The sequence below is a fragment of the Panthera tigris genome, chromosome A3 (assembly GCF_018350195.1).
Source record: "Panthera tigris isolate Pti1 chromosome A3, P.tigris_Pti1_mat1.1, whole genome shotgun sequence".
Classification (NCBI taxonomy): Eukaryota; Metazoa; Chordata; class Mammalia; order Carnivora; family Felidae; genus Panthera; species Panthera tigris.
Window position 1 is genome coordinate 125,824,194 of NC_056662.1, and position 115,825 is coordinate 125,940,018.

The 115,825-nt window shown below is 37.1% G+C and overlaps 2 protein-coding genes across 7 annotated transcripts; one reads left to right on the forward strand and one right to left on the reverse strand.

The window, feature by feature from the left end:
* Window positions 1-9,335: 9,335 nt before the first annotated feature.
* Window positions 9,336-38,680, reverse strand: GEN1 (GEN1 Holliday junction 5' flap endonuclease). 5 transcript variants are annotated; one of them, XM_042982457.1, is made up of 14 exons: window positions 38,392-38,680; window positions 30,686-30,888; window positions 29,819-30,005; window positions 25,833-26,009; window positions 24,339-24,449; window positions 21,508-21,581; window positions 19,202-19,293; window positions 17,140-17,290; window positions 16,801-16,837; window positions 16,629-16,709; window positions 15,105-15,235; window positions 13,692-13,753; window positions 12,180-12,320; window positions 9,336-11,417 (listed from the first exon to the last, which is right to left on the reverse strand). In XM_042982457.1, exons 2-14 carry the CDS (start codon window positions 30,844-30,846, stop codon window positions 10,102-10,104), a joined length of 2,721 nt encoding a protein of 906 aa, XP_042838391.1. In that variant the 5' UTR covers window positions 30,847-30,888; window positions 38,392-38,680; the 3' UTR covers window positions 9,336-10,101. The 5 variants fall into 5 exon arrangements, with proteins under 5 accessions (XP_042838391.1, XP_007080768.2, XP_042838390.1 ...); XM_007080706.3 differs by having other exon boundaries at window positions 30,686-30,861; window positions 38,225-38,680; XM_042982456.1 differs by having other exon boundaries at window positions 38,225-38,680.
* A 115-nt stretch (window positions 38,681-38,795) lies between these two features.
* Window positions 38,796-112,647, forward strand: SMC6 (structural maintenance of chromosomes 6). 2 transcript variants are annotated; one of them, XM_042982461.1, is made up of 27 exons: window positions 38,796-38,983; window positions 46,864-47,006; window positions 49,160-49,277; window positions 51,471-51,576; window positions 57,575-57,711; window positions 58,340-58,401; window positions 61,780-61,860; window positions 62,828-62,929; window positions 65,783-65,902; window positions 66,005-66,103; window positions 68,888-69,034; window positions 69,307-69,395; window positions 69,576-69,740; window positions 70,065-70,243; window positions 71,594-71,798; window positions 75,109-75,223; window positions 77,111-77,271; window positions 83,082-83,217; window positions 84,701-84,781; window positions 86,365-86,535; window positions 96,067-96,204; window positions 97,199-97,344; window positions 100,917-101,042; window positions 104,539-104,644; window positions 107,360-107,512; window positions 111,195-111,292; window positions 112,140-112,647. In XM_042982461.1, the coding sequence occupies exons 2-27, from the start codon at window positions 46,869-46,871 to the stop codon at window positions 112,252-112,254; spliced, it is 3,294 nt and encodes a 1,097-aa protein (XP_042838395.1). In that variant the 5' UTR covers window positions 38,796-38,983; window positions 46,864-46,868; the 3' UTR covers window positions 112,255-112,647. The 2 variants fall into 2 exon arrangements, with proteins under 2 accessions (XP_042838395.1, XP_042838396.1); XM_042982462.1 differs by lacking the exon at window positions 107,360-107,512.
* The last annotated feature ends 3,178 nt before the right edge of the window (window positions 112,648-115,825 follow it).

The following is a 115,825-nucleotide window of genomic DNA, read 5'->3' on the forward strand; positions in this document are numbered from 1 at the left end:
AGATGAAAGGAGGCTGCCTTCAGTGATATTATTTATACTGTTTTACCCGAAGCGCTACCAGCACAGCAGAAACACTCAGCAGTTGGTTTAGCCTCTCCAACTTCAGAAAGTGAGGCATATCACCATGGCATCTTACAATGACTAAGGGGGACTAGGGATCAAGCTGATAAAGGGAGCCATCCAACCAGATTTGATCTTTCTCCACGGAGAGTGGAGGCACTAAGACCCTGAATTCACCACCAGGAAGTCCACACCCATTCATTGAAGCTTCCTGTGCCAGCTCCTCTGTTAGGTGCTACGGATTCAGAAGTAACAGGTGCTCGCAGCTGGTGCCACAGACAAAAATGCAAATGAATCAACACACACCTATTTGCAGGTAATAATTTAGAAGTTTATCAGAAATTGTAGGGATCCCTAACAAGCTATATAAACTTTTCTAGAGAAGACCATATTCACAGTGAATCTTGATGGGTAAATGAGAGTTGGTGAAGCAGAGAATCAAACTTTGTGCAGAGTTCTGAGAGCTACAAAAATAAATAAGACTTGACCTCTGAAAGAGTTCTCAGTCTTGCCTTAGAAAAAGATGGACACATTTTTAAAGAATACTGTGCCTCCTACGTGGAAGGCACCCAACTAATATTTGTTGAATGAATCAATGAAATGTGATACCCTCATGGAGGTATGCATAGTTTTTTGGGGGGCACAAATAGAGCAACTAGTTTGGGTTGGAATCAGAAGTTATTACGACATTTGAGTTGGTCATTGATAGATGAAGGGAAGTCATCCAGCTAATAAGGAAGGAGCAAGGATTTCAGGCAGTGAGACATTCATGAGCAAAGACATAAATATATGTTTGGGGAATAACAAGTGGACTTAGGCAGCTAGAGCCAAGGTTCATGGCTGAGAATGCCTGAAGCTGAAGCTGGAGAGATGGGTGGGGGCCAGACTGCCCCAACCTGGTGAGCCAGGCTGGGGTTCTGAGACCATATTTTGCAAGGACTGTGAAGCCACTGCTGGCACAGGCTCCCGGTGGGAGGACCATTCACACAGCTAGAAGTTACTATGCTGAGTGCCGTTCCAGTGCTCTGTGAACAAAAAGGACTCAGCCCCTGCCCTCATCAAGTGTGTATTCTGGTTTGGAAAAGAAGCAATGAAAAAGGCCCTAGAAATGTCTATAATGTCAGGTAGTGCTAAGTGTAAAAAGAAGAAATTTTAGATGAGGTCGGGAAAGGCTCCTTGAGCGGACATTTGAGTAAAGAACTCAATGAAGTAAGGAAACATAGGCCATTTCGTTCTGTAAGGAATTAGGAGACCTGAGTTCTAGTCCCAGCTTAAACTTTTTCCATCTGGGTGGTTTGGGAAAATTATTTTTAAACTACATAGGCTTCCAGCTAGCTGTTATACACAGAAAATCCTGTACAAAGTAGGTTCTCAGTTAAGTGGCTTATGTTAAGCGGCTGATAAATGATACACGAATTGCCAATTCTATTTGAACAAGCACATTATTTTTTTCCAGGATTGTAACCTTAGCTTAAATGCCATTATCTTTTAGGATCCCTTTTCTGACAATGCTAACATACAGACAGAATTTCCGTTTTCTGAAACCATTTCTCCCACACTCACACTGCTTCCTAGCAGAGTATTATGGTGTCCACATTTTTTACCTGAAGGGCAATGTTTGCTTACACTCAGCTTAAATCCAAATCTGAAAGTTTGCTCTCCTTCCAAATGATGGTAAGTGCATAGCTGACAGCCCATAAGGTGTCAATGGTGGCAGCCATTTTGCAATATCTACAATATGTTGAAACAATCTTATAGTATACCATTTACCACTGTGTCTGTAGGACCCAGAATAATGCTTGTCACATAAGTTGTTGCATAGATATTTGAATAAATGAGTTTCAAAAAAGTTAGGAAATGCCCCCAAATTCACATAGAAAATCTGGAGCAGAGAAGAAAATAGGCATGTCCAAAAACATGATCCATGTGACCCCTCAAAAAGCAGGGTCCTCCTCATTATGAGATGTGGAAGAAAACCCCCAAACTTAAAGACTGATCATACAAAGCCCAGAGTAGTTACGCCAGAATAGGACCTTAGTGTGAAACCAGTTCTGGGATTCCGGTAGCTTAGAGGCAGCTCTTTGAAACTGGATTTTGGAGTAAAGCAAGGCCTCCCTAACACGACAGTCTATGAAGTGAGGAACACGTACACAAGCCATAAAAGTCTATATTACAAGTGACATCATAGACCAAATCAGCAAGGAACAGGAACAACATAGAAGGCTTTAAAAAGGATTGATAGAATCCGAATAATGAAAGAGGAGAAATCCTTCAGGAGGAGAAACTGAAAACTGACGTCCAAATTCATATATTCATGCCTATATTAGATATTGAGCAAAAGCAACCCAGATCAGTGACTCTGAACTAATTTCATTTCCAGCTTATAAAATCGCAAGTTAAGAACAGCTCTGGATGCTGGGAGTGAACAGATCAAGATAAGCAGGTCCCTGGAGGAATGTTTTAATAAGGATTACTTTTGCTTCTGAATATTCAAAATATTGCAAATATAGTCTTTACAGAGTTGTTAAGAGAATAAAAAGCTTGTGAAAAACCTAGTTTGCACATAGTAGGTGCTCAAGAAATGTTCCTTTTCCCTCTTGCCCAGCAATTTTAAATTCACTGTCTTCCTCCTCTTTTATGACCAGGCTGGGTCAGAGAGGCACCTTCGGTACTTTGTGTGAATTGCTGAACTCGCATATAAACTATCCATGTGTGACTTATACAGTCAGAATCCTTTAGCATCCTGGTCAGGTTCTTTGCTACGTTTTGTCCTGTTCATTTTTCCCGTTGCCCTAAGATACCTTAGCTGGCTTTCTGCTCCAGATTCCTCATCACTTCTCCATCCTTGGCCATTTCTTTGCCTGCGTAGTGATTTGTTCCATGGACACTGGAGTTCCAAGTAAGACTCCACAGTTGAAATGTATTGTTCACCATAAGCATGCCGACTCTTACCCTTTATTCCAAGCCCAGGTTACTTCAACCTATTCCCTCATCCCCTGAAACATCTTCTGCTCGTAATCCTGCTCCTGCCAATCAAATTTCTGCCTATACTTCAAAACCCAGTCAATTCTCATGTTTGCTAAAAGAATCCTCCCTCCTCTGGAAGACTGGTATAGTATAGATTGCCTATTCCATTCATTCAACAGTTAATTCTGTGCTAGCCAATATAACTTATTCTTGTATATAAATATGCCACATTTCCCTATCTTGCTCTAGACTGTCAATTCCTTGCAAGTAAAAATTGGGTATTACGCCACCCTGTATTTCCTGGCAGTCCCTGGCATTTGAATAACTATTGCTGGGGTCAATCAATGTGCACTATCCAAGTGACTTCACTTGGAACCAGGTACCAGTTACAGCAAGACTTGGAACTACATCAAAGGTTAAATGAAAAATAAGAGAAGAGAAACTTTCAAAAAGTTCAATAGTCCCAAACTCTGGAGAAAAGTAAATTTGAGACTATTTAACTTTAGTAACATGGAAGCCAAATTGGTGACTTTGACAGGAAAATGTAAATAACGAACAAAGATAAACTACCCAATTTCAAGACTTGCTATAAAGCTACAGTAATTGAGCCAGTGTGGTACTGGAATGATAGATCAGCGGAAAGAAGAGAGGTCAGCAATAGACCTACACTCATGGTTGAATGATTTTCAACAAAGGAGCCAAGGTAATTCAATGAGGTAAAAGGTATGTTTTTGTAACAAACTGTGGTGGCATAACTGGGTATCTGTATGGAGAAAAAATGTTCCTCAATCATTACCTCCTTTCACATGCAAAAATTAACTTAAGATGAATCATAGACCAAAATATAAGAGATAAAAACCATTAAACTTGTAGAAGAAAAAACAGGAAAATTAGTTGGGACACTGAGTTAGACAAAGACATCTTAAATAGGCTACTGAAAACAAAAATTAATAAAATAAACATCAAAGTTTAAAACATTTCAGTCTTTGAGACACACAGTTAAAATGAAAAGATAAGCCAGACTCAGACAAAATATTTGGCTTTTTTGTTTTAATTTTTTTTAACGTTTATTTATTTTTGAGACAGAGAGAGACAGAGCATGAACAGGGGAGGGGCAGAGAGAGAGGGAGACACAGAATCCGAAACAGGCTCCAGGCTCTGAGCTGTCAGCACAGAGCCCGACGCGAGGCTTGAACTCACGGACCGTGAGATCATGACCTGAGCCGGAGTCGGACACTTAACCGACCGAGCCACCCAGGCGCCCCTCAGACAAAATATTTGTAAAGCACATATCTAACAAAGGGCTTATATCTAGAAAAAATAGAGCCCTTATGATTTAATAACAAGAAGACAAATAACCCAATTAAAAATTGGCCAGAAAAAATTGCAATTTCATAAGAGATATATGAATGGGTAATATGGACATAAGATCTTCACGTCACCAGTTTTCAGGAAAGTGAAAGTAAAGCCAAAGGAGATATCACTACACACTTACTAGAATGGCTAAAATGAAAAAGATTGACCATAGTAAGTTTTGGTGATGATATGGTGTGACTAGGACTCCCACATACTGCTGGTGGGAACACAAAATGATTCTGCACCTTTGGAAAAGAGTGTGGCAGTAGGTTAACAATTTCAACAAATGCTGACCAAAGATCCCTACATCCCCAAACATCCCTAGATGTTTATCAAAGAGAAATTAAATGTCCATCTGAAGACCTGTATCTGAATATTCATGGTTATATTATTCATAATAACCAAAGTAGAAAAACCAACTTTACTTCTCATCAACTGATGGAGGAAAAAATGGCAGCATATTAACACTATGACATACTATTCTGCAAGAAAAGGAAGAGAGTATTAATATACACAACATAGGTAAGTCTTAAAAACATGTGCTAAGTAAAAGTCAAACACAAAGACTACATACTGAAATGATCCCATTTATAGAAATTCTAGAAAGGCAAAGCATTGTGAAAGAAAGTATCAGTGGTTGTCTGGGATCAAGGTAATCTGAGAGGGTTAACTACAAAGGAGCATAAAGAAGGAAACATGAGGACGATGAGACTTTTCTATAGCTTGATTATGGTGGAAATTATACAACTGTATACACTTAACCAAAACTCATCAGACTTTGCACTGAAAATGAGTGGATTTTAGTGTACATAAACTATACTTCAGAAAAGGAAAAAGTCAGTTAAGTGAAAAAGGAATTGAGTCCTTAGCTAGATCTCTGAGAACATAATCAAGATCATTAGCATGGGGTGTAGGATCAGGTGAGCAGTTCCAAACAAAATCAATTACTCTAAAGTAAAATTTCACCGTCATTGATGAATGGATAAAGATGTGGTTATACCTATATACCACATATATGGTATATACCTATATACCACATCTTCTTTATCTATATCTATATCTATCTATATCTATATCTATCTATCTATATACATATATACAGAAAAAAATATATATAGTGTTACTCAACAATCAAAAAGAATGAACTCTTGCCATTTGCAACTAGGTGGATGGAACTGGGAAGTATTATACTACGCAAAATTAGTCGAGAAAGACAAATATGACTTCACTCATATGAAGAATTTAAGACACTAAACAGATGAACATAAGGGAAGGGAAGCAAATAATATAAAAACAGGGAGGGGGACAAAATATACGACTTAAATATAGAGAACAAACGGAGGGTTGCTGGAGGGGTTGTGGGAGAGGGGATGGGCTAAATGGGTAAGGGGCATTAAGGAATCTACTCCTGAAATCATTGTTGCACTATATGCTAACTTGAATGTAAATTAAACAATAAATTAATTAAAAAAAATTTCACCGTCATCTCCTTCAATACTAGTCCTGGGAGGGGGCGCCTGGGTGGCTCACTCCATTAAGCATCCAACTTCGGCTCAGTTCATGATCTCGCAGACCGTGAGCTCGAGCCGTGCATCGGGCTCTGCGCTGACAGCTCAATAGTAGTCCCGGGTTGTGCAACTGTAACCTCAGAACATAGAGACAGCTGTACACACATTTGTGCAATAAGGTCCAATTAAAATCAAAAGTATAGTTTCCTTGAAAAAAAAATGAAATATGTACATCGTATGGGCATTTAAAATTTAGGTTACTAAAATATGTGAGTGCTAGCTCAAACTTTAAACTGTGGTTATTTTACCAGAAAAATGCCATTCTTGGTAAATACACTGTCAAGTTTTTCTAATGTCTGGTCTTCGAAGCAAATTTACTATTTTCATGTGTACAGTAAATGCATATCATTTATAATTTTTTAAACTATTAAAGGATATTTGGAGGATTCTTAAAAGGAAACTTACAACAAAATCAATGTGTTTAAGAGGCACTCAGCTGATTTAGCTCACATATTTGACATTCCATAGTTTAGATGGCCTTAGAGACTCAAAAATGCTTCAACTAATGTACATTTACCAATAGTTAAAATCAAACATGACATTCACATCTGACATATCTCTAGGCATCTGGGCAAAAATACACATGGAGTGACATGAGTCATTAAAGAGTAAAACACATCATATTTATTGATATGGAATAATTTCTAAGATACATTAATATATTGGCACAGAACACCTCCGGAAGGATCTACAAGAAATTAGACACTGTGCTTGCCTCTAGATATAAGAACTGGAGTCTGGTCATTAGGGTAGAAAGCCGACTGACTTTTTCACTCTATACTTTTGGACTGTTTCACCTTTTTAATTAACCATTGAAATTCCTACCTTAAAAAATAACTTAAACATACACACACACACAATCTGTTGAATTAGGCTTAGGTGGGATCCTTGAGAGCAGAGGACTGATTGCCTTTATTTAGGATTCCACTTGCCTAGGATTTTATATATAGTGACTGCTCTACAAACATGACACTTTTCTAAAACAGGTAAACTTGATTCAAAGCATTTTATATATATATATTTAAGGAAATGTTCAAAAAAAATAAAATCACAACCTCAGAAAAAGCACAAAAATTCACAAGTATTCCAAATTTAATTTTAAAACATAGCATAATGTAATAAATACTAGATAAATAAGCCACAATTTCATCTCCAGTCTTAGGAAAACCTCTTTGTTACTCTGGACTTGTTTTCTAATCTATAATATAATGATGCCAGTGTATAAATGGGGAGGTTAGAGTATAAACATTTTAGATATTAAAGAGTTTGGACAGGTATAATGCTGTACAATTCATTTTTGTTTTTAATGTGTTTTTTATTGTGATATAATTAATGTGATATAATTCACATACCACAGAATATATCTATTTAAATCACACCATTCAATGGTTTCAGTAAATTCAGAATTTTGCAACCATCACTGCAATCAACTTTAGAACATTTTCCTTATCCACCCACTTCCCCAAAAAACCATCCCGTTAGCATTCATTTTCCCTTCTCCATCCTCAACCTCCCCTCCTCTCCCACATCCCCCATAGCCTTTGGTAACCATGAGTCTACTTTCTGTTTCTACAGATTATAGATTTACCTATTTACCTATTTGGAATTTTGTACATAGATTGAATCATACATGTCATCTTTTCCAACTGGCCTCTCATTTAGCATGCTTTCAAGGTTTATCATATTGTAACAGGTAGCAGTACTTCATTTTCTTCTTATTGCCAATATTCCACTGTATTGATATACCACATTTTGTTTACCCATTCATCAGTTGATGGACATTTGGGTTGTTTCCACTTTGGGGCTATTATGAATTATGCTGCTATGGACATATGTGTAAAGGTTTTTGTGTGGACACAGGTCTTCATTTCTCTTGGGTATATTTTTGGAAGTGGTTCTGCTGGATCATATGGTAACTATGTTTAACCATTTGAGGAACCACCTAACTTTTTCCAAAATGGCTGCCCCATTTTACATTCCTACCAGGATAGGAGGGTTCCGATTTCTCCACATCGTCACAAACACTTGTTGTTATCCGTCTTCATGATTCTGGCCATCCTATTAGGTGTAATGTAGTATCTCATTGTGGTTTTGATTTATATTTTTCTGATAACTAATGACTTTGAGTTTTTCCATGTGCTTACTGGCTATTTGTACATCTTCAGAGAAGTGTTTATTCAGATATATTTATTCATTTGTTTTTTTGAGTCGTAAGAGCTATTGAGACACGTTTCCAGTTACAAGTCCTCTATCACATTTATCATTTGAAAATATTTTCTACTTTTTTATGGGTTGTTTCTTCATTTTGATGGTATCCTCTGAAACACAAAAATTGTTGGTTTTAATGAAGTACGATGTATTTACTTTTGTTGTCTGAGCTTTTGGTGCCAGATCTAAGAAATCTTTACCTAATCCAAAGTCACAAAGACGTATGTCTATGTTTTCTTCTAAGAGTTTTGTAGTTTGCAACCAGGTCTTTGATCCATTTTTGAGTTAATATGGTATGAGGTAGTGCTCAAAACTCATCCTTTTGCATATGGATATCCAGTAGTACCAGTAGAATTTCTCAAAGAAAACTGTTTCTCCATTGAACTGTGTTGGTACTCTGGTTGAAAATCAACTGAACATAAATGTTAGGGTGTATGTCTGGACCCTCAATTCCATCCCATTGATCTATAGGTCTACCTTTATGCCATTATAGCACATTCTTCATTACTGAAACCTTATAGTAAGTTTGAAATCAGAATCAGGAAGGGCAATTTCTCTCATTTCTTTTTTTTAAAAATTGTTTCATCTATTCTGTGTCCCTTAAATTTCCATATGGATTTTAGAATCAGGTTGTACTCTGGTGCAAATAAATCAGCTGGAATTGATGGAGATTGCATCGAATCTGGAAACTAGTTTGGGCAATATTGCCATCTTAATATCAAGTGGTCTGATCCAAGAACAGGAGATGTCTTTCCATTTATTAGGTGTTCTTTTTTTTGAACAGTATTTTGTAGTTTTGAGTAAAAATTTTACACTTCTTTTGTTAAATTAATTCCAAAGTATTTTATCCCTTTTGATGCTATTGTGAACAGAATTTACTTAATTTCATTAGTATTATTCACTGTGGGTATATAGAAATATAATTGATGTTTGCATATTGATCTTTTATTTATTAGTTCTAATAGTTTTTAGTGGGTTCATTAGAATTTTGTAGATACAAGATCTTGTCATCTGCAAATAACAACAGTTTTACTTTTTGCTTTCCAACCTGGTTACCTCTAGTTTTTGAATGCTAAATAAATTTATGTAAAACTTAATATTTAGAGTTATTGAAGTTAATATTGTACAAATTCACTTTTATTTTTTAAAAAGAAAGGAAATAAAGTGCTACAGAAAGAAAAAAAAGAAAACAGAAAAGCCAATAAATTGGAGGAAAGAAACCTGGTTCCCACACCATTATTAATTAGCTGTGTGATCCTGAGCAAATTTCTAAGTCTCTTCTCATTATACATTCTATCTTGCAGATCTTTTTCCATTTGGCATACTGCGAACTCCCGGGGTTATGTAAGAAGTAGCTTTCCTCAGTTTAGTCAGCCATTATAACCATGATTTTTCCTAATTATTTTGAGCATCTTCCTCCTTTTCCATTTTTGTCCCTCATGAAAAGAATAAGATTAGCACAACTGGAAGAGCACCCTAAATGTATCTTCATATTGAGAGAAAATACAACTCTCAGGAAAAGCACAACAGAAGACATTGAGAAAGAGTAGGCAATTACAAAGAGTTATCCTCTTGGGAACAAGCTGAAATAAAAAAAACAAAACTTTAGAGGTTTGTGAACAAAATGAATAAAAGTGAGCAAATAGATGAAGCATTTTCCTAGTACTGTATTAACATTTTAAAGCTTTACCTAAAGAAAAATCAAGAACGATATAAAAATGGAAAAGCATGTTTTAGAAATGTACATTATCTGAAGTTTTTCTCACAAGGATCACCTTTTAAAACCAAAGTTTTAGGTAACGTCTTTTATTAAAATTTTAATTAAAAATGGAAAAGAGTGTCTCATGACATACAGAAGCACATTACATTTTTATGCCAAATGCAGATTATGTGTTTATGGTACTAAAATACTACGTTATATTTAAATATTTTTAATTTCATTTCAAGAGTTTTGGAACCTTAGTTTTAATCTTTGACATAAAGGAAGAGGACTACCCAAACAAGTACCACAGTCACCTTTGTCCTTAGGACGCTGTAGAAAACCCAGAGAACCTTTAGCTGCATCTGGGAAACAGTCTTCCTTTCCAGCTGTGTCATAAGCCTGGGCACATTGTTCAGTTTCTTTAATATGTATTTTAGGATTATTCAACTTGTTGGCATCATCTTTCTTGAACGGGGCTGGATAATGCTTCTGAGAATGAGGCTTCATTTTTTGAGTTGTGTATTTAGCTTTCCCAAACACTGGGACACTTTCTTCATCAGAGGAATGTCTGTCAAGGCAAACACTCTTCTTCATTACACTTTTCTGAGTGGTTTGCACATCAACTTTTCTATTATAATCTAAAGCAGTATTTGATGGTCCAACTCTGGAGGTCTTTACTATTACTGGGTTATTGACAGAATAAGGTACAGAAGTATTCATTTTATAGTTTTCTTGAAATAGATAGTCTCCTTTTAGAACTTTAGATTTTCTAGATTCATTTTGCAAATGATTTCCTAGAAGATCCTCTGAAAGATGTGATTGACAATCAGAACCATCGTTAGCAATACAAGATTCTTTTATGGTAACTAGGGACAAAGTCTTCAGGTCGACATTTGGTTGTGCGTTATCCGGAGGATATGATGATTTTATACGTATTCGTTCCTTTAAAGGCAAATCTTGAAGATGTAAATCAGTAATGCCAGAAAGTAGATGTTCTTCAGTATCATCAATCTTTTGAAGATCCCTATCCAATACTTCATTAATGTCTGTGGTGCACCATTCTGATGCAAAGGACGATTGTTCTGGGATATTTTTAAAATTTTCGGCGATGGCTGTTTCAAGTTCGGATTTTAAACCATGAGAGGAAGTGTTTCTTGGAATAGCTGGAGAATTACTAAAAGAAGTACCTTCCCAGTCAATGGTGCTTAAGTGTAGATCAGCGATCACCGATACATTATAGGATGAGGTACTAGGTTGAGTAGATTCTGGAATTAGAGACTTACTGACAGCTGTAATTTGCTGCATAGGCAAAGATCCTGGAGAAAACATTAAATGTTCTTGTGTATTCAAACAAGGGTTATCTTCAGGTAAAAGCAAGCTATTCAATGATGCAGAAATAGATTTCTGGGATAATGGACAATGAGGGGTAATTTCCAAATTTAACTTGGAATTCTGCTTAGAAACGATGTCACATGTGGGGTTTAAAGTCATCTGTGACTGGAAATTCTTATTATCTGATTCTGGCCAATTGTTTTCTTTATGCTTAATTTTCAAGCCTGAAAAGAAAAAAAAATACAGCATTATTAAAATCGATTTCATTTTCCCTACCTTGAGTAAATAAATAAAGAGCGCAGATCAGAAGTTTTCTGTATGAGCAATTTTTGCCTTTTTTTGTCTCAGTGTATTCCTAGAAACTATATTATAATCATAACAAAATAATTATTAACAAAATATTATAAAATATTTTCTTTTGGAAACAATGTTATAATTGAATTTTTTTCTCATCAAGTTCTTGGAAGAAAGAAAATGTATTTATAATCCAAAAGATGTTATACATACTAGCTGCTCGCTAAGTGGTTAGTACAATTACTATTAACACTTGGTTTATTTAGCAGTCACAGAGTAGAATGGTTTACTCATGGCTTTAAACGAAATATGTCAAGGGGTGCCTGGGTGGCTCAGTCAGTTAAGCATCCAACTTTGGCTCAGGTCATAATCTCATGGTCTGTGAGTTTGAGCCCTGCATTGGGCTCTGTGCTGCAGCTAAGAGCCTGGAACCTGCTTCAGATTCTGTGTGTGTGTGTGTGTGTGTGTCTCTCTCTCCCCTCTTCTGCTCACGCTTTCTCTCTCAAAAATAAATAAACATTAAAAACATTTTTTTAAATTTTTTTAAAAGAAGTATTTCAAGACAAAGAAGCAAGAGTATAATCCTAGCTCTTGATTTCATAGAACTTTCAGCAAAATATAGACAAGATAGATTCAAATAGAACATAAAACATTTGTGTGTGGTATAAACAGCTATCAAATGTGATACTTACTTTTTTGTTTCTTCCCTTTCATTTCTAAGTTTTGTTTTTGGTAAACAGCAACGATCTCGGGATAAGCTGCTTCAAACAACGATAATTCCTCTATTGTTTTTAGAACCAATTCTCCATGTTTATCTTCCATAGCATAATGTTCTAAAAGATTAAAAATGCAGTAAAAACAGCCTTAACTGAAGGTTTGTAAAATTCAATTTTTCTAGGTAACTAAATCATGAGCAAATCGACAATTCATTACAAATCTTGCTTTACAATATCTCTATTCTAATAATTTATTGATACTAGTGCAGAATTGATTTTCTTCTGCCTTACAAGACCTGGAAAATGATTCCTTTCAAAATTAGAACTTTAAATTCTCTTGCTTTAAAGATTGTACTTACAGAATAGAAAACTTTGTTTAGATAAGGTTAGTTGGTTTGAATTCAGTAGGAGTGTTAAAATTTCCAGAAAAAGAGTGGGAACAGACAGTTTCCTAAAACCACAACATTAACTTTCTTTAGTGGTGGCTTCTGAAAAGAACAGAATTGAGGATATATTCAGGCTCACTGGACTCACAAGTGGCTGATACATGAAAATGAGAATGCTTGCATGTTGAATTTACAATAAGGTATATAAATAGTAGGTTAGGTACTTATGTTTATCCTACATGAGTTCAAAGCTGCATGAGAAGCCACACTATAGTGAAAATATTAGTTGATGAGTTTAAAGTACAAAGAGAGGAAACAGGTAACTTAAACTATTTCCTAGTTAAACAGCTTGCTTACATCTTCTCCCTTAAGCAATAGAACCTACAAGAACGATGCTCGATTCTGGACAGAGGAGATGTACTGCCGAACTGGGTCAATGCTATTTTCTTTCCTGAAAATATACGACAGTTGGTGGAACTGTTCCTAAACAGTCTTCAAAATTCTTCAGCTATTTTCCTGTTATTGCTTAGAGTAGTTTATCTAGTTCTTTATAATTTCATTCTTCAAAATCATCTACAACTTAAACTTTCATTGACAAATCTACTGCCTCATTTATTCACATATAGTCACACAATCTAACTTCAAAGCCAGACAGAAATGAATTTGGAATCACTTTCCATTTTAAATGATCTGTGCTTTCCCTGCCTTCAGTTTTGGAGGTAGCTCAGAGTTCACTGCATTTTTGTCTGCAGCAAAATAAGAGTAATTTGACAACTATACATCCCCATAAAAACAAAACAGAGTAAAGAAGGAGAAGACAGCAGCATTTTCTTAATAGAAATCAAAACTGCTTCCATATTATATTCTTAAACATTACAAAATAAATGTCAACTTAAGGTATTAAAATAAAATTACTTGACATTTTTAATATTTACTATTCATCAAAACTTATTTAAATAGCACAGGTAAACTATGAAATCAATCCTCAATGAATGTGATATGTCTTTATTTTTTACATACATACATGTTTTATATATGTATACAATATTTGCTAAACATATATGATTAAATGTTACAAAGTTTGCCTAAAGTGAATACATACCAGGCTTTTCCCATTCTATTTCCAAGCATTGAATTCCATTTCTGATTCGGGTTTTAACAATTCTGAAAAACAAATTCTTCTAATGAGGTCCAACTGCAGTAGGTATTTGGAAATTTCCAATTTGTAGATTATTCAATTTCCATTGATTTTTATTCTATTTTTATAATATTCTAAAAATACTATAAAGAATTATGACATAGTTATTCCTCCGACTAGTTATTCAAAAGATAATTTTATTGTTAAGTGTACAGAGTTTGTAATTGTTTTACCCTATCAGATTTCATTATTATTCAGTGTTCCTCTTTTCCATAATAATGATCTTTCTTTTAAAGCCTATTTTTTGTTAATAGGGAAGTTTAATCCAGTTACATTTATTGTGACTACTGATTTAGCTGGACTCATTCGTACATCTTATTTTGTGTTTCTGTTACCAAGCTTTTTCTGTGGTACTTCCCCTCTCCTCCTTCCTGTATTCTTTTGGTTTGACAATTTTACTTTCCTATTTTATGTATTAATTTTGAAGACAGAGATCGTATTTCTGGTGTTTTAGTGGTTACCCTTCAGTGTTTACATGTATACTTTGGAAGTTTTAGTTTATTATCATCATCATATATTAATCATCAAGCATTATGCAGCTATTTATATACATATTTTTCCAATTTATTAAATTAGCTAATACATTTTATTGATTTCTCTTTATTGATTGACCACTGTTTTTTGTTATCCACATCATCCCTCTAGGGTCATTTTTCTTCTTGCTTAGATACATCCTTTAACAGTGGTTTTAATGAGGATCTGTGATTTACTCACCAACCAGTAAATCATGCATTAATGATGTCTAGGTTGCCAATTATTTTTACTCAAAGCTTTGAAATGTTACTCTATCACCTTCTGGCATCTATTAGTGTCATGAAAGATTTGTGTTATCAGACTGACATTCCTTTGTAGTTTATCTTTTTTCTTTGATACTCCCCCCGCCAAATTTTCAGCTTGAAAATTTTCAAACCTTTAGAAAAGTTGCAAGAATAACACAATGAACACTCACATACCCTTCACTGAGTTTCACCAATTCTTAGTTTTTGTTCCTCATTCACTTTACATTTTTGTTCCCTTTCTGGTCCATTGAAATAGTTCTATGGTTAAGCTTGGCTATATCACTTTATGTTTATTTCTTTTAATAATCTGGTATCACTACTCGTTTGAGTAGAAAAGTGTGTGAAGGCACAAAGTTACTATGTTAGGTTGACTATAAGCCCTGAATAAGCTCTTAATATTTTCTACTAGACCTTTACTCCAACTTTATATAATGGAGAGCTACACACCCCACTATTAAAGATATTAAGAAGATTATTTTAGATCATAAGATACTCAAATGGAAACACACAGACTTCTTCATTCAATTCTTTATATTACCGAATTGGCTGTAGTTGATTAGAATTCCTTCTACCAAGCTTTCTTTCTATCATGTCATAGTGGGTCAAAAGCACTAACAATTTCTCACATGCATAGTGACTGGGCCACTCCATTTTTTCAAGAGTAAATCTCTGTAAATATAAAACAAAACAAGATTTTGTTATCTCTTGGAGACAAACAGCACTTTTAAGTGGTATTATTTTTTTCCTATTGAATTATCTTAGTTAAAGCAGGATCAATGAGAATATTCATGGAAAGAATAAGGAGTTTCCTAAGGAGGCAACATTGCACAATGATCAAGTGTGAGGGTTGTCAATTTGAACCCTAGTATGATATTTCTGAGATGTTGGGTAAATTACTTAACCTCTTTTAGCCTCAGGATTTCCATCATAAAATATAACCCAGCTCAGAGATCACAAAGATTAAGTGAAGTTACATGTAATGGGTTAAATATCACAGCAAATTTTAATGTTCAATAAATGTTGGCTGCCATTATTACTACTGCGGTTGGTAGGGATAAGCAACAAGTAGTTACAATTTACTGAACCACTCTGTTTCTCTGGTCACTGTATTAGGGGCTATTATAAATAATATCATTTAATCTTTTTTTTTAATGTTTAGTTATTAATTTTGAGAGAGAGCATGAGTGGGGGAGAAGAGCAGAGCAAGAGAAAGAGAGAATTTTTAAGAAAAAATTTTCAATGTTTATTTATTTTTGAGAGAGAGAGAGACAGAGTATGAGCAGGGGAGTAGCAGAGAGAGAAAGGGAGACACAGAATCTGAAGCTTGCTCTAGGCTGAGCTGTCAGCACAGAGCCCGATGAAGGGCTTGAACCCATGGACAGGACCATGAGATCATGACCTGAGCTGAAGTCTGACACTTAACCGACTGAGCCACCCAGGCACCCCGAGAGAGAGAGAATCTTAAGCAGGCTCCATGCTCATCGTGGAGCCTGACGTGGGGCTCAATATCACGACCGTGAGATCATGACCTGAGCCAAAATCAAGAGCTGGACACTTAACTGACTGAGCCATCCAGGTGCCCCAATCTCATTTAATCTTCACAGTGACTTCATGAAATAAGTAATATTATTTCTATTTTGAGGATAACACATATCCAGGGTCACAGAGTAAGTGATACACTGTCCAAATTTAAAGTTATGTCACTGATTAAAAATCCCAATGTCCTTTGGTGAACACAGCATAATGTATAAACTTGTCACATTCTTAAGGTGTACACCTGAAACTAATGTAACCTTGTATATCAACTATACTGGAAAAAAAAAAAAAATTCCATTGACCTTGTAAACTATACCACCTTTTATAACAACATATTCAATCCTCAAATTTTCTGGGTATGGTCTGCAAAGTATGGTTCCTATGTGGCAAAGGAATGAAAACTAGAAATAAATGCTGAAAAATACATGGGCAGTCAATAGCTGTTTTAAATCTCTTAGACCAAAGTGAGTATCCCTTATCTTCCTAGTATCCCACTACATACTATAAGGTAAGTATTTTCTGATACCTGAAACAATAATAAATCAGGTCTTTGGTACCTGATAACCTTCACCAACTTATCCTTGTTCAGAAGGAATTCTTGAATAACCTAGCAAGAGAAAATAAAATAGGAATTCAGATTTCAAACTTTTTAAAAGAACTTCTGAAATAAAACACACATTTGAGCTATTAGTTATTACCTCATAGAAAGGGAATCCCTCACAACCGCCAGCTTTTCTGAAAATAAATTATATACATGTTGTTAATATAATCAGGCAACTCAGCCTCTAAATTCATCTCATCCAATTTCTGCTCATTTAGTGAAAAATGTTCTTGGATAATATCCTAGTCTTCAAGCTTCTCTTTGAGTAACTATTAAATCACTATCTTCTGAGATAGCCCAATATTTGAACCAAATCAAAAAAAGGATTTTGTGAAATGTTACTAATCTAGACATGGGGGAAGATTATGTGGAAGTAATTTGAGTAGAGATGTATGAATAGGTAAGGACAGAAAAAATAAGTTAAAAAAAACCTTACTTCTTAATGCTGTTCTCTACTGCACTTAGTTGTCTATCATGCTCTGCACGGTGCCACTCACAAGGACAGCAATATTCATAATCATGTGGTTCACAATATCGATCAGTTTTACACAGTTTGCAGCCATTACGTACATGATCCTTAGGTGAACCTTTATGGAAACACAAAGTATGATTTTCACTGTTTTTTAGATTTACTTTCTACACACTTTTTTTTTTTTTTTGCCCTTATCCAAATTTTTAAAAACGAATACTGCCTAGCAAAGTGCCTAGCATATAGAAAGGTTCCAATACATTTAGGTTGAACAGAATAATGAACACTACAGTAATTCTTAAGACAAAATAGATCCTGAGCTATTACACTTACATGACACTATTTTTGTTTCTATAAGTTACTCTTCTATCTGAAAGCGTTAACTTGTAACCAGAAGTTACACATTTACAATAATCAACAATTAAAACTTTGTGGCTTATTTGGTAGCTATATGCAAGAAAAATGGGATATAATTATTAGCATTAAAAAAGATTACTTAATAGAATAATTCATGAAATGGTTTAATGAGAATATTAAAAGAGTATAACAGTTAATTACCTCTGCTAGTTAATTCAGTTACCTCACAGCTATTTTTATTCATTTATTCATTTATTTTTAAAGATTTTATCTTTTAATTAAAAAAAATTTTTTTAATGTTTATTTTTGAGAGACAGAGTGAGAGTGGGGGAGGGGCAAGGAGCTACAGAGGGAGACACAGACACAGAATCTGAAGCAGGCTCCTGGCTCCCAGATGTCAGAGCAGAGCCTGAGGTGGGGGCTCAAACCCATGAATCTCGAGATCATGACTTGAGCTGAAGTTGGACACCTGACCGACTGAGCCATCTAGTTATTCAGAGTTTATTTTTAAGCAATCTCTATACCCACTGTGGGGATCAAACTCACAATCCTGAAATCAAGACTCACATGCTCCACTGACTAAGCCAGCCAGATGCCCCCCTCTACAGCTATTTTTAAACTGCTTGGAACATGAATATACTATGAATGTGGCACAGGTGTGGGGCCCTAGCTCCCTTAGAACGAAAGCATGACCACCTTTAACACTGGTTTGAGAATATAGAAGAGCACATATAATTGATAGAAACTAAAATTGTCATTTTATAAAGTATCAAAAAACTACAGAATGGAATTTTATAAAACATCTTATAAAACTTTTATTTCTTCTATGATTTTGTCTCTAATTTAACAATGTTTCTGAACATATATTAAGACAAATAGATAAAGAATTTCTTTTAAAAGATGAGCTAATAAGATCTCCTAGTCTCTCCTGGGAGTGAAAGGTGTTTCTGATCCAGCATACAGTAATGACATCTTTTTTTTTTTTTTTTTATTTTAACCAAGACTAATGAAGAGGAACCAAGCTATTTTCAATAACAATGAACATGTATTAGAAATTAGTGTTAAGTCACTATCTTCATGCAATAAAAACAAATGCTTTCAGTTCGATATTCCCCTAAGACTTAGCAGGATACATTTTTTTGTTTAAATGGATTTCTATATTCAAAACGTAATTTTAACATCTAAGTAATTTGGTATCATAGTTTAAAACTTCACTTATCCTGTATTTATCACTTACATCACATTATTTCAATTAACAATTATTGAGTGCCTACTATTATATGTGACACACCTCCTGACGCCAAGAATTTTCAATCTACTGAAGAAGACAGGTATGTATGTGGGCATGTAAGAAGTATTATAAGATCAGGATGAGGTGCCTGGGTGGTTCAGTTGGTTAAGCCTCTGACTTCGACTCAGGTCCTGATCTCAAGGTTCGTGAGCTTGAGCCCCACAATGGACTCTTTGCTGTAGCAGAGAGCCCCCACTGGATCCTCTCTCCCCGTCTCTCTCTGCCCCTCCCCAAACGGCACATGTGAGTGTGTGCATGTGTGTGTGTGTGTGTGGGAACGCTCTCTCAAAATGAAGTAAAAATTAAAAACAAGAAAACCAGAACAGGATGTGGGTATCAGACACTTATATTCTAGAGATATCACCCCCTATGTCTGCTTACCTGGATGGGAACACACAGAACAATGGGCCAGTTTTTTAATAACTACTGGCTGTGGATCAGAGAAAGAAGGTTTTTCATTCCACTGAGTAAATCTGTAAAGGAAAATGATTTTAAAAGGAAAACAAAACAAAACAAAACAAAAACAAGGTCACCAAAATGCCATGCTCTCAAAGGTCAGGCTATTCTGTTCCCTTACCACCTGTCTCATTTTCCCTTTGCAGGAGATGAAGTTGCTGGCCCAGCGTGTGAAAACTCTCAGTCTATGTACCTCAATTTAAAAATGTGGTTCCAAAGACAACAGAATTGCAACAGGGGGAAGAGAGAATCAGATAGTCACAGAGGAAAAGAGAAGGAGGACACAGGAGGGGGAGGAGAGGGAGGAGGCAGGAGAGAGAGGAAGGGTGAGGGAAGAGAGAAAAAGAGTATGTGTATATGTGTTCACGTGTATACTCTTGTATTCATTTTTTTTTTTTTTTAAAGAATCCTAAGTTAGGCAGCAATACGTAGAGAGAATGAGATGTATATACCTGTTTGATCTCTCTTCTGTGTGCCAGAGTATAAAGCAAATAGAATCATGTACATGAACATTACCCTGTATCAGGAATTGGGAGCAGGGTAAAGGATAAAACTAAATAACTAAATAGAACATCAAACTTCTGGGTAAAAATTGGTTAAAAAATCTAGACCATTTGAAATTATCATTTTCTTAATCTCTTATGCAAGCAGCAAAAACATTACCTGAGTGATTTTAAAGAAAATGCTTTCTGCTAAAATGTCCACTGAAGAAAAAGTTAATTTTATTTTTGGCCAAAATTCTAGGTAACATAAAACCACCAAGGGGATAGTTAAGTATTCATCATAAAACATAAGTGCTCTGAATTATATTCCTCTGCTTATAGAAGTTAAAGTTCGAATAAAAAGCTGAATTATCTCTTTAGTACCTTGTGCAGGATCTGACACTAGGAGTTATTATTTGGCTTTTGGAATTTCTGATTCATTTATTACAAAGACCAAGTATAAGCTTGCTAAAAATTAGCATTAATAGATGCTGGAGAAATACACAGAAACTTCAAATGTGGAAGAAAAAAAAAACCTAGGGGGAAAGTCAGTCTAAATTAATCAGTTAGAATGGCACATAATGATAATGTAATTTTATGTAATGTAATAAAATGTAATTTTATTCTCTTCAAGTGTTCAAACATTTCATAAAATGTTGCCAAAAATACATACTTGCTGAAACTATTACAATAAGAATGATCTGTAGTTAGTCAAGTGCCATACCTTCTTGTTTTTTATTCTTTATATTATTCTTCACATTCCCAAATGATTCCAGGCCAAAGTATATCTTTTTTTTCCTGCTTTGGCATCATATTCACTGATACCAGTAATGGATATATTGAAGTCTTAGATTTATCAGTAGCTTTATAGCTTTCGAAGGAGCACAACAATTTCAAGTTTTTTTCATGGCCATTCCTTCTTGATTTCTACAACTTAATGTTTCTTTTCATGCACTCACCATCTCAAACCTATTGGAGGCCAAGACTGCTTTAAGTCTCCTAGTATCCGAGTTCCTTCTTATTCATTTGACACTTTATCACTAATATTAATTTAAAAATATATATTAAATAATTAATATTAACATAGACTGTTGCTTTCATTAAGTAAACATAATTCACATGGTTTCAAAACTAAATAGCACAGTTGGTAAACTTCCATATATTCTGTACCTTAATTGTCTTGAATCCTCAAATTGTATAGACTAAATCAATTAGAATTTATATATTACTAAATATGTGGCTATAGAAGAAAGGGCACTCAAGGAAAAATTTTGATCAAGTGTTACTTATTAAATATTTGCAATATGTCAGGCATTTCACTTATAGAGTATATGATATCAAAATATTTTATATAGAAAATACTTTTAAATAAAAATTATTTTACAGTTATGTTTACCTTTACTTGGTGGCAAAATAGTCTAAAATAGCCTGTGGTAAAAGCCCGAGGTTATAAATAAACACATTTGGCATCTTACTACTTGTGTTTGTAGTGACCTAATAATGAAAAAAATACAATATGGCTTAGGACACATACTTTCATCCTTTCTTTAAAAAAAACCTCACAATAAATAAAAATCAGTGATTTTGTTTATTTATTATTATTATTTTTTAAATCCGTGATTTTAAATGAAAATATAGAGGAGCTTAAAAATACAAAACTCTGTCTCAGAAAGCATAATACTTTTTGAAATATTTACTATTCAGTTCAAAAAGAATAAATGTCTAATGTCACAAGAAAGTTTTAGTTACCTTTGAAGTAAACTTTGCCCTTTCAAAATCTGTATAAGTTTTAATGCTTGCTCTTTTCCAACTCCAGGGACTCCCTTTCAGAAAGTGGAAAAGAAATGCCAATGTTAATCACAGGGGAATGGAGAAATAAAGTATGGCATATCCTGCAGTCTGAGATGGTGCAGCTGACAGAATAAGGTAACTAGGTCACGATAGGAAAAGACGTGCAAGGTACACTGCCATGTGTAAAACAAAGATTGCAGAATAGCTCACCCTGTGACCTAGATTTGTAAGTAAAATAACTACTACATCATCCATTAATCTATGCAAACAACAAAGTCACAGGGTTATATACTTAACTGCTGACAGCATTTATTTTAAGGGAGGGAGGAAAAGAATTTTAGAAGGCTTTTACTTTTTATGTTAATTACTTTACTTTGATAATCTTTTAATTTGATCTATTTCAAGTTATATTTGTAATCAGAAAAAGCATGTTCATTTACTTTGATGAACATTTAATATTTAAAAACTCGGATATCAAAAGAGAACAATGTTCTTCCAAGTTAACTCTTGAAATGAAAACTTAAGAAAAATTAAAACAAGTGTTAAGTGTCCAACACACAATAAAATGTCAATAAATGTATATCTGCAGGACAATTTCTTGTTTGAGTCGTCCAGTTCCTAGAGAAGTTTATGCATGTATCCTTATAAGCAGGGCTGCCATTTAGCAATGTGCACTGGGACAGACACACCAGTGTTAAAAACACTTCCTAATCGGTTAATAAATATTCATGGCACAAGCATCCTAAGTGCCTGCTGGCAAAGGGGTCTCCCCTCCAGTCTGAATTTCCTTCCCAACCCACTTAGAGTCAGGATCAGCTACTAAAAGGGCCACACCTGGCGTAAGAGTGGTTCCCAGAAGTCTGTTTCATGGCCACAGCCTATATCTTTGCATACAGGTTGCTACAGATTTTGTATACCACCCTTCTTATATTAGCATTTAGCTACATCTTAAGTTTTTTGAAGGTAAATCATGTTAGTCCAAAAGTCTTACAAATCTTTAAGTAGAACAATATAAATGGATAGTGGTTTCGTTACAAAGGATAGAAAACGTGAAAATAGCTAAGGTTAATGCATAATGTAACACCACTATAGCTAAAATTGGTTTCTGTGAGTTTAACTTTGCGAATTTTTTCTTACTTTCAACATTCAGCTGTTTCTAGACTTTAATTATTATATAGTGACATACGGGAAATAAAAATCTTCTATTTCAGAATGAGAACTATAATGAAATAATTATTTTTGTGTTATTTAAAAGTTTCCCTCCTCCTGCTTCCTTTAGTTACTACTTAAAAGAGTGATTTCTCTAAGTCAGTCAGAGACAGATATGATATGTTTTCACTCATATGCGGATCTTGAGAAACTTAACAGAAGACCATCGGGGAAGGGAAGGGGCAAAAAATACTTACAAACACAGAGGGAGGGAGGTAAACCATAAGAGACTCTTAAATACAAAACAAACTGAGGGTTGATGGGGGGTGGGGGAGAGGGGAAAGTGGGTGATGGGCACTGAGGAGGGCACTTGTTGGGATGAGCGCTGTGTGTTGTATGTAAGCCAATTTGACAATACATTATATTAAAAATAAATTTAAAAATAGTGATTTCTCTGATCACTGAGGACATAAGTTAGAAATGAGGGTTAATAATTTTAGTATCCTATTTTTTCCCTCTCCCCTAAGCTCTGATAAAAAAAAAAATGTATATATATATATACATGTATACATATATATATACACATGTATATACATATATATGTGTGTGTGTGTGTGTATATATATATATATATATATATATATATATATATATATATATATGTCATTCTTCTTTAGACTTCTCTTGGGGATTGGGGTGCCTGGGTGGCTCAGCTGGTTAAGCATCTGACTTCAGCTCAGGTCACGACCTCGCGGCTCATGAGTTCATGCCCTGCATCGGGCTCCGTGCTGACAGCTCAGAGCCTGGAGCCTGCTTTGGAATCTGTGTCTCCCTCTCTTTCTCTGCCCCTCCCCTGCTTGCACTCTGCCTCTCTCTCAAAAATAAACAAACATTAAAAAATAAATAAAATTATAGACTTCTCTTGGGGATGGAATATGTAGTCTAACAAGGGATTCAGTAAGAATACAGAAATGATCAGTAAGGACATGATGACAGGACTACATACTAAGAACTACAAGACAAATCATTCAATATTTTTAAATATACTTAAGAATGGGGTTATCCTTGTAATGCTTAATTTATCACTCACCTATTAGTATACCTATTTGTTTATTGTGCATCTTAAATAAAATGTTTTCATGAATAAAACTCAGTGCAACGCTAAGAAGCAAGGAGGGATGAATGGCTTACCCCAATAATTATATTGCCTAGCAACAGTAATAACATTGAGCATGTGCAGTTGGAAAGCCGGAAGGAAGACTGAAAACCACAAAATACACAAAACAGTGATAGAAACTAATATTGGTATGATATGAGAAAAGAGTGATCCCTACACATTTTTAAAAGGGTGGTAAAACTTGAATGTGAATCTCTTAGTCTAGAGTTAAAGTCTTGATCTTCAAGCTGTGGGACTAGTTACTATTCCATTCTCATTTGCAACATTCAGTGTCACAAGGAACCAGCTTTTTAATGCCACTTGAAATGCTGGTTCTTTTAGTTACTGAGTTGTTTATTATGCCTAAAATTATACTCTAAGGTTATTAATCATATAGCCATATTATTTTCATATTTATGCAGCATGTAAGACATCAAAAAAGATACACTGGGACCAGTAAGTAAATACGACAATCTAAGTGTACCTTGGGGAGATAATCACAGCCAAGTAGTATCGCCAGTCCGACCATAGCCTCTCTATCCAAACCTAGTTTACTCTTGATAGATGGCATTGTGTAACAATCAACATGTGGATCCTGGAAGAAAGTACGGATTTAGTTTCATCTTCAAACAGTAAACATTTATACATTAAGCATTACAAAAACTAATTGGTCAGAGTTCTCTCTAAATGCTTAATTATTCCTTAAAGTTAAGTGGGAAAAATTGTGCTGATCACCAGGATCTTCAGACTCCAACACTTCAATATCCGGAAATAAAGTCATAGTTTCAAAAATGGCTTAAAAAATAAACTATTATAGTCAAAATGTTCCTCTTCATTATTTTTGATGTTTTACAAAATATTTTCAATTTGCAAAATTACACACTGTAAAGTGTGTATTATAAAAAGTAAACATTCCCAGTAAGTGCATCATCTAAAATTAACTATTATTGGGGCCCCTGGGTTCAGTCAGTTAAGCATCTGACTTTGGCTCAGGGCATGATCTCACAGTTCGTGAGTTCAAGCCCCATGTCTGGCTCTGTGCTGACAGTGAGGAACCTGAAGCCCAGAGCCCACTTCAAGTTCTGTGTCTCTCTCTCTCTCTGACCTTCCTGCTCACACTTTGTCTCTCTCTGTCTCAAAAATAAATAAACACTTAAAAAATTAACTATCATTAATAGTGTAGCGCATATTCTTTCAAAAAACACTTTGACACGTAAATACAAATATTTATTATTAGCTATATTTTTAAGCAAAAATAGAATTATATGGAAGTGCTACTTTGTAACATGTTTTTGCTTGCTAATATATCTTTAATATCAGTAATACGTATCTTTTTAATGACTGCTTGTTATTACATTATAATGGACTCTGAGGCAATGTTTCTCAGTGAGCACACAATGAACATTTTCAGAGAGGTAACAGAATTGTCTGGCAAGAGGTTTTTAGCTTTCCGGGCTCCAATCTACCAAATGTCTGTTGTCTTGGCCAACTTTGAAAAGTTACAACCAAAATTTCCCCTGACCTCTCTGAGAACCATGGCTGTATTCAACCATTCCCTAGAAATGGGCATTTGGGTTGTCTGCCACATTTTTGTAATTACTAATAATGTTGCAATTAACATCCTCATACATCTCTTCTTGCATATTTGGAGGTGTTGTTGAAGATAAATTACTAAAAATGGAAATCTGGGGTCAAAGCAAAACATTTCATATGCATTTTTATAATATATTATCAAAACATTTAGAATTAAACCATGTGAAACAAATCAAGCCCTTAAGAGAGAAATGCACATTCAAAGAAAATGAACTATGCTTCAATGATATTTGTAACAACAGTAAACATTTATTTCATTTAGCAATTGCTGTGTGCCAGGTATTGTGGTAATCATTTTACACATATTGTTTCATTCCATCATTTAATAATCCCTTTTAAAAAGGTACTTTGTGAAACAAATGCTGACAGAGAGAAACAAAGGTACCTTGGTATTCATAGAGAAATTCCTATAAACAGTCTGGGCTCCATATAGGAAAGCATCCCCATCGTTGGTGAGGCAGCCGTCCACATAACCACTGGCATTAAGATAAGCACACATGGCTTCAGCTTCCCCAGCAGCTTGGACCCAGGGAATTCCTAAGCATTCCAGCATATCAAGGCACTGGAAAGAAAACGTAGGAGCAAGATATCTAAGCCCATTTTTATTGCTCTTTCTTTCAGTGTTTAACTGATTTCTATATGACAAATATTAACTATTTAAGTGTTTTACAAATTCTGATATTTAAGAAATAACTGGAAATTTGAATACTGAATACTTTATGGCATTACAGAATGATTGCTTAACTTTAGGTGTGACAATAAGAAATGTACTGTGGTTATGTTTTTGTTTATTTTTAAGAGTCTTTATCTTTTAGACAAAGATAATGAAATATTGAGACTGAAGCAATATTGTGTCTGGGATTTGCTCCAGAACGACATGGGAGAAGGGACTGAGTGGGGACATAGGTGAAACAAGAGTTGATAATTGTTTAAGATTGATGATAATTGTTTAATTACTTTTGTGTTGATTTAAAATTTTCCATAATGAAAACTTAAAAAATTTTAACTTCCATTAAAAAGTAATCCATATTCAGGATGCCTGGGTGGCTCAGTCAGTTAAGTGCCTGACTCCTGATTTTGGCTCAGGTCTTGATCTCATGGTACTCACAGTTCGTGAGTTCGAGCCCCACACTGGGCTCTGTGCTGACAGTGCAGAGCCTGCTTGGGATTTTCTCTTTCCCTCTCTCCCTGCCTCTCCCCCATTTGTGCTGTCTCTCTCTCTCGAAATAAATAAACTTTAAAAAAGCACTCCACATTCAATTAAAAATTAATTTAAAAATATTCAATTTGCATTTTGGTCAATGTTATCTCAAGATTAAAGAGAAATATCTTCTAAATGATTAATAGTTAATCACAGTAAGATTTAATATCTGCAAAATAACAAAAATTCTTCTCCCATGATGGGAGCTCTTCCCATGAGCTCTTCCAAAGAAGATACTATTATCCAATTTTACTTGAGACCTTAAGGTTCTTTTTTCTTCCTCTATCATGTCTGTACAATGAAACTCTCATGTTGTGGGAAACCAAGTAGGAGCCAGTTGTTGATTTGCTCCTAGACGTCAATTGTCTGTGCGAGCGATTTCTTTCTATCAATTTGCTGACTCATGAACAATCCTCTATGAGTTTTCCTTGCATTATGAGTTGAATCTGGATGAACAGCTTGTAATTTAGCCTTATAGCCTACTGCATTGTTTCTTGTCATTTTCACATTCCACATTGAGAAATACTGGGTATGGTGAGGAAAATGGCCTTTTTACCGGTAGTTTTAGAGACTGATAAAGTAAATATCATCCATTGCTTTAACTGATTGCTTGCATGCTACATTACATAATACAAACCTCTGCTAGATGTTGTCCAAGGTGGACAAGGTTCAAAAAGACAAAGTACTGTGTTAGAAAAAAAGAGTACTTTCCAGGACTCTGGCTGGGTGACTTTAGGGAGATAGTTTCATTACAGGGGTTGCTTCTGCCTTCCTTTAAATAAGAATTATCTTTTCATAATAAACAAAAGAATTTGGAAGTTATTTTAGATTCCTGCATTGTCATTCCAATTCTTCAAAAACCAGCACAGAATTTGGAAGGCTGGTTGTAGATTTTGCTACCCTAAGTGTCTGTCACGTGGGGTGGTATTGGAGGAAGACTAATTTGTGTTTTCATGCTTATACCTAAGAGACTGCAGTGGGTTAGCAGGAAGTAGGGCCTAGAAACTGAGGGTACAGAAATATAAAAATGAAAGTTTTATTCATTCAGGCAATACTGAACACTCACACAAAATGCTTAAGGACATCACAATTACTACAATAAAGAAACAGAAATGGAACAATTTTCTCAAGAAGAGATGGACATCTTTTTTGTTTTATACTGGGTATTAATGCCCTGAGTATACAGACCATGGATATTTCTAGGAACAGACTATACAAGAAATAATTAGAATCCAGTACAGATATTTTCTTCAACTACTGACAGTCATTAAGGTGGAAAAAGTCACCAACTGAAAACTATTTTTTAAAATCTTATGTGAATAGAAAATAAAATTTCAAGAAAAAATGATTAATTTATACAATATTGTTTAAAAGAAATGAACTTTTTAACCATAATTAAAAAGAAAACAGGGATATGAATTAAAAGCAAATATAATAAAAAGTTTATATCCTTAACATAAAGAAAACAAAAGAAAAAAATTTCTTGATATTGGGGTTGTGAGTTTGAGCCCTGCATTGGGTATATAGATTACTTAAAAATAAAATCTGGGGCACCTAGATGGCTCAGTCGGTTGAGCAACCAATTTTGGCTCAGGTCATGATCTCATGGTTCACGATTTCGAGCCCTATGTTGGGCTTGGGCTTGGGCTTGGGCTTGGGCTTGGGCTCGGGCTCACAGCTCACAGCTGTCCCAATACCACTTGGGATTCTCTGTCTCCCTCTTTCTGCCCCTCCCCATCTTGCACTCTCTCAAAAATAAATGAACATTTAAAATAAAAAAAAAAATCTTAAAAAAAAGAGACCAATATATATTAAATATATATTATATGTACTCCTACATATTACATAAACAAAGAAATATCTTTGTTTTTATATACTAAATAATACAAAGATAAACCTCCTACCACCTGATGTTCTTTGGGTGTACTGAAACTGCTTATCTCATATCTGTGCTGATGGAAAGTGACTGGCGAGAGCTATAAAATCATTCCTAAACTTTGGTCTGTCTGTCTGTCTGTCTGTCTATCTATCTATCTATCTATCTATCCATCCCACTTTGGGTAATTATGTTAAAATCTCAAATCACAAGAAAAAGCTATGTACACAAAAAAATCTTCATAAGTTCACATGTAATAGAGAACTGAAAAGCAAACCATATATGAAATGATGAGGGATGATTTCAGAGCTTTTTATAGTATTTCATACATGTTGCACAACCATTACAAGTGATGGATTTGGAAAGAATGTGGCAACAGGCATACAAGGGTATGATAAGTTAAAAGTCCAAGATAGAGGCACCTGGGTGGCTCAGTCGGTTAAGCAGCTGACTTTGGCTCAGGTCATGACCTCATAGTTGGTGGGATTGAGCCCTGTGTCGGGTTCTGTGCCGATGGCTCAGAGCCTGGAGCCTGTTTCGGATTCTGTGTCTCCCTCTCTCTCTCTCTGCCCCTCCCCCGCTAATGCTCTGTCTCTCTCAAAAATAAACATAAAAGAAAAAGTCCAAGATAAAAATCACTTGTGCACTATTAAAGGCAAGTTTAAAAAGTATATACATTTGAAGAGAGGCAAAATAATAGTTGGTTTTTATTTTTTTCATTATATATTTCATTATAGATGATCTCTCCATTCCTTCTATAAAAACACATATTTTGTAATATATAAGTATATTAAAATATAACAATAAGTACTTTTAAAAATTAGAAAGTCCTAAATATATATTCTATATATGAACTATCATTAATTCTGAATGAGTGAAGTATGAATTAATTAGATCTCTATTCTGGGAATTCTTTAAGTGCTGAAGATGTCACAACAGGTAACATGTATTAACTCCTTACTATGCAGTGGTTGCTTTAAATATCAGATATTTTTAATTTTTCTAATTTTCACCCTATCCCTGCAAAGTGCTACTTTCCTCATTGCACAGGATAGGAAATGAGGCAGATATAATTTAAAAATCTTGCTCAACATCTCAGAATTTCTATATGCCAGAGCCAGGGCTTGAACTTGGTCAGTTTCACTACAGAATATCAACTTGTCTCTATACACACTGGCCTTCTATTTACAGTAAGTTTAGTGAGTATTAAAGATAATTATATAACAACCTTTATCAGAGTAAAATGTACTCACCACTTCATATCACAATTATTGAATCATATCTAAATGCTCACCTCTTTTAAGACTGATTTAAAATGTGATCTCCCTGTTTTCTGAGACCATGTTTTTCCAGAAGGCCCATACCGAGTCTGATTCCTCCTGCTTATGACATCAGCTTTCAGCTTTGGGGGTTCCCCTTCCATAACGAACACCAGTTTTACATCCATTAGCGTTAAATATGAGATACGAAAAAATAAGTTCCTTAAATATAAAAATTAATAATATATTAATCTTCATACATTGATAGTGAAAGTCTACACAGCAGTATGACATAATGGCAAGAACATCAGACTAGTATCAAAAAGGTTACATACATGCAATAACATTTTATTTATTAATATTTTGCTTTAAGTGAACTGAGAAAACACTAAATGTTTTTAAGCAAGAGAGATTTATGATTGTTCTAAGTGCTACATGGAAAACAGTTTGGAGAAGGAGGAGGCCAGGAACTGAGGGAGGAAAACTCATGAGGAGGTCATTTCAGAACAGATGAGAGGATGGTGGCAGTGAGGTGGTGCCTCTGGACATTGACCAAAGTTTATGAACACATGGTATATTCTGGAAGTAGAGCTGGCAAGACTTTCTGATAGATTGGATGTGAGGAGGGGTCAAACAGAGAGAATGGCTCCCAATTTTCTGGCTTCTAGTCGCCAAAGCATCCTAGTGGCTATGTTAAGCAGGCAGCTAGGTCTTTGAATCTGGAGCTCAAAGAGTAAGAAGTACAAATTTGTGAGTCATCAATTTAGAGATGGCAGAGGCAGACATGTTAATATATTTTAAAATCTCAAAACGTAAAGCAACAATAAACAAAGTGGAAACAAAACCAAGATGTCATCTGCTGATACAATCATACATTTATATCCTAAGAACTTTTACTCTACCTGAGGTGGGGCTTCAGGACTGTTCCAATCATTTTTTTGACTGTCTGTGCTTCACATACCCAGAGACTCAGATCAACCGCAATGGTTTTCCCACGAAGATTATGCAAGTGGATGTGTTGTTTAACAGGCTCCAAAATTTGCCACAAGTCATTCACTCCCATTCTGGTGATTATCTGCTGTTATTTGAAACACACTTCAAAAGACTGTTAAAAGACACAGAAGCTCAGAATAGAAATTCAAATAATATATGTTTGTTTAGGATAATTCATAAATAGAGAATTTATTTATTTATTTATTTATTTATTTCAGACGTCAGCCTTTCCTTTGTTTTTTCTTTTATTACGAAATGTATTGTCAAATTGGTTTCCATACAACACCCAGTGCTCATCCCAACAGGTGCCCTCCTCAATGCCCATCACCTACTTCACCTCCTTCGCACCCCGCATCAACCCTCAGTTTATTCTCAGTTGTTTTTTTTTTTTTAATTTTTTTTTTTTAACGTTTATTTATTTTTGGGACAGAGAGAGACAGAGCATGAACAGGGGAGGGGCAGAGAGAGAGGGAGACACAGAATCGGAAGCAGGCTCCAGGCTCTGAGCTGTCAGCACAGAGCCCAACGCGGGGCTCGAACTCATGGACCGCGAGATCGTGACCTGAGCTGAAGTCGGACGCTTAACCGACTGAGCCACCCAGGCGCCCCTCTCAGTTTTTAAGAGTCTCTTATGGTTTGGCTCCCTCCTTCTCTAACTGCCCCCCATCCCAACCCCAAGTCAGCTTTTCCAAATGAATCAAGAACATTTGAAACATTAACAATGGTGGTAACTGACCTACTAGCTACAAAAATACTGATGTAACTTTGGCTTTGTTCCAGCTGTTAACAAGGGATAACACAAGCAGCCACGGGCACTGGGGATGCTGTAAATCATATTTGTCTACTTGAGAATTCACTCCTTGATTTACATATCCAAAGCAAGAATAGGACTAGTCCCCTACCATAATCAGGAAAAATAAGAAAACAAAAGCAAGAAAGCAGGCATATTAAAGTAAACTAAAGAAAAAAAAAAAATCCCAAGGGGTCATTGCAGGAAAAGTCAATGGAAGATTGGGGGGGGGGGGGGACAGAAAATGGAGAGTTGGAAGGATATGCGATATCTTTTTAAAAAGAGCTTTGGCTTTTCAAATTGCAACGCCACACATATTCATTGTAGAAAAATAAAATAAAGTCTTTTAAAAGAACAAAGAATTTTAAATCACCTATAGTGCCACTATTCAAAGTAAACTAATGTTAAACTCTTCTGTGTACAAGACATTTTAAAGACAAAAGTGGCTTGAATTCTGGTATTCTAGCTTAAGTATTTTCTACAGTTGTTTTTCTTTACTAAACACCTGTATCTCTTTTTCTCTTACTTTGCTATTATTTGATAAGAGTATTATGTAGTATTTGCAATGAAAATTCAGTCTGACTCTACAAACATAATCCAGATTACCATCCTCTGAAAATGACCTTAATTCATTCCAGAAACACAAAGTAGGATATAAAAAATATTACAAAAGGCTATCACCATGCAAAATGCAAAACCAATGCAAAGCCATTCTAAATTTAAAAAAAAAAAAAGCAAATTTTCTCAAATTGTACATGGCTGCAAAAATAAATAAATAAAGGCTGGAAGTATTGTTACTTTCTCTGCACTTCTCTGAATCTTAATTTTATAATGTGGCCAGTGCCACAGGTATTATTTTGTGCATTTATTATGAAGAACTGCACCAATATTTGCTGATATGTCACCTTACAAAGAATATACAGATTTAAATGCAAAGGATAAAGCATTAGGTAGTGAATGGTACCTCAGTGTTAATATTTTCTACTTCACGTAAGAAGTCTCACTGGTTGAATGTGGCATTGTGGCATCAATTCAGAGATAGTTTTATCTCTTTGTTAATGTGAAAAGTTGTAGCTAATTCTGGAAAGAGTGGGGACATATATATTTTCTAATTCATTATTATGAAAGGAAACAAGGCTTCTGAGTCTTAAACATCAGAATGCATAAAATTCAGAAGTAGCAAGTTTGAGAGGGAAGTTCTTGTTGACAGTTGCTTTTCTTTCGTGATTCAAGTTGTACACTGGAATGAATTGCTAACTGAAGGAAATTATGAGATTTTTCTCTCGGGCGCAACATTATAACTGATCATATTTCATTTAAATGTACCCCTGGTTCTAGCCTTCAAAATTTTAAATGCAGGTCGTCTTCTGATTAGCAAAAGCTCTCCCAGGAATTTAGGATATCTCTTAGCTGTGTGCAGATTTATATAAAAAGATATCGACCGTAGCACTGTTTGTAACAGTGAAACAATGAGCAGAACCAAATGTCCATCAATAGAGGAGTATCTTTAATAAATTATGGTAGGTTGAAATAGAACAGATGATGCAGCAAAAAAATGGGACAGATCTACATGTACAATCTCCAAGTTTTAAAGTGAAAACAGGTACAACATAGATTATATTTCAGGGATGACTATAGTTCAGGAATGGGGACAAGAATTACTCTTCAAAGTATACTCTCCTTTGTGCTAGTTTTTTAAATAATCATATGTATGTATTACTTCTCAAATTAAAAAAAGTTTTAAAAAATGTAGTCCTATCTGGAGCACCTGGGTGGCTCAGCCAAGTTAAGCATCTGACTCTTGGTTTTGGCTCAGGTCATGATCCCATAGTTTGTGAGTTTGAGCTCCATGTCAGACTCTGTGTTGACAGTGTGCAGCCTGCTTGGGAGTTTTCTCCCCCTCTCTCTCTGACCCTCCCCAGCTTGCTCTCTCTCTCTCAAAAAATAAACATATATATATATATTTTTTAATGTGGTCCTATCTGTAAAAGGTTGGGGAAATAAAACAAGAAATCTTTAGATGGTTTGCATCTTGCCTAAAAATTATGAGACCAAATATGGCTAGAGTTCATGGGTCAAGTCAAAAAGCAAAGTTCTGCAAATATATAATACCTGATATCAAATCTGACTTCAGTATGGCTTTTTTAGGGATGAGAGACTCACATTTTCCGGTTTCTATCATACCATCTAGGAGCTAGTCATGAAAACTTAGGCAAGGTGCATCCTTTCCTCTGGCCTTTCCAGTTTGCAAGTTCCTTCCTTTTTGTCTTACCTCTAAAGCTTCATTACATGATTTTACTAATATTACATAATATTATTCATTACATAATGTTACTAGTATATATGTAATGAACAAAGATTGCCATCTTGTGCAGTGTTGTTTACGGTGGCACACATAAGCATACATTTATGTAAAGGACTGCCATGCATATTGTATTCCTTCCAAAGGCTGTAGAAAGAAAAGAGACATTGATGAGGCAGCCTCTTGATTACACACTGTTGTCCTCTAAATATTTCAAGCACATTAGGAACGTTTTGCAAAGACTTTAATGGAATATTACTCACTAGGGCAGCCATGCCTAGAAAAAAGTAAGCTTGGAATTAATTCTACTAAAACATTAAAATTCCACAGATTGGATCCCTTAAGCAACATAGAGAGGGCTTTTAACTAAGCCCATAAATAGTATTTTTAGTATAATTATTATGCTTAAAACTGAATTCTTCATGCTATTTTATTTTCTTCTGTCAGAATAAACCTGGTTTAAAGGATGACCATCACAGTTATGTCACAAAACAACCAGCACTGGTAGTTGAACAGATACCTGTACCGTCTACCTAGAACATGTTTTAGTTATTCCTTTATTAAAATGGGAGTGAAGACTACAAAATATAACTACAGCTATTTAAACACAACTGTTAAGAACAATGTAGGCAAAAAGAAAAAGAGTAGCAGAATTATCTGTTGGTTCCAGAAAAGCAAAATCTGACTATCTTTGAGCTAAAGTGTTCTCTTCTCCAATTTTCCTGAGTTATGTGGTATGTTCCAGAAAAATGTCTCTTTCGTTGCCAATCTTTTTGGTCACCGTATTTTAAAATCCATCTCAAAGCTTTTAAAACCACTTTGATCCCTTAACCTACAGTCCCTGTGTATCTATTGAAATGGATTTGAAAAAGGTGAATCTCTCTTGTGCTCCCCAAGCACACTCCTATAAAGTAGTAATGCTCTCAGTTTCTTTCATAAGCATGGAAGAATTGCTGCTATTGTGAAATATGACTTTTTGACCATTTTCTCTGAATGACAGGAATCAAGGGGACATTTTTATAGGAGCTAGACATGCCCCAACAAATCTTTTTTCTCTGAGTAACTTTACATTAATGAACTTCTATTAGACCTTCTTGAATTACTGCAAGGCTCTACACAGCCTTGACTACTTTTAACTACTACTACTACTACTACTACTAATGAATTAGAACTATGCCAAGCAACATGTTAAAAGGATTGGGAGTGGGCATGGGATATGGAAAGTGAGCAAAAGGAATTATAGGAAGAATATTTTTAGAATCAGTTAGAGGCAGACTACACCAGAAAGGACATTACTGCTGAGTGTCCTTTGAAGAGTCTATAATGAACTCTTCTAATAATATATAATGAACTCTCCCTAATAATATTTTTCCCACTTCATCGGACATCTCCACTGAGCTCTTAACTAGAACATCTAATTGCCTACTTTGCCCTCACATGGATGCATAACATGCATCCAACTCTTGATTTCATCTCTCCCCAGAACTGTTTTACTTATCTCTCCACAATATCCAGTTGCTTAGGCCAAAAACCTAGCCGTCCTTTTTGATTCTCTTTACTTGGGTCCCCAACACCCATTCCATCAGCAAGTCCTCTACCTCCAAAATATATCCTAAATCCCTATTTCTAATGATAGTCCCCCCCTGCCCTGCGTTTTCCTGTATACAACTGTAACAGTCACCCAACTGGCCTCCCTGCTTCTACTTTTTACAACCTTCCACTTGTATGAAAACGACTGTTTTCATAGAAGCCAGAGTGATCCTGTTTGAAAATCTAAAGCATATGCTTTAAAATCATCTTCCTGTTTGTACATGTTAATTTACTTATGCTGACATCTTATAGCCAGTTATACAATGCAAAAAATATTAATGTAGAATTACATTAAGTGTTCTACATGCAGTACATTATTTTAAAATACTATTTTTAGGATTATTTTCATTAGACCTATGATCTAAATTGGTTAAGTTTAAAATGCATGTTTTTTGAAAATCACTCATAAAAGCAGAATATATAAAAAGAATATCCCAATAGTTCTGAAAGGGCAAAATTATGTGAAATGTGTATTTTATGAAAAACACCACCACCACATGTTTTAAGAATGTAGTTAATACAAAATTTCTATTCTAATCATCTATTGTTTTCCACTTCTTTGCACCAATGCTTCCTCTGAACACTAAGTTGCAATGGGAAGATTGTAAACGTATGTAAAGTTTCAAAAGGGACAGAACGCAACAGTTTTTAAGATATTCAAGTGCAACTACACTCAAAGATAGAACAGATGGTTTCTGAATGAGGTCATGATCAACCTGACGAGGTTACTCTAAAATAGCTCAGCATTAAGTAAAATTTAAATACCACATATTATCAAACTCACCCAAAACTACATATAATTTTCCCTTATTTTTTAATAGGGTACAATTAAAAAAATTTGTGGTGTGGGATTTGGTGTCTACTCCCATATTTTATAATGTGATAATCTTACTGACATCAATCTGATCATGCAGTCAATATAAATTACATATAAAGTCTCTTTAACATATTAACAATTGCTAAGAATTAAAGTGACACAAGAATACTTACATGAATCAAAAACATCAGAATAACGCTAGCAAATAACTTTATATAATGTATTAGTGGCTTCAATTTATTTAATTTACTGAAAGAGCATTAGACTTGGGATTGGAAACCTAGGATTTTGGTCTTGGATACTGAAGCTGTATGACCTTGGAAGACATTTAACCAACCCATCTACAAAATGAGAGGTAGGAAACCAGATGAACTATAAAACTCTAATATCCTTTGAATCTCATGACCAATTTTGGGTCAGTTGGTACTAAAATAAAATCACTCGATATTCGTTAGTATTGCTTGACAGAAAGAACATGAATTTCTAATTTAAAGAAAGGGCTCAAGAATCCACTTCAGGTTAAAACAAAACAAATCCTTTGATGTAACCATATGGTGCCCATAAATCAATTTATGCTCCTAAAACTTCCTTAAGAGCTAATAAGCTTTTATTGGTTAATTATAAAACTGAATGAGGTGAGAAAAGCACAGAACCTTGCTAATTTCACTAATGAATCAAATTTTAAAGAACATAAACAGAGGTCAGTGGTTAGATTTATGCAAAATACACATTTTGTTAGGCCAACAGTTTTCCAATTTTATTTAAGTTTTAAGCAAAAACATTAGGGAAAAAACTTTGTAGCAATAAAGCAAAACATACTTTAAGTTTCCCAATTCTATTTCAAGACTGTTTTCATATAAAGATAGGCATATAGTTTATTTAAGTACAAGACTGAATTGTATGGGTTTACTACATAATTTCACTAACTGATGCTAGTTTAATTTTCTTCAGTTTTATTTTCATATGAATTTAGCTTAAACTTTGAAGGATAATATACCCGGCTTAACTTATAGTTATCAATAAATCTTTATTAAATGTCCACTATGTACCAGGAACTCTAGATGCTAGAGATACAATAATGAAAGATAAAGCCCTGCATCTAAAGACCCCAGGAGGGCAACTGAGAGTAGAGATGAAAAGAGAATTACAACAATGTGTCAAGTACAGGCAGGGGTATTATGAGTGAGCTAGGGTTTTAGTGTAGTCTGACCAGGTCCTACTTTTCATGCAAGGGCCACACTGGGAATATGATATACATTTGATTATCTTTAGAGGCAAAAGGTGACTTCGATGGAAGGAATTTCATTACTGGGGATGAGAAATTTATCATCTATCTATTTGGGGGTGAAGTGGGGTAGCGGTAAATGCCACTTTTTCCTATCTACAACGGGAGGCTGTGGAGTAAATAAAGTAGATTATTTAACTAGATCAACCCAACTCTTGAAGAGCTGTGTAAAGGCAGAAGAGAAGAGGTAGGTTTAATGACGGGCTGAGAACATCCCTGAAAGTTACGTCAAGGAACTTAAAACTTAATTAGTTCCGATATTTATTGGGTAGGTTTACAATAATAGGCCAGTGCGGAGGGGCGGGGGGGGGGGGGAAGGCTGTAAACAACCACAATGCTTTCAGGTAATTGCTATTATGTATTTTCAGAGCACAACGTTAACAAGGAAAAAGGAACACTCCAGTACGACTTTGCCCGCTTCGGCCTAGAACCGGGCGTGGGCGTTTGCTCCATTGTGCGGGAAGGAAGGACATCCAGGGGCCATCCGCCTCTGCGGAGCCGCCAGCGGCCAGGCACGCAAGGCCAGAGCGCGGTCAGGCGGCTCTCCCACCGTACTCCCAGCGGAGCCTCTGACCAGGGTTCGCAGGAGCGCCCCTAACCCGGCTTTTCAAAGGAGCCAGAGGAAGGCGGGCAGGGCCGCCTCTCCACGGTCCGCGGGACTTACCCGGACAACCTTTTCTCCTTGGTTTTGGAAGACGCCCCTCCGTCATTTACTAGTTTGGCCTGAATCCTAACTACTGTGGCCTCCAAGTTTCCAAACTTTCTCTTCTAAAATAAAAAAAAAATTTAAAAACTTAAGTGGAAAAAAAAAGAAAAGGAAAAGTTCTCTACCTTTTTCGCTAAGCAAAGACTAACGTCTGGGACTCAGCACCCCAACCCGGGAAGCCGCCACAATCACTTCTAATTCGGCGCCCTCTCTCAGTGGCCCCGCCTCTTCCGGGAAGTAACCGTCCCCTTTCCGCGACCAGTCTCTCTCTAGGCTTTTCTGGCTTTTAGCCGGTCGGCTCTACGCATGCTTGGAACTGTTGCCGGGGTACTCCGAGTTCTCTTCCCTTTCACTTAGGCAAATCACCCGGCCCCTCAAGTCTCGCCGCAGCCGAGCCCTGCGTGCCTACCAGCTTCCCCGCCCGCCGAGGAGCACTTCCGGCCCCTCCTCTTAGACGCTAGTGGCGCGAAAACCCTGAAACGCGCACGCGCGGGCAGAGCCCTGGCGGGAGGGGGGGGCGGGGCGCAGGCGCGTAGTGTCCCGCGGTGGGCGCCCGGGCAGCTAGGCTCCTGCCTTCTCCCACCGCGGGCGCGCGGTTCCCGGCGGGCCAACGGTGGCCAGCCGAGGCCGAGACGACCCAGGGTGTCCTTAGCGTCCCGCTGCACCGCGACAGCCGCGCTGATCGTTTTCCTTGGGGGAGACTTCGACTTGTTCGAGGTAAGGTGAGGGCGCGCGCTGTCGCTCTCCCTTGCTCCGGATCCATCCCCTGTCGTTACCCCCTTAGCCTGCGCCCCACAGCCCACCTAGCGGCGGCTCGGTCAGCGGAGCTGCTGCGGTGTCCAGGGTATCCCCGCGGGCCCGAGCGGACCAGCCGGCCGGCGCGGATTTTCGGGCTGTCTCTGCGGGCGACACAGGTCCCCTGAACCGCGGGAAACTTGCCCGTTGCAGCTGAGCCCCTCCTCGGGCGGCTCCGCCGACGGGGCTGAGAAATCCTGGCCCTGGCTGTTGGACCCGGCGCCCGGCCCCAAGCTGCATTCAGGCTTAGAAGACTTGCTCGAGGGGATGGGGTCAGGAGGGAGGGTGGGCTCGGACTTCCGGCTCTTAGAGCGAATCTGATACCCTCACCGGCAGCTACTTCGTCTGTTTACGAGATGTATGCAAATAGCACTTAAATTGGATTTGTTGTTAAATCCCAGCTTCATGACAACGCAGGCTGTATTATCTAGAAAAAGTAAAATGTAACGTTTGGAGGTTTTATGATGGCATTTCTTTTTCCCCTTGTGGAAATAAACTGGAGAAGAATCGCGACTGGGAATTGCGGAATACTAGAGTCAAGGATAGAGAAAGGGCTGTAGGACCAATACGACTTGAGATAAAACTGATAATTCTTGGAAAAATCAACTATTTTGTTTTTAAACCCTGAAGGCAGAATTTATGTGAGCGCTTATTACTTGGTGTATGTTTTGTGTATATTTCATTAACAGCGAGTGTTTTAAAGGCAAGGTATTCCGGAATGTATATTCTAAGGGGGGGAAAAAGCGCCCAAACTCCCTAACTTTTAGATGGCTGCTATATAGTCGTTTAAAGTAGTCAATAGCAAAATAAAAATAAAAAAAATTCAGTATCCTGTACAGTGGACTGCAGGTAGTTCCACGGGCGTGTGGGTGGGAGGGAACATATTAGAACTTCTACTTAGATTTACTTTATCTCGTTCTAGTACTGTGTGAAATACACAGTGATAATTTTATGTCAAAATGTGTATTCCAAATTTCTTTTCCTGAATGGGTGGGCGTACAGAAAGTTTGGAGATCACTAGAATATTGCTTTAAAAAACATGTTTTTATATGAGAGAACCAGTGTTGAGTGACCCAGAGTTTATTGGTATCACCTCTTTAAGTTTTATTTCTTATTCTGTAATTGGAGGAAAATAGCTGTAGTACCCAATGGGCCAGATTCTTCAATATGTGTGTTAAATATGTAATGAATATAAAGCATTTAGTATTGAACCTGGCAGAAAAGTAACTACAAATGGTACATTAAAGTTGTTAAAGTAAGAATCTGTTTTTATTCCCCAAAGGTTTATTTTACTGAGTGTCTAGATGTAGAATTTTATATAAAACCTGCCTAAATCTCGACTTACCATTTTTAGACCTAAGTTAGGAAAATTAACCAAAGCTATACTTGACTTACTCTCAGGAATCAATAAACAAGTAACTCAAAATTTTACCATAGTAGTATGCATTGTATTTAAGGCATAATTACCTGTTACACTTCTGTATACACATACACTCGTAAGTCCAGGTAACTGAGGGTCAAGTATAGTCACTTATATTAATGTTAGCATTTTGATTCACTAGTACATGAGATACATCTTTTCTCATTCAACATACTTTCCCTAGTGACCAAATTCAAAATAATTTCTGTAGCTTTCTTAGCAACACTTCCAATTCCACCCCTACTGCAGAGTATATTTTACTGTCTATTGGCTTCACCATCTCAGTATCCTAGGATGGCTTCAAACTCAGTGTTTCCAAATAAAATAAATGTATTGTTTACTTCTTTTCTTTCCAGATCTGCTCTGTCTACTTATAATGGCATTTAGCCTTGTGTGAAGATTGTTTCCAAAAATGAAACACGAGATGGAATTTTATAAAGCCCAATTTTTAATTGGCTCAAATAGCAACATTAGAAGGACACATCACAATAGAATCCTTTTTGTAGTTTTTATACATTAACAAAAAATAGATAAGAAGATGGGTAGATTAATATCCAATTTCACTACCTATAAACAAACTCAGTTGTTCATGCCTGGAGGAACCTGGGCATTGAAGAGGTTTGACTTTGGGTTTTGACAAACTTGGGTTTAGATCTGAGCTCTGATAATTTATAGCTACACAGACCTGGGCAAAATGTCTTATGGAGCCTCAATATCCCCTTTTGTAAAATAAGGACAGTACTTAAAAAATGTTGGGGATTAAAGGAGATATTCAACAAATGTTACTTCTACTTCCCCACTTTACTCATACTTTTAAATCTCTTGATTTCTTCTGTTCCTTCATTACTGATATTGCCACTACTTTTGTTCAGTGCCCCTCATCCTTTCGAGGCTGTCTCTTTCGCCTCTATTCTCCATCTCTCTTTCATCTTCCTTTTATACTGAGGCCACAGGGATGTTTCTAAAACATATATCTGAGTGTTCACATTTTATTATCTGAAATGCTGTGCTTAGTATTTCCCAGTTTTGCTGATCTGAGTTATTTGATAGGTGGACTTATGAATTTTTTCACTTAAATATTTATCATGTCTTATGATTTTATGATATATCTCAAGCAGTGTGTTTAATGAGTTCATTACATTTAAAATGAGATTGTTTAATGCAGAATTGAGGATGTTGGTGGCGGTGAGAGGGGCAGAATTGGGGATGAGGTAAACACAGTCCACTGCAGATTCAGATACAGCAGCAATTTGCCTTTATTTTTTTTTTATTATTATTTTTTAACTTTATTTTTGTGAGAGAGTGTGTGCAAGTGAGTGGGACAGGGGCAGAGAGAGAGAGCAGGTGAGAGAAATTCCAAGCAGGCACTGTGCTGTCAATGCAGAGCTGGGTGTGTGGCTCAATCTCATAAATCTTGAGAGCACTGACCTGAGCGGAAATCAAGAGCTGATGCTTAACAGACTGAGCCACCCTGGCACCTCTGCCGTTATTTTTAACCTCTATTTCCTATTGATAATTTCAGTTCTGTTATGTCTGTTCTCACTGCTGTTAGTCCCTACTTGGATATTAATGAGAAATATGAATTATTATATGGATCACAATAAAATCTAAAATTTAGGAATTTAAAATCCTGTTGAAGTGTATTTGATCCATTAGATTTCCAGTTCACTTATTTGCTATAATGAACTCTTGCTTATTGATTTTTCTTCTTGAACTTATTTTTTATTGATAGTTGCATATTTGTTACTATTCTACTCTGATTTGCTTCCTGTGAGGGAGAGAGATGTTCCTTAATTCTGACTTTTTTTGATTGTAAATAAACACATAATGAGCTTTTATGGATGTATTAAAAGTCCCAGAGGAGATGTTTTCCATTTTGTGTGTATATCAGAATATTAGAAGTATTTTTCTTTGCATCTGTTTTTATGTCTCTTTAGCCTTTTGGAAACAGTTTTATTGTATTAACTTGTATCTAATGCTCAGGACATTCATATGTGTTTTTAAAAATTCATTATCATTAAATTACAAAGTGATTCCTATTTTAAAAGGTAGAATCCTTTGGTGTCTGATGCATGTTACCATGGCAACCTAATAGCAAACTGCAAATCCTAGGCCAAGTGCAGCAAATAAAACACATCGTCATCATGTTGCACACCATCTTCTGTGTAGTACAGAATCTCACATTCATTGTAAGAAGCTTATCACATTTACCTACGTCATCTCCCTCCCCCAGTTTTACTTAAAAAACTGCCATTTTTTTAATGGTAAAATACTAAAAATCAGTCAGCTGATGTCTGAGCGCCTGCTTACTGCAGGATCATTATTGGGCATTAATAAAAACAGTATGTAAAGGGACATTTAATGTGGGGAAAACCAAACAGTAATGCTTCATTTTTGCTCTTCTACAATAAATAAATTATTGCTCAGTAATTAAGGAGATAGAGGACGGGTGGGAGAAAAGAGATATTTTGGGGAAAATAATGGCATGGTGATATTCCAGGAAATGTAAGTTAGCAACAAGCTGAAACTAACAGACATTGACTCTTGTTAAATAGTTTGAGAAATATGTTGGATTTTCAAGTTTTGACTTGTGTAAGAGATTCAACATTAACATTCAATTATTTATAAAAGAGATGTTGACTCTTATGTGATTGTGACTAATGCTAATATCATCTCAGGGATTTGTTTAGGTTAAATGTCCTTCGGATTATCTAATACACCTTTCAGATGGTATTTGTTTTACCATGATTTAATTCTTCATTGCCTTCAGGATAAGATAAAGGCCAAGTTTTTAAATGTTATTTATAACGGTTCTTCTTTAGAATCTCCTAAGATTTTGTTAGAAATGAAGATTCTGATTCATTTGATTTAGGAAGGGGGCTGAGATTCTGGATATCTAATACATTTCCAGGAGATGTAAATGCTACTTGCTGGTCCTTGGACCACACATTGAATATCAAGTCTGTAAGTTATTTGATGGTTGGCTTCTTCTCTGCTGCTCTAACTTAATTGCTTGCTAGCTACGCCTTATAATTTATGGCATTGTGTCATGGATTACTTACAGTATCGTCTGCACTAAGCAGTTTGCAGACTGTGGCCCAGGGACCCTTGAGACTCTTTCAAAGGGTCAACAAAGTCAAACAATTTTCATAATAATAGTCAGATATTATTTGCCTTTTTCACTCTCATTCACTTATGAGTGAATGGAGTTTTCCAGAGGCTATGAGACGTGGTGATGTCATTGCTTTGAGGACTGACAGAATGTGTACATGTGTGTTCTTTGGCTTAACAGTTTCTCGGTTTTAATTTACAGTATGATAGATATTGATAGGCGTAAGCAAAAAGCTCTTTGAGATCCTTAGTACTTTTGAAGAGATTGACCACATCCTTTGAGAACTTCTGCCCTATGGTATTAAGCTGTAGACACTAAGACTCAGAGGTGTAGAACTGTACCAGAGCTCTTTTCTTAGCCACAGTGACTGCTGGTATGAGTGGGAATTTTGGCTCTCCACATGGTTTTCGTACGCTTTTGGGGGGTGGTCTCTTTACCTCTCTTGGTGGTAGTAAAAGGTCTCATGAGACACCATCCAACCGGGAGTGGGAGTAAGTAGCAACCTATTACTGCCTGATCAAGGTGGACACCTAGGCTCTCTAGGCGGGCTCCATGGACACCCATTATCATGACTCCCTATTTGGCCTACATAACGTTCTCTGACACTGGCCCAAATGGGATATGGAGATGCCTTCTTATGGCATTATAAGGTCCAGGCTACCCACTTGACCTTTGCTAAAGTGTGTGTCATTGGGGGAGTAGAAGGAGGCGCCACAGTTTTTTTTCGTGGTTTTTGGCTGGAATAGAGCAATTATTGTCTAAAAGCTTTCTGTGCTGTCAGACTGCCTGGTCCTTTGGCTAGAGAGAGGAAGCTTTTATTAGGTCTTTTTTTCCCATGCACCTGTTGGTATTTCCCCAGTTGCTGTCTTCTCCAAGTCTGGGATATTTAAAGCAAAACAAAAACTCTGGGAACTTACCTTGATGTCATTCCTTGGGTCCTGAGGTTCCTAGCCAATCTACTTCCTTCTCATTCAGAGTTGTCTTATGTTTGTTTTATATATGATTTCCAAAGTTTTTAGTTTTACTAAGCAGGAGAAACAGGGAAAAGTGTATCTATTCCATTTTCCTGGAAGTGGAAGTCTCTGATTTCTTTTTTAACTTGCATTTTGGGAGAAAGAATGAGAGATTGAACTCTAGACTCACACTGAATATCCCTAAAATTTGGTTGTATAAGAAATATGAATAAACATTAAAATATTCCCATTAAAGAAAACCTTGATTTGATAAAGACCTAATTTTTAGAGAAAATATTTCAAAATTTAATTAAATATAATTTGCATGAAAGGAGTCATGACTACTGATGAGGATTTTACAAAACATAAGGTAATCTTGTCTCGTAAGTGTGAGGGTTCACATTATATCAATGTTTTGAAAATAAAATTACAGAAAAATTGATTCAAGAGGTTATTGTAAACCTGTTAAAACCAGTATACAAGAAAGAAATGTAAATGATTTCATAAAGTTAACTTTCAAACTTTCTACTTACTAATAGCTCTACTTTCTAATAGCTTTCAGCCTACTTCTTTCTTAAGAAAAAATTTTTAATGTTTATTTTTGAGAGAGAGAGACAGAGTGCAAACGGGGGAGGGGCAGAGAGAGAGGGAGACACAGAATCTGAAGCAGGCTCCAGGCTCTGAGCTGTCAGCAGAGCCCTGATGCGAGGTGGGGGTGGGGCTCAATTTTATGAACTGCAAGATCATGACCTGAGCTGAAGTTGGACACTTAACCAACTGAGCCATCCAGGTGCCCCTAGCCTAGTTCTTTCTTACTTTCAAAAAAACATTTAATGTGTCACGCAGTTGAAGTGATTTCAGAGCATTAAAAGGATGGGAAAACCACTTAGTTCATTTAACGAGGTATACATTATCAAAATAACACAGCCTAACAAAGATAGTTCCCCAAACCAGTTCCTCCATAATATGTATAGATATTTCATATTTCTGCCAGATCAGTTCTGTCAGTATAATTTTGGAAAGCAGTGGATTAAAAAATTAAACACATATATGGGTATCTTTCTCCCTTACCCTCCTTTTGTCGCTCACATACTTTCTCTAGAGGCCCCATTCTGGTTCCTACACATCTACTTCATACTCTCTTTGGAACACCACTCCACTAGCCCCCCACCCTTCTGACACACACACACACACACACACACACACACACACACACAAAGACTGCTTTGTTACCCTGTGTGCATATATCATCACATATGGCTATCATCTGTAGTGAGGACTGACTGGAATCCTTCAGTCCGAAATCAAGAGAGAGAAAACCTCATTTACTCTCTTGCTGCCCAGGTACCTGGTGCAAACCTGGTTGCTATGGTATACAGTCCTTGGTGGACTTAGGTAGAGACTAGAACCATTCTACATATTCTTTCCTTGTATCTTAGACATTTTTGATTACCTATGTTATGGATTTTCTCTCCATTTATTTAGCAAATAGTTATTAGGTGCATATCATTATAAGTCTTAAGTGTATTTTAGAGAGAACAATGAAAGTAACAATCAAATGACTCATAACATTTAATTTTAATCACAGACTGTCAGCTTTGACTTGAGGTGCAGTATTTATATGTTCAAAAAGTTTAGTCTAATTTTAAATACATTAATTTTCTAGGCATAAATTTTATAGTACATTGGAAAAAATAGCATGGCTTGTTTCTTTAGGGAACAATTAAGGGAAACTACTGATACTAGGCAACATGGCTTCAAGATATACTTCTTTGGGAAATTAATTTAAAATTAATGGTTTTATCTGAAAAATTGGATGATTGCTTTGGAAAACTCTCAGAAGACATTATGGCATCTCTATTAATAGATCTAGGAAACTAGAAAACAGAGTGTCACAAATAAGAGTTTTTACCTTTTGTGAGTTTCAGTAGTTAAAACATTTAGGGAGGCCCATATCCATAAAATCTTGGCCGTGAATAACTCTGAAGTAAAATCAACTAGTGTGGCATGTGCACATGATTTTAAAAAGCCACAACATAAACTTTTTGTCTTACACTTCTGCAGGCTAGAAGTCTGCTGCAGCGCCGAGCGCTAAAATCAAGGTGGCGGTAGGGCTGTTCCTTTCTGGAAACTCAAGGGGTGAATCTGTTTGGTTGCCTTTCCAGCCTCAAGTGGCCGCTTGTGTTTTTTGTCTCATGGCCCTCTTCCTCTACACAGATGATATGTTTATTTTTTTTAACTAAAAACGAATGGACGTAGTACTTAAAACTTAAGCTTTGTCTTATTTTACTTCATTGTTACTCTAATACATGTTCAGACCTGATGGCCAAAAGAAAGGAAGAAAATTTCTTCTCTCCTGAAAATGCCAAAAGACCAAGACAAGAAGAGTTGGATGACTTTGACAAAGATGGTGATGAAGATGAATGTACGGTTTCTTTCACAAATGGTACCTCTACTTTGGTAAGTGCAAAATTTTTGGATTGGCCTGATTCTCATGTTTGGCTTATATGTCATATTCTTGATAATTCAATGTCAGGAAAAGCAGTATAGTTTTTAAAAAACTAAGGTAAAATAATGTAACTAATTCTGAAGTTTATGTGAATTATTAGAAACATTTAGGAAAACCCTTAAAACAAAGAGCTTGTTCTTTGGAAAGATCAATAAATTTGGCAGACCTCTAGTAAGACTGACAAAGGGAAAAAAAAAAGAAGGCATTACCAATAACAGGAATGAAGCAGTAGGTATGACCACTGACCCTGCAGGCTTCAAAATGACAATGACATGACAGATGTTCAACATCATTTATTATTGAGGAAATGCAAATTAAGAAGACCACAATGAAATGTTACAACACACCCATCAGACTGACTGAAATTAAAAACAATGACAACTTCAAATGCTGGCAAGGATACAGAGAAACCGGATCATTCATATATTGCTGGTGGGAATGTAAAATGATACTGCCACACTGAAAAATAGCTTGGCTTTTTTTTTTTTTTTTTAATTTAACACACACCTGTCTACCACATAACCCAGCATTTGTCCCAGAGAAATGAAGATATACTTTCACACAGAATTCTATACATGAATGTTTATAGCAGCTTTATTTGTAATAGCCCAAACTGAAACAACCCAGATGTCACTCAGTGAGTGAATGGTTAAATACTGTGGTACATCCATACCATGAAATACTAGTTAGCAGTGACCTCCTGATGTAGGTGACAATAGACATTTCTTTTTTTTTTTCAATTTTTATTTTTTTAATGTTTATTTATTTTTGAGAGACAGAGAGTGTGTGGGAGAGAGAGACAGAGCAGGAGCAGGGGAGGGATAGAGAAAGAGGGAGACACAGAATCTGAAGCAGGCTCCAGGCTCTGAGCTGTCTGCACAGAGCCTGATGCGGGGCTTGAATCCATGAACTGTGAGATACGACCTGAGCCAAAGTCAGACGCTTAACCGACTGAACCACCGAGGTACCCCATAGACATTTCTATAACATTTGTGAAATGACAGTGTTCTACAAATGGAGAACAGATTAGTAGACTGGGGGTTCAGGTGGGAGTGGATTGGGTGGGATGTGGATCAGCTATAAAAGGTGACCTAAGGGATCCTTGTGGTGATGGAAATGTTCTGTATCTTGACTGTATCAGTGTCAGTATCCTGGTTGTGATTTTGTACCACAGTTTTTAGGATACTACCATGGGCAGAAACTGAATAAAGAATTCATAGGATCTCTCTGTATTATTTCTTACAACTGTATCTACAATTAGATCAAAATAAAAGTTTATTTTAAAAAACCTTCAACCATAATTTCTGATATTCTACTTATAAAAGGATATAAATGTTTCTGGTTTTTAATAAGATGGCATCCAAAAGAAGACAGCCAGGGAGTTTTTAAAGACTTTATTTTTTATTTATTTATTTTTTTAAAATTTTTTATGTTTATTTATTTTTGAGACAGAGAGAGACAGAGCATGAACAGGGGAAGGTCAGAGAGAGAGGGAGACACAGAATCTGAAACAGGCTCCGGGCACCAAGCTGTCAGCACAGAGCCCGACGCGGGGCTCGAACCCACGGACCGTGAGATCATGACCTGGACTGAAGTTGGACTCTCAACCGACTGAGCCACCCAGGCGCCCCAAGACTTTATTTTTTTTAAGAGTTTTTAAATGTCCCCTGGGGGACAGTGTCTGGATATATTTTTGATTGGCACAACTTAGGTAGATGTGTGCTTCTAGCATCTACTAGGCAGAGGCTAGGGATGTTGTTAAAATTCTCAAAATCGCAAAGCAGCCCCCCTCCAACAAAAAATTACCTGACTCAAAAGGTTAGTATCGTCCATATTAAGAAACTATGTAATACAATTATTAGATCCTTTAAGGACTTGAGAATGAGTAGTTATTCATTGAAGGTTCCCATTTAATTTCATCTTACTCATTGAAGTTAAGATTATTCACTTATTATATAACTGTTTTCTTTAGTAACACTGCTGATCTTTCTCCAGATGCTTGGATGAGTATAATGAGTTTATTAGATTAATAATTAATTGTTTTCTCCCTCTGTCTCTTGCTCTCTCTCTCTCTCTCTTTTTTTTTTTTTTTTTTGGTTAATAGACTGCAGCAGAAGTTGGAATAATTGAGAGTATTCAGCTAAGAAACTTCATGTGTCATTCAATGCTCGGACCCTTTAAGTTTGGTTCTAATGTCAACTTTGTTGTTGGCAACAATGGAAGTAAGTGCTTTTGCCCTCCTTACTTTACTTTGAGTAGTATTTTGAAGTTAGAATGCACTAACTTTTTAAAGTAGGTGATTGTGCATGCTGATAAATGTAAGTTTGGGATCTATAAACTGTGGTCATGAATATTTTCAGTATTTGCTGCTATTCTGTACTTTAAGAAAATAATAAGTTAACTCTAGGTTCATTATTTATGTAGTAGGAATAAACATTTCCTACTTATTGTTTTGACTCCTTCTACCTTGGTGTTCATACCATAGAAGAGTGGACAAGCTAGCCTCATTGTGTTTAAGGCAGCCCTGTGTCTTACATCTATTAAATGTTATAATAGAGCACAAATATAGTGCCATGGGAATCCAGACAAGAAAGAAACTATTTCTCACTGTGGCCAATGAAAGCTTAAGGAGGAGGTGGTATTTATGGTGGCACTTGAATGAAAATTATAGATTCTTTAGGCCTCATTGGGGAAGAGGAGGCTGAGATGTTCCAGGCGAAGATTGCTTATTAGCAGAGGTTTGGAGGGGCAGAAATAGATGTGCATGGATGATGGTGAACAGCCTCATATGGCTTTATCATATCCTACATGGTAGGGAGGGGCAGAAGCTGATGCTGGAGGGGCCTGTCGTAGGTGATACTGGTGAGGATCTTGAATGCCACGATAAAGATTTTGGTGTTTTATTCAGAAGTTAGTGGAGAACCAATTACAGTTTGTCAGTAAGGGATGACATGGTCAAGATTTGTGAAACAAAGTGGCCACATTGTAGAGAATGGATTAGAAGGGGAGAGGCATGGAGGTTAGAAAGACCAGTTATGCAGCTTTTGTGATGGACCAGCCAGGCATGAGCTGTCGACAGCTTGACTGACCAGTACATGGAGAGGAAGCTTGCCAGAGTCTATGGCTGGTGACGGTGCTAGAACAGGATAGTAGGTGAATGCAGCTCCACATTCTGCTTAGTTGTTCTTTGTTTCCCCTGCTGTATATTCAGTCCAGAGGAAAGTGTTTTCAGAAGGAGAGAATGGACAGAGGGATTAGTGCTACTGGGAGGTCCCACAGGACAAGAAGTAAGGAAAAACTTGTGGGTTCTGCAATTAGGTCTTTTCTTCTTTTTTAACTTTTGAAATAGTTATTTTATTACTAAAACTTAGAGAAGAAGAAATAATGCAAATAGTGGAGGCAGTGAATTTGGAAACGAAGGAGAGATTTAGAACAGAGACTTGAAAGGCATTCGAGTAACTAAATCAGGTTAGCCAGTGGTGAATTTTGGTTAATTTAGGGTATGTTGTGGGAAATGATGGGCTGGTAAGAGTTGATTGAATTGGTTGATTGTGGAGTTCAGAAAATGATTGCATATTCTGGGTAATTGTTTAGATATTGAAATTTCAGCTTGTGTTATTTTATATGTTAGAGTCAAAAGAAGTATACTTTTCAGAAAGTTAGCAAATGAATAATCAAATTAGGAATAAGAGTTGTCAAAATATTACATAGAAACATTTATCTGTATGACTGATGATTTTTTTTCATATTGAAGTTCATTTATTCATTCAATAAATACCAGAGTGCCTATTATGGGCCACTATTGGCTGTATCACGTTGAATAAAACAGACAACATCCTGTCCCTGTGGAGCTTGCTTGCATTCAGCGGTTGTTAAAAATAGTTTCTGGCTTCTGTGAATTTGTGGAAAAGTAAATCATACCTAAATTAGAATAAAATGATAATTTTATTATAAAATTAATTTAATTTATTTAAATTAATTTAATTTAATTTATTATTAAATTTATTATAAGTTATAAATTATGATAAAGATTAGATAAATTCAGTATCTATGTGTAATTAAAAAGATAACCTCATTTAATAGGCTGATGGACCAAGATGAAACAATGAGCATTTTAGGTTGGAAAGATATCAACCTTTTTTTTTTTTTTTAATTTTCTTATTAGTGGCAAAAATTTGAGTCCTGAATTATACTAATTTTTTTTCTAATTGCAACAGCTAAATATTTCATGATATCTACAATTCTTTTTTTAAGATTGCTGAAAGAAAATGGTAATCGAAGTGTAACACTTCATTTCAGGGTTAGAACTAATTTACATTTTCATTCAGAAATCTTTTTACATCAAATTGTGGGAGTCAGCCTCTTCTTTTCTCTCTCCTTAATGAATGTGATTTCATCAACACCTGTTTCCGTAGGTGGGAAGAGTGCAGTGCTCACAGCTCTCATAGTTGGTCTTGGCGGAAAAGCAGTCGCTACCAATAGAGGCTCTTCTTTAAAAGGTTTTGTGAAAGACGGACAGAAGTAAGTGTTTGCTTTCTACATGTATTTTCCAGTTCCTTAGTAAGAAGCGGCTGCTTTAGATTCCCAGTTCATGTAAACATGATAGGAAGTGAATTGGCTTCCCAGAACTGAAACGGAAGAGTCCCATCTTTCCATTCCTTTCTTTTCTCCCTGTTGCCAGTATGGCCCACTGTTGCCTGTTCAGCTCTCCAGAAGGAAAGCTCGCGTAAAGTACTGCCATGTGCCTGCCCTCTTACACTCTTGTTTCTATTACCTTTTTGGAGGAAAGAACAAGCAATGATGAATCTATGTACTTCTGTTTATTTTATTTTATTTTATTTTATTTTTTTAATGTTTACTCTTTTATTTTGAGGGAGAGAGGAAGTGCACACAGTTGCACGCACAAGCTGGGGAGGGGCAGAGAAGGGGGAGAGAGAATCCCAAGCAGGCTCCATGCTGTCAGTGCAGAGCCTGACATGGGGCTCAGTCTCAACCATGAGATCATGACCTGAGCTGAAATCAAGAGTTGGACACTTAACCAGCTGAGCCACCCAGGCGCCCCACTATGTACTTCTACTTAAAGAGATATTTATAAACATTGGACTTTCCTTGCTCTTGATCCAAACCCAGCCTGAATAAGTTCATGTTGGTGTGTTACAGGCAAAAGCAGAGTCAGCAACCAGCCAGGGGTCCCCGCACAAAATTTCTGCCTCCAGTTCACTAAGAATTCCAAAAAAGTATTCTGGTGTCTTTGATTTTCTGTCCTTTACTCAAGTGGTTTGCAAGTGGATTTGATTTGAGGACTACACCCACACGTCTGTTTGTGGTCCATCTTGACTCTTGGAAAATGGTCATAAAACTGCCTTCATTCACTCTACACCTGTATTTCTTCTTGATATAACTTGCCTTCATGTAACTTCATATAAATTGCCCAATTTGGATCATCATAGACTTAAGGCCTTTTGCCCATTAGGAGCACTCTTCAGGCCGGTCTCCTTATTCTTATTACTGCCTCGAATAACTCCGAAGGGGTCCTTGCGTCTCCTAAAAACTAGAAGTCCCAAACTGTTCTGCTGGCTCGCAGAGTGAGGCCGCTCCCATTGCTCAGTGCTCCTTTGCACACCCCATGCCCAGAACTTCTGGAACTTTGATAATTAGCAGTGAGATCTTTTTTCTCATATAACAGACTTTCCTTCTGCTCAATGTTCTTTCCGTTTAACTTCAATTTTATTACTAAAAAAAAGAATAGGGACGGGATGTGAACCAGGATTGCAGTTTTCTCATGTATTTCTCAGAAAGCTGTAAGAATATTAACCCAAGCCGGGGTTCCAAGTGGACTCAGGAGAAGGGAGGTAAAGATACACGGAAAACATTCCCCATGCTGTATGGCCGTGGAAAATAACTATTCGGTAACAATTCTCCAGCATATTTTCTGTCTCTCCTTATCTTATTTGGGCTGCAGCTCAGCAAGGTCTTCTCCCCCTTCCATAGTCCGCAACCAAATGATCTCTGAAATCAAAAATTAGCTATTCCAACCTTTTTAATGGCTCCAGCTCTGTTTCAATTCATTACACTTAACTATACATTTCTTAGTTGTCTAAACAGTCACCTAGTCTACCTAGTCAGATAACACATTGATCTTTCAGATAGAAGCTTCAGGAAAAGAAATAATTTTTTTCTGTAGCCCTAATTGTTTTATATCTCAATAAATAATTTTTTGTTTTTTTTGTTTTGTTTTGTTTTTTTCCATTTGAGAAGTATCTGGACCAAAGCAGAAACTTCTTTCTGAGACTTGTCTTCAGAATACCATTTTTAAAAAGAAAGGAAAAGGCCAGCTTACACAGATCACCAACTTTTAAGGACACAGCTGCCTAGAGGAAATTAATATATTTTAAATAGTTAATAGCAGTTAAAAGCCTTAACCTGAGCTCAGTCTCCTTTTTACAGACCTTGACTGAAAAAGTAGCTTAAAAACAGCTTTTCCAAACCCACTACTATTTCCCTAGTCATCCCCTTCTGTTTAAAATATTTGATATCTGTGAATCTCTTCATATTTTATAATCTCTGATTCTGTCATCATTTTTTACAGATTCACCTCATGGAGCTTTGCAGTTCTAGTCTTAAGTCAGTTCTACATCTAAGATTTGCGTGTCTGCTCCATTTTCCCTGAAGGAAGTCTGTCTGGCACAGGTTTGGGAGAGTCCTCGGGACTCTCCTTCCCTCCATGTCAAACATTACACTCCCCGTTGGTAGCACCTGGGCTCAGTCCTGTCTTGTTTGGGGTTTTAGCTCTCTGTAGCAGTCTCGCCTAGTGAGATTTGGAGAAGCCAGAGAACCCTGCCCTGAGACACTCTGCCTGGGGGTCACCTCTCTGTCGGCTACCAGCTCTTTACAGTGGTGGTGAATTAATTCACCTAATACAACTTCTCCCATGGAAACCTCTGTCAGTGCCCCAAGGTCTCATGGCCCTCACTATTCAGGTTCTTTTTGAACATATTTAGTTCACTGTTCCCTCCCTTGGCTTTCTAATACTAGCCCTGGTTGCCTTGGCATCTGACAGCTGCAGCATTGGGAGTGAGTTATGGAGGGACAAAAACTGTTACTCCTGCTGTACATTGCTGATGTATTTAGTCAAGGCTACAGAACTTAACTGCAGATGAGCTGGCTATTCAGAGACAGAGCAGATGCATCATATTTTTGTATGGTTCGTGCCTTGTTCGTGCCTATGTTCCTGCTGCTGCCAGGTACCTCTGTGCAGATAGACTTTTCCAGGGTTGAGAAAGAAGCCAAATTCTTTCTGTGGCACTGCTTGTTTGTGATGTCATTCTAAAAGAACTCTTCACTTAAGGATTTCCTGTATTTACAGACATTGGGCTCCCTGGCTCTTGACCCAAATTGAGAATTAGCCACATTAGTAGCTGAGGAGACAGCAGTTAGTGCCCAGCAAAGGTGTCCCTGTCTCCTGGTACAGTTACTAGGAGGCTTTTCTCTTAAACCTTAATTTTTTGAAAAACTTGCTTTTCTTTATTCAGTTCACATCACAACAGAATACCAGTGCCTCCGAAGTTCTCACAATACTAAAGGTAGCTATTAAATACACAGAGTAGCTAGGAATGAAAATAATAAAATATACGTTTGCTAATCAAGAGAGATGTTTGATGATTCAGAGAGGAAACATATATAATCACTTTATTTTTAAAATGTTTTCATGAAGTACATTCACTTAATATAGGTAAACATACGAGTTAATGAAAAAAAATATTTTATTCCGTATTGTGGGCAGCTGCCCTTCCCCTATTACACTTTAGTTAACGGTTTTCAACTTTGTTCATTAGAATCAACTGGAGAGCTTTTAAAAATTCCATTAATTGGGGCACCTAGGTAGCTCAGTAGGTTAAATGTCTGACTTTGGCTCAGGTCATGATCTCATGGTTTACAAGTTCGAGCTCCATGTCGGGCCAGTCTGTGCTGACAGCTCAGAGCCTGGAGCCTGCTTCAGATTCTCTGTCTCCCCGTCTCTACCTCTCCCCTGCTCATGCTCTGTCTCTGTCTCTCAATAATAAATGTTAAATTAAAAAAACCCTCCCATTAATTACAACTTGTCTGGAGTATATCTGTCCTAATTGGGTATTTCTGATTTAAACACACACACACACACACACACACAGAGCACACAGGGGTGCCTGGGCGGCTCAGTTGGTTAAGCATCCAACTCTCGATTTCGACTCAGGTCATGATCTCATGGTCATGAGATCCAGCCCCGCGTGGGTGCTGGATGTAGAGTCTGCTTAAGATTCTCTCTCTCTCTCTCTCTCTCTCTCTCTCTCTCTCTGCCCCTCTCCCGCTCATGTGCACTTGTGCACGCACGCCTTCTCTCTCTCTTTTAAAAAAAAAAACAACAAAATACACACACCCCAGCCCACTTAGGGTAGCTTTAGAAAACAAGATTTAGGGGTGCCTGGGTGGCTTAGTCAGTTAAGCGTTCGACTCTTGATTTCCACTCTGGTCAAGATTTCACGGTTTGAGTTCAAGTCCTGCATAAGGCTCTGCACTGACAGCACAGAGCCTGTTTAGGATTTCTCTTCCTCTCTCTCTGCCCCTATTCTCTGCTCTCTAGCTCTCTCTGAAAATAAATAAATAAACATTTAAAAAAAAAAAAGGGAGATTTATTGTAAAAATTCAGGGATTTGTATATTAGAAGCTGCAGGAGCGAAGAAGTATAGTTGGGTCTCATGAGTAACTGGTACTCAGAGACCTCAGAACCAAGGATCTTTTGTCTCTGGGCCTTTCTTTTCTGTGTCTATGGCTTTTTCTCTGTATTTTTGTCTCTAGGCCTCTGCCTCTCCCTTCCTTTGGGTCCATGCGGCAACCCTTCTGTTCCACCTCCCTCACCCCTTTGTATAATGGGCTGTACCGTATTGTGCCCCCTTCCCTCTGTCTCCTTATGACAGGTGTGTGAGTTTGTGAGGAGTGTGTTCTCTACCTTACAACTTAGCCACGTCTTCATTACTCTGTGTCTTTGTTTGTGCAGTCGTCCAGTCATCCACGTCTAACTGTCTTAGTCTTTGGGTCTGTGTACGTTCTCTGTGTCTGATTTACTGCCAATATCTGTGGGTGTGTCTCCTTCACTTGGTCTAGGTGGTTTTCTAAGAGGTTATCTGTTGTGTGCTCTTGCTTCTCTCTGTAGCCTCTGCACATGTTCTGCTTGCTCATCCCAGTATAAAGCCCCAAATTGGTTTCTCTAGTCCTCAGAGGCTTCAGGGAATCACCAGCTCTTAACGTGGTTGTGCCTTCATTTGAGTTTGTTTTTAAAACTTCATTGTGAAATAATTTAGATTTATGGAAGTGTTGTAAAGATAGTACACTTTCCTTTATACCCTTCATCTAATTTCCCTTAATGTTGACATCTCAAGTAACTAAGGTTACTCTTTCTGAGTTCGAATCAGATTTCTATATTTAGCTCCATCCCTGGAGGGCAGGGTGAGGACTGATCAGGCTACTAAGCCCTGTCTTTCTGCTCAGGCTCTGGTGAAGAAGAGGGTGACTGGAGCAGGAGGTAACAAAACCCTTCAGTATGTCTACTGTAATATCAGTTTACAGTGAAGTTTATCTTGAGTATTTTTTTCTGCATTTCCTGCAGATGGGAACAGTTTGGGAATCTGATTATAAATTCATGAAAACAAGTTCTATTAAAGATTTCATTTAATTACTAGTTAAAGCAGTTTTGCGTTAAAGGGCTTTAGCATTTTGGGAGATGTTCACCTGAATCAGAAAAAAATATTGATTGCTTTTACGTTTAAGGAAATTATGAGTGTGTATATAGTAATATACTTCCTTAACACTTTTTGTTTTTCTACCAAGTCTTATTTTTTAAATAAAAATTAGAAAAATAAGATTGATTTTTTTTTCCTGTATAAAAATGTGCATGGCTATAAATGCTCTAAACTTGTTTAAAACTTTAAAAATAATTCCTTTATAATATCAATAGAATTTCAAGAAATTCTGAGCTTCCATTTACATTTCTTGGTATCAAATACTTTCATTTTTTTATTGCCATACATTTGAAAGATGAAAGTTGCTTCATTTGATTCTAATGTTCTTGGAAGATGTTATTATTTCCCCATAATTGTTACTTCATCATTCTTAAGGGATTGCTGTCAGCATGATGCTTTATTTTATAGTCAGACAGTGTAGTATTCCATGTTGCCTATAAAAGGTGTATAACTTATCTGCATGATTTGAAACAACCAAAATTTTAACGGGTTTTATGTGACCGTGGTATTTCTATTATGGATAGAATAGTCAGTATTTCCACAACTCTTATTCTCTCTTTTTTTTTTTATTAGGCATGGTATATTCAGCATTATTCTGTAGTAGCCTATCAGCCATCAGCTACTGGTATAAAGCTACTTTTCAAATGAATTAGGCAAATTATTTTGGAGGTTTTGAAAATTCTAGTAACCTAGTATTGAAATTGCACTGTACCTTCATGTGACTTACCTTAACCTTCTTGCTTTAGCTCAGCAGATATCTCAATAACATTAAGGAACAGAGGAGATGATGCCTATAGAGCAAACGTGTACGGTAACTCTATAGTTGTGCAACAACACATCAGCATGGATGGAAGTCGATCTTATAAACTAAAAAGTGAAACAGGTTTGTTATGAATGTCTTTTCATTTCATATAAAATATTAGTAAATGTTCAGTTAAACAGTGAAGTGATTGCTCAGGTATTCATCAAAAGGGCATTTCTTCCTAATCTCTTGAAACCTTTCTCATGTCAGATCATGGGTTGGTTGCATGTATGTGTACATGCACATGTTTATGTACGTACATATATGCACAGAGTTGTTTCATCCCAGGACATTGGACAGCAGAACCATGATTATCAGAGTTTGGGTCCACTTGAAACAGGCTGTGCCATTTTGTCCTCACCCGCAGACCTCCTTTCACCCCTGTAGTTGCTAGCACATGTGGAAAGATGTGGTTCGCAAAAGGTGGGGCAAAGGTTCGCAAAAGGAAGAGGAGGCAAAGAGGTAGGTGAGAAGGAAGAGCAAGCGTTTAGCTAATGGGAAGAAGAGAAGCACCATCATGGTGTCCGCGCTTCTTCCTCTGCGTGCTTGCGTCATGATTACCATAGTGGCCAGCTCTCTCAGATGCGTGCGTATTCTTGATGACATCACAAAAATAGTAATGCTTATATTGGTAAATAATTGCTTCATTTTTCTCTGTATTTTTGCCCTAAAAACAGTCTGGTCATTTGTATGTGTTTCTCTTAACCAGGCACCGTGGTTTCTACTAGAAAAGAAGAGCTGATTGCAATTCTTGATCATTTTAACATACAGGTAATTGCTAAATCTGCATTCCTGATTGATGCAACTGGTCACTTTTTCATAAGCTGTCATTTGCAACGTCGAAAGAATTCAGATGGGCTCATATGAGTAAATTGACCACAGGAGGAACATGTACAACTATTGTTAGTGACATTGCTTAAAATTTGCTAATTCAGCAGGAGTTTTCAATGCCTAATATCACACTCGTATTTTGACAGAGCAGTCAAGAACATGTAGTCTGCACCAGTATGGGATAGAACTGATGTTCATAAAAGCTATACAGTTTCTTTGCTTTCTGTTGCCCTAGGCTCCCTAAGCTCAGTTGCTAAGTCATTATAGAAAGGAAATTTATTCCAAAAAAATAAAGCATTTCTTTATGTATTTTGGAGTTCTTGATCATAACTGCAGGAGGTGTCAAGTCCTTTCTGCTAAGATAACTTTGAGTAATTAGAAATAGAGCATGTAGTCTTATGATGTGAGCGCTGGAATTGTCCTGGGTGGTCATCTGATTCACCTATATTTTGTAGGTGAGGAAGGAGCTAGAAAAAGTAAATGTACACCTACAGTCGTCTAGGCATGTTTGCTGGTAGAGCCCGGATTGGGATCCAGGCATCCCTGTTACATTCTGATGTACTACCCTGCCTTATTCCGGGACGAAGAACACCAAGACTAGTCACCAAGGGAAAAGAACAATTACAAGTCTAGGTATCTTTGCCAGTTTGGTTCAGAACAAAGCTATCCAGAAAAACTTTCTGTGATGGTAGAAATATTCTGTAGTATGCTATTCAGTGGGGTAGCCACTGGCATCTTGCTCTTGAGCACCTGAAATGTGCGACTGAGAAATTGAGTGTTTGATTTTATTTAATTTACTTAAGTGTAAAAAGCTCCATGTCAGGCAACAGAAATTTAGAAAAATACTTATTAAAATCTGAAGAAAAGCAGACATATCAAATAAATTTGAGGCTAGAATGCAGGACAATTTTAAAGCAAAATCAGAAAAACCAAACGTATATGGAATCATAGATGTTTGGGAGGATCTTGGAGGGCATCCAGTAGATTTCTCACACTCCGTACTTGCCCTGTGTGGAATCCTTCACTCTTCAGCAACTACTTCTAAGTGGATTGTGATGGAGGAATCACTTCTGCCTGAGGCTTCTGATTCCTTCTGTGGACAACTCTATTTATCAGAAAGAAAAATTATGGGAAAGTTGAATTAAGCCTGTTCTCTAAGTTCCCGCTTCCTTGGGGAATGTAAAAACATGTTTATTTCTTTTGAAATATGTAAAGATTGTTACAACTCTTCTAGTCCTTTTCTAGTATGATGCAGTTGCTAAAGGTTCATTTATCAAAATATAGAAGGTCTAGAGCTGCACTTACTTGTATAATAACCATAGCTACGTGCGGGTATTAAGCACTTGAAATGTAGGTAGTCCAAATTGTGATGTACTATAGTGTGAGATACATATGAGATTTTGAAGAGTTACTGCAAAGGAATAATTCAATTTTTATATAGGTTATATGTTAATTGATATTTTAGACTAGAAATATATTAAAATTGATTTTCCCTGTTTATTAATATCGCCACTAGCAAATTTAAAATTATCTGTGTGATTTGCATTATGTATCTATTAGACATTGGTGGCCTAGAATAACCAAGTGGGAGGAGAATATTTAATGTCTTTAAGTACCTGATTATTTTGTCCCCTGTGCCTATTCTTCTTATCCTTTCTCTGAAGTTTACCCGTTTGTGCTTGCCTTTTGCTTGTTCTAGAGTCTCGACAGGTAAAGCTACAAGGTTCTTACATAATCCCTAGAGTAGGGTAGGAACTAGGAATCCCATTTCAAAAACAATCAAAAAGTTGTAGACAAGAGAATGTAAGTTTTGGTGAAGTTAACTGATTCAAAGTTGGTTAAAATGTCTTATCATTAAAGACTAGAACATTAGGTCTTGTTTTTAAGAAGTCAAATGGAATGTGAAATGAAGATATAGGGCAAACTTTGTAAAAAATATGTGGCAGTCTGTGTGGCCTACCTATATAATAGTAGTGATAAAAATAATAAAAAGTGGCATGTAGAAGTTTGATTTTGTTTTTTTAATTGAGAGAGAGAGAAAGTGGAGAAAGGGCAGAAGGAGAGAGAGAATCTTAAGCAGGCTTCATGCCCTGTGTGGAGCCCAATGCGGGGCTCAATCTCACCACCCTGAGGTCATGACTTTGGCTGAAATCAAGAGTCAGACACTTAACCAACTGAGCCACCCAGGCACCCCTGTAGAGGTTTCTTTATAACTGCATAAATGGTTTTGTTATCTTAGAAGACCCCACATTTTACAGATGGTAAAATGAAGGAGTTTAAATTTTTTTTCATTTATACTGGTCCTGCATATTCCATAACTTTCCAACTGTATTATTTTCTAGTATGTAAATTATTTTCTTATTAATGCCAAAGACATAAATGAGTAATGACCTTGAATTTTTCTGAAGGAAGTTATATGTTTTTTAAACTTTTTCACCGGTACTTTGATGAGTTACTGTACTTTACTGTTACTTTAACTGTACTTTAACTTGCTAGTTACAGATAGTTTAATTCAAGCAATAGCTTATTTTAAATGACTCCTCCTCCAAAAGGTAGAAATAACTCCAGCATTTCGATTTATTTTATAATATCTTCATGAAGAAATAACAAATCTGAAAGAAAAATAATCACTACTTGTCATCATAATTCCTATTAGAAATAACCAAGTTGGGAGCTGCCTGGGTGGCTCAGTCGGTTAAGCAGCCAGCTCTTCATTTTGGCTCAGGTCATGATCTCACCGTTTGTGAGATTGAGCCCTGTGTCAGGTTCTGTATTATACTTGAGATTCTCTTGCTACTTGGGATTCTCTCTCTCTCCTCTCTCCCTGCCTCTCCCACTGTGTTCTTGCTCTCTCTCTCTCAAAATAAACATTAAGAAAATAACAAAGTTGGACCTTTTGTATTTAGTTGGAGAAACTAACTTGCCCAGGGCAACATAGGGGGTGAGAGACAAGAACCCAAGTCAGCTGGGAGCTTTATTCACTGTTGTCTGATTGTTAACCAGTAGCATAGGAGTGATATTCTATAAAACAGGTGAAAGAAGTAACAACTTTCTAATAAAAATACTTCTTCAGAGATTTCTTGTGCCCTCATATAGTGGCAGAAAAATTTTGACTATGCTATTTATTTTAGTATCATGAAATATTGAAATATTTTCCCTACATTAATAACTAACATTTTTTCTTTGTGTATTTACCCTAATACCCTAACCTTAGCCTTCTTGATGACGCCATGGGTGAATTGTATTCTGTATTTCAGTCGGTTTATCTTAAGTCGTTAAAATGAAATAATCAGAAATAATCTTTCTTATTTATTTCAGGTGGATAATCCAGTTTCTGTTTTAACACAAGAGATGAGCAAGCAGTTCTTGCAGTCTAAAAATGAGGGAGACAAATACAAAGTAAGGAACACCAAAGTAAATATGAATTTATCAAAAAAGAATATATTTCTAGATTAAGCATATATACTGAATATAACTTTTGCTCATGTTATAAATACTGAGTTTTTAAAAAATGTTTATTTATTCTGAGAGAGAAAGAGAATGATCAGGGGTGGGGGGAGAGAGAGAGAGAGAGAGAGAGAGAGAGAGAGAGAGAGAATCCCAAGCAGGCCTAGCACTGTCAGTGCAGAGCCTGGTGCAGAGCTCGAACCCAAGAGCCATGAGATCATGGCCTGAGAGGAAATCCAGAGTCAGAAGCTTAACCGACTGAGCCACCTAAGGGTCCCTTGAGGTTTTTTTTTTTTTTAAAGCCATCGATTTATAGTAATAGTGTAGGGCTAATTTAGGAAAGTTCTAAGTAGGTATGATAGAAATGTAATTTTCATGGTAAATTCTTGCTTTCACTCTTTGGCTCTGAATTCTGAGAGAGAACGGATTATTCTAAAATTAATCTTTAAGAAAATTAAAAGGAATGATTGGTCATGCATAACAACCTTTAAACCTTAAATTATAAAGCTAGCAAAGTATTTGACTTCTACTAAAACTTATGCTGTAACTTTTGAATGGATTTCACTATTTCCTTTTCTAAAAATTTAAGATGTGTAAAGATCAAGGATATGGATGTTTTCTCTTTTTTTCATACTTGCTTAAAGAATGAAAGAATAGTGAACGTGAGTTTTTAAGATGGTATTATTATCACACCAAAAGTGTTTTCTTACATAGGCTTTTAAGAGTTCTTTCAAGTAAATGTGTAGATGTGAACAGAGTAAGTGAAATAAATTTGGGGTCTGAAAACATGTTCTTTTGTGTATATGTGTACTTGCTCAAGATTGTTTTTAGTGTCTTTTTACATAATTAGTCCACAATTTTTTTTTTACAGTTCATGGAAGTTTACAGACTCCTAATTGTGTTTTCCTTATTGATACAGTTCTTTATGAAAGCAACCCAACTTGAGCAGATGAAGGAAGATTATTCGTACATTATGGAAACAAAAGAAAGAACAAAGGAGCAGATAAATCAAGGAGAAGAGGTTTGTAAACACTTGATGCAAATATTTTTGAGGTCAAATTGCTATAGTACCTATAAGATAAATGGTACTGTAAAATTACATACTTATATATAAATACGTAGCTATAGAAAACTAATAGCGCTTTCATGGTACTCTATGAAATATACGAAGGGTGGTTTTTATATTCAGGGTATTTTATTAGCCTTTACTTTGTTATGTAATAATGGGCATGTACACATTTTCCTCTGTTAAGTTATAAACTAGAGGACAGGGCAATATTTTACATACTTATGCCTGGATATATGACTTACTGGTTCTACAATAAGGTATCACTAATTCTCATTATAAGTCGTTTGAAAACTGTAGTATTTCTTATGATGGCAAAAGAAGCACAAGCCTCAAGCTGATATTAAACGTATTAAATGCACATGCAATTATATATGGTAGATAAGTATTTCATCACACTGGTAAATTGTTAACATTCATTAAGCACTGATAGCTTGGTGGCAACTGTCACATCTGTACTTGCCAAGTTAGCAGCTGTGCATATCTGTGTGAATTTGAAATTACTCAAGCCAGCATGACTTACTTAAATTTGTTTTTACATCTGCTGTATTTTGTTTTTATACTTTCTTCTTCAGATTCCTGAAGATCCAACCTTCTGTCTGATAATCAGAGACCTCAAAGTCATAAGGCTTACGTTTGAGCCTTTCGTCCAGTACATTAAGTCCACCAATTTTTGTGTGATTCTGTATCTTATTCTTTTGTTAGTCAGTTTCATACAACCAGTTCAGCTTTCAGCTGTTTCTTAGCTTGTGCTTTTGACACAGAATTGTACTAATGATTGATCCAGGTCACCTTTAGTTAGATGTCACACTGGCCCTTTTACTTCAGGTTTTCAGGATTGCATATGTAAAATTAGGTCTGTGGCTGTATGAAAACTTAAAAAGCAAGGATGGGTATATTTATTTTTATTCCCCACATTGTCCCTTTAAACCGCAGGTATGTGGTAGTGTACAAGGAGGCACTGTAAACCACAGAATTAATATAGCACACTTTCTTGGAGTATCAGTGTTATTGGGGAAAGGAAATATTTGCATATTCAGAAAAAAGTAAAAGTATATGTTACATTTATTATTTTTAAAATAATAAGTCAGGACTTTGAAGAAATTTGTTTGCTTTAGACAGTGGGGGGGGGGGTTAAACACCCACTCTCTCCATGGTATACTTTGTTATCAACTAGTAAAGATATTTTAATTATGAAGTTAAAGAAGCACTTCCCTATATCATGTAGCAGAGTTCCGTATGTATAATGTGCACTTAATAAGAACTTTTTTCTAATTAATTAATTAAATATTAATTAAATATCCTGTATTCTTAAACTCTGGATTTAAATAGCTAAATCTATAGGAAGAACTTTATATTCTCAAAATAAACTCCGAATTTGAATAACTAAATCTATAGGAAACAGTATGTGAAGGTTAGAAACTAGAAAGCATTCGGCCAACAAATAATAAGTTCCACTGTGTGCCTCCTGGCATTGTGCTTTGTCCGTGGCCATAAACAGCCAATATATACCAGGGCTTGAGGGCTCGTGGGGTCATAGACCTAACTACTCAGCAGGAACCAGATGGTAAATAACTGAGTATGGTGGTCACTACTAAAGGACTTATTTGTGACTGGGTTTGTGCAAAAGCACTTAATAGGGTATTAGTGCTGGGGTGTAGGGACTCGGGAAGGGTGGATTTGTTAAGGCTTATGTCTAAGATGAGAAATGAAGGATGAACAGTGCCAGGAGAGGGATGGTGAGAGGAGGGAAGCAGTCTCCAAGAAATAAAAATGATAGTGGAAGGGAGTCAGTGAAGAGGATAAAGTGGAAACAAAGATGAAAAGATGGGATGAGAAATGAAGTAATTTAGACCTCCCAAGAAGGCAGAAGCAAGTGGTCGCATCCAAAAGGTATAGATAGGGGGTATAGCTCAGGGATAGAGCATTTGACTGCAAAAGGTATAGATAGATGGGGACTGGACTTCAGTGTAACGAAGGCCCCTCCTCTTCAGTGTAAGGAAGCTGTGACTGTGTTAGGTTTGTAGATAAGGCTATTGGAAGTTGGAGTTTCCATCTGATGGCCACTAAATTCCCTGAGGTAGGAGGCAGGGAGAATCAGTGAGGATTAGCGAGGGGGCATGTGTGTGAGGTGTGAAGAGAGTGATAATGGATTGAAATAATCCTGGAAATTGGGAAAGTGACTTGTAGGGACACCCTTGTAGATCTACATTGTGAGGCCCTGGTTGAAGATGGTCAGCACCAGTGAACGGGAGAGGCCATCTATCTACCCTGGTGTACAGAATATGAAGTCTAGGAGCTACTTCAGAAGCTGTTTTAATGTCACTCTGTCTGATATTTAATGATTTTATTTACTGTTAAGCGAGAACTTAGGTTTTAAAAATTGTAGCTTACTTAGCTTTTAGGAATAAATGTCTTCTACATCTTCCATTATCTTTGGAAAGGGTGCTGGGTATACTTTGCCCAGAAGAACAGACCATTCTGTCTCTCAGATATGGTGTCAAGAGAAGCGAGAAACTGAGTTTTGTGATTTGTCTGCACTTGTGAGGTCTTAAACCCTTTGTTCCTTTGATCATCATTAGAATAGTATTTGGCCATTTTTATAGTGCAGAAATTAAGAAAATAGTTGTACCTAGTCAAAGCATATCAAAGAACCAAAAGTATTTTTATTTTCATCTTAAAAGAAGACATTTCTTTGCATATCTTTTTTAATACTATTAAGGCAGTACACTTAAAAGAAATACATTTGTAAAATGTCATGTCTTTCTAATGTCAGTAAGAAATATTTCCTTTTTTTCTTTTTTTAAGCGACTTATTGAACTAAAACGCCAGTGTTTGGAAAAAGAAGAACGTTTTCAGAGTATTGCTGGCTTAAGTACAATGAAGACTAATTTAGAATATTTGAAACATGAAATGGCTTGGGCAGTGGTAATTTTTACTTAATTACTTATTCACTTATACTTTTAATATGCAGAATATATTTGGTTACAGTTAGTCTTCTACATGATTTACTGTGTAATTTCTTTGTAGGTCAATGAAATTGAAAAGCAATTGAATGCTATCAGAGATAATATCAAAATCGGAGAAGATCGTGCTGCTAGACTTGACAGGAAGATGGAAGAACAGCAGGTAATTGTAGTTTTTCTACTACAGATTTGGTAGTTTAATCATACGAGATTACTCATATTAGACTATTTTAAAAGACTTAACAAAAGTAGAAGTGTCAACCTATATATCTGTCTGTGTGTGAATTTATTACCTAATTTATTAGGTGAATCTGACCTAAACTTTTGTTCAAGGACTATTGTGGCAACTCCCTTTTTTAAAAGAGTGTTGTATTTGGACATGATCAGCCAGTTGAGCCCAGTGATGTCGCACTCTGAACTCGTGCTTGCAGACAATGGTACTTTGTTACCAACTAGAGATGCTACAGCCTGAATCTTTTACTCTGGGTTCATTAGCAGTGGCAACGTAAGAAGTCTTGAGGTGCTAGGATAATAGTGAATTAGAATAGCATTAAAGTTAAGTATCATGAAGTGTAACAATTCAAAACTGAACACAGTACCCAGAGACTGCTACCATAACTTACAGGGAACTGAAGTTTAGGGCCCAGAACCATCAGAAGATTCCATGTAGGTAGAACACATGTGGGACAGGTTGTTAGGTCTATAAAGTTAATTTCAAGCCGAGATCTAAGAGCCCAAGTGGAAACTATGCTATTTATGTAAGATTCAAGAAAAACCACAAGTCTTCCACTTGGGCCTAGAGGTAGAAGTTGGTTGAATGGTAAATAAAAGCAGTAATTCTCTGTTGGGGGTGTGCATGTAGACCTTTTTACCATATAGCAGATCCACTCTTTATACTTGTCTTTTCGTTCTTTTTTTTTTAACAGCTTTATTAAGATATAATTTATATACCATACAATTCACACATTAAAAATTTACGCTTGAGTGGTTTCTTAGTATGTTCCCAAGGGTATGTAGCCAGCAGTGCAGAATTCCTCACATTGTCATGCCAGAAGTAGAAGTCCTAGCCTTTTCTTTTTTATAGAAGCCCCATCTGCTCAGTGTGGCTGGCCTAACCTCATAGTATTTTGTTCTACTTACAAATTTTTGGCCCCCAAGCTTAGTTTGTAGTATAGGACATAATATCCCCCACCTTGCTTTTTCCTGTCTCTCCTCCAGGTATGCAGATATGTTTTTTCGTTTTAAGAATTATGACATTAATCCATCAAAACAGAGATAGATATGTAAAAATAACAGAAATAAGCTGAATTTCGTACTCCCTCTTCAGGTAGTAAATGGAAGTTCAACCCACCTACTTTTCTTACCTTGGATTTTCATTTCTGCAAGAATATTCTAGAATTGTTTATTTTACCAGATTTTCCTCAGCCTCACTTCTTAGCTTATCATAGTGGAGGACTTTAGGTTACTTTTCTCTTTAGATAATCTCCAATCTGAAAATGGAATCCAAAGGTGCCTGGCTGGTTCAGTAGGTAGAGCATGCAGCTCTTAATCTTGGGGTTGCAAGTTTGAGCCCCACATTGGGTATAGAGATTACTTCAAAATAAAATCTTTAAAGAAATAAAAGTAAAAATAATAAAATAAAAATGGAATCTAGTCTGAGTAATAGATGTTCACCTTTTTTCAAATGGGGAAAGGAGGATCTTGAGGCTTCATTATATTTCAGTTCTATAGGCATTTGCCCCACTTAAGCATTTGGGCACTTTCTGGAGGGTAAGAACAATCTTATTTTATAATTGTATCCTTCCCACCATGTCTTACACAAAACCTCTCGTGTAGTGTATGCATGGTCATAGATTATAGAATAACTATTGAATGGAAGGATTGCAAAGAAATAGTGTCTACTATACTATCTGGCTCTTGCTGGAAAAAGTTTGCTGATCCCTGATCTAATAGTTCTCTTATTTGTCCCTTCTAATCCATTCCTTTTGTCAGTGCCCTGCTTTGGTTTCTCATTCCTTTTTGCATTGGAATATTAACTCCTTACTGATGTTGTTTCCTGTAATTTTCCCTTCACCCTGCATGTGCTTTCAAAGTGATCTAACATACAGATTTGGTTAATGTCCTCTGTCCCTGTTGTCTGGAGGGTTAAGTTGTAAGCTGATCGTTAGGAATTCACACTCTTTGACTGTTGAGGCTCAGCTCTCACCGCTACGTTCTTAGTTTAAATATTTTCATTTCCCAAAGTAGGACTAGTGCCTTTCTACATGCTTTTCCATCTGCCTCTAACACCTTTCCCCAACTTTTCTCCAGGGACATTTTGATTAATCTTTCAAGTCTCAGCTCAAATGCTACTTCTGCTTTGAAGGCATTCTTGACTTTTTTGGCAGACCTCTAGGTTCTTTCTCTGTGCTTCCACAGTTCTAAATAGATATAGCCTACTTAAGCTTTATTGCGTCCAAACTGTATGATCAATTTCCATATCTGTTCCCTGATAAATTGTGCCTCTCTCCCATTTATTGTGTTACCTGAAGACCATTGTTACTGTATCTTTGTATCCCCAGAAGATAGTACTTTTGTTGGATAAAGAAATATGGAATTAAAATTATATTTTAGAGGGCACCTGGGTGGCTCAGTTGGTTGAGGATCCAACTCTTGCTTTTGACTCTGATTGTGGGATCAAGCCCCATGTCAAGTTCCATGCTGAGCATTAGATCTCTCTGTCTTCCTCTGACCCTCTCCTCCTCTCACACGCTCTCTCTCTCTCTCTCAAATAAAAAAATTATATTCTAGTATTTTATATAATTATGTTTGCTTACCTGATGTCTTGAGATTATTTAGTCAGAGTGAAACCAAGTTTATTATTGGATGTGAACTATATATAACTTAAAATTTTTTTCTGTTTAGTGAAGAAAATTAAAATACACTCCAAAATGTTATTTTCTTAAAGGTTAGACTTAATGAGGCAGAAAAAAAATACAAAGATATTCAAGATAAACTAGAAAAGATTAGTCAAGAGACAAGTGCACGGGCACCAGAATGTATGGCACTGAAAACAGATGTTACGGCTAAGAAAAGGACCTATAATGAAGCTGAGGTGAGAGAAATTTTCCAGCCTGAAATATTGAATACTATGTATCAAATACAAATACTGTTCACTTACTTCTAAAAGGAGGGGTTTTATAATTAAGTAAGATCTGTGTTGCTTACAGATTTTAAAAAATGTAAGTTTCATGTGGCCATTTATGTACTTTGTTTTAAAAATATATTTCTGCATATATTTAGCCTCTGATTTGAAGATTTGGCAAAAGTGGATTTGAATAGGATATATATATTTATTTTATCAAACTATGTCTTATTTTTTGTTAGGTTTTATATAACCGTTCTCTAAATGAGTATAGAGCATTAATGAAAGATGATGAACAGCTTTGCAAAAGAATTGAAGAACTAAAGAAAAGGTAAGATGGTTACTTTGCATTGCGCATGATTACCTCATTTTATACAACAGTGCCCTCAGTGAAATGGAGTATCAGATTTTTCCATACTATTTCTAAAGGAATTTTATTACATTGCTTTGTGGTTTTCTAAACATTCAAGTTTTCATATAACATTTTCTATTTTGGATTATTTACTGTTAGTACCGATCAATCTTTGGAACCTGAACGATTGGAAAGGCAAAAAAAAATATCTTGGTTAAAAGAGAGAGTAAAGGCCTTGCAGGATCAGGAAAGTTCAATCAATCAAGAGATTGAACAGTTTCAGCAAGCCATAGAAAAGGACAAAGAAGAACGGGTGAGAATTAAGTAAGTTTCAAGATCCTTAGGATGATTATTTTTAATCACTTGAAAATCATGTAGTTTGGTGTTTATGAAGACAGAAAACATGTTTCATTGTTGGTTCATGTACTGAATAAGGTGTGTGTGTGTGTGTGTGTGTGTGTGTGTGTGAAGTTTTGACAACTTGTGATGATTTTTCTCCAGTAACACAATCATTTTCAAATAAATCTGCCTTTAGTCTTTTGGGTAGCTGGGTCGTTCACTGGTAGGCAGGTGTTAGGGGGGAAAGGCTGGATATTCCTGTATAATTGTAGCACATATTTCTTCTGGTTTTTTGCTTTTATTTTGTAGGCGGGAAGAACTAGATGTGAAGCATACACTGAGCTATAATCAGAGGCAACTGAAAGAACTGAAAGATAGTAAAACCGATCGACTGAAAAGATTTGGGCCTCATGTACCAGCTCTTCTTGAAGCAATAGATGACGCCTATAGGCGTGGGCGTTTTACCTGTAAACCCATAGGCCCTTTAGGTATTTGTCACCATTTGGTCAGGACACAAGGAACATTAGAAATAAGGTTTTATTTTCAGGAAAGGTTCTCTTGAATCTAGTTTTAAAAGTGTTATCAAAGGGCTGTGTAATTATATGTGGATTTTAATTGTATATATTTTAAGAAATAATAACAAAAATCACTTTAAACTTTATAATTTTCCTTTTGTATCTTTAAAGCATAAAATAGCCAAAAGCAAGATAATTTAGGATAAGTAACTATAGAGTTGAATAATCTGATTCAGATTTTTTCCTGAATGAATGAATAAATGAGTTAACTAATTTGAATATAATTGATTAGTTGGAAAATCCAGTGACATCAAGATAGAAGAATTCTCACCACCTGAGTTTTGTGTAACTTTTATAAAATGACTTATCTTTTCTTAGTTTCTATTTAGGATTGTTTCTAAGTCCTTTTTCAACTGGAAAACCTGGGTTTATTTCATTATCCCCATATATACAGAAGATTAAAAATATATACATGTCTTTTGAGTTCTCCTGAGAAATTATCTCTAATTCTGTAATATCATTAGGGGAAAATGATGCTGTAAAGATAAATATATATATATTTTATTACTAAATATATTTACTGTGGAAATGTGGCATTACATACTATATTATGGTGATGTCTCTTCATGTAAATGATATGTACCTCTGTACCAGGATCTGTTTCAATGGATGAGGCATTTCTTCTCTGTTTTTATTTATTTTTTTATTTTTTATTTTTTATTTTATTTTTTTTTAATTTTTTTTAACGTTTATTTACTTTTGAGACAGAGAGAGACAGAGCATGAACGGGGGAGGGTCAGAGAGAGAGAGGGAGACACAGAATCTGAAACAGGCTCCAGGCTCTGAGCTGTCAGCACAGAGCCCGACGCGGGGCTTGAACTCACGAACTGTGAGATCATGACCTGAGCCGAAGTCGGAGGCTTAACCGACTGAGCCACCCAGGCGCCCCTCTTCTCTGTTTTTAAATCCCAATGTTAATCAGTTTTACAGAAAATAATAAAGGATCTGTATGTAAACCTTTTGGTTTGATATTCAAAATGCCATTCAGAGGCTGGAATAGTATCCGATTACATAGAAAGGCCTCTGCTGATTTACATTGGAATGAGTGGGACAGTTCTTTTCATAGGATTTGATGAGTTGTCTTTCCAGTGTATCCAACGGATAAGTGGGGATTTCCCATTTAGTTAACAGAAGATCTGTAATGTCATCTATACTTTATATGAAAATATTTTGAATTCAATTATAAACTGTTATAAAAAGATAGTTACATTAATATTTCAAAGTAAGGATTTATGGGCCTTTTAATAATTTTCTCACTTTTAGGAGCTTGCATTCATCTTCGGGACCCTGAGCTTGCTTTGGCTATCGAATCTTGCTTAAAGGGACTTCTGCAAGCCTATTGTTGCCATAACCATGCTGATGAAAGAGTCCTTCAGGCACTGATGGAAAAGTTTTATTCACGAGGGACCTCACGGCCACAGATAATAGTTTCTGAGTTTCGGAATGAGATGTACGATGTAAGACACAGGTAAGGTATCACTAGTTAAGTGCCATTTCTGGAATTGCTTAATCATGTCCAAGATCAGAAAGAATTAAAAAAATTTTATGTTAACCAAATATGTAGTACTGACTTAATGAAATTTCATCAAGCCGCTTCTTTAATTTCAGCGTAGGCACTGGAGATGCATAGGTAAATAAGACCTGCTCCCTGGCCTTGAGCTCCTTACACGAGGTGTGTTGTGGGAGCCAGAACAGGGAGAGAGATGCAGTGTGGCATAGAACCAATGCTGAGGGAAGTGATACAGACCTAGGCAAATTAAGGGGTATGTGGGGGGTGTACTAACAAAGAGCTTTGACACTCATTACTCACGGTTCAACTCTCAAGGTGCTTTGCAGATCCCTTAAAGAACCGTGGTTGTTTTCTTTGATGACCGTAATAAACTTCAAGGGCCCAGTACCCAAACTGGCCTCTTTGCTAACTGCTGACTAGCTACTCACTTTACTTTTAAATATAATAACATATTTTCTAATTTAATCTTCAGCTTTGATAAAATTAGATCACAAAATGCAGATGTAGTTCAGATGAGAAAGTAATTACACGTTAGATGTTAGTAGCTAGATTAGGGAAGAAATTCGAGAAAAGAGGACACAGGATTAGTCTCCTGAACTGATGAGTTTGTCTAGTGACAGACAAGGGTTAATTGCTTTGTGGGCAAATAGAATTCTATGTGCAAAACGTATGGTGGCACGGCATCATAAATTATTCTGCAAAAAAATAGCGTGTGCATTATGGATAGTAAGGGACAGATTAAAAGTGTTATTTAGGACAAAATCAATAAACCCTGTCACTTGAATGTAAGAAAACAAAAGAATTGAGGATACCTTCCAGGTCTCTGGCTGGAGTGAGTGCCTAGCAGGTGTGTGCTTCAGGAGAAGTACAAGGAAAAAGTGGATTTGTCAAAAGAGGATAAGTCCTGTTTTGGAACTGTCCATTTGGAGCTTTTAGGCTAGGTATAAGGATTTGGGAGTTGGAGGTGAAGTGTTTTCTCAATCTGCAGAAAAATTTGACCCTACATTAGTTTCTAGCTTTGACTCCTGATTTCTAAGACCTGATAAAAGTGAAATTTCCAATGTGCTACCAGACAGCATTGCTTATGGTAAAAAATGACCCCTGACAGGTTAGTTGCATCTGAAGCGGGAGAACTCTGAACACCTGGTCTTCCAGCGTGGTGACTCGTAATTGGGCGTTTCCCTACGGGGACCTTGGAAACTGCCCCTGGGGGATGGCTATGAGAGATTGACTTCTGTGAGGAATATCCTCTTTCACTGGCACTGTCATTTGGGGACCAGGACCTTGGGTCCTGAACTGTCGGGATGGCTCCGTGAGCTGCTGTGAGGACTGCCATGAGTAGGAAAGCCTGGTGCTGCCCGACCGGCATGCTGTGTCCCCAGAGATTCCCCGGGGATTGTGGCTCCAGGCTCCTAGCAGCATAGCACATCCTGGGAGGTGGTGCAGAGTGAGAGCTACGTTTGTGGAGCCTGAGGTCACTTCTCAGAAGTAGGTGAATCCATGTGCTGAGAATGAGGGCCTCACCAGTTGGGTAGGTTTGGGAGAGTGAGAGAGGAAGCTGAACCAAAGTCTACTCAGGATTCAGACACCTGTGGTAGCTGCAGGATTTTTTATTTTTTAATAGGTTTGAGTAGAGAGAATGTATACTGTTGGATTAATACTGCATTAGAATTTTTTAGAGTGGGTAGGTGTTGCAGGAGAAGAGAGAAGCAGTTGAGAGTGCTGCTGGGAAAGTAGTTCATGACTGGCCATGCGGCTTTGGCTGGAGAAGGAAGCAAGTGAGGCCTGGGAGAAAACCTGTAGGTGGGCCGCAGGAAGTTAGCAGATTTGACAGGCATGGTCAGCCAGGAAGGCTGTAGCTCGTGGTAACAGTGGGAAGTTAGAGTAATAGAGTGGCTCCAGAGTATGACAGAGTCCGTGTTTGCCTTTCGGAGTAGTTGGGTATTATGTTGAAGTTCAAGTTGGTGGGGTACTAGAGGAAGTTGGATGTTACTTTTAGGTGTTGACAGAGTATTGACAAGTTGGGTACATGTAATATTCTCTCAACTTTAGCTGCCTTACAGACGTTTTGGAGGGATGATTTTCTTGTGAAGAACTTTATCAGTATATATTGTGGTTCAAATGCTAAATTTTAAAATTGTCCATGTTATTTTAATGCAGAAAAGAACAGTGAAACACTATTGGAATATTAGAATGAATAAGGAATATTAGGCTCATATTGAGGAACCTCAACAGAGATTCCCCGGGAAAGTGCATAGCTTCCCAGGAGATACTCGGAGTAGTTTCCTTTCCTTTGCAGATGGCCTTGTTCCCTCTTTTCAGAGGAAATAGAGGATATGGAACTGCTTAGCATGCTAACCACCCACAACCTGGTCTGTGTCTGTACGTCTTCTCCCACTCAACAGAGGAGATGCTCTTTCTCTCTAAAGCTGTTTATCAATCCCCGTAGGCTCTGAATTACATGCTTTCTTCCCTGATTTGTGAACCATTTCTTTTCATTACTTCAACTCTCTCCTGAACTTTAAATGTTCCTACTCCACTGACTTCTCTCCCCTTTAAACATCTTAGGTCAGTGGTTTTCCTCCTCCATCTTAAGAGCAAACTCACTGGGGCACCAGGGTGACTCAGTCGGTTGAGTACCTGACTCTTGATCTTGGTTCAGGTCATGAACTTACAGTTCACAGAGTCAAGCCCCATGTAGGGCTCTGCACTGACAGTACTGGCTCTCTCTCCACCCCTCCCCCCTGCTCGTACACTCCTTCAAAATAAATAAATAAACTTAAAGAAAAAAAATTCCTTTAAAGGGAGAGAGTAATATTATCAATCTCATATAGTTACTCTGAGGATTTAAGTGAGCTAATATTTATAATATTCTTAGAATGCCTAGCACATAATATAAACGTTTGCTGTTTAAATAAAATAAAGCTATTACAAATGTTCTCAAATGTTATCAGATATTTTCCATTGTTATCTAGAGTCACACATTAAAAAGGCATATACATAAGGGGCGCCTGGGTAGCTCAGTCCATTCAGAGTCCAATTCTTGATTACATCTCAAGTCATGATCCCAGCGTCCCGGGATGGAGCCCTGCATCATCGGGCTGTGTGCTGGGCATGGAGCCTGCTTAGGATTCTCTCTCTGCCTCTCCCTCTGCCCTTCCCCCACGCGTACACTCATGCGCTCACTCTCTCTCATCTCTCGAAAATATATATATATGTATAAAAGTAAAGTTTGATAAGTTGATATTTCTATACTTTTGTGTTCTAGAGCTGCTTATCATCCAGACTTTCCAACAGTCTTGACTGCTTTAGAAATAGATAATGCAGTTGTTGCAAACAGCCTGATTGACATGAGAAGCATAGAGACGGTGCTTCTGATCAAAGTAAGATAAGATGTTTGCTGTATTTTGTATTATTTTTCAGTTTCCAGAATTGAAATTGGTTATATAAATTCCTGTTCCCCTTCTGTATTCTGGAGTTATTAATATGTTTTACCATGTGCTTTTACCTCATAGAACACTATAGAATAACATAGAACTGGGTGGTTTGTGCGTTTTCTGCCTGAGAACTTTTTTAACTTTTGGCTATTCCTCAGTAAATCATTTCACAAATACATATTATTTTGGTGAATGATGCTATAATTTTGTTTTTGTTTCTTTCTTTCTCGATTTGGTTGCCAGATCCGTTTTTTATTTACCTTTACAGATAAGTATGTTATTATTCTATTTTTTAAACAAATAGTCTATTTGATATTTCATGAGTTCTTTTTCTTAAAATTTTGAAAGTATCGTAAAATAAGTCAATATTTTTCATTTATGTATGTATTTTTATGTACTTGTTGGATTAAATCACCAAACTGTGTTTCATCTATTGACATAAATTTGCTGAGAAGGAACAAGGAAATTCAAAACAGAGATCTAACCAAAATAAGCATAGTAGAGTTTGTTTTTCTCATTATTGGAAATTGAGAAGTAATGGTGTCAGTAATTTAAATGTATATATAGTATATATGTTGCAAAGTAATATTGTAATTATTTGTGGGCTTGGCTCCCTCATATTTTAGGATACTTGAGGGGCGCCTGGGTGGCTCAGTCAGGTGAGCATCCCTCTCTTGGTTTCCACTCAAGCCATGATCTCGTAGTTTCGTGATTTTAAGCCCCACGTGGGGCTCGGGCTGGCAGTGAGGAGCCTGCTTAGGATTCTCTCTCTCTCCCTCTTTCTCTGCCCCTTCCCCACTCATGCTGTTTCTGTCTCTCTTAAAATAAATAAATAAACTTAAAAGAAAAAAAAGAAAAGGATACTTGAAAGAAAATAATGAAGTCCTCTTGTCTGTCACTAGAGGTTGGCTAGGCCTCCATTAAGTCTAATCCCTTTTTTACTTCTCTCTAGGGCTTAAATATTTCTAAGCTTCCCCATGTAATTCAGTATACCAATCTTTTACTGTAATTTGCTGTTCACTCACATCTTTCCAGGCTGTAAAAGTCATTTAGAAAAGAAAAAGATTTGTATGAACTGATCTAAAATGAATATTCCCACATGAAAATGTACATAAAATAATTTTTAATTTTAAACGGATTAGAACTTAGTTTGTCATAAAGCATTGTTTACAATGCACTATGGTGTTCTTTTTTTTTTTTAATTTTTTTTTAACATTTATTTATTTTTGAGACAGAGAGACAGAGCATGAACAGGGGAGGGTCAGAGAGAGAGGGAGACACAGAATCTGAAACAGGCTCCAGGCTCTGAGCCATCAGCACAGAGCCTGATGCGGGGCTTGAAGTCACGAACCGCGAGATCATGACCTGAGCCGAAGTCGGACGCTGAACCGACTGAGCCACCCAGGCGCCCCTCTTTTTTTTTTTTTAATGTTTGTTTATTTTTGAGAGATACAGCAGGCACGTTTGAGCAGGGGAGGGGCAGAGAGAGAGGGAGACGGAATCTGAAGCAGGTTCCACCCTGTCAGCAGCACAAAGCCTGATGTGGGGTTCAAACTCACAAATTGTGAGATCATGACCTAAACTGAAGTTGGTCTCCCAACTGACTGAGTCACCCAGGCACCCCTACTATGGTGTTCTAAAGACTCTCAGTAGTTTTAATTCTTTGAATCTTGAGTTGTTTTTGAAATTCTTTTTTTTAACTTTCTGGAATGATTTTATTTATGTTTAAATAAAAATACTTGAATCTTATAATGATAGGTAGCATTTTGAAATTGTGCATCAGAAAGGCTATGGCATAATTTGAAAAATGTATTTATCCCTCTATTTTTTTAGAGTAATTCTGTAGCTCGTGCAGTAATGCAGTCTCAAAAGCCACCCAAGAATTGTAGAGAAGCGTTTACTGCTGATGGCGATCAGGTCTTTGCAGGACGTTACTATTCATCTGAAAATACAAGACCTAAATTCCTAAGCAAAGATGTGGATTCTGAGATAAGGTTAGTGTCAGTGCAAGCTTTACTGTGGTATTCTGACTGCTCCCTGTGGTATTCTGTCTGCGCCCTGCAGTGTGCTTCCTTTCATATTACTCTAGCAACAGTTATTTCAGGGAAGGATTGTGAATATTTTCGGGCTTCGAAGATCATTTAGCTGGATGTAGAATTCTGGGTTGATGGTTGTGTCCCATCATCACTTTGACAACAGTATTTTGGACGGAGAACACAAGTGTGTTCCCTTGACCAGCTGGTCTGCACATCGTTTACTGCCTGTCTGCATGGAGATGAGAGCTGAACCCAGAGTGTCCGTCAGCTACACCACTGTTCTGGCGTTCAGCTCTGACTCTGCTCAGTGAGCGTATAGGTGTGCTGGTTTACATTCTGGCTCAAGTTCCCTGTTAACATCTCTTACTGTATTTTGAGTTGCACTGTTCTAAAAGGATCAGTCGGCAGAATTAGAACATACATCTAGGAAAACAGAGCTTCCAGAAGAGACTAAGTGAGAAGTTGAATGACAAGCTAGTAAGTGTATTCAATGAGATGCACAAGCATGCAGAAAGGATTTTTGGTACCAAAGAGCCATGATTTTCCAAACTAATTCAGTTGATGAATTGATGGGTTTTGGAACTGAATTAGTGACCTGGAAAACCTTCAGTAGAAGAACTAAAAACTTAAGTAAAATAAATATCTAAGAAAATTGAGTAAAAGTGAAAGTATTCTAAGTAATTTGTATATGTAGGGGAAATGAGAGTTTCGTCAAAATAGGTCTTGTTTTCAAATAATATTAGTCATTTTTATGTCGTGAGAGCAGCATAAAGAAAAATAGCTATAATAGATACCAGAACATTTGGTAAAACTTCTTTCTTAGCAACAGAGAAAAGTTGAATGACCAGCAACTTGGTGTCATGGCACTGAACGCACATTTTGTATTGACACCAAGTCTTTCTGATGGGATAGATGTGGGAATGTGCCAGTATAAACGTGACCTGTAAAGTGGTAAGTTTTTGTCCATTGTGCCATGACATTTAAATCAAGCCTTCCTGATTCTTAACTGGGTAAGACTAAATTATATGGTATTCAACAGACACAAGTGTAAAATATATAAAAATACTGTAGTGATGTTACTCTGTATGGCTCACACTTTTTTTTCAATAAAAATTGCCTCATGTATTTATGTCCCAAGTGTTAAAGAAAAAAAAAAAAAAGGATGACATTTTTGGAAAAGATTGTAAGTATGCCTCAGCAGCAAATTGGGATCTCTGATTCCAACAGTTTATTTATTTTATTTTATTTTTTTTGCTTTTGTGTATTCCGATATTTTAGTAATAAAGGTTTCGAGTTGATATTTGGCTTCAATTTTTAGCTAATGGTATTTGTACTAATGTGTAGTGGACACATCATTTGTTTTAAAAGTCAGGTGAACTGGGTTTTCAAAAATCGTTTCCCCTATTAAATAATATGGGAATCAATAAACTATTGATTGTAAATATGCGAAGTTCTGCATATGATGTTCATTTAAATAAATCATACAGAGAAAGACAAATACTGTATGATTTCACTTACATGTGGAATCTTAAAAACAAAACAAACAAGCAAACAAAAGAAAACAAACTGATGCATAGATATGGAGAACAATCTGGTGGTTGAACAGTGTCTCTGCAGAGGGATGAGGGGTTGGGTGAAATAGAGGAAAGGGATTAAAAGGTACAGACTTCTAGTGGGAAAGTAAGTAAGTCATAGAGATGTATAGTATATTAATATTAATATGTTAACTTTGGTAACAGATGGCTGCTATATTTTGTGGAGGTCACTTTATAATGTATATAAATATTAAATCACTTTGTGGTACACCTGAAACTAATGTAATATTGCATGTAAACTACACCTCAATTTACAAAAAGAGAAAGAACAGCTAATAGCTTAAAAAAGCCAAGCTTAAAAAAAAAAAAAAGACAGAAAGAGAATATACCAAGTTCTAATGATATTTAGATGACTTTTGTGTCATCTGTTTTGACCCAAACCAGTATATTTGCAAGTTTAAAAAAATTCATTAGTGTTTTTTAAATATAGAAAAGTATAAATTGGGAAACAAAAGTAGCTCATGATCCTGTTTCTCCATAGTCCTTATTGATATTTTAAAAAATAATTAGAAGAGGGGCACCTGGGTGGTGCAGTCATTTGAGCGTCTGACTCTTGATTTCGACTCAGGTCATGATCCCAGGGTCCTGGGATTGAACCCCACGCTCAGCATGGAGTCTGCTTAGGATTCTCTTTCTCTCTCTTTCCCTCCCCTGCCCACCCCCGCCCTCTGCTCACATGTATGCTCGCTTGCTCGCTCTCTCTCTCTCTCAAAAATAGATAGATAGATAGATAGATAGATAGATAGATAGATAGACAGGAAGGAAGGAAGGAAGGAAGGAAGGAAGGAAGGAAGGAAGGAAGGAAGGAAGGAAGGAAGAAATCTGTGCATATGGTGAGATAGTCCAAGAAAGAAAGAAAGAAAGAAAGAAAGGAAGAAAGAAAGAAAAAGAAAGGAAGGAATCTGTGCATATGGTGAGGTAGTCCAAACAGTGCAGAAAAGTATACAAAGTGAGACCATTCTCATCTCTCTTTCAAAAGTAAGGTAACAGTTTAGCAGTTTCTTACACGTGTTTTCTTATATGTGTTCCCAAAATAGTTTGAATCCTTGTACGGTGACTTAAATTAGACATAATTCACATACTATAAAATTCACTGTATTTTAAAGCATACAGTTTAGAGATTTTTATTATATTCATAAGGTTGTGCAACCATCAGTGTAAGCCAATTCCTGAACGTTTTCTTTACACCAGAAGGAAAACCCATACCCATGAGCCGTTATTCCCCCAATCCCAAACCCCCTGGCAACCACTAATCCACTTTTGGGTTTGTCTTTATGAATTAGTCTGTTCTGGATGTTTCATATAAATGGAAACATACACTGTGCAACTTCTTGTGTCTGGCTTCTTCCACTTAAGTGTGAGCTGTGTGTAAGTATGCATATGGTTTCTGTATCTTGCTTTTTTTCTACTCAGTGTTAAATCTGGGCAGTCTTTCCATCTCAGCACATTTAGAACTACCTCTTGGTAGTTCCCCAGTAGTTAACCAGTTCCCCGTTGATGGACATGAGAGTTATTTGCCATTTTCTCTTCTAACAGTGCTGCAGTGAGAACACACATACATGGATCTTGGCATAGTTTTGAAAGTGTATAGCTTAAATTCTTAATAGCTAAGTAAAAAGATATGTGAATTTTTAAGTTAGTTAATAGCTGTTGCCAAATGACTGTAATGGATGTATTACTATACGAGTAATGCTTTGATTTTAAATATTTAATAATATTAAGCAATACTAACATTTTTAATATGTACAATATTAAGTGAGCTCTAATAGTTATTAAAATAGATAATTCAACACTTTCATTTTATTTTTATGTAAGTTGACCATTTAATAGTGATTGCTAGATGACTCCAGAAAGATTCTCCAGTTTCCCATCATATTAGGAATACATGAAGGGTGCTTCTCTATACCCTCGTCAGCTCATCACTGACAGATTCCTGTTGATGAAAAATGGCTCTGGAATTTAAGTGAAGAGATTATAATTTATTTCAGTTTCATAATGAACAGAGTGGCTTAACAGGGAAAGGGTTTTAAGTTTTAAGTACAGGTACTGACTTGGTTTGATTACCCCCGTGTGGTTTCCCATGATGAAAGTACAAAGCAAGGAGCAAAAGAAATTGTAAATTAACTCTCAGAATAATTCCATTGCAGTAACTGCTTACATACAAGATCATTAAAAAAAATGTACCTGTAGGTTTTTGAATTTTCAAAGTATTTTAACAGCTTAAATATAATTTTCCAAAGTTTATTTTTCAAATTTATTCTTTCCTTTGTTCTTTAAAACAGATATCGCATGTATACTTACTGTGCCAGGCCCTGATTGAGGCACAAGACATGGCACAAAATAAAGAACAAGAAATTCCCCATCCTGGAGCTTAATATTAGGAAGGGGGAGATAGACTAGATGAATACTGTAACTAGGCCAAGTGCTATGGAGACAAACACAGCAGAGTGAGGGCTGCAGACCAAGGAGTGTACTACTTTGGCGGTTCCGGGGCGTGTGTGTATCCCACACAAACCACGTGCACGTGCTCGCACATTTCATTTAGTAGCACAGGTTTTTCGCTCCGTGGAAAAATTAATTAAAAACTAAGGAGGAATACTGTATGAAAGTATGTAACAGAATTCGCCCTCCCCTGCAAAAAAAAGTTGTATAATTTAGCCGATTTGTTCATATAAATTTTGTTGATTGCTTAAGTTTATTCTAAATATGCAGGAAATTGTTTAATAACAATATTATTGTTATTTCATCGGTGCTTATTTCTGTGCTTATTTCATCGGTTTTTATTTTTGTTTTAGACTCTAGGTTTCAGAGTTTGTTTACTTGGTAAATATTTTGGTTTTTTAGCAAAGTTACTGTTAATAAAGGTCTAGATTTACATATGATAAAACAAATATTTCTTACTAATCTTGAGGAACCATCTTAAGTTTTTATATCTGGCCCCATTTTGACCAGGAATACCATCATTATTTTCCTTCTTTCTTCATTTTCATCATTCATTCGGCTAACATTTATTGAGTCGTTTTCTAATTTTGCGGATTCTGGCAAGGTAGTGCAGTTAGAATATTTCATCAAATTTTTTTTTTTTAACGTTTATTTATTTTTGAGACAGGGAGAGACAGAGCATGAACAGGGGAGGGTCAGAGAGAGGGAGACACAGAATCTGAAACAGGCTCCAGGCTCTGAGCTGTCAGCACAGAGCCCGACGTGGGGCTCGAACCCACGGACTGCGAGATCGTGACCTGAGCCGAAGTCGGACGCTTAACCAACTGAGCCACCCAGGCGCCCCAGAATATTTCATCAAATTTAAGCTGCTCTGTCATTAAAAAAGTAAAAGTGCTGTTATGTCAACCATGGAATGGAAGGTGATTTCGGAGATGCTAAAATGTGGGAAACATATGCATCTTATCAATTCGAGACCAGTTTTTAACTGCAAAGGTGGTTCTCTCCCACCAGGCACACGATTTTGGGAGATAGGTGCTTGGGTCAGTGAGGCAGGAAGAGGTGACTTCTGAAGACAGTGACCACTGTCACGGAGACGCTTTAAGACACTTTATAGCTTTGGCCTCTACTTGCTTTTCCCTCCATCCCTTTTCATTGTCTTCTCTCCATCCCTCTCACTCCCACACATTCAGAGCATTCATCTACCAGCAGTAAAGGTTGAGCTGTTGGGTTTATGTTTCACTGCTCTGTGCTTCTGTGTCTGTCCTTCTGTCTTCTCTCCTAGTTGGTCCAACTGAGGAAAGCTTTAGAGAACACAGTTCAGTTGTCTCCCAGACTCACTCCTCTGTTTCCATAGTTCTGTGGATGTAAAGTGTCCTGTTCACATTTTAACGTTACAGCTTATTTCCTGATTTTTCTTTCCTTTTAGTTTGATTCCTTCACATCAAAATTCTGTTTCCACTTCTGCCTGTCACTGTGCATGATGTGTGCCACACAAATCATGTCAAAAATATTTCTTAATGAAGTAAGAGAAATATGACTAGTTTAGATGTCTTTTGAAATCTCTGTATTTTCATGTTATTAATAACTTGGTAGGAATATAGAACTGGTTTAACTGGATAGAGTTTTGCAAATAAACTATCACAAATAAGCTCTCCTTTGTAAAGATCTAAAGTATTTGTAATATTCAGAAACAGATGTGAGGTGTTTTTTTATCCTCTTGTTTGTGTCTAGTGACTTGGAGAATGAAGTTGAAAATAAGAAGGCTCAGATACTAAATCTTCAGCAACATTTGTCTACCCTTGAAAAGGACATTAAACGCAATGAAGAATTTCTTAGAAGGCGCCAAATACATTATAGAGAGTTAAAGGTAAGGGGAAAAATGTCCTTTTGTTTTGCTCAACTTACTCACTTCCAAGTTTTGGGTTTTTTTTAATGTTTTACTTATTCTTGAGAGAGAGAGAGAGAGAGAGACAGAGCATGAGCAAGGGTAGGACAGAGAGAGAGAGGGACACAGAATCCAAAGCAGCTCCAGGCTCTGAGCTGTCAGCACAGAGCCTGATGCGGGGCTTGAACTCATGAGCCATGAGATCATGACCTGAGCCAAAGTCAGACGCTCAACGGACTGAGCCACCCAGACACCTCCCCCGCTTTTTTTTAAATGACTTCCAAGTTATTTTTAAGAGCCTACCATTTATTTAGTTAGAGGAGCAGTTCACAAACTTTTTGGCCTCAAGCCCCTTTACAGCCCTAAAAAAGCTTTCATTTATATGGTTTTACCTAATTATTAAAAATTAAAACAAACTTTAAGAATATTTATCGGTTCACACACACACAAAAAAAACCAAAACTCATTATGGGGTGCCTCAGTGGCTCAGTTGGTCAAGCGTCCAGCTCTTGATTTTGGCTCAGGTTGTGATCTCATGGTTCGTGAGTTTGAGCCTGCGTTGGGCTCTGTGCTGACAGCTGGCAGCACTGCTAGGGATTCTCTGTCCACCCCCCCCCCCCGCCCACCACCCTTTCTGCTCCTCCTGTGCATTCTCACTCTCTTCCAAAATAAATAAATAAATAAACTTAAAAAAAAAAAAAAAAGCTATGTGTTCACAAAAATAATGTTTTGATGGAGAATAGCTATATTTTTCCAAAACCAAAAATAGTGAGAAACTTGACATTTTTATATTTTTGTAAACCTCTAATATCTGGCTTGATAAAACTCAACTGAATCATCACATCAGCTTCTGCAGTCAGTCTCTTGCAGTAATTACCCATCATATAGTTGTAAACCTTTTGCACACTCGTGAGAAAGTGATAGTAAAAAGGGTGAATAATGTAGTGTTTTTGTGAAAATAGTTTTGACCTCATGACCCCTTGAAAGAATCTCAGAAGCACCAGGGCATGCTTGGATTGTACTTTGTGAAGCAGCGTATTGAAGTAATCTTGCCATAACCTCCACCTTTCAGAAAAGGGTTTTCTCAATAGGGTCAACACTGTCATCATTTTAACGCTAAGGAGGAGTGTTTACATCCTTTTTTCATGGGACTGGATTAGCAATAAGGATGATCGTGACAGACTTTATACGCAACTTCCTTTTGTTCATTCAATACTAATGTGTCTCTGTCATTTGCCACAAAATCCTCTGTAACAAAAGCAGAGTAAGGACTTTGTGGATTAATACATCCTTTCTGGGGGGCCCTTCCTTCCTTCCTTCCTTCCTTCCTTCCTTTGTCTACACCCAATGTGGGGGCTCGAACTCACAGCCCTGTGATCTGGAGTCGTGTGCTCTACCAACTGAGCCAGCCAGATGCCTGTTTCATTTATTTTATGTTACTAAAATCGAAATACTTTTCTTTCAGGTAAAAATAACAGAAAGTATTTCTGAAATTCGGGAGCTTGAGAATATAGAAGAACACCAGTCTGTAGATATCGCAACGTTGGTAAGATTCTTTTCCTTGATTTACATGTAATGTTAAAATACAAAACTGTCAGGGGCGCCTGGGTGGCTCCGTTGGTTAAGCGTCCGAATTCGGCTCAGGTCATGATCTCGCGGTTCGTGGGTTCGAGCCCCACATTGGGCTCTGTGCTGAGAGCTAAGAGCCTGGAGCCTGCTTCATATTCCATGTCTCCCTCTGTCTCTGCCCCTCTCCCGCTCACACTGTCTCTCTCTCTCTCTCTCTCTGTCTCTCAAAATAAATAAAAAATGTTAAAAAAATTAAAAATAAAATGAAATACAAAGCTGTCATTTAGGTTAATAACATCTACTCTAAGCTTTTTTTAAAATCCTTTATATTATGCTACCTTTTATAATTGCTATCTTTATTTCCAAATAAGGTCAACACTACCTGGCTTGTAGCATTCAAGTTCCTTAATGTTTTGTATGTGCAACTTGCATGCATGATAATTGATTTTGTCTTCTACTACATGTAATAAAGCTATCAAAACTTGAACAGCATGCTTCTAAACAGTGGCCTTTCAAACCAGACTGCCTAGCATAGTTTTGTTCAGAGTTAATCAGTATTAATATTAATGGATATCTTTTAGTCAGTTGCAGTTGGTCTCTTCATTGTTGAAGTTTTTTCCCCTAAGAAATTGGTTCTCATTTTATCACACATTTGTTAGTCTTTTATTTTTCAGACAACTGTTTATTACATTCAGCTTAGCTTCTCTAAGTTACAGTAAGCAGTGCAGTAGATAGATTACCGTCTTGTTAAAATGAATAAATGTTTGGGGCGCCTGGGTGGCTCAGTCGGTTAAGTCGGTTAAGCTCAGTTCGGCTCAGGTCATGATCTCGCGGTCCGTGAGTTCGAGCCCCACGTCGGGCTCTGTGCTGACAGCTCAGAGCCTGGAGCCTGTTTCAATTCTGTGTCTCCCTCTCTCTGACCCTCCCCCGTTCATGCTCTGTCTCTCTCTGTGTCAAAAATAAATAAACGTTAAAAAAAAAAAATTAAAAAAAAAAATGAATAAATGTTTATTGAATGTCCACTCTGCACCAGGCACCATATTAAGTGCTGGGGGATATAACAGTGAACCAGACAGATAAAGTCCTGGCACTGATGGAGCTTTAAGCTAATGAGTTATTTGTCTTCGTTTTTTATTAGTGATCTTATTCTCCATTTTTTATTTTTCTGCTTTAATTCCTTAGGTTTCTTAAAGGTATGGGCTATGTCTTATTTTTGTTTACTCAGTATCTAACATATTGTCTAGCACATGATAAATATGTATGTACACTGCGTTTTGAAAGAAAAAGTAACTAGATAAAATAAATCTTACTTATGATTATGACCTCAAGCACAGTATAGTTTCACTTGTCTCCCATATGTAGTCTTTCTTACTGTTGAATCATTTTCTACTTTCTGATTTACCACCAAGGGTATGAAAATTTGCTAGTGCTCTTTGTATTTGTCTTTCACTGGATCGCCTGGAGCCTGTAGTTTCTCTTCTCTCAGAATCATTTGCACTGTTTTTCTGTTTCATACTTAAGTATTTTAATTAACTCCTTACGTTCTATAAATGTGACCAGGAAGATGAAGCTCAAGAAAATAAAATCAAAATGAAAATGGTTGAGAAAAATATGGAACAACAAAAAGAAAATATGGAACATCTTAAAAATCTGAAAATAGAAGCAGAAAACAAGTATGATGCGATTAAACAGAAAATTAACCAGCTATCAGACCTAGCAGAACCACTTAAGGTATGTTACTGTTACTCTGTTGTTATATGTGTATTTTATGTTTCAGCAGTGTATCCACACTGTACTTGCTAGGTACCGCCCTAACAGAATTTATGGTTAAATGTAAATGCAACCAAATAAAATGGGATACAAACCAAATTTTCATCAGTAGGCCAATTAGAATTAAACACTTCTGTTCATGTCTTTAGGAAAATAAGTTGCTAAAAATTTCTGTTTCTCCTAGATTACAGCTTTTGTTTCCTCTTTATTTTGTGATGATTTTTTTTTTCTTCCTTGTTTAGAACCAGAAGCAGGGATATCTTGTCCATCCACCCTGCTTCTGTGCTCACCTACTCTGTTGTCTCTCTTGGCTTTCCTTCAGTAATTCAAGGATTAGTTGTATAAAAATGGTTACAGATTAGGGGCGCCTGGGTGGCTCAGTCGGTTGAGCGTCTGACTTCGGCTCAGGTCATGATCTCACAGGTTGTGAGTTCGAGCCCCGCATTGGGCTCTGGCCTGACAGCTCAGAGCCTGGATCCTGCTTCAGATTCTGTGTCTCCTTCTCTCTCTGCCCCTCCCCACTCACGCTCTCTCTCTCTCTCAAAAATAAACATTATTATTTTTTTAAAGTGGTACCTGGGTGGCTCAGTTGGTTAAGTGTCAGACTTCAGCTCAGGTCATGATCTCACAGTTCATGAGTTAATTCGAGCCCCGTGTTGGGCTCTGTGCTGACAGCTCAGAGCCTGGAGCCTGCTGCAGATTCTGTGTCTCCCCCTCTCTCTGTCCCTCCCATGCTCATGCTCTGTCTCTCTCGTGTCTCAATAATAAATAAATGCTAAAAAAAAATTTTTTTTTTTAAAGTTGTAGATTAGATTTAAAAGCCAACTTGAAATGGCATGCTACTAAATTCTTGTTTATTGACATGTTTCTATTATGTTCCAGGCTGAATTAAACTGGTCTTTTTTAAAAAAAACTTTTTTTTTTTTTTTAAACACATGCTCTTTGAAACCAAATTTAGGGAAATAAAATTATTTAACAATTAAATAGTATACCTTTCCCTGTTTAGCTTAGTTATCAATAGATTATTGTCATTATCATTTTTACAAATAGCTCGATTGTTCTCAGAACTTTAAATGTTATTTATAAGAGTCTGAGAAGAAGGAATAGCGTATTTTAAGAGGCCGAGGCATCTTGGGTGCCTGGGTGGGCCAGTTGATTAAGTGTCCAACTCTTGGTTTCTGCTCAGGTCGTGATCTCACGAACTGTGAGCTGAGAGCACAGAACGTGCTTGGGATTTTCTCCCTCTCTCTCTGCCCCTTTCCTGCTCAGGCTCTCTCTCTCCTTTTCAAAATAAATAAGCTTAAAAAAAAGAATCTGAAGGGGGTATGCTGAATCAAAATGGATTTAGGTATTTTAATAGTTTAAAAGAATTGTGCATGTAAGGTTTACTCTACTTGTCTCCGTTGAAAATTTTGGAAGACCTCACTTAGAGTTGGGAGAATATTAAAGGAAGGTGCAGCATGTGCTGCCTGCAAACACCCTGTTTGCGGTGGTCTCTCTGGAGATGCTGCCCAGGAGCTGGGGTCCTGCCTGCCTCTGTAACCCAGGGTGGCTTAACTCTTTTCTGTTTGCGATACGAATGAAAAATCGGAAAACAGACTGATAAGTTAACTGATGAAGAAGAATATAAAGTTTAAATATTAAAATTGTGAGGAAGAGAAATGTATTAAAGATAATATTGAGAAAAATAATTAAGAAAGCATTTGCTACATACAGGAAATAAGAAAAAGGCAAAAGGATAAAAAAAGACAAAATTAGTTTTTAAAAGAAAATGATAAGAAGGAGTAAGATAAATATTAAAATCATCAAGAATAGACTAGGTAGAATTCAGAATTCAGGAATTAGAACAATGAAGTTACAACAAAAGTAAGATTAAAAAAATATTTTAAATGGGTAAGGGATTGAACAAGGTGACTTAAAATCAAAATGATGAAATATGTTAATCTAGAAAAAGTAAAATTGCACCTAAATTATTCATCCCAGACAACTTAAAATTCAAAACAAGAAATGAAGAAGAGTAAGCTGTATTCTGTTCTTGTAGGTATCTATCTCTAGGCTAATGCAACTCCTGGGATTGGGAGTTTGAATAAGTTTAAGAGCAGAAAATATGGGCAGAACGCAGTAAAGATTCTTGATCTTAGCTCTTTGCCCTGGCTGCAAATAACTGAAAGCCAGGAGGCGAGTCCTTCGGTGAACTTGCATGCAGTCAGCTGGTAGCCAGGAAGCTTTTCCTCCTCAGTATCATGTCACGTTAGCCATCAGTAACGGCAGGACCAACGGGATATGGCTAACAAAATAATTTAATTCCTGAGACACTGCCATCGTGATATATTAGCAGCTTCGAGATGTCATCTGCTTGCTTGTAGGACAGTTGTTCATTTTGTGTCAAGGGTGGTGAGGGGTAAAGTACTCTGTTTAGATATATAGTCATGAAATTTTGGTATAAGGAATATTTTTCTCACTTTAAACAGTCTGTTTTGATTTACACTGCAAATTTGATGCTTCAGTTTTAGTTGCAAGTTAAATTTGTCAGACAAGGAGTGTGGCCCACATCGAGCCTACAAAGGTAGATGGTCTGCATTATTGGAGTAGGAGGCTCTCGGTTTCCGATATAGGGAGTTTATTTGGATCAAGGGTGACTGTACTTTTAAATATTCCAAAGTAAGAGGCACCCGGATAGCTCAGTTGGTTGAGCGTCTGACTGCGGCTCAGGTCATGATCTCGCAGTTCGTGTCTTGGAGCCCCACATCAGGCTTGTTGCTCTCAGCACAGAGCCTGCTTCAGATCTTCTGTCCCCCTCTCTCTCTGTCCCTCCCCCACTCGTACTCTTTCTCTCAAAAATAAATAAAACATTACCAAAAAATTCCACCTGGGTGGGCTAGTTAAGCATCCCACTTCAGCTCAGGTCACTTTGATCTCACAGTTTGTGAGTTTGGAAACCCGTGTCGGGCTCTGTGCTGACTTAGAACCTGGAAGCTGCTTAGGGTTCTGTGTCTCCCTCTTTCTCTGCTGCTCCCCTACTCATGCTGTTTCTCTCTCTCTCTCTCTGAAAAATACATATTTAAAAAAACAAATAAAATTTAAAAATTATAAGATAATATTTCATAGGTTTTTAAAACCTCATAATTAATATAGATTTATATGAAGCAAGTGGCAGTAATAATGCTGTAGCAGTTTGTCCAATGTTGCCGAATAAAACTGGTTACTTAGACATCCAAGAGAATGACATTTTTTGAGGATTATGTTCCTTCTATCACCCCAGCCTATTTTTAAAAGGCTGTAACTTCTTAAAGCTTAGAAATGCTATAGGTTTAGGGCTACATCAGCCTTTAATTTTAGACCTAATCCCTCCTAGTTCTCATCTAACCCAGGGTGAATGTTAACTGACTGTTCAAATCTCTTGATCTTCATGTCATCAATAAGATAAAATGAAATAAAATACTCTCTTGCTTCCCTTTTAGTTTTAAATGTGATGGTATCTAGGACATAAATTTATTAAGTACATAAGAGAAGTCTGTTATGATAAGTGTGGAGAAAGGGAGAGTAACATCGTATGAGTTTCTTTTCATCCTGTTTTATGAGTTAAGTGTGTAACTTTCCACAGTTGCCAGGAGGGAAGATTAACCAGCACAAACGTGGCCTGATCTAGACAGTTTGTTTGGATCAAGGGTGATTCTGCTTTTAAAAATTCCAAGATAAGGGGCTCCTGGGTGGCTCAGTTGGTTGAGCGTCTGACTTTGACTCAAGTCATGATCTTGCAGTTGGTGAGTTTGAACCCCACATCAGGCTTGTTGCTTTTAGTGCAGAGCCTGCTCCAGATCTTCTGTCCCCCTCTCTCTCTGTCCCTCCCCGACTTGTGCTCTTTCTCTCAAAAATAAATAAAACATTAAAAAAAAAATTATGGGTGCCTGGGTGGCTCAGTTGGTTAAGCATCCGACTTCAGCTCAGGTCACTTTGATCTCATGGTCATTTTACCCCTCTGGCTCCCTGAAGCAAATATGGGGACTGTTTCAAAGTTCCTACCACAAATGATTAGAAAACTTAGCATTCAACCATCCTCTTTCATAAGTTACTCTATTTTCTAATTGTAATGTCTCCTACTACATAAAACAAAAATTCAGATAAACTGCTTGAAGTAAATGAACAGCTTATCTCCATCCTCCGTGGAAGTTTTACTAGAACTCTTATAATCAGACATCTACCATGGGTGATAGTTATTCAGCAGTGTGAACAAGATGCAGTAAATTGTGCTCTTATGATGGAGGGTAGCCTAAATCCTGCATTATATGGGGCAAATGTTTTCAATTTTTAAGATATTTCACAAGTTCTTTTCCTTTTTGGGATACTTCCACATATTCTGTCTTTCATGATGCTGTTATTGCTGTCTTAGTTTGTGTTTTTTCTCTGTTTATAACTGTCACTCTTGAGGCTGACCATGATAATCACAGTGTGTATGACCAATGCTGGGCCCAAAAATCAAACCAACAACTGAGTGGAGTTTAATTTGGTGGTTCTTAAAATCAGGATATTAAAAAAAAACAACAACAACATTTTATTGAGATATAATTGATGTATAGTAAATACACATGTAAGTGTACAGTTTGATAAGTTTTGACGTGTATAAGTTTTGACGTGTATAATTGTGTGAAGCCACACAATTAGAGAAAGGAACGTGTCCTTCACACTCACAAGTTTCCCCATGTCCATTTGTCATCTCTCCTTACCCGTCCCCCTTGTCCCAATTACCAATCTGCTTACTATTTCTGTATAATTTCTGTGTAATTCTACACATTTTGTAGAATTATATATAAGGGAATCACACATTATGTACTCTTAATTTTTGGTGGGTTTGACCTTTTTCAGAACATAACATACTGTCTAGCACATAATGTCTATACTATGGTTTGAAAGTGAATAAAATAAAAATTATTCTTTTTGACTATGATATTCATATTTTACTTGAATCAGTAATTCACTCCTTTGTATTGCTGAGTAGTATTCCATTGTATTTGATATATCATTTTTTATTCATTTACTTATTGATGGACCATATGGGTGTCCAGTTTGGGAGCTATTACAATGAGGAATAGTGTAGAAGTCTTTGTATATCAAACTAAATGAAAACACTGTCTGCCAGTCTGAACTTTCTTTTGGTGGTTCTTAAGTCAAGAGCCATTTTAAAAATTGAGATTCATGGATTCCAGGCCAACTAAAATAAAATCTCCAGAGGTGAGTTCTGGAAACCTGTGTATTTTTTAAAATGTCCAAATTGACTAGAATGTAATCTGTTAAGAGAGCTGCCATAATTAATGGCTGTGTGCATATATCATCTTCTAAAATCTTTCACCAATCTACACATTCTCTGAAGAAATTGCATGTTATATGTATAAGGCATATAAGGCATCCCCTAATATAAGGCACGTTTCCATTTTCACAATAACCAGGGAGAATGTGTTTTGGCCACCATTCACATGAATTATGAGGGGGAGTAAGTAAATGCAAACTTAATGACAATCAGTTTATTAACTTTTAGCTATACGTGAATTCAGAATCACGTAAGTGTTATATTTAATGTTTAGAAATACTAGAAATACTGCTTGGTTTGTGTTCACATTTCATGAACTACTTTTATGTAACTTTTCACATGTGTCCTCAACCTTGACATCTTTATCATGACAGAGCTATATTTTGAGTAATTACAGTAGTTGAGTAACACATTTTTCTAGAGCTCCTGATCTCCTCTTTGATCTGTATTATTTTACAAATAGTACTTTTGAAAATGAGTCTTTTAATTTACAAACAGTAAAACTCACTCTTTGGGCGTACACAACATATTTTGACAATCCAGAATTGTGTACCTAACACCTCAAGATATAGAACAGTTCTGTCGTCCTCCTCAAAATTCCCTTCTTTTGCCCCTTTCTAGTTAAACCTCCCCCACCCTTAACCTCTGGCAGTCATGTTCTCCATCGTTATTGATTTACCTTTTACATAACATCATATAAATGGAATCATATGGTCTGTAATCTTTTGAGCCTGGCTTCTTTCATGTAATGTAGTGTATTTGAAATGTATATGGATGTACCACAGCTTGCTTATCCATTCACCTCTTAAAGGACATTTGGATGGTTCCAGTTTTGATGGTTATGAAGAAAGCTGCTTATTATAAACCTTCAAGTGTAGGTTTTTATGTGAAATGAAGTTTTCATTTCTCTTGGTTAAATACCTAGGTGTGGGATTGCTGTTAAAAGCCATAATCATCTAGTTTTTCTTTTTCTTTTTTCATTAATATGGAGAATAATATTGATTTTATTTTGCCAGCTATTAAACAAAGCTTGGCAAACCCTACATGATCATAATTATTTTCCTTTTTATAAATGATTCAATTCTATTTGCCAAAAATTTAGTGAAGATTTTTTTTAAAGTTTTTACTTAAATCCCAGTTAGCATAGAGTGTAATATTAGTTTCAGGTATATAGTATAGTGATTCAACACTTCCATACAACACCTGGTGCTCATCATGACAAGTGCACTCCTTTAACACCTATAATCATCCCCCACCCACCTCCCACCCTTCTGGTAACCATAAGTTGTTCTCTGTAATTAAGAGGCTGTTTCTTGATTTCCCTCTCCCCCCACCCCACCTTTGCTCATTTGTTTTGTTTCTTAAATACCACATATGAGTGAAATCATATGGTATTTGTATTTCTCTGACTTATTTCACTTATCATAATAATACTGTCTAGCTCCATCCTTGTCATTGCAAATAGCAGGATTTCATTCCTTTTTTATGATTAGTAATAGTCCATTAGTCCACTGTATATGCATATATGTATGTATATACATATACGTAAAAATATCTCACAGCCTCTTGAAGAGTTTTGACCCATGTTTATTCATTAGTCTTTGATTTTCTGTGATATGTTTGACTTTTTTTATTATGGCTATATTGGCCTTATTAATTTTTTTAATGTTTATTTTTGAGAGAGAGAGCAAGCAAGCGAGCGTGAGTGGGGGAGGGGCAGAGAGAGAGGGAGACAGAGTCCAAAGCAGATTCTGCACTGTCAACACAAAGCCTGATACAGGGCTTTAACTCACAAACTGAAATCATGACCTGAGCCAAAGTTGGATGCCCAACTGAGTGACCCTGGTTCCCCTATAAGTGGCCTTATTGAGTGAGTTTAGAAGTGTTCCCCTTCCCTCTTCTGAAAGTTTTTGTAGATTTGGAATTACTTCTTTTTCACATGTTTAATAGAATTTACCAGCAAAGCTATCTTGGCCTGTAATTTTCTTTGTGGACAGTAGTTTCTTTATGAATTCAATTTCCTTAGTTGATACTGAGCTATTTAAGTTTTCTACTTAGGGACTATATTGTTTCATTGACATTTATCACATGTATTGAACATGTAGTTCATAATTTTTCCTTTTTGTCCTTTATAAATCTGAACAACAGAGAGAAAATAGACTAAACCAAAAAAAAAAAAGATTGAAAGATAAATAATGCTTTAAAGACCTGTGAAATTATATAAAAAAGATATCTGACATTTGTATCATTGGAGTCCCAGAATGAGAGGGCAAAGAGGACAGGGCTGAAAAAGTACTCCAAGAAAGAATAACCACACTCCTCTCAAATTTGGCAAAAAGTCTGAATTTACAGATTAAGAAAGTGAGTGAACTCCAAACAAGATAAACCCAAAATAATCCACCATAAAACACATAATAGTCAAACTTCTGAAAGCTAAAGACAAAAAAAAAAAGTCTTAAAAGCAGCAAGAGAGAAACATCACCTATATGGGAAAAAACACTATTTGAATGATAGCCGATTTCTCAACAGAAACCATAGAGACCATATGGAAGTAGCACATTTTCAAGTATTGAATGAAGACACCAGCCAACCCAAAATCTAAGTCCAGCATAAATATCTTCCAGCAGTTAAAGAAAAATTGAAACATTTTCAGATGAAGGGTAACTTAGAGAATTTGTTGCCAGCAGACTTGTTTTAACAGAATGGCTCAAAGTTCTCTAAATAGAGAGAAAACAATAAAAGAAGGAATTTTGGAACACCAAGAAAGAAAAAAAACAAGTTAAACATACAGCCAAATTCAGTAGCCTTTTTCTTCTTTTCTTGAATTTTTAAAATGTTCAGAAAGCAAATGAAATTATAATATCTGAGATGATTTTAAAATATGTAGAGGAAAGGGGCGCCTGGGTGGCTCAGTTGGTTAAGCGTCCGACTTCGGCTCAGGTTGTGATCTCATGGTCTGTGAGTTCAAGCCCCGCGTCGGGCTCTGTGCCGACAGCTCAGAGCCTGGAGCCTGTTTCAGATTCTGTGTCTCCCTCTCTCTGACCCTCCCCTGTTCATGCTCTGTCTCTATCTCAAAGGTAAATAAACGTTAAAAAATAATAAAAATAAAAATAAATAAAATAAAATATGTAGAGGAAATATTTAAGACAATTATATTAAAATAAGGAAGCCTGAAAAGCTGGAAAGGAAGATTTATCAAACTGGTAAAATTATGACTTGTAGACTATGTTGTGGAATATATATAATATAAATATATAATACCTGGAACAACCACTAAAAAAGCTGTACACAGAGATACACTCAAACGTACTAAAGACAAATCAAAGCAGGATTCTAAAAAATGTTTAAGTAACCCACATGAGGCAGGAAAAAGAAGTTAAAAAAATGAAATCACAGATTTAAGCCCTGATGTATGAATAATTACACTAAATGTAAATGGCCTAAATAAATCGTTGAAATACACATATGGGCAGATTAGGTCAAAAACATGACCAGACTATAAGTCTATTCAAATGTAACCTATAGACAGGTTGAAAATAAATAAATGGAAGTTTATATATCTTGCAAATGATAATCAAATGAAAGCAGGAACACCTATATTAAAATCTGATAAGGTACACTTCAAAATAAAATTACTAGAGGTAGAGAAGGACATCATATAATGACAAAAGGGTTAATCCACCAAGAATACATAGCAATCCTAAATGTATGCAACAAACAGCAGAGCTGCACCAACCAGATGAGCTGCAACATGTGACAGAATTCCCTCAACAATTGATAGGGCAGAAAATCAAAAAGGATTTAGAAAACTGAACAGCACCATCAAACTACAGGACCTAATCAATGCTTAGAGAAGACTACCAACAACAGTAGAATACACCTTATTTTCAAGTGCCTGTTTCATGTATACCAAGATAGATCATCTCCTGGACCATTAAAAACAAAACAAAACAAACCAAAAATCCCAACAATTTAAAAGAATTGAAATTATATAGTGTGTTTCCTAATCACTATAGTGTGTTTCCCTCACTTCTATTCATACACTTGGATATGAGCTCTGACACTTGGCTCTGCAAGCAATATAACCCTGTCCACTTTGTTGAGTTGTCAGTTAGTTTTATACCTATGCTGGCAGTTTTTTCAAAACAGTCTTTTCTTTATAGATTATTTTGGCTTTATTCAAACAGGATGAATTAAACCTTGCTGATTCTGAAGTGGATAATCAAAAACGAGGGAAGCGGCATTATGAAGAAAAGCAGAAGGAGCACTTGGATACTTTAAATAAAAAGAAACGAGAACTGGATATGAAAGAAAAAGAACTGGAGGTTATCCATCATTTTTCTTTTATGTTTTGTTTATAACCTTAGTCACAGCTGTTCAGGTGTTTTCCTTAATGTCAGATTTCCAAACATAGACCAGCAGTCCGATGACTGTCCACTTCATGTAGCATAACAGGTACTTCAGTGAATCAAGGAAAGGAATAGTCTTGGAAACTCTCAGGGTGTGGACACTGAAACAGACCACCTACCACAAAGAGGACTTTGGCTTGGTCTGCAAGGCTGATCTCCTGCCTCTTGAGTGATTTGGAAAATGACTCGCACTCAGCTAACACAGCTCCTTAAATGCCCAGCTTGGCAAGTGTTTAGCAGCTTTATGTCAGAAAAAGGCACCTCTTCCTTTGGGTGTGGGCTGGGCTGGAATTCAGCCCCTACTTACTACATACCCTTGTTAACAGCTGTCAGCAGCAGCCCTGTTCTGCTTTTAGAGAAGCTGAGGGCACTGTTGCTCTAACTAGAAGAGATAAATTCTAACTTTTCTTAGGAGAACGCTTAAATTCTGATCTATTATCTTACTTGTTTATGACTTATTATATGGAATGTTATGAATATAAACTACTATGTGTAAAAGTGCTTTGGGTTTTTTATTTATGAATACAAAGATCTTTTTCTTTGTGTTTTCACTACTATTTGGTGTTCAGAGGCCATCCTAAAACATACAGAAAGCTGTCTGACCTCACTCATAAAAATGCCAAACTTTTCATTACTGTTACTTGAAATTTGTTTCCCTAGGAACATAGGGAGCTCTTATAAATTATTAAAGTCATGTATAGTAATGCAATTTTCTGTTGAAGATTTATAATGAGTCTAGACTAGTCTCAATATAAGGTGTAAAGAAATAACATTGATACTAAATGTAACTAAAACACATCTAAAATTCTGATTCTAAGTTCAGAACTTTACTTTGTGTTTGTGGACACAAGTAGTACAATGAATTATGTCAAAGACAAGTTTTAAAGATACTAAACATCTGTTACCTTAGGAGAAAATGTCACAAGCGAGACAAATCTGCCCAGAACGGATTGAAGTAAAAAAATCTGCATCAATTCTGGACAAAGAAATTAATAGATTAAGACAAAAGATACAAGCTGAACATGCTAGTCATGGAGATCGAGAGGAAATAATGAGGTACGTGGTTGGTAGCTTTTCTACTTTATTACTCATACATATTATTAAGACATAAAAAAAATCTATGTTTATAAACATAGTATTGCTATGGGATATAGCTACAGGTCAAACTAGTTTTTCATATGTGTCATTAATAATAAACTTTTTTTCTTCTGGGTCGAAACAAAACTCATTATGGAGTGATATTTTAACATAAATGCCGTTTTATACCTTTAAGATTCATATAGACAAAAATGTACAGTTTCACAAGCAATTAAAAGAAATGCAAATCAAAACTATTAGAAGCCATTTTCATATATGTCAGGATGATAAAAATAGTCTCATGTCAGGGAGATTTCAGTGAAATAGATATTTTCATATTACTGGTAAGAATGGACACTCTACTATAGTTAAAGCACAGTTTCTCAAGCAAGAGTACCTTGGTCTGAACTGTAATTCTACTACCTACGTATGTTACTTTTGTAAATTACCTAATCTCTCTGAATCTTCATTTTCTCATCTGTAACGTGTAACATATGTGTACTTACAGTTATAGGGTTGCTATAAAGATTAAATGAGTTAGTCCATGATAAAACAATATGTAGGGTTCCTAAAATGTTAGATGTGATTATGATTAAAGTTTTTCTGAAAAGCGTTAAGGCAGTTTGTCAGATACCTTCAAAAATTTCAATTTGGCCAAGTAATTTTGTTATAATCCAAAATCAGAAAAGCATTTTGTGCTGAGGTATGTTTATTGTAGCGTCATTTATAAAGCTGAAAAATTAGGAGTTGTGTACAACTGTAGGATGCTGATTGAATTATGGAGAAAATTACAGCTATTACACTTTATGAAGAGCTTTCCCTAATACAGTAGTTCAGGAACAGGAGTTATCTCAATCCTGTTTTCAAAAACAGTGGGAAACAATGGGAAGAAACAGAAAAATGGAAGTTTTTCTTTAAAATAGTACCTCACATGTTTGGTTTTTAAAGTATAATCTCCAGTTTAGTTTTTTCCAGAAAACAGTTTCTCTTCAGTCCTTAAGTACTTGGCTCCTCATGTGGGCCGTGCGGGAGGTCGTGGGGCAGTACCCGCGGGCCCAAATCGGGGTGGGGGTGCTCAGCCCTGAGGGGCCTCAGGAGAACGGCGCCAGGCTCCCTTGCTGTGAATGGCCCAGCTCCCGCAGGACGCGGTTTCACACACCGCTCACGAAGCATGCAGGCGTCCAAGACACTGGCTTCGGAAATGTCCCTGATAGCAGTGGCCCCTGCTTTGTTCTGAGTAACCAACTTCTTCCTGGCCTTGTCCCAGGGTGCAGCAGATAGGTAGCAGGCAGCCACGGCCCTGTGTGACATGACCATGATTAAGTCATTCTCCTCTTGCTCATCTTGGAAGCGAGGACCTGAGAGAGTGTTACCTCGCATGTTTTAAGTACAGTGTAAAGGAGAGGCCATGATAGGTGTTGACTTCCTCTCTGGTCTCATCATCTGCAGCACTTTTCTCTCTTTTTATCTTGATAAATTAATGTATTAAATATGCTTGCGTTGTTTACGGAAGTGCAAAGTGGTGTATGTTATTTTCATTCTTGCCAGATAGAAGAGGTAGCACACTAAATAAACAAACTGTTTTACAAATTGCTTTCTTTAATGTATGTTTTGGAGACTTTTTTTTTATCAGTACATAGGCATTTTCTTATTGCTTTTTATAATTACATGGTATTTAATCATCTCCTGATGGGTAGTTGAAGTCTAATCTGCTGTTATAAATGGTGGCACACATGTGTCTTATTGTGTAGTCAGGATGTTTTAACAGGATTAACTCCATGTTGGAAGATCCCACCCCCCCACACCCGCCCCCTGGACTGTGCGTGTTTGCACTTCCATCGGCCATTGGCATTGGCGGTGTATCTGAGGCTGGTTTCCCCTCAGTGTAAACAGTGTGTGACAACCTTTGGTTCTTTTTGCTGACAGGTAGATTTCCTTAAGAAAAGAATATAGCTCAATGTAATTTTAATTTCCATTTCACTTATATTGAGTCTGAACATCTATTTATGTCTTAAGGACCATTTATTTATATCTTTTTCTGTGAACTTTTTATGTATTTTCATTTTTCTGTGATTTTTTTTGGTGCGAAGATTGTATTTTACCTCTTTCTGAAGGGCTGTGTAGCCGTTTGAAATTCTGTTTCTCTTATAATTGCTTCCTTAAGAATGGCCATGTGGAGTAATGTTTGGTTTTTGCATGTTCAGAACTGTTTGTCTGTAGCTTTTGAATTTGAAGGGATAGTTCAGCCTGATAGAAAATTCTTTTTCTCCTGAGTATCTGTTTCTGATGAGTCAGAGTCCGTGATCCTTTTCTTGGTGTACGCTGTGGTTTTTTTAATCTGTAGGTTTATCTTATTTCTTAAAATTTCTTTTTTTGTATTTTACTTTTAAATAGTTTCTGTTCTCTTGTTTACTTGTCTTTGTTTAGGCCTTTGTTGCACAGGTGTTGTATGTCCTTTGTCTTCTCTAGTTATTTTGTCTGACCATGTTATCTTTTTTCCCCAGTTTTTTGCTTTTCTCTTTCCCGATCTCTGTGTCTGTCAGTGTTTTCTGCATTTGTCTCTTGTCTCTTGTCTCCGTGTGGCATCTTCTCACTTTGTCTTCATGTCCCCTGCCCCATCGTGGCTTCTGCAGGTTCCTGCTTACCGCCTCCTCTTAACCCGCTTATCACCTTCTTTTGTTTACCTGCCTGTTCTCTGAGTGATTTGTCTATTGCAGTTCTTTTATTTCTGCTTTGGGGCATCCCTACCTGGTAGCACTTACCTCATATTCTGTTTTGTTTTAATTCATGATTTTCGATTATAGCTTTTGTCTGCTTTGTAACCACGTTGTACTAATGTGTTTTCTTTGTTGGGAGTGTCCTCTGCTCTTTCCCAAGCCTTTTTTCTATAAATATCTGCATGTGGATTCTGTGCTTGTGCCTTTTTTGTTAGTCATTTTTTACTTGGATTTTCCTGGACTGAGCATCTGAACGAACGTGGGGTGGGTAACTGTGGAGCCTTGGCCAGGCCTTTCAGACTTGGTCAGGACCCGTCCCTCCCCTGCTGTAGCAGTGAGCGGGCACGCTCTGTGATAGCACTGCTGAGTGGCCATGCCTTCTCTGCCTCTTTGACCTTGTCTTATTCAGACTGGGCTTGGCAGATGCTAACACTCACCCTGTGTTCTCTGTTCCTGCACTGCCATCTGTCACTAAGGGAAACATTTCTTGCCTTCCAGTGTGATCACTTCACTTTTAGAAGGTGTATATTTGCTGGCATTTTCTAAGATCTGCCACTCTGGGCCCCAGCTGGGCACTTCCCTCACTTACTTCCTCTGCTTTCTGCAAGGCCTGGACTTTTCTCCTGCCCAGCCCTGCTAACAGCTCTTCCACTTTAGGGCAGCACATGCTCATTCTGGGGGTGTATTGTGCCTGGAGACGGGATACCTGCAATCGCTGATCCCCTGGGCATCCCTGCACTCTCCCTTCCTCCCATTAAATATATCTGAGATTTTACTTTTCTTTGTGATTCTTTGAATGGCATTTATTGACTTAACATTTTGTTCATAAAATAGGCTGTACCAAGAAGCAAGAGAAACCTATCTTGATCTGGATAATAAAGTAAGGACTTTAAAAAGATTTATTAAATTGCTGGAAGAAATAATGACTCATAGATACAAAACATATCAACAATTTAGACGGTAGGTGCATTTAAAAATATTACCACGTATATAATTTTGTACTTTCATTTTCACATTGTCCTTTATAAATAAAAGTCAGTTGAAAGAACTTTATACAATCCAGTTAAAGAAGAAACTGCAGTGCTTCCTGTATTGGTTGATACATAGGGTCCTATGATTTAATCAGAATTCTGGCTTAGAAGGGATTTGCGTAGTGGGCTTATCCACTTTTTCCACTATTAGATCCCTTTACTAGATAACTCGAGATGGCTTGTTCGGTCACTGCTTACGTAGGTCCTTTGAATAGGAGCTCACTGGCTTTGAAACAGCCTCTTTTACTTTTGGACACTGCATGTTCTTAAGGGATACAAGTTTTGATGGGACCTGTTGAGGCAGTATCTCAGTTTACGATCTGATTGAATGATGTGGCTCCATGGATGTAGAATCTGTTTTGTTTACTGCTGTGTCTCCAGGACCTACTACTGTGTCTGAAATATAATAGGAAGTTGATAACATATTGGTTCAAAGAATGAACACAGGATCAGAGAAATGTATGTACTACCTGGAAATATTCATACTCTCAGGGATAGATTGCCCCCCCCCCCAAAAAAAAATTCAAAAACAACAGAAATAAATCAGAGGATAGGTTGTAGGAAGGGATGGCTCTTGACCTACTGGTATCCAAGGCAGTCCTAGTCTTTTTCCACTTAACCTCTGTTTTCCCCAGTGGTATTCCCTCAGTGACCTGCTTTTTACCAGTCTTTATACCCAAACTCCATAATCCTGAGACTATAGAATTAACAGAGTGCTTTTTTTGTTTTTTAAGTTTATTTCTTTATTTTGGGAGAAAGAGAGAAAGAGCAGCAGAGAGAGGGAGAGAGAGAATCCCAAGCAGGGTCTGCACTGTCATCACAGAGCCCGACGCAGGGCTCGATCTCATGAGCCACAAGACCATGACCGGGGCCGAAATCAAGAGTCAGATGCTCAACTGGCAGAGCCACCCAGCCAGCCCCATGAGACTATAGAATTAAAGAAATACATCTAGTTCTAGTGCATATGAGGAAACTCAGATAATTCCATAAAGAGAAATAGGCTTTGCACGTTTGGCCCGTGTTCCTTAACTAAACTATAGGTTAGTTTTTGAAATGTGTGCTTCAGGTTTTTTTTTTTAATATTTTTTTTAATGTTTATTTTTGAGAGAGAGAAAGAGAGAGAGTCAGAGCGTGAGTGGAGGAGGGGCAGAGAGAGAGGGAGACACAGAATCCGAAGCAGGCTGCGGACTCTGAGCCGTCAGCACAGAGCCCGACGCGGGGCTTGAACTCACCAACCGAGAGATCGTGACCTGAGCCGAAGTCAGACGCTTAACCGACTGAGCCACCCAGGCGCCCCTGAGATGTGTGCTTCAGTTTTGTAAGCATGTTATTAGGACTTCAATTCTGTAGGATTTATCTTTATCTTTGTGAGGCTGCTTGTAAGTTCCATTGAGTGGGACCAGAGCAGCCTTTAGTCGAGGGCCAGCTCTTTCCTACCCGTGAGGCAGCGCCCTTCGGAGTCCTCCACTGCAGCGTACCTTGTGAGGAAGGAAGCTTCTGCCTGTGGGAGCGTGAACTGTTCTGGCTCTGGGCAGTCTGCGGGGATCACTTCTGCTGCTTTGGGGTGTTGCTTGCTCCAACCTCACATACGCAGGGAGAGTTGTCAGCTTGACACTAGTGCGCCCTCTGTCCACCCTGTGTCTAGCCTCTGCAGTTCTCCCTGTGCGGCACTCTCTAGGCTTTAAGAACCCGAGTGCCTTGGCCTCCCCAGACTCCCAGCTCCATCTTCTCAAACAGGGAAAGCTCTGGGCTCTGCCTGGGTTTCCGCCCCCCTTCACTCTTTCTGTAAGTAGTGACTTGGGACATCTAGAAGGCCCAATTCATTTGCTTCCCATATTTTAGAGATCACTTTGACTGGAATTGCCTGCACTATCTGATGTCCAGTCTGAAGACTTATTTCATTTATTTTGTACAATGTTTTGGTTGTTTCAGGCTAAGTAAATCCAGTGCCTACTTCTGCCTCTTTTCCGGTAGCAGTAGGATTTGTTTTTCTATTGTATTTAAAATATTTTCTGGGGGGTGCCTGGGTGGCTCAGTCGGTTGAGTGTCCGACTTTGGCTCAGGTCGTGATCTCGCAGTTCGTGAGTTCAAGCCCTGTGTCAGGCTCTGTGCCAGTAGCTCAGAGCCTGGAGCCTGCTTCGGCTTCTGTGTCTCCCGCTCTCTCTGCCCCTCCCCCACTCACGTTCTGTCTCTCCTCTCAAAAATAAATAAACATTTAAAAAATAAAAATATTTTCTGTAAAAGTATTCGTCTTACAGTCTATTACCTTGATATGTTTCCTCACCACCAAAATGGCACCAAATGGCAAGAACCTTGCCATTTTATGAGGACAATCTCTCTTAGACATCCCATGATGAATATCAGTAGTGAAAGAAAGAAATGTCAACACAAAATTCTGAAAACCAGCTAGCAGTCATTGCTGTGTCACAAAAGAAAACTCAAGCTATCGGTATTTTCTGGGATGGAGATTTAATGTAGTTTAGGAAGGGAATTAGGAGAGATAATAATAAACTGATAGTTACTCTGAAGAAGCAAGCCTTAGACTCATTAAGGAGCAGAGTTGTTAAGAAAAATACCAAGTTTCCTTTCATCTAGATCTTATTTTCTAAATACCATTCCCTCCTTGGAGAAATGGCTGATTCCAGAGCTGGGCAGGGAAGGTAAACGTGAGCCTCTTGCTACGCCAGAAAGTAAGGAGGTGCTTGGAAGAAACATAGAGTCATGATAAAAGAATGTAGGAAGCAGCCTGAAGAGGCTCCCACTGGCGAAACCTGGGCCTGCCTGTTTGAGGGCAAGAATATGGTAATCCAGAGAATAAAATAAGAATCTGTGACTCCATCCCGATGAATGGAAAAGTGAATAAGTAAATAAATAATTGAGAAAGAAGGGAAAAGTTTTCCTTACAGTGGAATGTCATGTGATTAATGGAGTCTGCATTGTGCCAGGCTGTGGGTAAAGTATTATAGGTACAGAATGATTGAGCCCTTTTTTGTCACCATAAAGTTAAGAGGAGATAAGCACATGGATAGGCGATTTATTTATTATCTTAACACTACTAGAGTTTAATCTCTCGAGGGCAAGATTCATGTCTTCTGTATTAGGGTGATATCTCATGTAAATTGCTTGAATGATTGATATATTCATATGGACTCGCTGACCTATATTAAATGTGGGATAACATCTTTATTCATTTTATGATGCTTGTTTATTGTAAAAGGAAATGAAGTGGTAAAAATGTGGAGACACAAATAAAACATAAAGATGGGGGGGAAAAATCTTAGAATCCTACCTATTAAATGGGCAACCAGTGTTAACATTTCGGCATATCCCTCTCTGGTCTTACATGCTAGTTTAAAGATCATGCTGAATATACAGTTTTTATATCTTTATATTCTTTTTAATGTGCCCCATTTCTTTATTCCAAGATGTTTGACTTTACGATGCAAATTATACTTTGACAACTTACTATCTCAGCGGGCCTATTGCGGGAAAATGAATTTTGACCATAAGAATGAAACTCTTAGCATATCAGTAAGTATCTTAACTCTTTGTATGCTAATCGTTAGAATTAGCTGCTGCATTTCTTTTGATAATACATTAATAGTTTTAATCTATTATCTTTGGAAAACAAAAGAACTTACTTTTAAGGCTGGTGTTTGCCAGAGTGTTGAAAATTAAACTGATCACTAGCTAATGCTGCCATTGTAGCGTTAGGTACATCCCCCCTGAAAACCACTATGAAGATAATTAGGAAATTTATTTTCAGTGACAAAGGTTTACCCTCTTTCCACTCCACAGGTTTCTTTTTAAAACTCATACAGCATTTTAAATTATGTGGGATATTATAGAAAGTCCATATTCTCTGGAAGCCACTATAAGGAATCCCAAGAAAGGATTTCTCAGAAGAATGTTCTACCCCATGTAATTGTCTGCACTTACTTATTTCTGAATGCGTCCGTAGATCTAGCCTCAGTTGGATAAGCAAAGCCACCGTATTCAACTTTGTGGGGTCTGTGTTTGTGGATCCTTCATAGTTGCATGCATTGAAAGAGGAAGTATGGGATGTTGCATTAAAAATTGTGTGGCCAAGTCAAGAGCAACCAAATAATTGGGGCAAAATTTTTAAGTAATTGCTTACTGCTCTTAGTTGCCATAAATTTGTACTTCATTTTTAAAAAAAATTATACTTCATTTTATACTTAGGATAAATAATAATTTACAGTACATGTATATAAGACTCATCTAAATTTTTAAAGAATAATAATAATTAAGAGAAAGAATGACTGTGCATTTAAAAATGGTCAAAAGGCTTAAATAGAAGCTTCATAGAGTATCCAAATGGTGAATAAGTACATGAAAAAGTGTCCAATATAGTTTTTCATCAGAAAAATACAAATTTATATCATAAACAATGACTGTCCTGCTGCTAGCAGTGTGACTAAAACTCAACGCCGATCACATATTATGTTGGTGAGACTGTGGGCTTGGAACCCTCATGCCTGGCTAGTGGGAGTATAATTTGATAGAACTAATTTGGAAACCTGTCTCACAGTGTCTGTGAAAGCAATTCCACTCTTCAGAACTCTTCTAAAACTGATAAACTTCGTCTGATTGAATGGTGATGATTAAAGTCAGAATAGTTGTTACCTTTTGGATTTCATAGTGCCTGGGAGAGAGCACCGGGGATCTGCTGAGATGGTAGAAATGCTCTAGGTCTTGATCTGAGTAATTACGCAGGTAATTGAGCAGAAAACTTAAGCTTTATGTTCCTCACTGTATATGAATTAGACTCTAATAAAAATGAAAAAGAGAAAATATTAGGAGTGTTTGGATAATTTATCCCCAGAGCTAATTGTGCAGGACAACTGAAGCTATTCCTTCTGCATCATCATCCCTGTTATTCAAAAGAATATTACTGTTTTAAGAATCCTGAAATTCTCTAGTCTTCATTTTATAAATAAGGAAACTAAAACCTAATTAGTAATGGACCAGGGGTAAAATTTAGATCTCTACAATTAGTCTAGGGCTTCGTTTATTAGATTGATGTAAAATGCAGTTTGGGAGCAAAAGACAGTATCTAGTTACTTAGTTCTTGCTTTTATGTGGGGTATTTTGTTTGGTTGGGTGGGTTTGGTTTTTTACTACTTAGTTGCTTTTTCATTTGGATTTTTACAGATTCAGACTTATGGATAATAAATGTAAAATGTCAGTGTGTGTAACTTCAGAATGTTTTTATAACCCTTTGATAGGAATGCTACTTGAGAGGTGATTTTTCAAACAGTGGAAGAGAAAGTATGTGAAGCTACAGGTCTGCTAAAGCACATGATAAAACTTTATGATAGAAAACCTGATGGTGCTCTGCTTTTTTACCTTGTGGGTATGGTATATATGTATGTCTGGAATTCTATCCAAATGAAAATAGAATTCCTTCTAAGTTTTTTTTTAATGTTTATTTTTGAGAGAGATTGAGACAGTGCGAGCCAGGGAGGGTCAGAGAGAGAGGGAGACATAGAATCTGAAGCAGGCTCCAGGCTCTGAGCTGCAGCAGAGAGCCCGACGCAGGGCTCGAACCCACAAACAGTGAGATCATGACCTGAGGTGAAGTCGGCTGCTTAACCAACTGAGCCACCCAGGCACCCCTCTAATGTTATTTTATACTGTCTTCCCAGCGTACTGTGTAAAAGAGTTTGTTTTTAATTTTATTAATTGCTTTTTTTATTGTCCCCATTTGAATCTCTTTTGGAAGAGATTTTATGTTTCAATCATTGCTGCTTTTCTTCTTTGGCCAGTGTGAGCCTCTAAGTTGGTCCTGTTGCCTTTCTGACATTCAGTAATTACTTTTAAAGAGGCTTAACCACTAGATGTCACTGTAATTCAAGTAATGTAAGATTATCTTGGCACTTAGAAATGTTGGAAAAAAGAAATAAAGAAAACAATCTCATTCACAATACCGATAACAATAAAATATTTAGGAATAAATTTAAGGAAGTGAAAGATCTATACACTGAAAACTACAAGACATTGATGAAGGAAATTGAAGAAGACACTAATAAGTGGGAAGGTATCCCACAGTCATGGATCAGAATTAATATTGTTAAGTAGATGTCACATCACTAAATGATTTTATTCTTTTTTTCTTTTTCTTTTTTTTACTATAAATTCATTCTTTCTAATTCTAGCCAATGTTTTTTGTAAAGACTTTAGTTGACTTTTGCTGTACTTTGTTTCTTTGTTAATTCTTGGCAGGTTCAGCCTGGAGAGGGAAACAGGGCTGCTTTCAATGACATGAGAGCCTTATCCGGAGGAGAACGTTCTTTTTCCACAGTTTGCTTTATTCTTTCTCTGTGGTCCATTGCTGAGTCTCCTTTCAGATGCTTGGATGAATTTGATGTCTATATGGTAGTGTGAAATTTTGAATTCTGTAATCTTTGTTGTTGGAAATGTGTATTTTGAAAGGAAGCAATGTTTTGTTTAGTTTTACCCACAGAAGGGATCCTGCCTGACACTTCAGTCCGTGATAGGTGGTAGGAAGGAACAAAGAGTTTTAGTGTTCTCCCTGCTGCCCTAGAGACCCCATCCAGGCCGTCAGCGTCTTCCCTAGTTTATTTCCATCTTCCATTTTAACACAGAGTTACAAGCAATTCCTTGTTTGGACGAACGGCAGCCACTGCTGATTTTCTCCCTTTCTTCACAGCTACACTTTTTGGAAGAGCAATAGATATAACACAAGGGGCAGGAACATTTGACTTCGAAATTAAAAACCTAGGATTAAGACTTAACTTACCCGAAGGACTTGAGGCAAACTATTTATCCTTTTGGGGGTCTCAATTTCTTCATGTATAAAATGATATTACTCATCTTTCCTACCTCAGAGGGTTATGGTGAGACTCCAGTGAGGTCTTCCGTGCAAATGCACTTACAAAGGTGGAGGCACGGAGTAGGCCCTCCCAAACCGGCTGTTAACTGGCCTCTGTATGGTTCCTGGCTCATTCTCTCTAAACCCACTATAATCTGGGTTTAGACTACAGTACTCTAGCAAAACTTGTTTAGCAAAGATCACAAATGAACTTTTAGTATTATTTTAATTCTGTGAAGGAGTTGACACCACAGACCTATCCTGCATCTCTTATAATGTGCATTCTGGCCAGCTTCTGCTCTCCTCTTTCCTGGTTCTGGTGTGTTCCAAGCTGCTATTCTCCTGAAATGTGTGAGGTCCTCTTTGTCTGTTTTTGATACTGTTGTTGATTTTCCTGGATACCATACCCTGCGTACGTCTTCACGCTACACCCCCCCCCAACCCCCCCCCCCACACACAAACACACTCTAACTGCCACCAACACTACCACTTACATTTGGATACCAGCAAATCTGAGTGTCTCATCCTGGCCCCTCTCTCTCACTCCAGACCCATATGCCCAACAGTTTCGATGTCATCTGGCATGACCACGCCTCACACTCAGCAAGTCTTCCACTCAGAGCCTCTTCCTTTTCCTGAATCCCCTACCTTGATTGGTGGCCAATAGCCATTACCCGCCCAGTTACCTTGCTAGGATACCTTTGATGTATCTGTGATCCTCCCTTCCTTTTCATTTGCCCGTCACAATCACATCTGACCTTTCGAGTCTCTGCTCCTTCCTGTTACTTGTCCCTGTCTTCTCACCCCCTGCCTGTCATAACTGCCTCCTGTACAGACGCCCAGACTTTAATCTTGCTTCTTCCTTGGTTCCTCCCTCACTGTTTTGCCAGGTTTATATTTCTAAAATGAATCCCATCATGGTCACTCACTTGTTTGGAACTCTGTGGTGGTGAATTATCTGGGATAAAGGTTTAGTTCTTTGGGTATCTGTGAGACCCTTCCTGATGGAGTATCTACCCACTTTGTGGCTTTCCTAACTACTTACGATTTTTAAACACTGCGCCTCTGCGTGTTGTGCCCCCCTTTGTCTACTTACCTTTCAAGGCTTGGTTTGGATGTCACCTTTATGTCACCTTTGTGAACACCAGGCAGAATTAGGAACCTCTCAGAACTCCTTTGCCACCACCCTACACCAATTCACACTGTTATTTTTATTTTTTATATTATAGAATATATTATTATGTAATTTGTACTATATACATTTACTATTACATAGATTTTTATACATTTTCATTCTGTTGCCATCTCCTATTCTCATGTCTGAATCTTCTACCAAATTATACCTTTTTTGGAAGTTACCAACTATGGCTTGATCATATTTCTACCTGTCTGATGCCTGGCCCATAAGTATTTAGAAAATGCTCATTCATGGAGCATTTTAATCCTGTTTAATCCTTCAGTGTCATTTTTTTCCCCGTGATAACATTGCTGCGATTGCTTAGAAATTCTTCTGAGAATTGGCTTCAGAGCTAAGTCACAAATCGCAGAAGATGAGTGTTCTTTCCATGCAGTGATTTTGTCCAAAATGCCATTTTGCAGCCTTATCTCTTATCTTATTTGTCAAATTTAATTCTGTTCTTTCTCTTTTAGAAACTTAGTGGTTCTTTTTTAAAAAAATTTTTAGTGTTTATTTATTCTTGAGAGAGAGAAAGAGACAGAGCACAAACAGGGGAGGGGCAGAGAGAGAGATGGAGGCACAGAATCCAAAGCAGGCTCCAGGCTCTGAGCTGTCAGCACAGAGCCCTACGTGGGGCTTGAACCCATGAACTGTGAGATCATGACCTGAGCCAAAGCCAGACGCTTAACTAACTGAGCCACCCAGGCGCCCCTGGAAACTTAGAGGTTCTTAATCAAAATGGCATTTTGCCCCATTGGACCTATTCAGAAAAATGTACCTAAGTCCTGAAAACCAATTGGAAGCAAATGCATACATTTTGGTGGTTTGGCGGCTTTGTTATCAAATGATAGGCCTCCTCAGGGCAGTGTTTTGAAAGGAAAGCATTCTACTTGAACAAGCTCTCGTTATTTTTGTTAACTTTAAGTTAGGTTGCTTTACAGATATGCCTGAGGGAAGAATTTATATAATACAAGCCATTGAGCTATGCAACCAGGATGTTAGTAACCTGTCTGCCTCCAAAACAGTGTGTTCTTTTTTTTAAATTATTTTTTAATGTTTATTTATTTTTGAAAAGAGTGAGAGACACAGAACACAAGCAGGGGACGGGCAGAGAGAGAGGGAGACAAAGAATCCAAAGCAGGCTCCAGGCTCTGAGCTATCAGCACTGAGGCTGACGTGGGGCTCGAACCCACAAACCGCAAGATCGTGACCCGAGCCAAAGTCAAACACTTAACCGCCCCCCCAGGCGCTCCCCAGTGTGTTCTTAACCACCATGCTGTACTGCCACATAAATTTTCAAATAGACCGTTAAAAATATATGCCTATAATAACATTTGTTTATGTTTTCAACTTTTCAGGAATTTTCAAGGTAGGGAGCAGTACTTTGATTTTTTTCTTTCTCTGATAATTGAACTCAGAAAATGTAAGCACACACAGTTTAATTTAGTTTCAAAACCTGTTATAATGAAAAAAAATTAATTAATTAAAAAAGCCCTGTTATAATGAAGCATTATTTTTCTATACACTGGTATGCTATTTAACTTAAAGATTGAATGGAGGAATTGGTTTGTAAATTTACATTGGTTCAAATTGTACACATTGTAGAAGGTGGTGGGGCAGGGTCAGAGGTTTTAAAACACCTTAATCATTGAGGGACATTTTGACAGAATTAGTAACTTTATAGCTGGTCATTTTTTATGTTGTTCTCCTGAGGTATTAATTATTACTGTACAAATTAGATTCTATTTTGTAACATTTAGTTGTGTCTTTGGGATATTTGTTGATTATTTTAATTGCTAAATATATTTGAGGGAGGGAGCTATATTTACTAAAACAATCTGACTATAGAAATTACCTGGAAGAGACAGGTATTGTTATTTTCCACTCATAGTTTTGGATATTATCTTTCCCTGTAAGAATAGTTTGGCATCATCAATAAGGTAGTAGATGATCCCTGGATAAAAATGCAGGAGTTGGTATCAGCCAGCAGAATGCTGCTTTTGCAGGAACGTGATTAATGCAGCAGGGACCCTAACTTTTTTCCCTAGGACATGGTTAACCGGAGAATTGCAATGGATATGATACTCAAGATGGCGGACTCCCAGCGTTTCAGACAGTTCATCTTGCTTACCCCTCAAAGCATGAGGTAACTTCTCAAAAATTCTTCTGTGAATATATACAGCAAGATATAAAAGGGGAAAATAAATCTCTTATAATCTAAATTTTTAAAATGCAAACACATAAATCACCAATATTAAGAAATAAATCAGTTCCTATGTCAGGAGATCTAAGATAATTTTTCCTTTTTAGGTACTTAAAATTGTATTTTTATTATCTCCCTTCCATAACAAAACCAAGTTGATTGAAATATGAGTACTGACTTGTTATTATTTCCATTTTGACTCTGTTCCTTTGTGATTATCATGACCAACTAATAAAGTAGTTTAATTTTACTAATTCTGTTTAGACTAAAGACACGATTCAGGATTTCCCTAGTCTTGGCTCTTTTCCCGGTGACTTACGGCTACCAGTCTTTCTAAATAAGGAGCTCTCCCCTGCTGGCAGTCGGCATGGTGTCACTTAGAGTTGATACTCTGCCTCTAAAGCGGTCACTTGGTCCTAGGGAGATTTAAGTTTGTGATTGGGAATTTTCAGGTAGACAAGATTTAAGTTTGTGACTGGGAATTTTCAGGTAGACAGAATTTCCTGGCAAGACAAGAAGAACAAGAGTTAGAAAGAGCTGGTATATAAATCTCATTTTCTTTTTCTTCTAAACTGAAAGCCCCTGGCATTTAGCAGGAAGTTAATTTTTAAAAATGAAAACAAATTATTTCTTGATTGCAAATTATATTTCTCCTAGAACTCCTGATATTCAACATATCCCACATTAGTAGATAGGGTAGATTTGTGTTTTCATGAGGTAGGAGTAGAATTTGTTTTAATGTGAAAAAAATTTCCTAGACGTTTTGAATAATTAATTTTACTTCCTCTAGTTCACTTCCATCTAGTAAACTGATTAGAATTCTTCGGATGTCTGACCCTGAAAGAGGACAGACTACGTTGCCTTTCCGACCTGTGACTCATGAGGAGGAAGAAGACCGGAGCTGATCTGTAGCTGCTGGTGCCACGGGCTGCATCGTCACGTGGAAGATTTGTAAAGGGAAACAGTTCAGGAGTCTGTGATGAAATAAAATGAAACTGAAGATATTCCGAAATAAGAGAAGCTCCTTTATACATCCGGCCCGAATAAAGTATGTAAATAAATCTAGAAAGCCTACTACAACCAGCAATTTAAAATTACTGTTACTTTACTTTGAGAAAATTAATTTCATAGTACTGGTTTTAAATCTTTTTTTTTTAAGTTTTTTTTTTAACCATCTACTTTTATAGATTGTTTTTCAGAAGTAAAATTTTGTACATATGTACATGTACATATCTGTTTAGTTTGGGTTCATTTCTATGGTATTTTGTAAGAATTAAAATAAAAGTTTGAGCACCTGATTATATTTAGTTTTGTTTTCCCGAATATCACATTCTCATCGCAGGTGGTGCGCAGGTGGTCTGGGGACGGGGACCAGTTTACAGTGGATTTATTGTCTGTCTGTGCTTATTAATGATGAGGGGCCTGCACAGGAGTATAAAGCTTTGGTCAGAATCCCTGTACAGGTCACTTTGTATCATTAGAGATATAGCTATAGATTTGAGCTGTACTTTTAATTACTATATCTCGTTCAAACTGAGGATGCCCTCTGTCTGTATGGCACTTTGAAGGAGCCCTGGAACACCACAAGCTCTGACACAGTGCCTTTCAGAGTCCCCTGTCGTCCACCCAGCTAAGCGTCTAACCCATGTCACAACGGGATTGTGACACAGCACTGCACCCTGACCTGCAGCCTGTTTGCCTGGTTTACGACCCCTCAGTCCGCTGTCTGGGGCTCCTGGGCTCTGGCTCAGCTGAGAGGACCCAGGCTGGGAAGAAGGTCTGGGAGAACTGGGGGCCCCTGTGGAGCAGGAAAGCAGCCCAGAGCCAAAGGCCAGCCTGTTAATGGGAACTGACATCAGTGCTATCAAAGACCTCTCCTGATGTTAGAGCTGGCCTTGGAATGATAAAATCTAGCATATTGTAGGAAATGGTATTTATCAGCTTTTTTTTTTTTTTTTAATCTTTTTTAAGAGGGCATGAATAGGACTTCTGCCTGGATTCTCTGTGTTTGATACTAGGGTAAGTGCTAAAGTTTTAAGACAGACATGGGTATTCAAGAAGCACTTCCTGTATTGCCAGCAATAAATATTTATGTAATTGAAAAGGACGTATTTTAAGAAAAACGGTATTTTAAAAAACAACAGCACTTCTATTGTTACTGAGAAAAAATGGATTTTGTTTTTTATTTTAGGGAAGGGAGTCTGATTTAGCCTTAATGTGAGATCAGTTGGCAAACTGCTTTTCTAATCTAAGAATTTATAGAAAGAGGAGATGTATGCTGAAAGTTTTAAACATCCCCCATAACCATACAAAGTCTGACCTTTTAAAGTTATGTTTATAACTAATTTGTATCAAAACTATTTTTTAACATACATGTGCTTTTTCAAATTAAAAAAATGAAGAATATACCAAATGCATAAACTTAGATTAGCTAAATAATTTTTGCATCTAAATCCTTACGATAGTTTTTGAATGTTACGGTTCTGAGTGCAGAGTGGGAAATAAAATCCTCAAGTATCTGAATATCTTTTGCTAAGAGTTGAGGATTATTCATTGCTTTAGCCTCACAAAGTTTTGGTTTCAACTATCATAAGTGAAAATAATCTCGATGTTCTAATTAATAGTAACATTGATTAATTAGAATAAAAGAAGAAAAAAATTAACTATATGTAACTTCTAAAAATAAAGCTTAAAACGTGTATGTATGGGGTGACTTCACTACATCAGAGGGTTCCTCGACCTCTGGTTTATCATCAGGGCTGAACTGAGGAATGAAATCCCAGGAAACAAGGGGCACATACTCCCTCGGACTCTTCAATCCTACCTTCTCAAATCCGTGGGATGGACGTGATTAAAACCAGTCTCAAGATGACAAATACGATGAGTTTTAGTAAACCAAGATATAAATAATAGTTACTCAATATTGAAGATTCCACTGAAGATTCAGTCACTGCCTTCTTGTTTAAGTATTTTCACTTCTCCCGTTCTCTAGTGCTGCTTTTTTTTTTTTCTTTCCTTCACATGTCTCCAAAATGTCTCAGTTCTGAGTAAGAAACTATTGTCTAGGACTTGGGCCGAATCAGAAGTGTTTTCGACTGGTGGAGCCCCAAGGATCCCGATTTCCTTTGTACAGGCAGGTGTGGCACAACTTAGTACGAAGTATTGTGTCCCGAGTCAGTAATGTTCCGGTTAGATTTAGGACTTGGTTTTACGTCAACACAGATAGATGTACCTCAGCCAGCTCAGACTTTCTGGAGAACTGGTTTGAAACTTAGAGTTCTATGAGTTCATAGGGTAACAGATACTTCATGACAGGAGCTAAATGGCTGTGGACTTGAAGATCCATCAAAACAGTATTTAATAGGAATAGCTTTTGTTTAAAGAGTGGTAAACTAATAGGGTAGATATAAATTCGCTGTTTCTTTGAGTCAGCAAACGAAATGTTCTGTCCTAATTATATATAATATTGATACCTACCCTATTACATTTTGGCCGGGGCATCTGGATAGAGTCCATAGAAACAACTGTGGCCTGAGAACACTCACTGATCAGCAAGCTTAGAGGGCTGTTGTTCCCTGATTTTCTGCAGTATACGAATGTAGAGATTAATTCATGCAAAAATGATGAAGTTCCTGCCATGTGCTTATAGCACTTTAAAGCACGGGGGACACTCCTGTGAGTAATACCAAATCTGCCCTCATGGAGCTGAAAGTTATAATTTCCAGGTAACTGTAATTGCTTGCATAATAAAGCAGGGTAAGGAGTTAACAGTGGAGGGGAGTGGTATCTCAGAAGCCCTGTTAGGGGAAGACTTTGCAGAAGGTATTTAAGCAGAGCCTGAAACGAGTGAGAGAACGAGCTATGGGAAGACCTACCTAGGGCAGCAGTTCCAGGCAGAGGAAATGAGGGCAAAGGCCCTCTTGCGAGAATGAACTTCGTGTCCGGGAATCGAAAGGCTCATGTTGATACAGCTTCATGAGCAAAGGGGATGAGGTTCAGAGGTAGGCAGAAGAAAGATCATTTGACGTCTAAGGAAGTTTTCAGACCTGGTCTAGTGAACCTATTTAAAGACTCCTCCTGGCTGCCGTGGGGATAGAGTAGGGTTTGGGTCGTGGTAAACAGAAAGCAAGCCCTGACGGTGGTCCAGGTAAGAGGTCATGGGGACTTGGGCCAAAGTAATGGGGGGAGAAGCATTTAAATTTGAGATCTAGAGGCAGTGGAGTTGCTGGTAATACTGGGGAGTTGTGAGAAAAGAATCAAGGGTAATTGGCCTGGGGTGATACGGTGCCTTTCACAAGGACAGCGAAGGAGTGGACGAGGAGGCCAGCACACTGCTACTTGATGAGGAAAGTCACACTGGCGAGTGTGAGAATGGAAAACTCCACTTAAGAGTCTGAAGATCTATAGTTCACCTGCAAGATGCTGAGAAAAATCCAAACTGTGTGCCCAGAATACTGGAGAAACGTAATTGCTTGC

What these genes read in the sequence shown, in the direction of transcription:
- SMC6 (XM_042982461.1), top strand. Translation starts at nt 46,869, where the DNA reads ATGGCCAAAAGAAAGGAAGAAAATTTCTTCTCTCCTGAAAATGCCAAA. An exon ending in ATGAAATGGCTTGGGCAGTG is followed by an intron (nt 65,903 to 66,004) that starts GTAATTTTTACT and finishes ATTTCTTTGTAG; the next exon opens with GTCAATGAAATTGAAAAGCA. An exon ending in CTGTAGATATCGCAACGTTG is followed by an intron (nt 84,782 to 86,364) that starts GTAAGATTCTTT and finishes AAATGTGACCAG; the next exon opens with GAAGATGAAGCTCAAGAAAA.
- GEN1 (XM_042982457.1), bottom strand. Translation starts at nt 30,846, where the DNA reads ATGGGAGTGAATGACTTGTGGCAAATTTTGGAGCCTGTTAAACAACAC. An exon ending in GCTGTGATTATCTCCCCAAG is followed by an intron (nt 21,582 to 24,338) that starts GTACACTTAGAT and finishes ACTTTCTGAAAG; the next exon opens with GGAGTCCCTGGAGTTGGAAA. An exon ending in CTGATTTATTATTGTTTCAG is followed by an intron (nt 15,236 to 16,628) that starts GTATCAGAAAAT and finishes TTATATTTACAG; the next exon opens with AGATTTACTCTTGAAAAAAT.